At 33.2% G+C, this 101,732-nt stretch overlaps 8 protein-coding genes and 2 long non-coding RNA genes across 21 annotated transcripts; 2 read left to right on the forward strand and 8 right to left on the reverse strand.

Annotated features, from left to right (window-relative positions):
* Nucleotides 1-1,343: 1,343 nt before the first annotated feature.
* On the reverse strand, nt 1,344-17,736 carry LOC101260036 (chromatin-remodeling ATPase INO80). Its single transcript, XM_004236536.5, is given in 24 exon segments — nt 1,344-2,052; nt 2,414-2,560; nt 2,664-2,861; nt 3,495-3,651; nt 3,727-3,821; nt 4,956-5,063; nt 5,174-5,431; nt 5,512-6,066; nt 8,625-8,771; nt 8,904-9,134; nt 9,578-9,635; nt 9,719-9,880; nt 10,950-11,075; nt 11,748-11,920; nt 12,028-12,108; nt 12,203-12,311; nt 12,433-12,851; nt 13,764-13,874; nt 14,040-14,240; nt 14,329-14,764; nt 14,931-15,064; nt 15,066-15,319; nt 15,613-15,700; nt 17,389-17,736. Coding segments are annotated over 24 exon segments (4,620 nt in total). The 5' UTR covers nt 17,437-17,736; the 3' UTR covers nt 1,344-1,728.
* Nucleotides 17,737-19,002: 1,266 nt separating this feature from the next.
* On the reverse strand, nt 19,003-23,382 carry LOC101259142 (ribosome biogenesis protein BRX1 homolog 1). The gene is made up of 8 exons (XM_004236533.5): nt 23,135-23,382; nt 22,903-23,044; nt 21,501-21,579; nt 21,157-21,281; nt 20,524-20,625; nt 19,772-19,843; nt 19,598-19,696; nt 19,003-19,452 (listed from the first exon to the last, which is right to left on the reverse strand). Exons 1-8 carry the CDS (start codon nt 23,320-23,322, stop codon nt 19,321-19,323), a joined length of 939 nt encoding a protein of 312 aa, XP_004236581.1. The 5' UTR covers nt 23,323-23,382; the 3' UTR covers nt 19,003-19,320.
* An 857-nt stretch (nt 23,383-24,239) lies between these two features.
* Nucleotides 24,240-26,199, forward strand: LOC101259734 (uncharacterized). Of its 2 annotated transcripts, none has more exons than XM_004236535.5 (2): nt 24,240-24,404; nt 25,724-26,199. In XM_004236535.5, exon 2 carries the CDS (start codon nt 25,746-25,748, stop codon nt 25,926-25,928), a length of 183 nt encoding a protein of 60 aa, XP_004236583.1. In that variant the 5' UTR covers nt 24,240-24,404; nt 25,724-25,745; the 3' UTR covers nt 25,929-26,199. The 2 variants fall into 2 exon arrangements, with proteins under 2 accessions (XP_004236583.1, XP_025886417.1); XM_026030632.2 differs by lacking the exon at nt 24,240-24,404 and adding an exon at nt 24,551-24,571.
* A 213-nt stretch (nt 26,200-26,412) lies between these two features.
* Nucleotides 26,413-32,331, reverse strand: LOC101259428 (calcium-binding protein CBP-like). Its single transcript, XM_004236534.5, has 5 exons — nt 31,602-32,331; nt 27,837-27,883; nt 27,419-27,594; nt 27,302-27,320; nt 26,413-26,751 (listed from the first exon to the last, which is right to left on the reverse strand). Exons 1-5 carry the CDS (start codon nt 31,981-31,983, stop codon nt 26,647-26,649), a joined length of 729 nt encoding a protein of 242 aa, XP_004236582.1. The 5' UTR covers nt 31,984-32,331; the 3' UTR covers nt 26,413-26,646.
* Nucleotides 32,332-33,480: 1,149 nt separating this feature from the next.
* Nucleotides 33,481-53,530, reverse strand: LOC101258847 (uncharacterized). 2 transcript variants are annotated; one of them, XM_004236532.5, is made up of 12 exons: nt 48,868-53,530; nt 48,434-48,673; nt 47,854-47,983; nt 45,142-45,294; nt 44,789-45,015; nt 44,625-44,694; nt 44,229-44,435; nt 42,225-42,463; nt 35,202-35,280; nt 34,972-35,112; nt 34,112-34,339; nt 33,481-33,994 (listed from the first exon to the last, which is right to left on the reverse strand). In XM_004236532.5, the coding sequence occupies exons 1-11, from the start codon at nt 51,417-51,419 to the stop codon at nt 34,115-34,117; spliced, it is 4,263 nt and encodes a 1,420-aa protein (XP_004236580.2). In that variant the 5' UTR covers nt 51,420-53,530; the 3' UTR covers nt 33,481-33,994; nt 34,112-34,114. The 2 variants fall into 2 exon arrangements, with proteins under 2 accessions (XP_004236580.2, XP_010319166.2); XM_010320864.4 differs by having other exon boundaries at nt 33,481-34,339.
* A 2,712-nt stretch (nt 53,531-56,242) lies between these two features.
* Nucleotides 56,243-62,773, forward strand: LOC101258357 (uncharacterized). 10 transcript variants are annotated; one of them, XM_069297051.1, is made up of 4 exons: nt 56,301-56,464; nt 59,979-60,073; nt 60,150-60,181; nt 62,213-62,773. In XM_069297051.1, the coding sequence occupies exons 3-4, from the start codon at nt 60,151-60,153 to the stop codon at nt 62,551-62,553; spliced, it is 372 nt and encodes a 123-aa protein (XP_069153152.1). In that variant the 5' UTR covers nt 56,301-56,464; nt 59,979-60,073; nt 60,150; the 3' UTR covers nt 62,554-62,773. The 10 variants fall into 10 exon arrangements, with proteins under 10 accessions (XP_004236578.1, XP_069153149.1, XP_019068880.1 ...); XM_026030634.2 differs by having other exon boundaries at nt 56,319-56,464; nt 62,207-62,773; XM_010320861.4 differs by having other exon boundaries at nt 56,326-56,464; nt 60,032-60,073; nt 62,207-62,773.
* Nucleotides 58,393-61,170, reverse strand: LOC112941335 (uncharacterized). The gene is made up of 2 exons (XR_003246436.2): nt 60,560-61,170; nt 58,393-59,400 (listed from the first exon to the last, which is right to left on the reverse strand). It is a non-coding gene; the product is annotated as an uncharacterized lncRNA (long non-coding RNA).
* A 292-nt stretch (nt 62,774-63,065) lies between the features above and the next one.
* CKX5 (cytokinin oxidase/dehydrogenase-like 5) lies at nt 63,066-65,471 on the reverse strand. The gene is made up of 5 exons (NM_001257978.1): nt 64,820-65,471; nt 64,227-64,354; nt 63,852-64,112; nt 63,479-63,741; nt 63,066-63,393 (listed from the first exon to the last, which is right to left on the reverse strand). The coding sequence occupies exons 1-5, from the start codon at nt 65,469-65,471 to the stop codon at nt 63,066-63,068; spliced, it is 1,632 nt and encodes a 543-aa protein (NP_001244907.1).
* A 20,265-nt stretch (nt 65,472-85,736) lies between these two features.
* On the reverse strand, nt 85,737-87,835 carry LOC138348264 (uncharacterized). Its single transcript, XR_011220575.1, has 2 exons — nt 87,188-87,835; nt 85,737-86,601 (listed from the first exon to the last, which is right to left on the reverse strand). It is a non-coding gene; the product is annotated as an uncharacterized lncRNA (long non-coding RNA).
* Nucleotides 87,836-90,418: 2,583 nt separating this feature from the next.
* On the reverse strand, nt 90,419-95,343 carry LOC101258058 (protein FATTY ACID EXPORT 1, chloroplastic). Its single transcript, XM_004236529.5, has 6 exons — nt 95,158-95,343; nt 93,292-93,529; nt 91,790-91,957; nt 91,002-91,048; nt 90,878-90,918; nt 90,419-90,800 (listed from the first exon to the last, which is right to left on the reverse strand). The coding sequence occupies exons 2-6, from the start codon at nt 93,374-93,376 to the stop codon at nt 90,707-90,709; spliced, it is 435 nt and encodes a 144-aa protein (XP_004236577.1). The 5' UTR covers nt 93,377-93,529; nt 95,158-95,343; the 3' UTR covers nt 90,419-90,706.
* Nucleotides 95,344-101,732: the final 6,389 nt, after the last annotated feature.

The raw sequence follows: 101,732 nt of genomic DNA on the forward strand, positions 1-101,732 counted from the left end.
GAGGTGAACTGTATATTGTATATAATTGTATATTATACATATACATTTGTATATAAGGAAAGCGCGATTGGGAGAGGGAGGAGATAGGCGAGCGAGATCGGGAGAGGGAGGAGAGAGAGGTAAATTGCATATATATATATATAGGTTAAATAATTGTCTATTATACATATTTGTTATTATATTCTAGCGAATTATACATATACAAACGTGACTAATTATACAAATTCGAAGTTAGCTCACGTAATTAGTACATAATGTTAATCATGAGTGGTAATTATAAGAAACTATAGCTATTATGAGTAATTAAATAGTATAATTTTGTTTTGTTGCGTCATTTTTCCTTATTAATTTTGATGTTAAATCACTATTTCAAAAATAGATTTTCAACTTTTACTTATAATATGATAATATAGTCATGAATAATAATTTTATTTTAATAGATATGTAAGTAAAAATGAACGGATAAAGTGAAGTGTTGGTGCAAGACTCAGTTAAACGTAACACTATAATCTATATTGAATATAGAATAAACATATATTTTTGTCTTCCTTCTTCATTGGCTATGTGTTGTTTCATATATTTTTCTTTTTATATTTTTATTGAGTATGAAAATTTTTAAGTATGAATTTCCTGTTATTTTGTGTTCTTTTTAATTTGAGAAAATGTTATGTCATAAGATACATCATTTAATTTTTATAGTTAAAAAAGTTTAATATTTTATATCACGATACCACATCCATAAGATACTAGATACTTTCATTAGACAACAACTATATGATATGTACGCGGCAAAAAATAGGAGAAGATTACAATTCTATAAAGAAGAGATAGAAACTTAAAGAAATGAAATATTTTTTACCAAAGGTGGTGATGTTCATATATATTTAACCATCAATCGTCATAACAATAAAAGTACTTTTTTTTGTAAAATTACTTCTCTATGATAGTCTTACTTAAATATTAATTGAGTAATAATATTTTGTAAAAGATAGATTACGTATAAACATAAAATATTAAAATACTTATGATAATTCTTTTTAGTGTCATGCACATACTAAATTTCAAGTATGAATGTTTAAGAGAAAAATTATACTTAAATGGTCATTTATGTTCATAACCTCGAGAGGAAAGACTAATAGTGACATTTTTTTTAAAACCATTTGTAATGACCTAATGAACGATACTCATAACCTTTACAAAATCTACACTCCTAGTTTAGCGATTAGGAATCGTGAAACAAGAATTCAGGATCATGAAATAGGAGACAACGCGATAAAAAAAAGTCGACTTGGCCAGATGATTAATGTAATCATAGTGACCAATGGTCACATTATGGCCTATGATCATCCAAAAACTTTTCTTTTGATGGCTCTATAAGATTCATCCCCTTGTGATTACATATTGTCAACAAAAATAACCACCAGGAGAAAATTTTGTAAACTAGTATCGACTACATTAATTTCCACTATTTAACCAAAACCAATGCCTACTGTACATCACTATATTTCAAGCATAGCAGCCAAGAAGTCTCGTGCCCCGCAGAGTCCTATGAATAATCTGTACAACTAATATACAGTTCTGCACTTCCTTCTCATACTACTACAGCAGTCTACTGGAAAGTAATCGGCTTCTGCTTCCAAGTCTGCATTCGATACCCCCCAACCCCCAGCCCAAGAGGAGAAAGAACGGTAGCTTGATAAAAGATATCATATCTCACTTGTCCTGTTATTAGCCAGCATACGGATTGTTATGTCTCAATCCCTCTTCCTCAGCCCCTCCTCTCCCACCACCAGAGCTGATATCTGACAAAGGATGGTTATGGTTCCCCTCTCGGTTCATAGGAATGGTGGCAGTAAATGCTGGTTCAAGGCTTTCATTTACGCTCTTAGTTGGCCTCTTCTGTCTTTTTGGCCTTTGTTGTTGCATGCCAATGTTTTGTGGAAACCCATCTATATCATCTTCCAATAGTGAGTTGGGTGATGCAGATTGTAGATTTTTTGGATTCTTTTGAGGCCTTGATCTTGGGGTTTGCTTGTCTGTGGAACCTTTCCTCTGCACACAGAAGATTATGAATCAAGTCAATACACTAACATGCATCAAATTTTAACTATACAATTGCGCCTGTTTGTGGTGCAACAAGAAACAAAGGAATTATAATTTCAAAAAGAGCGTAGAAGTGTACACTCCATATTTGTCATCGCGGCTGACATTTCCTTTTTTTTTTTCAAGGAAAAAAACATGGATTTCTTCTCTACGATGTCGTTTACCATGGCTTATCCAACACAAACTTGGCCACATCATGCAGATGAAGGTAATTTAAAGCAGAAAGAGTAACTAGACAACCCTAAGTCTGTGAAAAGGGTCAAATTCAAAAACAAATATTTGATTCTGAAGAAAGTGGGAAAATGATCACCTTTTTATTACTTAATTTTGCTTTCTCCGGCTCAAGGGCATCATCCCCAACAAATTCACTGTTTGTAAGATCTTCTAATGATGCATCACCATCTGCACCAATACGAATGCCTTTTGTGCCACCTTTCCTCTTTTGTCTCTCTTTAGCCTGCAAATGAACCAACACCATATTGCTCAGTTTGAAACAAGAATAAGCTGACAAAGGAAGGGTGGGAAGAGGAGGAGGAGGAGAGGGGGGGAGTTAATTCCACCTGAAGAGGAATTTCCTTCATTTTCTGCTCCAATTGTGCATCATCAATCAACAAAGAAACAACATCTTCCGGAGCCAAAAGGTCACCCTGGACATGTCCACCTGTCATGACAAGCTGCTGCACGGTGTTTTTCTGACTGGCTCTCTGCAGAATTTTTTCTTCAACCGTCTCTTTGCAGATTAAGCGATAAACAGTAACCTGCAAGTGAAATAATACCTCTTTACACAGGAGGAAAAATGATCACAGGAAGAAAGGCCATTTGCTAATTATTTATCATCATTTTCACCAGAAGAATGTAATACAGTAAACTCAAAAAAAGTTGGAATTAGGAATTTCATGAAACAAGGTAAAAGAAACACTATTGGCATGAAAGTACACACCTTTGCAGACAGATGGGTGGAGTTTTTTCTTATTGCTCATCTTAATGTCTGACCAAAGAAATGTTAGTACATCCACTACCAGATATTGATGTAATAGACGCTAGTGAATTTTGCTTTCACTCCGCATTATGGTTGTATTTCGCAAGTTGGATAATTAATATAAGTTGGGGTTTGGATTTTTAGGTTCCCCCACCTAGAAGATCAAGTGTGGGTGACACTCATAACTCGTTTTGGGTTGTGACATTTTTCTGCATAAACCAACTGATTAGCTAAACTGGCTTTGCTTAGATGCAAGCAAGTTCTCAGTCATCTTTTTTTCTTTATGAGTTCTTAAGCAGTGTTTCTAATTTCTTCCAAAAGCAGCATTGCCAGGAAAAGCTAAAACAACATCATTATGTTTAGAAATAGAATTATGTGGTCAAAAAGGAAAATGTAGAAGTTGAAAACCTACATCCTTAGTTTGACCCAGCCTATGAGCTCTATCCATTGCTTGTAAATCTAAAGTTGGATTCCAGTCACTCTCATAGAAGATGACAGTGTCAGCAGCTGTCAAGTTGATACCAAGCCCCCCTGCTCTTGTACTCAGCAAGAACACAAAGATGTCGTTCCTATGAGCCAATCAACATAAGTCAGTATAAATACAACATAAATGGATTATAAGTCCCTTTGAATTCAGAACATACCGATGCTGGAAATCTTTGACCATGTCTCGTCGATCCATTATAGTGGAAGATCCGTCAAGCCTCAAGTACCTATATTTCCTGTAGTGCATGTAATCCTGCAAAGCAAGTGAAAGCATTAGCAATTTCACAAGTGCAAAGTTCCTTTACCTTTTCAATTTTAAACACATTCCCTAGTAATGGGATTATGTTGCAGTAGAAAACATACTCTGGTCTTTGCAAGCTTGAACTGATTATAAGATAAATGAAGCAAACAGGGAAATCACTATAAGAGAATCTCAACAACAGCTTCACATAGGATCTGTTTTTTTCATGCTTAGATTCAAACACTAATAATAATTTTGCATCTGGTCTCTCCAGTTAGAAGGGAGAATTAGTATTATTTTCAGTATTTTATTATTTTACTGTTTCAGTATTTTTATTATTTTTCTATTACTACTTGTTGTCTCGAATGCCTGTTTTTTCTTACTATCCTGCTATTGCTTATGTCTTCATAAATTTTGTGTTTTTCGCTTTCTTTGAGCCAAGGGTCTTCGAAGACAACCTCTCTACCTTGTCAGGTAAGGTCTACGTACACTCTACCCTGCCCAGACCCCACTTGTGTGACTATACTGGGAATGTTGTTGTTCATACACTATAAAGCATAGTTCTTGTTGTAGTATGCCCACCTTCATATAGTATGCTCAAGAAACCACTCCATGATTCAATGTAACGTAAGTTTGGTTGGACTTCAAAAGAAAATGATACCCAAAATTCATAATTCATGCATGGGCCAGTACAAGTATCAGTTATCAAATAGTTCTTCCTAGATGAGCAACAAACCTCTTCCAAACATAGACATCTGAAGAGAACTGTACCCTAAAGCACAAAAACGTGGGATAAGGTACTACATAACAAACATATAGCAGTGCTTACTTTAGCAAACCATGATTATTTTTTGATCAATTTAATCAGAAACTTCACAAAGAAGTTCTTATATGCAAGCAGCATTTTGCATCTATACCAGCCTGGTTAGTCAACCAAAGCATTACTGCAACCACCACTGCCCAGAGAACTTTGATCAGATACCAGTAAATTTACTTCCCCTCAAAAGAGACTAACTCTTCTCAACTCCCAAGAGCTAAAACCGTACATAAGAGTTTCATACAGGCAATCTGTCCCTGCTGCAAATATCATATCATCGCGAAAATACAAATCTAAACCACCAAGGAGCAGCAGAAAGATTCAAATACCTCTAGAATATCCAACATTTTTGTCATTTGTGCAAAGATAAGAACACGGTGATTCCCTGCTCGCAAACGCTTTAATAATATATCAAGTGTTTGAAGCTTCCCTGAGTCCTGTAATTACATAGGAAAATTAAATTTAGATACTTGTGTGCTTGAAGGCACATTAAATATTAAAGAGAAAAGGAAATAGAAGGAACAGATAAAAGGAAAAGATGACATGCCGTTAGCATCTTTGCAGGGTCAAATGGTTGCATGGGTGGACATGACCCAAAAATTTGATACGTAAGCTGAAGAGCAGGTTGTGTGATGGGTAATTCAGAGTCTATCTCTTGTATTAAATGGTGTGCAGCACCTGGTTTCCTAGGACCATTATATTCCGAAGTGCGCGCAAACCCAACCAACAACCTTTTAATCCATGGATGGTGTAGTTCTTCAAGCATTTCATAAGCAAAATTTCTATCTGAGCAATGAGCATTTATCTGCAAGATACATCTCATAGTTAGTAACCCATTGTGTACACATGGAAAGCACTAAGAACAAACAATATAACATCACTTACAGGAGGTGCTCTTGTTCTAGGAATAAAGGAGTATATTGAGTTCAAGAGATTAACATTAGCTAAAAGCCTATCCTGATGTTCCATGGCCAAAGCCTCAAATGGTGCATCACCAGGCCCTGTTGCAAGTCTTGTTCTTAAAAAGTTTGCTTCTGACTTTGATGGAAGCAATAACATTCGTGTCACTGCTCTTACTTTGTCCCTTCCAAGGTGACTACAACAGAGATCATCATCCCCAGACTCCATCAAGTCCAAAATTTCATCTAAAAATTGTCTGTTGGCTCTCACAATTGAGAATAACAATTTCTCCAATAAAGAACCAGTTGCCGAAAATGCAACCTCCATGGGTGACATATCAACTAAGCGAGTAAAACCGAATGTTCCACTCCGTATATATCCAACATCTGACTCATGAATTTCTTGGAGTATTGACCGGTGAATATTCTCTGGAGAATATATGTTAAAGTACTTCTCAAATAATTCTTTATTTACACCTTGCCCCGTAGTAGAGTGAAGCATGCTCGATCTATTAGCTCCCCGGTAAACCAGCTTTGGCATCTGAAAGGGATATATGATACGAAAGAGTAAGTTAAATAAGCTTAAAATTTCCTGATTATTAAGAAGTCCCACTAAGCCGACATTTCACAGTTGTCACAACTCACATGCATATATTCAGGAACATCTTGCTGGAGTGGCCCTAGTTGATTGAATCGTACAATATATATATTTTTTATTATTATTATTATTATTATATATATATATAGACACACACACACACCAAAGTGATGTGGCACCACTCTATGGCCTTCATTCATATCCTTTTTGGGCATTTTCTTAAAAAAATTGGTTTTGCTACTACTTTGCAAGTATCTTTGTAATACATTAAATATATCAATAATTAATGACATTTACCAGTCCACTACACTTTATTGGTTAAGGAAATTAATATCCGACCTTTCTACTTGCTTTCTCCTGCTTATGCTTTATATTCCTCTCTTGGTCTGATTCGTCTCATTTTTCTAAATCCTAATTATAATTGTGTGTGTGTGTATATATATATATTAAAAACAAGAATGATGCAGCCCTCTCCTAGGTCAAGACTCCTATTTATCTACTCTTATTTTTTTTTGCATTTGTCTCTTATTTTTTTTCTAAAAGAATGTACAGGATAATAAAGATATCCTATTTTCTCATTAGTTGAGTGCTTTAATTTACTCAATACACAACATATTAGAACGGATGTAACGTATGACTTCATAACACAAACTTTTAAAATCAAATAAACTCCATGTTCCGCCCTATAAATGGGAATTACGGAATATTTTAGGTACTATAAAGTAAGTTCCCACCTTATTCATTTCACTGTCATACAAATCAAAAAGTTATTTCAGCAGCCTTTATTTAAAAATGTTTTTAATTTTTTCTATGAAGTTAAATTTTCTGCTACAGAATGTTCTCGAACTGTCATGTGTGATGTTTGACTTAACTTAGAACTGTGGAATGTTGTTATGAATAAATGTTTGGTGAGAATTTGATCATTTTATTAGTTTATCGAAGTATGATGTAATTTTGGAGCAAGATGTTTCATTGGTTTTGTAGTTTATTTAAGATATTTTAATCCGGCATTATTGAATTTATTTATATACAGGCAATAGTTCTATTGATATACTTCAATCCTAGGATATGCTTTCTAGCAGAATGCTAAGCAGTTTTTTAAAACCCTATTCATGAATTTAGGTATGACGAGTACTGCTATATTTTTGCTTTTTTTTTTCTCTGAAACTGAAAGATCAGGTATTTTTGCTTTATATATTTTCTGTGTTTCTAAATTGGTAGGTCGCTTAGCTAACTCTTAGGTCTCTTAATTATATTTTATAGAAATAGTTGTAAAAAGTTACATCATATAGCGACAGTTTGGGGTGGTTTCATAACAGATATGGCCCAGGCTACTTTTGCTCCCACTTCTAAATAGATCATAATTTTATTTTTATTTTTTGAAATTAGACCAGAAGATTATTTTATTTGACAAGTATATGCACTTTATTGGTTTAGGAAGAATACGGCTTACTGAGACATTATGATTTACCAATTCACAATAATAAGGTCTCAATTATAAAATTTGATGTGAGATGAAGTTAGAGTAAACATATTATCTCACTTATAAACTAATATTTACACCACCTCATACTTAACAGACAACATGCTTATATACTTCTGAAGTGTTTGTTCTTGTAGAGTTTGCACATCGGTTGGGAAGGGTATTATTGGTTTTTTCTGTATGATTTTGGGCAATCTTCCCCTCTTGAGCTAGCTTTTGAAGATGAGTTAGACCAGAGATCCGTTTTCTTATCATGGTATTAGAGTCAGACTCAGCTCAATTCATAGAATACCCGATATTCCGCCCCACTTCTTATATTGTCCACGCTCCAGATGTCTAATCCTGATCGTGCGAGTGGGTGTTAATGGGGGACTCGGTTGGGAAGAGTTCTATTGGTCTCTTTGCACAACATTGGGCAATTCTCACCTCTTAAGCTAGTTTCTGGGGTTGAGTTACAAGGTCCATTTCTTATCAGTTCATTTAATAACGTCCCAACATTCAACACTAATTTTGTTAAAAGTAACTTCAGCAGTCCTCTTTATTGAAAGAGACACGACCCAGCATCAATAATCACCTCCGAAGTCATAAGATTTACCTTCAAGATGGCAATTTATAGTTTCCACATTTCGATGTAAAAAATTGGCAATAACGACAACTGAATGGTGTGAAGTGGCCAAATGAGGATTATAATTGCAGAATTATACTTATAACTAACTGAATGGTGTGAAGTGGCCAAATGAAGATTATAATTGTAGAATGATATTATAACTAACAGAATGGTGTGAAGTGGCCAAATGAGAATTATAATTGCAGAATGATATCATAACTCACTGAATGGTGTGAAGTGGCCAAATGAGGATTATAATCGAGGAATGATATTATAACTAACTGTTGTTAACGTTCCAGAAATATCAATAAAATAAACTAGAAGCAGATTATGCACTGAATCAGGCTGTTCTCTGCTCATACATAAACATTAATAACTCCATGAAGAAGCATAATGAGTTCCAAACCGTACCTGGTATGTAACAGGACTTCGACCGCCAGAAAAGAATACATCCTCAAGTTCCCCGAAGGGAGCAGGAAGAAGTGAATATGGAACATCTCCAAAATAAAAGTAAGAACTTCCTTCATTTCTCTCAAAGAGCTCTGGATGGTTGCAAACCTGGCAAATCAACAAAAGAAATAGAAAACTAAGTGAAAAAAAAATCAGAGAGAACCCTAGTATGGCAGGTCCACCATAAAATTATCAGCTAATGCAACACTAAAGAGCAATACAAAAAAAGAGATCAATCACCTTCCTTAGCTGGATAACAATATTCATCAGGTTTAGAATTTTCTTCTCGTTAAGATGCCCACGGCTGCTATCAATTAACTCAGCAAGGGATATCTTATTTTTTATTGCTTGATAAAATGCCTGCTGACGAGAACTCAACTTACAGTGCACTGTGATTTCAGTTTTCCCAGTCAACTCAGAAACCACATCCTTTTTAACCCGCCGCAGCATGAAAGGTTTCAAAATTGCATGCTGTTTAGAAGTTTCAGAAAGAGAAATTCATCAAGATGAAAACACTAGTTAACCAAAAAGGTACAATAATAATATCAAGATTAACAGAGAGAAAAGGATGGAGAACTACTACAGGGTTTGATAATTAACAATCCAAACAAGATTGATATTCATAAATAACAATTAAAAGAATATTTCTACCTAAATAGAAAAGAGGATGTTCTAACACCAGTTACATTGAAGAAGATATGATAACACAATCAAGAGTAGAACACTTAAGGTGCTTACTCAATTATGGAGTGTTCTTGACAAGTAAAAAATATAAAAGATGACAATATGCCCATACTACATGCCTACTTTTGTTAAGTCAAAATGACTGGAAATATTCCTTAGAAAATTAAATCACTGTAGGCCATAAGTCAGTTGTATCTGAAGATATTGGATACAAAACAAAGCTCCCTTACCAGACGGCTGAGCTGGTGCTCGTTTAGTGACCCACCATGCTCCGCGTGGTTTTCGATTCTGATCATAGAGCACAAAGAACCATCACAAAATGCAAAACTGATATATTAAAGCAAGAACACCTTATACTGAAACATACGTACCCTTTTGAAAACCATTCATTAAATTGTTCATGGCTATCAAATAAGGTAGGCATAATAAAGTGGAGGAGCGCCCACAGCTCAGCCATGTTATTTTGAACTGGAGTACCAGTCAGAAGCAAACGGTTTCGACAATTGAAACTCAGCAATGTCTTCCATCTTATACTGTCAATCAGAGTAAAACAGAAACAGTGAGAGAGAGAAGTTATGATAAACAACTTGTTTGCTTATTCATTTTATTCTGCAGGTACAACATGATACATGATGTACAGATTTAAAAAAATAAACGTGTCTGTTTTAAATTGTGACAGTTGAAAAATGTAAGTTGATGTTCTTGTCACCATTTGCATCCCCTGTTAGATCATCTATACCCGAAGATGGAAAAATAAATATAGTTTGTATATCAACAGGCATGGAAAGCAATAGAAACTCATGTATAATTCCAAAATCAGTTAAAGGGAGAAAAAGATTTCTTAAAGTAGAAAAGGAAAAGACAACACAGAAAGAACCTAACGTGAAATTATTACTCATAGTCTGGAGCAGTAGCTGACAGTATGTGCATATCTGCTGTTAATATTTTTTGCACGGCAATGATTACACATCATGATTCAACTCAGATCTTACTAAAAGTTGATCAACTTATAACCTGTCCAGGATATGCTCATCATATAATATGGACACGGAATTAAATGAACAAAGAATCAAATCATTAAACTACAAATCGTAATAAATGATTTTCCTCATCACGAACATCTAAACTCCATATGCTACAAAAAAGAACTGTTATTATGCAAGTTTTTACATTAAGTTTTGAGTACAAGTAGATTTCAGATGATTGAATATGAAGGTAGAGTCCAGCCATGTTTAATCTTTATAAGGAAATCAACTATATGATTGTTGTTCCCAGCTATGTTGCTCAGACTCTTAGAAAATACCACTGGGTGTAGTTGGATCTTCCAAAAGCTGTGCGATTTTTTTTGGAGGATCCAACACGGATACATCAACTCTTTTTGAGAGTCCAACCAATATATTCCCAGTAGCTAGTGTGTGTTACCACTTGTTTTATATGAAAGAAGTTAACAAGTTTGATGACAATTAGAAAGGAGGGATCCTGGTACTCAATTAGGAATTTTTTTAGCAGCTTTGGCTTCCACCACATTCCCAGTAAATGATAACACTTATTAACGGGGTTAAATTAAACAGTAGGACAGTTTTCAAGGCTAGATGATCAGACCTGTTTGCGCTTTTGATTGCCTGGGCTTCATCCAGCACCATGTATTGCCATTTAACACGTCTAAAGTATTTCTCGTCAGACACTAGTAGCTGATAACTGGTAATGAGAATGTGGAATCCAGCATCCCTGAAATCAAAGTTTGGTTCCATCACTTAGACAGGATGAGTTGACAATATTCAACTCATGGATTTTATCTATTTAATAAATGCATGGATGATTAACCAAGAGAGGAACAAAATGCTAACAACCTTCCCACTGCCAAGAAATGCTCTTCATAATTCAGATATAATTGTTAACTTAATCACCAACTGCATTGGGTAGTTTAATACCTAGATAAGCTTGGTTTCACTAAAGCTTGATTGGATTTTCACATCACGATCTCAAGCCTTCCAGTGTGAGCAGTTACTCATTATTTGGACTAACAACTTCATGAAGTAGAAAAATTGTTCACTTGAAGAATTAGCTTTTTGACATTTAAGCGATCTCGCTCCATCCTTCCCTCTATTTCTTTACTATACTTGTACATACTGTTATATTCCTACGAACCCCAATCCAAACACCATCATCTAACCTATGATTAGTTTCACTACATCAAGCAGATCAGTTTAAGAAGCATTCGCCTCATGAATATTATTCATCAAACTAACAAGTGCCTTACCAAGCAAGAATATTAATGTACAGGAAAAGAAAAGAAAATCTAACGACTAATCAAGGGGGATATCAAAGAACCAGTAAGTGTAGGCAAGTTCATTACTCCTGTAATATATATAAGACAACCAAAGCCAATGAAAAAATTACCGACGATAAAGACGTTTTGGGTTAATGTTCTTTCGAAGCACCACTCGTTCTTGTAAACCTCCCCAATATGGAAGAGTTTTTAGATCAGGGCAGAAACGACCAATTTCATCGGCCCAGTTATTCAAGACTGATGCGGGAGCAACAACTAAAAAGGGACCCCATATATTCTTTTCCTGCAGAGATCAATGAAGTCAAGTTGCTAGATACTCTACCAAACAGTTCTTGATTTGATAATTTACTACAAGAAAGTGGTAAATAAAACATGAACTAGATCGCTTACTTCTGCCAAATGAGCCAAGAAAGCCATGGCCTGGATTGTTTTCCCAAGACCCATCTCATCAGCAAGAATGCCATTTAAACCCTGACGGATAAAGTTGAACGTTGTAAGTCAGCCAAGAATAAATTCCAGAGAGGTTGAGCAAAAAGAGACAAACTTTCCGTAAATAACAACTTACCTGCTCGTAACAATTTACAAGCCACTGGAGCCCTTTCAACTGATAATCTTTAAGAGTACCCTTGAATAATTCTGGTGCTTGTACAGTAGAAGCCACAGGCATGGTTGACCTAAAGGTGCACCAAAACAGCAAGTGAGTACAACCCAGAGAGAGGAGCAACGAAATTTGTGACACCAAAATTTCTCAGTAAAAGAACAAAGATGATATATCGAAGGAACTCAAGAACTCACGGATGCAATAAGTCTATGTCAGCAGCTGCAACATCTTGCTGGGAGGGTTCAATTTCAGCAGCTTGACGCAGCTTTAGACATTCACTATCAAATGCACTTGTCATCATTTTCTGCTTTGAAACTGCATCCTGTGCAGCTTTCAGAGCCTCTTTTCTCAGTTCGGCCTCTTCAGGATCCTCTTCCTCTCCAGGTCTAACTTCAGTAGAAGCTAACAATATTTCTGGGTCATTTATCATTTCATCACCTAAAGTCACAGCCTCAGAGGGTAAAGTTGATTTATTTTGCATGAAATGGCTGTAAAGTTCAGTTTGTGATAGCAGAAAGTTGAGCCTTTGTTGTTGTCTCTTTGCTTCACGAAGCTCTTGTTCACGCTTCAAAGCTTCTGCTGCTTCTTTTTCCTCCCTTTTCCTTACTTCTGCCTGCAACATTATAAATTACATTTTAGGAAGTCCTCAAGTCAAACAGTGAACAGCAGAAACTCATGAAGAACTATGTTCATTTAGCATATTCAATCCTCTAGAGGGAAGACGACGACAGACATGCATCTTTACAAGTCGTTTTCTTTAGGCATAATACATAAACGTGTCCTTTAAATTAGCTCAGCTGGCATCTATGCCCTCCAACTTAGGGTGTGCAAAAGTAGGCACTTAAAGTTGAACAGCCACACTTCCTATGTGACATATAAAATCAGTTGCTCTATCTCACGCGAATTCCCACATTGGACGCATGTGTCTACTTGTTCACCTTTATACAAGTTTAAGTGCCTACTTGCGCGGACCCAAAGTAGCATTGAACAGAAAGCAGCCTACTACACTTATCTTCCTCACATTTCCGAGAAATCTATATACTAGAAAATTATATTTACAAGTCCTGAATCCTGATAAACATAATACTCTCTTATTTCATAAGTGTATCAATACTCCCTTGCAAGTTTTAGTAGTTAAACCAACATATAACCCAAAATATTGTGTGCAAAGGAACTCTTATAACAACAATATCATATAAATAGGGACAGAATTACAGAGACAAATTAGGTAAATATATTATATCACCTTCCATTTCTTCTCTGGGATAGTAGAGGTTAAGATGTTCATATAATGCAATAATAATCTCAAAATCATAAAAACGGAGAGCTGTATTTTGGTTATTCAAGGATGCAGTTAACCATGTTTGATTTTTTTTATTAAAAAAGGATGCAGATAACCATGGCTGACTCTTCCTTTGTCCCTCCTCTTTGGCTGCTCAGGTCGCTCTTGAATAGCAACTTTTCATACATACCGTAATAGCAAAAAGTTCAAATGAAATAATATAAAGAAGTAGAATGTAAGTACCATCTCCTTGTCAACTCTCTTCCAAAACACGAGCATGTCCCTAGCAAGTTTCCTTGTACGAATTGCTGCACCTCTCATCACCTTAAGTGATCTGCTAACTTTCATTTTCACCTGCAGAAAAGGAATCAATCCACAACTCAAGTAAGAATGTCCAAATGACAACTAGCGGTGGAAAATTGCAGAGCCACATGAAGAATCACACACAAATTTGTTCGTACAAGATCCAGTATTGGATAGAAAAATATCAACATATATAAAACCCTTTGCAGCACCTACCTCTCTCTGACACATTTCTGCAATCCGCTTGGCATCAGTCAATTGCCTCCTGTGGAAATTGATAAATATCTTATGATGTTTTGGGATTTCTTTCCTTGCAAGGTTTATCCAACATTTTCCAATCCTTTCCATTTCTTCCTTCTCAATCGCAAAAGGATCTTTCTCCAACTTTGGCTTTTTGGGTAGACTACGTTCAATAATCTGCAGCTCCACATGACCATTCAGACAAAAGCAACAGGATTAGGTGCCCATATAATTATGAGATAAAACACAAAAGAGAATTACTGACCTCATAGGTGTCTCCTTTCTCTAACACTTTCACATAATAAACCTGTAAGACACCACCGTCTGACAATATGCAACGCCGTATACCACCTGCAGCCCCCTCAGGCATGGAAGAAGCCTCTAATGCAGCTTCGCTGACTAGCAGACTGAATCTCTGACCAGCATTATTAGTCGGCTGAGCTCGCAGTCGTGCCTGAAGAGATTCAAATTGTGGCTTGGGATCACCCATTCCTGCCTGACGTTTGGTCCCAAGTTTCTTATCAGAAGCCATCATTGCAGCCAAAGTCTCCAAATCAAGTGTACCCTTGAGGTAAATTTCATTAACTTGAATATCTGACATGGTTGGCAAGTTCAATGATAATGCCAGCTTTTCATAAGGTGGAGGGATCTTGTATGTGATGTCCTCCCCAAGATCCAAGAAAGCAGGTTCATAAATAGATCTGTAAAATTTCCAAATGTTAGGGGACACACTTTACCTTCGTTCTTCATTTTTTTTTTTTTTTTTTTTTGGGGGGGGGGGGGGGGGGGCTGTTAACAATCCAAAACAACTTCAGTAAACATCTCAACATTCATTTGAAACGATTTAGGGAAAGCAGAGAGACAAACCTATCACCACCATATGGTCCTAGAAAATCTGACTGAATATGGTTTCCTAAGCTCTGAGTGCTATTGTTAAAAAATTCTGATGTAGAGGCAAGTCTGACCGCTCCTCCTCTATGATCATTTGCTGACTTCTGGTCTCTTGGAACCTCCACCACCTCTCATCACAGGTACTCCATTACGAATAGCTGCAGGGCTTGCTGAGGAATTACCAAGCCTCCTCTTATACTTTTGAACGTGTTCTCCCAGCATTGTTCTATACTTTTCCTCTGAAATATAGGTAGTATGAGCTCTGTCCCTGTCCCCATCCTCGTCACTACTATATGAAGTTCGCCTCTTTTTCTTCAACTCCCTACCAGACATTGTACCATTAATCTGGTTTCCGGCCGTTCCACCTACCAACCAACATAAGATGCGGTTGATTATTACAACTGCATTAGCTTAACTTTTCATTGCTTCAAGAAAGTCAAAATTGCAATGTAATAAGAGAAAGAGTGTGCATTTGCCAAGTAAAGAATTTATCATTCTTTTGAAATATATTAGTAGTAATAAATACTTTTTACTCAGAAGAATGTGTTCAGTCAAGAATTTAGTCCTATTCGCCTAGTCAGTCATACTGATCACTCAAATAACAAAAAATTAAATAAAAAAAGGGAGCAAAAGCAATGTCAAGAAAGAATTTGCCTACCTGGGCTACCTCTGCTCTCGTCCTGACTGCTATTCCCATGATAATCAAAATCATCATCAAGTTGGGGCAGCTGGAAGTTAATCAAAGACTATCCAAGAAAAAATTAACTGAGAAAATCAGAAGGGATCAAGAAAAGTTCCACACTTGAGTAATTAAAATTCACAAGTTCCACAACACCCAATTGAAATTTCAAGAAAATCCAGCTCAAATAAATAAAATATCTCTAGAAACAAGCAAAATAAATGAACTTTCTCGAAGACTACACCCAAAACAATGTCCTAACAGAAACACTTATTTGCCAGGATTTTGATAAACAAGACACCATTTTGAGAACCAAACTGAAATTCCAAGAATAACCCAGTTCAAAATATATCAAAAATCACTACAAACATGCAAAAAAAATTAACTTTATCAAACCCATCATCAAATCCCTAACCCACAACTATAAAGATTTTAATATCACAAGACGCCCTTTGAGAGTTGAGCACAATCCACAATAAACCAAAAAAATAACACTAAACATGCATAAAGTTAAACAATTCTCAATGAATTAACCCTTAACCCATCAAACCCCTAACCGACAAAATTATCCCAACACTAACTAAAAAGATGTTAATATCACCAGATACCCTTTTGAGAGTTGAGCACAATTCACAATAAATCAAAAAACACTCCAAACATTCAAAAATAAACAACTTTCTCAAACCCATCGAATCCCTAACCCACAAAATTATACCAACACTACCACTAGTTATATAGATTTTAATATCACCAGAAACCCTTTTGAGAGTTGAGCACAATTCATAATAAACATGCAAATTAAAAACTTTCTTGATGAATTAACCCATCAAATCCCTAACCGTCAAATTATCCTTAACACTAACACTAACCACCAAGATTTTAGTATCACAAGACACCCTTTGAGAGTTAAGACCAACCCACAATACATCAGAAAGATCAGTCTAAACATGCCAAGAAAATGTTAAAACTTTCCCGAAGAATTAACCCATCAAATCCCTAACCCACAAAATTGTCCTTAACACTAACACTAACCACCAAGATTTTAGTATCACCAGACACCCTTTTTGAGAGTTGAGCACAATTCACAAAAAATCAAAAATCACTCTAAAGGTTCTTAAGGTGCAAAAGTTAAAAACTTTCCCAATGAATTAACCCATCAAATCCCTAACCCAAAATAACTATCCTAAACTCTTGCACTAACTATAAAGATTTTAATATAACAAAACACCCTTTTGAGAGCTAAGCACAATCCACAATGAATCAAAATATCAGTCCAAACATGCAAAAAAACATAAAATTTCTCCATGAATTAACCCATCAAATCCCTAACCCACAAAATTAACCTCAACACTAACCTAAAAAAAAACAAGATATTAGTATCACCAGACACCCTTTTGAGAGTTGAGCCACAACCCACAATAGATCAAAAATCACTCCGTACATGCAAAAAAAAATTTTAAAAAAAATACTCGAAGAATTAACCCATCAAATCCCTAACCAACAAAATTATCCTCAACACTAACACTAACCACCAAGATTTTAGTATCACCAGACACCCTTTTGAGAGCTGAGCACAACCCACAATAAATTTTAAAAAATCACTCCAGACATGCAAAAAAAAAAAAGAACTTCTTCGAAGAATTAACCCATCAAATCCCTATCCCACAAAATTATCCTACACACTACCAGTAACCACCAAGATTTCCATATAACAACACACCCTTTTGGCAAAATAGCAAAACCCACAAACAATACCTCGAGATTGAAGAGATTGGAGTACGAATACTGCTTCTTAGGGTCCATAGATTACGTTGTTGGAGCTGTGAAAACAACAATGGAAACAAGCATTTGGTGGGGCGGATGAAAAAAACAGCAAAAAACAAATTAGAAAGAGAGGAAATTTGTAGTAAATAGTAAAGAAGAAAAAGGAGAAAAGTAACCCTAAAAGAGGAGAAGAAGAGGAAGAAGAGGGATAAGGAGTGTAACGAGAAAGAAGAGGGAAGAGGAGGTGAAGACATTGGCATATGCTAATGTAAGCCGGGAGGGTTAACTTTCGTTAACGTGCGCTATAGTGACCACTTTTTATTTTTCTCAAAATCAAAAGCTTTGATTTGCTTTCTTTCTGTGTTTTGTTGTGTGTGATGGAGGCAATGGTTTGGTCTTGTGTGTGCTATTGTATTATTAATCTTTTATTTAGGTAAGCTCTTTTGAAAATAATTTTTCAAGTCTATATGCTATATAATTTTTTAATTTATGTGTAAAATCACGTTAGATATGTTCTTATATTATAGTCAAAAATCTTTCAAAAATAATCTGTGTAGAATTACGTTTAATACGTTCTTATATCATGGTCAAATATTTTTCAAAAATAATCTCTCTACTTTCCAGATGTAAGGTCTAGATACACTCTATACTTTCAGAATCTACTTGTAGGATTATGTTGGATATGTTCTTATATTATAGTCAAACATTCTTATATCATAGTTAAATATTTTCCAAAAATAATTGAAAGTATATGTTCTTATAAGTCAAACATTCTTTTATCATAGTCAAACATTTTTTCGAAAATAATTTCTCTACTTCCAAGATGTAAGGGCTAGATACACTCTATGTTTTTTAAAATCTACATGTAGGATTAGTCAAACGTCTTTATAGCAGTGTATTTTATTCTCATATGTTTCTGTATTCAGGTTTTGAACCTAAAACCTCTGATAAGATGAAGCACTAATGCACTATAACCCACCTAGGTCATTGAGTAAGATTATGTATGTGTTGCCAATGAGTTATGAATTTATTAGTCCTATATGTATATACATCACTTATACAATATTCACTATCATTAACTAAGTTGATAATTTATTACTAATACTTCTCCATTTCAAACTATATATTATTATTATTACTTAAGTAGCAAACAATTACTAATAGTCCTCCATTTCAATTTATCAAACCTTGCTTTACTTTTTAGTTTGTTAAAAAAGTTTTTTTTATTTTCAGTAATTCTTTGGTTTTAACTTTTCACTAAAACATATATATTTTAATACATTTTAATACATTTGTGATCTGACAGATATATAAATTATGACTACAAGATTCAAAAGCATTTTTTACTTCTAAGGAATAACTTGTTAGCTATGAAAATTGGAAACTTATAGTTTGTTGCAACCCATGGCTCATAGGTTTTGCTACATTTAAGGCAATTTTGAGACAATAAATCCAATCATACAAATACAAGATTCCAAATGATTGTTATGGATCTAATACGAATCACATGCACAATTCAAAACTCGATGAATAATGAGTCAGCCCCTATATCCTTGAACACAGAAGTATCAAGCTTTTGTCTGCAGCAGGATTCGGTTCGAAAAATTCAGGGCCCAAAAGACATAACCAATCCAATAATACTACATGATGTATTCTGTGGATTAACACAACCTTAAAATACAATCTTGGGAAGAAGTACAATGCAGTAAAATTGACAATGGCAAGGCATGTAGCTACTCATTGCAGCAACCATAAAAGAAGGGGGCATTCTTACACTGCCCTATTATGATTTTGCATAGAATGTGTTCTAATTGGGGAGAAAACCAGGACATAGTTTACTACAAAATGTTCGAAAAGGATCATAATTCTAGCAATACAAAATTGTCCTGGACCTGGAGTCCATTCATGTTTTCCAACGACTTGTCACTCCTTCCACATATCGGCAAATTCATCCACCTCCATAGGATTAGACAATTGATGTATCTTTCTCCTGGCCTTTGCTTTGACTTTCTTTGCATATTTGCCAGCCTTCTGTTTTTTCTCTAGTGATCGGATCTGGAGTGGTGATGTTAATAGATAAATATTAGTAACTGTACTTAAGAAGTCAGTTCTTCCGCAATATATACAAATCTTTGCTCATAGGGGAAGCAGCAACCGGCATGAAGAAAAATGAATCTCTGCTCATAGGGATGAATCTTACCTGATTGGGTGCAACATAAAATGGGTTCTCATAAAGAGTAGGGCCACCAAAGCTACCACCAAAGATCTTAATTGGGTTCAAGCAAAACCTTGGACCAACCTGCATACATAATTACACAACTTCAATATCAAACATGATGGTTACTCTAGGACTATTCATAGTTTGATTTCAAACCTCAACAAGTGTCATCTTTTCCAGGTCCCCACGGTCTATTTTCTGTGTTGCTCCATTATGAGGACAAGATATCTGCTCCAGAGAGTCAACAAAGTGATTTGAAAAAAGGTTACAACACTTGGTAAAGAGAACCTTAAGAAATGACAGAAGCCTTTGTTAATACAAAGGAAAAAAGAAATAACAGAAGGCTTTGAGGTGAATGATACACATATTAGACATCCTTTTCCCCTTGCAGATAAAAAATATCAAATCCTATAAGTCAGCAGATTCTTGGCATGCAATTTGTACCCATACCAAATGGACCACTAGGATTTGATTTTGAGGTTGAGGGTAGAAATATGGACTCCCTCTTCCACAAAAACAAGTGTAGTGGTAGGGTGGATTAAATGGTAGAAAACTTACACACCCTGGCTTCCTGGACTAGTAATATCAGATGATCTCACGTATCACTTATCCCACATTTATGACTAAAAGACTATATATTCTCTCTGTTCCTTTCTATATTCGTTTTCTGGCTGTACCAATTCTCAACCTCTTATATTGGCTGAGTAATTATATTATCCTTTTGAACTGAAGGATGAGGGTTGAACCTATAGCCAACCCCAAGAAATTTCCTACCAGAGGACAAAAGGGAAATACTTGAAGCACACTTTGTTATGGGCAAGAGATGGACCATATAAATAACTCATTTCTTCAAGTCAGAGCAACGCTCTCAATGCAGGAAATTTACTATGGTATGAGTAGTAACGAACCTGGTAATTACGGAACCACACGTGGTCATCAAGAATTGAAAACACAATTACATGATCATAGAAAGGTTTAGATTTCCGGTGATCCTTTGGGGTTCCAAAAATCTGATGAAACAAAATAAAATAATGTGTTAGAATGTCATCAGAGATGGTTAAATAATCATGCCATGAGAAAGCTAAATATTTACAAAGGAATTAAAAAATGGAAAATGAATGCAACTCAAACAAATAAACTACTGCATTTGAACCTTCAACCTCTAAAAGAAATCAGATTGAACAATTTATTTTTTTACGAAAATGCTCTAACCATCACTTAATTTGAATAGCAAGAACGCATTGAAGAGTCACTGCAAGCAACGAGCTTCAATGAAGAAATAGCAGCAGAAACCGAAGAAAGTGCTTGTTATATGATTGCAGCCCAACTTTTTCACTAAAAATGGCATCTTAAGTAACCAAAAAACTATATTAAAGTAAAAGTAGGTTTTCAGCTTCAGCCTCCTTGGACGACGGAATAACTTAAAAGTTAAGCTAAACATAATAGGTAATAAACTGAAAATGTACTATAAAAACCAACTGTCTACATTTAGTTACAAGGAATTATCACAAGGATTAATGCTCTGAACAGAGTCAAACTACCTGTATGAACATTTCTTTCAAAAGCTTCCAGTGAGGCTGTTTATCGAAATTGCTTGAGAAAGTCAAAATAGGGCGTGAACCCTTCAAATGATTTCCAGTCAGTTTTAATTCTTCCATTGTGTGCACTTCAAAAACAAAAGGAAAAGCAGAATAAGTTGGACCTTTCCTCATTCAAGAAAATATCACAAGTGAGATGAAAATTTTCACAAACAATTTCAAGTGCATTCCAATTATACATGAACATCAGAACGTGATTGATAAAAAACATCTAGTTGATTACCTGCAATGACTAAAAATACATGAACATCAGAACATGATTGATAAAAAAACATCTAATTGATTACCTGCATTGACTAAAAACTTCACGGATGGACCATTGGGGCATTTCGCCATCCAAAGATAGAGGTCTTTTCCCTTCCGGCACTGAAATTAAGAAAATGGAACATATATAAAAGCAAATGGAACATATATAAAAGCAAACTTAGGATAATGATAAAAAAACAGAAGCAATGAAACCATAGCTTCTAAAGGATAAAAAAACGAAACGTCTTTCAGCAGAATTTCTATTGAAATGGTCAAAACAGATAGAGGCAATTCCATAATCACATGTTAAGTATATTTTTCTAAAACAATAAGTCCTAAAGCCTCTATTAGCCAAAATGATATGCGTATGGTATTCTCTGCAACAACTCGAACAGCCTCTGCTATATGCCATGAGGTTATTTCAAGAGGCTATCCGTCTCCCACCTGAAAAAATGAACTTCCCTAATATTTCATTCTTCCCCAGGTTATAATCCAAAAGTAAGTCCTTCAAAAACCCAAACATTTGACCATTAAGACAAGCAATTTTATGGCTGTTTTGGTGCATTTTGGGATGATTGCACCAGGGTGGGGAAGGAAAACGGTGATGGGAATATTTGGTTGCATATGGAAGAGGTATAATCTTGTATAATGAATTTCCACACTGGCAACGAGCTTAAGAAGTATGTTCATCTTTTAAATGCTTCAGCACACTATTTTATGGTTTTAATCTTTTGATTAGGTGCATCTAGAACTGGAGACATCCACAGGATACAATGCAAATGATACTCCAACTGACACTAGGTTGTAGGCTTGACCAAGAACAACCTACAGTTATTTTTTATATTCAGGAGTAACCTAAACTTCACATTATATATGCATCTTCGGCGCACAGGTAGTTTAACAAAATGCTTTGTTTGCTTTATTTTAAACAAAAAGGCTAAAAGAGAACAGAACTTACCAATCAAATAAACAAAGAGGGGAAGAGCAGAAATTGAACTTTGAAACTTCATATGAAGTCACAGTCAAAATGCAAAAAGGTAGCAGTGAGTGCTTCAATCAGGCTGATTTTTCTCAGTACATAAAAAATATTCAGAGCACATGAGTAGGAATATTGGGCAAATTAAACCAAACCAAAAGAACAGAATTAGATAGTTGTCCGATGCATGAGGAGTTTATACAGTCCTAAATCCTAAAAATCTGAAAAACAGTGCGAAAAGTAGCTGTCCCGATAATCACTTTAAGCTCAATTGAAAGGCATCTGAAAGAACTAAGCTCAATTGAAAGGCATCCCAAGGATGCACAGACAAGTTAAATACATGTAGCCACTATTAGACCTTGCTTCAGTGTAGTAGCCCGTAAATCACACAAGAGAGGTATGCTATGTAACAAGCTGCTCAAGTAACACCAAATCTTATAGCAAGAAAACTGAAACAGCAAGGATACCTCAAAGAACAAACAAGAGGAACAGCTCTTCAACTCAACTAGCTCATTCAACGTTGCACCTTTAGAATCTTTAGACTCCACCTTGTTATCCTTCTTACAGTGAGGCAAAAGGGACACCAAATTCAACATTAAATGCCGATACCTAAAATCCACAGAAACCCAACAACAAAAAATCAATCTTTTTGATTATTTACAGCAACCCTTTTGACTAAAAAGCTTAAAAAACACAAACCTGTAATTAATACGACGAGAACAAGTCACCAAAACTTTCTCTTTATTTCTAAAAGTAACTACTGAAGTCTCTTTGTTTTCTTCAGTAGAACCATCTTTAAAACCTAAAAGAGTTCTCTTAGGCCTTTCTATTGCAGTTTCTTCTATGGCCGCAGCCTCTGTTTCTGTGTGCTTCCGCTTCTTTCCCATGGAAAATCTTCAAGAATTTGCTTTACAAAGAATAGCGGCAGGGGTTTAAGCCAAATTGGGACTCTATTTTGTATTTGTAAGGATTTCAATTTGGGCTTTCTTTTGGGGCTTGCTAAGCTATTGGGCTGCTACATTGTTATACAAGGTTTAAATGCGTATCGAATGAGAAATTAGTATTACAAACTTTTTTATTTAAAAACAATAACTTTTATAATAAATATTTTTTTGTAAATTATGTACATATTATTATTTACACTAAATCAAATACTAATATTTAAAATTTACGTAACAAATTTTATGAACACAATAATTAAGGCTTGAAAATTTAAAAAATAAAATGAAATTAGATTCACTCTAAAAGATTCACATATTCCATACAAATCAGGGCAAAAGGAGAAAAATATATATCTAAAATTAAGTAAAATATACTATAAATAATTAATAACTTACATATTTTTAAAATAAATAAAAAAGTTTAGCTTACTCTCGAAATTAGACAACATATATCACATAAAGATTGAATAAAATATATAATAAATCAAAATAATTAACAATTTAAAAAATTATAATATCTAAACTCTCAAAATTTTATCTTTGCTAACAAAATTTCATATGAAAATTACATAAGAAGTAAAAACTTAAAATATTAGAATTTTTTTTCAGACTCAAAAGTCATCTGTTCACATAAATTAAAATATAATAGTAAGTGAGTATTCCCTCAGTTTCACAAAGAATGACCTGATTTAACTTGACACGGAATTTGAGAATATAAAGAAGAATTTTGTATATTGTGGTTCTAAATTAATGTTAGGTTAAATATACAAAATTTTCCTTTCATCTTGTGGCCTTAAACATATCAGATGAAAAACTGATTTTAAAATATTATAGAAAAAAGGTCATTCATTTTTAAACAGATTAAAAAGAAAAAGAGATCTTAAAGTAAAATATATTAGGCCGGGGCTAGAACTTGAGACAGGGGTATTTTGGTCCTTTAAAGCTCAGGGTTCATTCTTCTATACCTTCTCAGTTCTCACTCCATTAACATTTTTCATCAGATTTGTTTGGTTTTTATCTCTTCCCAGGTATGTATGTATGTATTTATTGTATATGTATTATATATATGTTCGAATATGGAACTGAATTTGGTGATTTGTAATTTTGAGGCCTAAACGGCTACAGGGGTTGAGCTGCCCTGGTACAGAAGTGTGTCTGTTTAGCTGATACAATACAATGATAAACTTTTTTAATGGTAAAAAGAATGGAAATGTGAATTTGGGTTTTCATAGTTTTGTGTCTGCTTCTTGATATATGTAGGAAAAATTGGTTCTTGATTATTCAAATGGTAACCAGATTTGTTTAGATGATATGTTGTGTATGTAACCTGTTTGATGAAATGTCTATGAAATTATTTGAGTGTATTTTTAAAAGTTCTCCAATCAGTCAATACATTAATTATATGTGAGTTGTCAATTTTCTTGATATATGTAGGAAAAATCGATTCTTTATTGTTCAAATAGTTTGGATTTCAATGGTACCTAGAAGTGTGTTTGTTTAGATTGTGTATCTAACCTGTTTGATGAAAGAATTTGGGTTTATTTCATTGTTAATTCTTACAATCAGATAGTGAAGTAACTATAGGTACTTTATCATGTTAGTCAGACTTCCATTTTTTCTACTTGTTGTTTATTGTTTAGAAGTGGCTAAGAAGTATGAACACACTGCAAGAACAAGTTATTACCTGAGTTTTACATCAAATTTGGGCTAAGATGTGTATGCATGGCCCTGTATGTTACCATTTCAAAGGAGGAAAACTCATTTTGGACTAGAAAACAGTTTTGTTATAATGTTGGTGTTGTTTTGTTATTTTGTGTGTGTTCTTGTATATGGTCATAGGATAGAAGTTCTCAAACATGTTTGGATATATGGTCCGGTCCGCATGTTTTGGAATGTAGAACGATGATTGACTAAGCAGTAAAATTTCTCTGGCCATCACCTCGTTAAGTAGCTTTAAATTTGTATTTGCATGATATTGATGCCATGCAAGCTAAACTTAGTATTTAAGTGGTGAAGGGTAGCAGGGTGTGCCTGTTATGCCGAGCTCCAATAGGTCATAAGGGTTGACATTAGACAGATTTTGTGATCATAAAAAATTGTCATGAGATGACATGCTCAGTGAGGATTCACGTACTCGACCTCCACTTGTTTGGGACCGAGGCATAGTTGTTAGTTTCTATTGATGTTGTATCAACACTCGGGTAGCTAAACCATTGAGAACCACCATCTCCAAACTGAAGATTCTTTAGAAGTTTAAACTTATCTATGATTATAATTGTTAATGTTTCAGCCATTAAGCTCTATATATGTATATATCTGGAAAACTAAAACTTCATTCTCTTTTCAGTTGTCTCTTACCAAATAAGCTAATGGGTGACAAGAAGAAGGCTGGTGCTCTATTCGTGAGGCTTGTTTCAACTGCTGGAACTGGATTTTTCTATGTGAAGAAGAAGACCAAAACTCTTATAACGAATCAGACGAAGCTTGAATTTAGAAAGTTTGATCCTCGAGTGAATTGTCATGTTCTCTTCAAGGAAGAAAAGATGAAGTGATGCAAACGCCAAACTTTTTGCCAAATCCTCTTTTTAACGGTTCTTTCATTTTTGCAGCAGCCACTCAGTTGTGAAATTAGACAACAGGACCTTTTGCTCACTTGTGCTACCACAATTAAGTAAGTTTGTTTAGTTCTATTTATGCAATTCTCTGAGTTCGTTCGTGATCATGTTGAATGAATATAGTTATAGAAGAGTGACTTTGGACGAACAATTCCATCAATTTACATGTATGATTCTTAAGGTCGATTTGATTTGATATTTTCTTGAACTCCCCTATGTTTGATTGTTGAGGTTTTATTTATGGCAATCAACATGGGTTGAACCCGTAACGGACACCTAACTTACATATTATTACATTTTTTTCCTGGACATGGTAGCTAATGGAAGACCAATATATCAAAATAACATATCATAAAATTAATACTATACAACCACCACATATTTTACCATTGAGCACTTCAAAAAGATGGCTCTCACAAGATTTGTGTATCTCAATCCAACTAATTGAAAATATATATTACAAACCAAACAGTCAGAAACAAATTGTCTCAAAACACAAATGAAAACTAACAGTAATTACAAGAGGAAAAGGTAAGCCGACAGTTACAACAAATATTCAGTGGAATTCAATAAGTGGGATTACGGGATGATGTTATGTAGAGATAGAGAGACTCCTTCTGATAACCGAACTAACAATTGCAAAGTGAACATGTCTCTAAGCAATGAGGAAAGGCAGAATAGTCAGCATGAAGGAATCATAAGTAAATGTTGCTGAGCCAGAGTATGTAATATCCTTCTCCTTGAATTTCTCTGTCAGTCCCTGCACATATACACGACTTTGTGAGAATCGAATGACATGACATGTTTAAGATCAGAACATACACCTCTTAGTCATTCTTAGTGTAAGACGACAAGAATTAAAAGTCTTCTTTGTGATCTTAAAGATTCAGACCAACATTCTCATTTTCCCCCCAATGAACCTTTCTTATATGAATAACATGACACGTTCAAGAGCAGAAGATATAAAGAGTACTTTTTATATATTATACACCTTTTGGGTCTCTATCTCGGGCTAAGGTTCGCATATACTTTATCCTCCTCAAACAACACATATGAGATTATAATAGATATGTTATTGTATAAAGACAAGATTCTGAGATTTCTTTACGATCTTAAACTTCAGACCAACATTTTCATTTCATCCTCAATGAACCTTCTTATAAGAATGACATCGCATGTTTAACATCAAAAGATATAAAGGGTATTTTTGATATGTTATATACACCTTTTAGTGTAAGACGATTTTAAAGTATGTAATCAGCCAAACTAAGACACATGATAAAACGGAAGGGGGGACAAAAGAAGCTTACCTTGACAGTGAGGCAGCACCTAAATCAAGTCCATGAAACAAAAGGAGAAAACGCTAAAGTTAGTAAAAATAGAAGAAAATAATGTTAGGGAAGTGATAAATTGTTAAGGAAACATACTCAATGAAGTTATCATATTCAATGGCCTTGTTCAGTCCACCAGTTTTGTCAAACTTGGAAACCAGCAGCTCCAAAACAGGACCATATACAGCATATCCCAAGCTATGTAAGGCCTCTCTTAATTCAGAGGAATCAATTTTTCCACTCCTATCCTTGTCAAATCTTTCAAAAATTGCCTACACATATTACAAGTTTTTCAATAAGATATAGCATATAAAGTAACACATCTCTCAAATTTGAGAAGAAGTAAATGCACAAAGTCATGTTGCTCGTGATTCTCCAAAAATGTTGTCGCAGTCACGTCGATTCTCAAAATATACACTACTTTTGGAGGATCAGACATGCATCCGCCGATATTTTTAAGAGTCTGAGCAACATAGATCGAAAGGTGGCTATGAGAAATTCAACTTCAACTTACCCTCCAGTTCTGAAGACTATAGAAGACTGCAGTGAATTCTTTGGGACCTGCTTCCATTTAAAAAAAAGGTTGGATTATATGAAAAGAGTTGATGGTAAAAAAACACCTAAAGTATCATCTTTTCTATTTAGCATAATCCATAAACATGACCCGTAACTTGACTTCCATGGACAACTATGTCATCAAATTTTGAGTGTACACAAATAAACACTTAAACTTTATAAAATTAAACAAGCAAACACACGTGTCCTACATGACATAATTCACGTAGTAATGTAGGATAAAATTGTCATGTTAAGGTGCCATGTAGGAAGATGTGTCTATTTGTTCAACTTTATACAAGTTTGAGTGTCTACTTATGTAAACCCAAAGTTAAAGGTCATAGATGTCATGTTAAGAGTCATGTTTATGTATTATGACTTTCAATTTTGGCATAATACATAAATTGGATCCTAAACGTGACTTCAAATTTTAACTTTGACCTCCAACTTTCATAATGCACAAACAGACACTTTAAATATCCAACTTTTAAATAAATAAACACATGAGTCCTACATGGCACAATACACGTAGGACACCATGTAGGACAAAAAATGACATGTAGGATGACATATAGGACATGTGTATCTGTTTGTTCAACTTTATACAAATTTAAGTGTCTACTTGTGCATATTCAAAGTTGAAGGGCATAAATGTGTTTTAAAGCCAAGTTAAAGGACATATTTATATATTATGCCTTCAATTTTTGCTAATACCATAACTCAACAATTCATTTTTCTATTTAACTACCTAAATTATCACTATTTTGCAAATTTCATACCTCAAAACTATCCATTGTTTTATTTAACTACCTAACCTATCACTAGGGGTGTCAATGGTACGGTTCAGTTGGTTATTATTTAAAATTATCATTCCAATTTCTCAGGTATTTTATAATATATAAATCAAAATTAAATTTTTTAAAACCATTCCAATCATATTAGTTTCTCTTTGGTATCGGTACAATTCTGTTAATTTCCGATTTTTATTACTTTTAAAATACCACTCAAAATAGACTATTATTAAAATATTTCTTTCACAAATATGTACTTGAAAAAACATTTTAATTTTTCACCAAGAAGACAAGAATGTAAACTTTATTATTGTATTGTTTGATCTTAAATATTAATAGAAGTGTTTGCATAGGTTTTGTTGTATTGTTTGATGGAGTATCTATTACAATATCTTTTAATTTTTTAAACCTAATTAAGTAAATGCTAATTAAAGAGCAAAGACCCAAAAGTCCTCTAGTCACCAGAAGCCTAGGACCTATGTTATATTTATATCTGAAAAATGTTATAAAACATTTTATATATTAAATTTAACATATTGTTAATAACAAAATATATTTACATACATGTTAATGTTACTTGGTGCGGTTTGAGATTTTTTTGGGGTTTTTCATAAATTAAAATAAGCATCCCAATTTTTTGGGTCAATTATACATTTAAATAAAAGTCAACGATTTTATTGTGAATCGGTTCGATCGATTTTTCATATTCTTTTGATACCCCTACTTATAACCAATTTGCAAGTTTCATACCTCAATTATTCATTGTTCTGTTTATCTTCCTAAACTATCACTATTTCTCAAGTTCCATACCTCAACTATCACTCCTTTTGTATTAAATCACACCTCCATGCTGAGTTGACCTACATACATCTATTGGCGATTAGGAATAACATTTGATCTACACTCTTCCGTTGGTTCCATCACTCTCATTCACTATGCTTTTCAAACCATTTTGTAATGCTTTTATGTGAATTGATCGAGAATCTATCAGACTCACCCCTTTACTTTCCAAGGTAGTAAGGTATGGATAAGGTCGATGTACACACTTCCTTTTCTGGACCCTACTTGTATAATTATACAGACTTGTGCCGACTCTATGCTTTGGATAATTAGGCTTTTGCCTTAGGCCCCAAATTTTGGGGGCTCAATTTTTTTATCAAGAATAAGTTATGTGTTAGAATTTCTATAGAAAAATTAATTATTTATGGAAAAAATATAATTTTTTTTTAAAATATATTATTTTATCCACTTTAGCATCATTTGTACTTTGTTAAAAAAAAGAATTAATAGTGAAAAGTGTCGAATAAAGTAAATTACAAAATCTTTTTTAATGTTAGTTTCAAGAACTACTACAAGCATATTGAAATGGGTATACCAAGTCATCAACTTCTTGCATCAAATCCTATGGTTCTAATTCTTATCTTTATTTAATATTTGTCAACTTATTACTTATATAATTATGTTAACAATTTATATAATAATTGCATCACTGAAAGGATGTTTTTTAATATTGAGTTGATAAAATTTTACATAAAACTAATAACTGAAAAAACAATATTAAAATACTAATAATATTCATCTAAATAGTGTAAGAAAAATAATTTTTAGATGAATACATATATAAATTTTATTTATATTTTAAGTCTCGAATCGAAATTTCACTTTACGCTCTCAATCACGTTGAGCCGCTGGTTATTGTATCGACGTCATAATTATTTTACAATAAAAAGAAATACAACTATTTAGTATTAGAAAAAGAAAAACAAGTTTTTTAACCATGGAAGAAATGTCAGCCAGAGCAGTTGACCTAAATAATGAAATGTGGATTAACAAATAATCTTCCACTCTAATTCTATCTATAAGTACTTTAGTTCACACGCGTTTATAAGGCCTTTTTTCCTACTTTTTTTTTTTAATTCTCCGTGTGGCAACATTTGATAGACACAAAGTTTAAAAAGTAATGAAAACTTTGAAATATTTACCAAATTGTCATTAAAAAAGTAAACTCGTTTTTCTCTGTCTTCATAAATATATTAGAATATTATCTTTACAAGTTAAATGGAAGCAACAAGGATAAACGAGAAATTTTACTTTAAAATATTTACAATATAAGAAAATGTGACATTTTTTTGGGACTGTCAAAAAATGATGTCATATAAAATGAGACGGAGGGAGTACTTTTTTCCCCATAAGTCAATAAGCAAACCTTAATTACAAATTTTAATCCTAAACACACGTTCTTCAAGTGCCCATTTTAACCAAAATACTCCAAAGGTCTCATATTAATGTTCACATTTTTCTTTCGTATTTTACTATAAAAAAAATTAAATTAAACTATTTTTTACTACACTCTTGTCTTTCTCCAAAAAATCACATTTTATTTAAGAAGAAGATTAAGCTAATCTTATTTTAAAAATATTTAATACTAACCATTAAATGGTGTACAAAAAATAACAATTTAATCTTAGAATATGTTAAAACGAAATAATCAATTGGTAGAAGATTTTTAAATATTTGATATATACTAATTACTACACTTTATTTTCGACAAACCTTAAAGTATAAAACTATATATATATTTAATCATTTTCACTTTATTTAGCCTTTGAGCATATCTTTGATTAATTTCACTACACATTTATCGTCTCTCGTTAACAAAAAATATTAAGTAATTAAAATCACATGATGTTTTTATCTTCAATAGGTTTTAGTTTTTTATATCAATTTTTCACTATTTTTTACATAAGTCCGTTTGTGTCCGATTCAATTAATTTTGCGAAATATCTCTTATATCTCATCTCTAACAAATATTTAGTCCACTAACACCAAACGGGGAAACTATATATTATAATTTGAACCTATATCGTGATTCTCGACTCACATCATTCATTTTAAAAAAAAAAAAAAAATTGGTACAGGGAAGAAGAATTTACCGATTTTTCTGATATTGGTATTGGTGAAGAGATACATAAGAAGATGAACCGTTCTCAATCCAAAGCTTTGATTATATGAAGAAAGTGCCTTCTGCAATTCCTTATCATCAATAAAACCACTACCATCCTGATCCGCCATTTGAAAACAAGACATCACAGTCGGGTCCGTTCCCGGTGGGAAAATCGACGGCATCAGTGACGAAAACGGGTTCGATCCGTAAGGTGGGGTATTGTCCTTCGGAGGTTTATTTAGGTCACCGTAAGGTGAGCTGACTTGTTGTTGTGGTGGTACTGGAGCTGAACCGCCGTATGGAGTGGAGGAGTGCGGTGGTGGTTGTTGGCCGTAACCATAGCCGGAGGGATTGTGAGGGTAACCGGACATACTTTTGTTTCGCCGGAGAAGCTTCAAATTTCTGTGAAGTGATTTTGGGGAAAATGGCGAATTACACCTTGTTTGGATGGTTACATATAAAAAAAAAATCTATTTTGATTGCTACTTTGTGATAAAAATATGCTATAATAATAAAGAAAAAAAAATATGTTTTTATGTGACGATCAAATTGGTTAATTTAGATATACTAAACAACGTAGCAAGAAAAAGTCTCATTTTATTTTACGACTTAATTGATGTGCTTGTGTTGTTATTTTTTTTATTTATTAATTTTGCTTTTTAGAATTTTGTTTTATTTATTAACTTTGTATATTTAGAAATTACATACATGAATATTGATATTCCTAATATACTACTTTGTCATACCAAATAAAAAGGCACGAGGGAATAAGGCTCAATAAAACGTCATTTGTCATATCATTATTATAATATTTCTTACTAGATATTGATGTAAATGATACAATTTATACAAACATTTTTTTCATCAAAGAAATAGTATAATAGAATGATGTATATTATGAGGAAAAAAAATAACAACCTTCCAAACAAGCTATTATGGGAGTGAAGAATATAGGTCCCGAAATTGGATATTATCACAAATTTGCCACAATAATATTTAATTATAACGTGGGTGGCTCTATGAGAATGAAAACTCGCAGTCGCTACCCTTTGGGTGCGCACAGGGTAAAACTCCCACTCCTATGCAATAAGCTCACAAACCACATAGGAGAGGTAACCCTTGCCAAGAGGTTTCGAACTTGAGACCTCCAACATGAAAGTCTCAAGCTTAAATCACTGGGTCACCCCGAAGGGTACTCAAGCATATTAGTAGCCTAAAGCACAAGTCAAAAGGGACCTAAAACTTAAATTGTTGATATTTTTATATAATTGATTTCTTCTAGTTTTCAATTTGATAAAATAACCATTTTTATTTTAAATTATTTTCCATGAAAGATAGTATTTCAAATATGTCAAATTTCTTCATTTTTCTTAGAATATTTACTTTTTCTACAAATAACATTTAATATTTGTTTAAAAAAATAATACTAACTTATAACCTGTTACTATAAAAAATGAAGTCCCTTAAATTTCAAGAGGTAAATAATGCATGTCTTTTTTGAACACTGTCAAGCCACCCCTGATTACGCAAATGACACATACTACAAAATTACAAGTCAACCCTAAAAAGTATTTATTGTTGACGTCTATTGCACGTCAACTTTAATAATTGAATTATCCTTAATTTATTCGAAAAAGTCATTTATAACTTTATGACTCTTCCATCCAAAAAAGATAAAATAGTTAATAAAACACTCCCTCCATTTTTTAATTAACTAACTTTACCTGTTCAATCTTCAAAGATAATTTTTAAAATATTATTTCAATTTATCCTTTATTTGAATTTTTAATGTGATGACTTCAATAAAATTTGACAACGAATAATAAGATAAAAATAAAAAACTATGTTCAATCTATGTCGTAATCTACTTTCTTAAAGAGTAAAACACTTCAAAATTTTAATTAATATGAAATGGAGAGAGTACAAGAAAACATATATTAATAAAGGAAGAAATAAATTATACGTGTAGTTGATAACAAATTAACCACTTGCATATATGCATAAGCAAAACTTGATCTTATTCCTTTTATATGCTGATAAACTCGGCTAATTTACAATTTGCCCATCAAAACTCCAAGGTGAAGGTCCACTCTAAAGGCAAAAATGGAAGAAAATAAAACCCCCTTTTTTTGCTAAATTTTCCAACACCTCCACTGGGCAAGCAGGTGCCAAACTAATAAAAGCTTCATCTTTGGGGAAAAAAATGTAACTTGGCAGAATGTCCAGGGGCAAACTGGTCATTGAGATAGAATTTTGTGTCTTGCTTAGCATGATCAGGTCACCAATCTGTGACATAGCTCAAAGACCGAATCCATTTGATCTCTAAAAAGGATTACTAATCCTTTACTTTTCAAGGAATCCTTCATCTTCAAATTTTTCGACCTTGGTTTAATAGGGGCGCAAGTCAGAACTCAGAAGGATTGAGAAATCGAGAACCATCTGATCATCAGGGCTGTAGGCACTACTAATTCTACAGATATATAGAAGATGCATGCATACCTTTTACCATCTGGGATGTGATTCTCCATAGGTTCTCCAATACTCTTGTCCATAGTGCTTACTACTACTTTTACCAAATGGAGAACTGTAAAAGTTAGATTGTCTTCGTGACCAGTTCGTCCTCTCAAATGGAGAAGAATAAGAATCAGAAGGTCTGCAAGAACCGCTGTTTCTCCCTCTTTCCCTTTGAACATCCCTTATTTCTTCTTCTAAATCATGTTTTGCACGCTGCAACACAGAAATAATACTGAGGTTAGTAACTTACCTACTACACACGAGAAACAATAAACTCTTTCCCAATTTCATTTGTCCCCAACTCTTTCCCGATCCGGGAGTTCCTAAAATGGCCAAGTTTACATACTCATAAATTGAGATGGAGTTTCCCCAAGAATGATGTCCGAAATGTAATCCAAAACTAATAATCATCTAAAAAAATGAGCCATAGCAGTCAACTAAAATTGACTTGGCATTTCCATGAATTCGTCATTGGTGCTACCGTGAATACATGTGATACAACTGAATTTACCCACATGCATGCGGTACAGCTTGACTAGACCTCTAATATAGACAAGCGTGCTGTCCATATCACTGGTCATATATGGAGCTGAGCAGCAATTTGATGATGAAAAAGACACCAAAATGTTAGTCGTTGACATGGTAAGTCAATTGACATATAATAAGTTGACAAGAAAGCTACCACCAAATCATAATCATCAAGAGTATTCTACCGGATGTTAAAGTCTAAATCTGCATGGCATACACATGCAGCTTGCAAAAATTATTAAGATGACAGTGCTGGCGAGGCATATGATCAATTGTTTGAGCAGAAAGGATGAAAATTTAATCATGTGTTAGTGTACCTTGTCGGAATTTGAGAGAACTGCATACGCTTCTCCAATCAACTTGAACAGCCTATCAGCATCATTGCGGACAGTATCAGAGATCTCTTTCCACAACCCTCCATCATCCATGGCATCACTCCTTGCCAAAATTTGACCCGCCTACATAAACAATATAATGATTAATGAGTACACCATCAGTATCAACTAATAATTCAACCACTGAACTCTAAAAGGCTTGTGACTTAGACCTTATCAGGATGATGTCTGAGGGCTGCTTTCCTATATGCCTTCTTGATGTCAGATTCTGTATCAGATGACTTGATTCCCCTGAGAAAGAATATAAGGTCGCCAATATGTCAAATGCATAAGAATATTTCACAAATTTTCAGCGAGCATAGATTACAAGAGGTATACACTGGCTCTAGCTATACAACACTGGAGTATCAACTACCAGATGTAAGGTCTTCAGGTCAGAAACATTGACCACGTGAATCTGGTAGATTTCAATGTAGAACAACCAGTTTTTCAACTTCAAATAGTCAATTTTTAACAGAGGAAATTTCTTCACAGAAACTGAGGTAATACACTAATACTACATTAAATGCAAGAAGTAATGCACACTTTGTATCAGAGAAGTACGGCACCAACCACATACAGCAGAACATGCATTTTCAGACTAGATGCAAACATGCAAGTAGCCAGTAGGTATTTGCTCTATGGTAAAAAGGTCAGTTTCTTATTACATAAAATAGCATCTTTAGGACCATCACAAAAATGTTCATCACAGCTGTTGAATACTTGCTTTAGAATTGTAATGTTTTTACTGCAGTCATTTTATTAAAATAGACCGAGCCAACTAGCTAGCTCTTTTAATTAGGAGTTAATTCTATTTCAATTTTGAATAAATAGTATTCTTATAGACCTAAGGAGTTTGGCAATTTTCAGCAGATCTTTTTACTTAATTTTACGTTAGGAGCTATTTATTTTATTATAAATTGTATGCATATACAGTGAAAAGAATTTAATCTTTCAACATAAATTCATAAGCTTTCTTTCTTGTTTAATCCTTTACATTTTTATTCCTTTTTTTGAGAAGGTAACACAGTTGTGTTTATTGACAAGTCAGTAGATGGGTTGCACTAAAACCATATTTACAGCAAAATCAAAAAGACATCTAACTGACTCTACTTCTAACAAGATCCTAGAATGTCTATAATTGAGTCAGTGTTCTCTAAGTATATTTGTTTACACCAGAAACAAAAAAGTCAACGCAATTTAGTTTGATCATCTGTAAATGACAATTTTTGCTCTCAAAACATCTTGAATTCCTTTCCTTCCATATTGTCCACCAGATACAAGCCCGGACAATCCTCCATCTATCTTTGTCAGCAGCCCCTACTCCTGCTTCCTCCCAACTATATAGCAAATGAGTTATTTTGTTAGGCATGACCCAACTAATACCCCCACAAAGGTAACATCTGGAACACAAGGAAAATTTCCTCTTCTTAAGGTTCTCTTGAGTCAAAACAGCCTCAAGTAAAACAGACAACTTTGAAGGGGACTTTGATCTTCTATATATGTTTCCAAGGCCAAAGTTGTCGTTGTAGATTTCCTTGGTTCAAAAACTTGTATGCAGAGTTCACCTTGAAACTACCTTTGCTATCCAATTTCCACCAAAGTCTATCTTTTTCTTCACTAGTACCTTCAAATTTCCAACATTTTGAAGAACTCAATGACTGAATCAATTTCCCAGTCATTGAAGTTCCTCCTGAAATGAATGTCCCAACCTTGTTGTGTCCATGTGTCAGCTACAGTCACCTCCGGTTGTACTGCCATCACAGCTAAGTTAGGGAATAAACTCTTTAAGCTATCTAATCTCAACCAATTGTCCTTCCAAAAGAAGTTTTGAGCCCATTTCCAACTTTAACATTTGTGTGCTTCTTCATGAAAGGCCGAAGTACTCTAATTGATCTCCACACGCTAACCCCATATGGGGTCTTGACTTCCTTTGTCATCCACCTATCCTCTTCACCATATTTGATTTTAATAACCTTACTCCAATATGCTTGAGGTTCTTGTGAATATCTCCAAAGCCATTTCAATCTGAGAGCCTTACTCTGTAGCTTGAGACTTCTAATGCCAAGACCCCCTTGTTTTTCCCCCAAAGCAATTTTTTCCATTTGACCAGATGAAGGGTTGTTGAATTAGTTTCCTTATTCCCTTTCCAGAGAAAATCTCTCCTAACCTTGTCCAACCTCTATATGATACCATTTGGGACTGGGAAGATGGACATCATGTAGGTGGGAAGAGCATCCAATACTGAGTTTATAAGGGTAACTCTACCTCCTAAAGATAAATAATGTGACTTCCATCTGAACAATTTCTTTTCACACTTCTCCATCACCGAGCTCCAAATGTTCATGGAATTTGATTTGTCTCCCAAAGGCACTCCAAGGTAGGTGGTAGGTAAAGTTCCTACTTCCCCTCTTAGAATTCTAGACAACTCCTCTTTGTCGGTAACCTCAATTATAGGGAACAACATACTCTTCCTCCAATTTATATGCAACCCAGAGACACCTTCAAATAGCACCAAAATTGACCTTAAGATCAGCAATTGCCCTTCCTCATCATCACAAAAGATTAAAGTGTCATCTGCATATTAAAGGTGTGTGACTGCCAAGTTTGGTACAAAATTAGGATTTGTTGCCACCTCAAATCCCCTTAGATAGTTAGTGTTCCTTGCTACCTTTATCATATTATTTAAACCCTCCATGGCTATAACACAAAGGAAAGGGGACAAAAAGATCTCCCTGCCTCAGACCTCTTTGAGCTGGGAAAAAACCTTCTGGTGCTCCATTGATCCGAACAGAGAATTTGACTGTTGAGATGCAGAATCTTACCCATTTGATCCATTTCCTCCCAAATCCCATACAAGTAAATATTTTCAGAAGGTAGTCCCAATTAACATATCATAAGCCTTCTCAATATCCAATTTACATAATATTCCTGCCTTCCCTTGTGATATTCTAGAATCCACCACTTCATTAGCTCTCATGATGGCATCCATTATTTGCCTGTTTTTGATGAAAGTATCAACCAACTTGGCTACCATACTCTCTTCAATCTTTCTGTGAGTACCTTTGACAGCAACTTGTAGATACTACCTATGAGGCTAATAGGCCTAAAGTCTCTCGATTCCTTAGCTTCAGTGTGCTTTGGAATTAATGCAACATAGGAATCATTAAAACTTTTCTCAAAAACACCCCTTGCATGAAAATTTCTGAAAGTACCCTTGATGTCCTCTTTCAGCACCTCCCAACATTTAATATAAAACCCCATTGTGAAGCCATCTGGACCAGGTGCTTTGTCCTTGGCACACATCTTCAAACAAGAAAAAACCTCTTGTTCCTCAAAGTTACCCTGTAAAGCTTCCTTCTCTGCTTCAGAGATAGTAGGACAGTTTACCAGGTTGCTTATGGGTCTTCTACCATTATTCTCTGTATACAACTTCTTATGGAAACCAATGATTTCCACTTTGATCCTCTCTGAATCCATCATGCTTGTGCCCAGAACCACTAATTGATCAATGTGGTTGCTTCTCCTATGTGCATTGGCCAGCTTGTGAAAATAGCTGGTGTTTCGGTCCCCCTCTTTAACTAGGGTGCTCTAGATCTCTGCTCCAAGCTATTTCTTCATTTTTTAGATGTTCTTCATACTCCATCCGAAGAGATGCCTCCACAATAGTTTCCTCTTCTGACAACACTCTATTTTCTTGGATAGCCTCTAACCTGGCCAACTCACTTAGAATTTGAGTCTTTTGAGTTCCCAGATTGCCCATGTTACTCCTGCACCACTCTTTAAGTTTTCCTTTTAGAGCTCTCAATTTGCATGCCAAGATTTGATCAGGTTTTCCTGTAAACTCAAAAGACTCCCACCACCCTTTAATTTTATCCACAAAACCATCTGTGTTTAGCCACCAGTTGTCAAATTTGAAATAGACTTATTCTGCTCCCACTCTCCACATTGTAGGGCCACAGGGTTGTGATCAGATACCAACCTATGCAATAGGGTTTGGTTTATTTTAGTGAAGCTGTCATCCCATTCTTTGGAAAGTAAAAATTTGTCAATTCTGGATGTTGCATTGTACCATCTCCTTTGAACCATGTATACTTCCCCCTTCTAATTGTGGGTCTATCAATTCCATATCTTCAATGAAATCAGAGAACTCCACCATGGTTGTTGATCTTCTTCTACAGTTTCTTTTTTTCTGAAGGAAAACGAGTGACATTAAAGTCACCATAGACAACCCAAGGACCCTCAAACAGACTCCTGACAGCTCCTACTTCTTCCCATACATGTTCTATTTCTATTATGCAATTTGGAGCATATACTCCTGTTATATGACACTTCAAGTCTTGTAAAAGTGCCTCAAATTTACAGGTTAAGATATATGATCCCACTTTTAACACTTCCCCTCTCCAAGACCTACTATCCCATATCATCAAAATTCCTCATCTTGTGCCACTAGCTTGTAAGCAAGCAAACTTCACCTATCTCCCACCCCAAATTTCTTTGATTAAATCTTTAATAAACCTTCTAATTTTGAATCCTGAAGGCAAACTATGTCTGCATGCTCTTTAACAAATCTCCTTTTCTCCCTATTGTTCAAACCCCCAACATTCCATGACACAAGAAGCAAGTCTTTTGAGTTCTTATACCCCTTTATACCTTGGTCTTTTGATGATGCTTTCATTCTCCATCTTTCTTGCCTGTCTGCAGCTGTCTATCTACATGAGTAGCTCTAATGTCTCTTCCTTGTGCCCCTGAAAGTCAATTTCAAACATTTTCCCCAATTTAATTAGATTTTGTCTGACCCATGTCGTAGTCTCCTTATCTTTACGAAGAAATCGTACTTCATTCTGTTGGATTGGCTCAACATCCTCAACCACCCATTCTTCAATTTCTGTATGGCTACATGGAACAATGGAAATATGATGATCAATTGAAATCTGACCCTCTGCCCCTACTTTGTCACTGGCAATTTCTATCTCCATTTCCTTCGGCAATAATTCCTTCTAAATATTAGCGATTGCTAGACTATTTGATAGTTCTTCTGGTGTCTCATCGATCTCCTGGGTGCAAGATTGTAAGGTTAGAGGACAGTATCTATTTATTTCCACTAAGTGAGGATCAAAAAGGTGTTCAGATGCTGGTCTTGTTAAGCATTAAAGATGACTTGGACTGCTCCATCAGGCCCAATTCCCTTATTCAGTTGGCCCATAGATTGTTTTTGAGACTTTGAAATCACCACCTCCTCTCCTCACATGACTTGTTTAAATCTTTTAAGTGACATCCAGCTTTGTCTGCACCTCCCCCATGTTCAACCTGTCCTACACCAGAGTTTGACTTACACCCTTGTCCTCCTAGTACCAAGGACTCCTTTTGTCTAGGGGTCCAAAGGATTTAACAAACCTTTGGATCCTTCACCAGCTTTCTCCTTCTCCATCTCCGGTGAGGCTCTAATAAATCGAACCTTCTTTTCCACCCAGATAGGAATGAAAAATTTGATTCCATCTCTTTCTAGCATAACCTCATTTGGGCAATTATCTCTGTTCCCTGAAATTTGAATTCTTGCCCATTTTAAGTGGTTCTTTAAATCTGTCTCCTTCTATTGAGACCCAGCCTCCACATAAATTCCCAGTCTCTCTAAATACTCCTTGAGACCATAGTTGCCATGGCACTCCCAAAGCACGAATGGCAAGTAGTGGTCGATTTTCGAGTTGTAGGTATACAAACAGTAACTGGGTTCCACTATTGAAGACTGACTTTGGTCTTCTTCCAACTCCATTCCCTCTGAATTATTTGTTCTGCCATATTCCTATTTGGAAATTCAAAAAGAAACATCTTCTTTGACATCTCATGAATATTGATCCCAAATACAACTTTCCACGAAACCGAGGACCACTTCTTGATGTATGATAGTGACGGGATCTCAATTTCTCCTTCTTCGAAAGATGCCACCAGACACCTTTTGTACAACCCAGTATCCTTCACTCCAGGAGGTAAACTAATATGTCGCCTTTGCCAGCTATCACTGTTGAGTCTCGAAGGTTTGACTGCCATTTACTCTCCCCAACCACCCTAGCATAGGGTAAATCTTCCTTGATGAATCTTGGTTGTTCAGCCAATGACATATGATTGGAGCATTGAAAAAACCACTCTATCTTAAATGCTATCTCTTTCCAACCTGCCTTTACGGCTAACTCAGGGATAATAATGATTGTTCTCTCTAAACCATAAAGTGAAAGGATGCTCATATATCTGCCATATTGATTTGACTTTCTTGTGCAGAAATATTCAGATTGATTTTCCCTCGTCTTCCACCTTCTAGACACGGTATTCTCATGTCTGAATGCTTCTTTAAAGATGTTGCAGATCCATCTCAATATCTTCAAACTCATATCGGACCTTGTCATCATCTTTCGACTGCGCTTCACCCATTCAAACCAAGTGTCTCTGCCCACTGTCTGTCTAGTAATATCAAAAGACTTGAAACCTGCATTGAAGCATATCTGTCTTCTTTCATCTTGTATACAAAGTCTTAAAAACCCCAAGCTGATATGAAAGGAAATGAAAAGTGGAAACCTACCACAAAATGTGGTAGATTAAGGTCAATGGAAGGTTTCCGACTGAAAGGACGCCGGAAAGAAGTTCAACCTCCCTCCTAGAAAGTAGAAGAGATGAGGGTTTTGGGAACCACATTTCTTCTCTTTTTATTCTTTTCCTGCAATTTCTTCTCTTTTAAAACCAACAACTATGTTCCTTCTTTTTTGATAAAGGTTTATCACAACATTCCTTCTTCTGATCACCACTGTATGGGATTAGATTCGTACAATAGTAAAGACACCACTATTATAATGAATCATGCAAGATTACACTTAAAATTTGGCTAATATTAGACCTGAAAAAGTGCACAAAATATACGAGACGAAGGAAGAATATTTTAAGAGTTCAAGTATAAGAAACAGGAGATAATATATGTTTCTACGTACAATCAACTGACACTTCCATTTGGAAGTGCTATGTAATGCAAGGACAATGAAGAACAAGGACATTTGTCTTGGAAAAGATAGAATGTTGAATAACAGTAAAGAATGGCAAGCCTCATACAGTCACATTCAATTCATTTATTCTCATTGACAAGTTTTCGGTTGATCAAAATCATATCTATGAAGAAATTCAATGGTAATTGGAATGAGATTTCAACTTACAAAATAAGATAAAGATCCAATGGCGTTGCTCTTTTAGCCTTCTCCTGAATTGTCGAAAGCTGCCGACGAGTTCGCTTTGCTTCTTTAGCACTACTTCCATTTGACTTATCCAGCGCCTCAGATTGTCGAATCCTTTCTTGAGATTGAGCTTCCTGAAGGGATATGAGCCTCTCAAGATCATTTACAGCATGCCCATAGTCTCTAATCATCTCATGTAAGGTAGCCCTCCTTGAAACAGCCTGTCAAATTTAGAAGACCTAGCGGATCAGGTATAAGTCCACTTCAGACACAAAATAACTAGGATGACCATGAAAGTATGGACAGCATAATTAATGTTACAATCTCAAGCAGCAGCTCCCTATAGCAATCCGCCAATATCAACACCAAATTTGTGGTGTAAATGATAGTAGAGCATCCACAATAAACGACAACTGGGAGGACATAAAATCTTAACTGACACCACAACATCAGCAAATATCACCATGTCTACATTTTACAAGTTATTTTCCACAAAGTGATGGTGCATGTCAACCCAACTGAAAACGTTAAATATCTTGAAGAAATCTTCTGTTGTTTTTGTGTTCTGTTTTCCCGCTTCTGCTGTATATGTTGATCCAGCGTTTAAATAGTGGAGATACAATAAACTGTTTCTATTCTAAGCCATGCGGATGCAGAGGCTGAGTACTTTAGCTGTTTCTTTAAAACATAGATTCATATAATTTTTTAAAAAGGCGAAAATAACATGACAAAAATGATATTACGTGACTTAATAAAGATAAGGATTAGGAAATTATTAATAGAGAATAATAATAGTATATATTTTAATTAGCCAGATGGAAATCACAATCTCAGAGTACTTTTCTGAAACTCGCCACAGGATAAATGAGTTAACCCATCTCTCTCATTTTCTACCCTATGGAAAATCCGTAGAAGAAAATCTACATTAAAAGACAATACTCGAATAAAATCTAAAATATAATGCTGTCCTCTTTTCCTACTTCTCCTTAACAGTTGAGAATTTTCAGGAGGAGAAAAGGAGGAAGAGAGAATATGCGTTCCAATCCAGGTATGGCCTTTTGAGCTTAATTCTCCAGCACACAAGGAAACAATCTACGGAGCACCCTTTCAAACAGTCAGCTAATTGTAGCAGTAAAATATTTTCTTTTAAGCATGTTAGGAGTTGGGAAGTGTTGTAGAGAGTCGGCTACTCGGCTTACAGTCAACTACTACTTTTTAGAAATGACTTTTGGTGACTTTGGAAGGGGAGAACAGAGCTGGCTTTTTGGAATACAGAAACCTGACAGCAACTGAAATTTTATGCTCCCATTATTTTCCTTTCAAATTAAAATTGGGGAGGTGATTCAAAAAAATAATTTATTTTATCAGTAAACAAGAGACTTTACAAATAGGATAAAATCAGACACCAAGAAGGTGGCCGGGAAGTACAAGGTTGGACAGACGCCGAATGCTAAATAACAGAAAAAGGGGATAACCTCTATACAAAAGAACCTACTCAGGAAACAAGTTAATGACATCTATTAGTTTGTGTATCTCATAAACATCCTGGAGTTTACACCAAAAAAGCAGGCATACACACACTTGATATTTCATCGCATGCACAGTGATTATTCTGCCCTACAAACACCTACAATTCCTTACTCTCCGTAGAACCCAAAACACACATGCTGGAACAGAGAAAGTTGCTGAAGCTAGTATTCATTGTCTAATCCTAATGCTTGCTCCTTTGTAAAAGTGATAACTGCTGACTCCAATAAAATGTCTAATAAGGTGAAGACATGGAAACATAGCAAAGGCCTCAAGATCTGCATTGTTACTCTTCCTGCTGCTTACGGCTTAACAGATTGTAAAACCATCCAAATCTATAAACTTCCCTTTCACAATATACTTACTGTTTGATTTTAAAAAGAAATGGAACATCAGGTCATTGAAGATAGTTAGAAAGAGAAAACTGAAAGTCTGCTTAGTGCATGTTTGCAAACAAACCTTCGTGTAGTTCTTGTCAAGAGCAATGGCAAGACTGCAATCTGCTATGGCATCAACAATTTGACCAAGAGCTTGGTGAGCAGCAGCTCGATTGCAGAAACAGATAGCTGCAAAAGGGCGCGACTCAACACTGCTGGATATAGCAGCAGTATAATGTTCAATAGCTTCCGTATATTTGCCAGATTTAAATGCCTCATTTCCGGCTTTCTGTTTTAGAGAGAAGAACAATTAACCACTTAGAAAAGCTAGTTGAAGCCGATTCAAACTGAAAAAAAAAATCACTAACAAGAACCAGTGGAATTCTACAACCGAAAAGACGAGGAAAATAGTCAATAATTTTGGTCAACCCAATAACAGATGATGATGAGATAAATCCTAAAACAATAGGTAAAATACCTTTTGATGCAAAAGTTCATGGATAGTGGCTGCTAGAGAAGATGATGATTCCTGGGTCATGTTTCCAGATCTACAGAAAGGTTGAGCAAATTACTCAATATCATTCCTGAAATCAAGAAGAGGAGGAAGAGAGTTGAACAAACTTCTTGAAAGTTCAGGCTTACCTTTTCTGAACAGAAACCAAATGCTCTTGTTTCTCAATTAAGTCAAGGGCCATCTCAAGCTTTCCAAGATGAAAGTGCGCCCTGGACTTAAGGAGACATCTCCAAAGCATCAAAGAGGAGCTTTTGCTATCAACATCATTTAAGTTTATGAAGTCAGAAGTAAAGTTCTTTTCAGCAATATCAAGAGAACTTTCGCACAGCTCAATCACTTCATTATACATCTGTAGCTGTAGAATATTACAGTAATGACACACAGAATTCAGAATAAAGTTGCTATAAGTTCTACTGTTTTATAAGCTGCCTAGTTTAAAAAGCAAAAGATACTCAAAATTCATAACAGCACTACCACACACCTTGCAAAGAGCCTCTCCTTTCATTTCAAGTAACTTTTCTGAATAGCAGCTGATAGACAAGGTTTCATTGGTAATTGCAAGTGCATCTTTTGCTGCATCTGGAGTTCTTTGTTGCAAAAGATCGGCACACCGATGCAGATGTTCAGATACTTTCTGCCACCAATAAGTAACCCAATCAGAAGTTCACCAAGAAAATATTAATTTTGTAGCACACTCTATGTGGGATAACAATCCCGGAACCAAAACAACAAAATCACACATTAGTCCTTCTCCTAGGATTTTTATCCCAATTCTTTTAAGAAATACATGTTTAAAATTAGAAATATAATTTTTTCCCCCAATTTATCCAGTTTGACCAAGCAGATATTTTATATTATAAATTAACCAACATATTCTTGTAGTGTCTTGCTTTTGATTTCTATGAGCATCTATTATTTATGGTGTTTCGGTTATTGCACTATTTTGTTGTTGTTATTGTTTCTTTATTAGTTGCTATGGTTTCTTCACTGTTGTTTTTCCTTTTTATACCTACTAAGATTAGTTCAAATCGAGTAGAGGGTTCTCTGGAAACAGCATCTCTGCCTCCACAAGGTAGGTGGGGGGGGGGGGGGGGGGGGTGTAAGGTCTTTGCACACTCTACCCTCACCATACCCCACTTGTGGGATTTCACTGGGTATGCAATTTTAAATGAACCAACTTGATTTCAAAACAAAACTTTTAATTCATCCCCTCACCATACCCCACTTGTCCTCCATTCCATATTTAGCAGTAATCACAACCTTCCTGAGCATGCCATCTTCATTTGCAAACTTCCATAACCATTTCATCAAGCTTTGGTTTTGTTTCTTTCAGTTCTTGATGTTCAGTCCCCCTGTTCCCTTGCCCACAATTAATTCATCCCACTCAAGTATGTGGTACTTTCTATTATCTTCACTCCCTTGCCATAGGAATTTCCTCCTCAAAGCATCAATGCAGTTGGACACACTAGCAGGCATAGATTATACAAACATCATATAGGAAGGGAGTGCATCAAGTACACTATTAACCAAAGTCAATCTGCCTCCCAGTGACAAGTATTGGCATTTCCAATTGGTAAGTCTCGCAGTTCCAAAAAAAATTGGTAAGTCTCTTCTCAGTTCTCACACTTCTCCAATACCCCATTCCAGATTCCTTTTGATTTGCTATCGGCCCCAGAGACACGCCTAGATAAGTAGTTGAGAGTTCACCACCCTTTCCATCTAAGATATTAGCTAGGCCTTCAATTGCATTCACTGTGTTGATAGGATAGACAAAACTCTTCCCTCAATTAATATGCAACCCTGATACTACTTCAGATATTACAAATATCACCCTCAGCATCTTGATTTGTTCATGTACTGCCTCACAAAATACTAAGGTATCATCTGAAAGTACGTCCACATACCACCACATGCTTCACAACCCCAATAGAACTCATTCTGGAAGGGAGGCATTCCTACAAAAGTGAAATGTTTCACCTGGCTAGTGATAGAGAGGGCTTTTTTGTGCAATTTGCCAGGATAAACTAACTACCGCCTAGTCTTGCATTGTAACTTCACCAAGCAAATCTGGGATTTATTCCTTGGCATAAGTCTGAACTGGACAATGCCAGAAAATACATCAGAGTTGTTAAAGAGATGGGTTAGGAAAGGAGGCAGCAAGAGTCAGCGGAGATGGTGAAGGCTAATACCATCATGTTTATGGAGGTCTGTTTGGAAGGAAAGGACTGTTAGATGTTTTGACGATAGATCCAATTCAATACACAAAGTTAAATAGAATTGTTTAGTATTATTACTCTAACGGTGTAAGCAGTTGTGTATAGTAGATACAGATCAAATTGTAGATTTATAGGAAGCTTGTAGTAATTGACACTTTTTGGTGGTGGCCAGCATGCCCTTAATGTTGAAGAATACAATTAACCAGCCTCAAAAAAAAACCATTATCAATAGCTTCCAATCTTAGTAATTAAGCATCTTCTTCTTCTTTTTGACGACAAGGGAAACTCGCAGCTGCTACCCTTTTTGGGTGCGCACAGGGTAAAACTCTACTTCAATGCAATAGCTCATAAACCACATAGGAGAGTTAACCCGCATCGCAGCCGCTACACTTTTTGGGTGCGCACAGGGTAAAACCATGCTCCAATGCAATAGCTCACAAACCACATAGGAGAGGTAACCCGCACTAGGCAAGCCTAGTGCAACGAGCTCGACCCAGAAGGCAAACCCCTTGCTTTCGCTGGCAAGGGGTTTCGAACTAGGTAATTAAGCATCTTTTTATTGAACACTTAATCCGTATTTAGGCATTCCGGAAGAAAAATTTACGCTAAGCAAATATCATCACTTCCAAAACAAGTAATTGACAACACCACAAACATACTCCCATTGAATTAAAACCTAGTTTGACTAGAATGTTGATCAAGAAAGAAAAGTTTGACAGTAAGAATCAAATTACAGTTAAGGAAGTTTTTCATAGGTGAAAAAGTAGAGTAATTAGATGACAAGAATTTATGCCAAGATTAAGGCTACATAAACAAGTAGTAGCCTACAACAACATATCCAGTGTAATCCCATAAGAAGTATAGTCAACATGATTTTGAATTATTAAAAAATCGGAAAAATAAGCCATTCAAAGAAATAGGTAAGCACTAGGACTGGTGGGAGCATCAGTTTCATTGGAAAAGAAAAAATTGGTCACCTGTGCTTTTTGCAAGCCTTCAGCTGCTTCAATTGTAATTCTCCTATCCAAGCACAAATTAATTCTTGATTCCAAGCAAATGTTGTAATGCTTAACTGCTTCTTCAACCTCACCAAGAACCAGATAACAACTGGCATGCAAAGATTGTCAAGATATACAAGTTTGTGAACAAACAATTCACTCATGAAGGAAAAGATAACAGTCTTATAAAAGAACACACTGCATTCGGTTCAACAGTCAATAGATTTCTTTCTAAAATACGGAAATTGAATCAAATGATGATAATACGACACCTAATGTTATCACTAAGACACAAACCCTCAGTTTCTGTTTTTTTTTTCATATAGGATCAAAAGAAATTCCATCAGATTAACTCCATGGCCTTTGTCTGCTCTAATTTCATGTTGGCGTATATGACCATCTCATATAAAAGCTTAAGCTGCAAGAGAGTACATTTACCTAATTAAGTCTTCAACATTTTCTGTTGGTGCCTTTTTTATGATAAGGTAGTTACTATTATCAGTGTTAGATATGGAATATTCATGTTATAAACATCAGATGCCAAATGTAGAACCCTTACTTTGCTGCTCTGAGTTTTACTTTTAGAAAGTGAGGGTCTAAGGCAGCTGCAGATGCACAATCACTGATTGCTTCCCTCATCCTTCTAAGTGACATTCGAGTGGCAGCTCGGTTGCTGTAGCATAACAAAAGAGGATCCAGGCAAGAGCCTGAAATTTCTGTAGCAGAGACTGATTTGATACCCTTAGTGTATAAATCCTCAGCTTGCAAAAGATTTCCAGCCTTATAGGCTTGATTTCCCCTGATACAGACAAAATCATTGTAAATATGAAGGACAAGTTTATAATGCTTAATATCAGAATGTGATAGTTCCAGAAAAAGCCAGAACACAACCATAATGATGAAATCATTGCAGCAAAAGTGAAATCCTAAAGCTCAAAGGAAATCTTGACAATCATAGCAATTCACCAAAGAGTAGCTAAAAGATATTAGCACCTGATCCGCCACTTTTCACAGACTTCACGGTCAGTGAGCCCCAGCATCCCATGGTCTTCGTCTACTTTAGACACATGTATAAATTTATTTCTCATATGAGATGTAACTCCGCTTGGGATGTCTCCTGAAGTTTTGCAACCAAAGGAAGAATGTTGAACTGCATCAGTGGAAAACTCAACTTTTCTGCGATTTATGTTGTTTGAACCACTATCAACTTTCAATTTGTATTTTTTCCTATATTGACGTCTAATGGATGATAACCCATCTTGAGCAGAAGGTGAAGTATAGGAACTAAAATCTCTCCGAGTATCAGAGTCCTTTCCAGAATCAGTTCCAGAAAATTTCTCATTTCCTTCTCCACATTTCTTGTGAGAGTCATTGAAAACAGGAGTGTCTTTGTTAGCAGCCACATCGCCCTTGCTTTCAGTTGCCCTGGTAAAATTATCAGCAGAAGTAGAAGAATTTGTATCCTGATATGGTGAAAAATCCATAGGTGAACAACATCCAGGAGACTGATCATTGTGCGTGGAACTGTTTCCATTAGAAAGATCAGTCTGCCCAGCTACCCTCTGTACCAAGGTTTCTTGCCTCAATGACTTCTTCTTTTTCACTTTTTTGTCCCTCAATCTGCTACTTGTTCCACAACCCAATTTTTCATTCACTCCGGAAAATAAATCAGCAGTAAAAGAAAATGATTTACTTGAATTGGATGCACTAAAATCAGAAAAGGACTTCCCAGGCATAAATGGTGTTCTCGGAAAGCTGAATTCTTCTTTCTTTTCTTCTTGATGGCCAGAAGGTGCTTCCGGGATGTCAACTTTGTGCCGTGAACCAAAAATCTCTGTGGTAAATAATGGGAAGGGTATATTATCCCTCTCCGTGTCACTACTTGGACGATCCTGCGGCAATTCACTCGAGACTACAAACTCACTGTTAAAATTTATTGGCTTATTTTCTTTCCCAGAGATTCCTGCTGAAAAGCTAAATGAATTAATTTGCTCACCCGAAAGACCAAACATAGAATTTGTATGCACTGTATCTCCAGAGATCCTTTTGTCCTTGCCCCCCTTAAATGAACTAGCAAAATTTTCACCAATTTCAGATGCACAAGCTCTCTTGGCATTTGATTCTCCATCAATTGTATCAGCTTTATCAAAACCAGAGCTACTAACAGGATCTTTTAAATTGACATCCTTGGGCAGATCACAAGAATTAGAAGCACCGTTTTCAGTTGAAACATTTGAAGTACTTTGGTTAAATTCAAACAAAAATACATTCTGAATGTTGACACGTGAATTCAAACCATTGATCTTCTCAGCACCATTAACCGGTGCTGGCTGGCCAATGTTTAATGAATTCATCTCATCGGAGAGTTTATAAATGGGGGTTTTTGGGAAGTCAGTGTCTACAATATTTCTACTACTTGAATCAAACTTGAGCTTCCCATCACAACCCGTGTCACTTTTTGGGGCATTCCAACAACCATTGTGGTTTTGAATCTTTTCTCTGCTAAAATTCTCCATGTCTTCAGCAACTTTACCATCTTCATTCACTTTATTCTTCCCTTTGAAGCCACAACCAAAAACAAATGTGTCATTCAGTTTTGGACCCTGATACTCTGGTTCCCTGTATGCTGCATCTTTATTACACGCTCCCTTTTCTGAATCAAAGTTAGGTTTACTAGCACCAAATACAAAGTTAGCATTCAATTTATCTGATTGCAATGTACTAGACTGCCCATTTTTATAAGACTCACTCAAGCAATTCTTGACCCCTTGTGGTTGTCCAACATTGCCACTACACTTCCTCTGTCCAAATTCCATTTTTGACTTCGAATTACCATTGCTCTCGCTACATTCAGGCTCCTTATTAGACACATTCAGATAGGATGCTGAGCTGCTCTTATTTGTCCAATCACCGTGCTTGCTCTTCGAGCTAAACTTGAAGCTACTAGTATTACTAGCTCCGAAAGCAAAACCTAAATTCCCCAAACATGAATCCAAATCAGAATCAATCTTCCTAGCACCAAAAACAAAACCATCTTTACCATTTTTTCCAATTCTACAGCCTCCCATTCCCTCCACACTCTCAAACGATTCTCCATTTTTATTGTTCAACATTGCCCCTGAATTCCCAGCCACATCACTCTTGTTAGAACCTAAACTGTCCAAATTCGTATTGAAAGTAGAATCACTCTTACCAGCACAAAAACCAAAGCTCACATTGTCACTTCTCCCAAAGCGAAACCCATTTACAGTACCAGTACCACTAACCTTGGGGGTCGGGTCGACCCGATTAAAACTCGATTCATTCGGGTCGATAATTTGAGGACCCGATTGTTTCCTCTGTTTCATCAGCCTTGGCTTCCGCCTTGATCGACCCAGAAAACCGGAACTCGGTTGAGGAACCGACGATGAAGTAGAAAACGAGCAATCAAATCCTGCATCAAGCTTACAACTAGTGGAGGAGTTGGAATCAGCGGTAGTTTTCGATGATTGAACAGATGAACTGATTGAAGATCGGAAATCTGTGACGGCGGCCGTCGACGACATAATCCGATGAGATAAACGGATAATCACCAAAAAAAAAAAAACCCAAATTTAGGGATTTAGGGTTTTTGATGAAGAAAAGAGGAATCTTTTTGAGTTGTTTGGGTTTTTGTTAAGAGGAGAGCGGGGTAATTAGGGGGGTTTAGGTTGACGTTTGAAATTTTGTTGTGGTTTTGACGTTTGAAATTTTAGTCAGTCAGGTATGATCTTTTCTTTATATTATTATTATATACGCAGATAGAAAATTTAAAAAATTCAACCCGACTAATCATATTTAAGACTTGTATGTTCACGCTCAAAGCATTCACATAATGCATTTAAATTCAAATCCATCATTTAGCCACGGTTATAAAAAGAATTAAAATAAAATTACACATTAATATTAAGATAAAAGAATTTTTTGTTAATCACGTAATTTTATATAAGAAAAGCTATGAAAAATATTAGATTAAGTATGAATTTATTAAGAAATCAATATATGTGAACTTCGAAAAGTTAAATATTAAAAATAAATTTTATATAGAATAAGAGAAGGTAATAAGAATTGGGTGATATTAAAACTATTTAAATGTAAACTTGTGATCTTTTCTTTTTTATTTGAGATTTTCTCACTATAATTTATATATATTTACGTAAACTTGAAATCTAATCATTCTTTTATGCTTATTTGCAATTTTTTAAAATATATTCTTAGTATAAATTTTTCGACAATGTATAACTCGGATTGCTATTAATAGTTAGTATTCATGACTATATAGTTAGCTAACACTATTATAAATCATTATCCACAATTTCTATTACTTGTCCTCATCATGACCCAATCATCACATGTTTTTATTATTTTTATTGTACAAAATTAGATTAATTTAATATTTATATTAACAAATTTTTAATAATTAAACTTTAAATAAAGAAAAGCTTAACAATCTTAATTAGTTAAATTTCATACTTATTATTATTATTATCATCATTATACTTAGGTTTAGATATTCAATTATTTTTGAGACAATTTATATTGGGGAAAAATGTGAAACTTAAAAATAACATAAAAGAGAACAAAAGAGAGAATTAATCACGAAAAAAAGATTCAAGAAAATGACACCTACAAAATTCCTATTTCTTTTAATTTTGTTTGGGTTAAACACAAAATATTAAAAAGTATATTTCACATTTTAAATAAATATTACATTTAATATAATAAATTCCTAAGAATAAAAGGCACAGTAATTAAGAGGATTAATAATATGACTTTCAACTTTTATAACATAATAAGAGTAATATTTGTACATTATTACACTAATAAAGAACATAAATTATAGAAAATGAAAAGACAAACAAATTAGAGTTATTGAGACAAATATTTTCCTATAAGTAAATAGAAAGGTAGGAAATCAACTAAATTTTTAAAATTATAAATTAATCATAATTTTGAAATAACTTTAGAACTCCCGAACAATAACAAATATGAAAATATAAAGGCTTATTCATAAACAACTTGAAATCTTCTAAGAGAAACAACAAAAATGAAAAATTTAAGAATTGCAATTTTACATATTAATAATAATTTATTTTTAATAAAATCATGTGTATTTTCAAAATTATAAATTAACTTTACATTCTTATGTTCTATCATTTTTGTTAATAAAAATTCTTTCACCGGACTATGAAAGTGTATGTACGTATTTCTTTAAGTAGCATATCGATATTCGTTTACTCATTTTCTACTTCTATTCTATGTTTTAAAATATTATAAGCCACAAACACAATAAACTAATATTATTAATAAAAAAGTGAGAAATGAATTTACCTAAATAAATAATTATTCTTGAAGAGTGTTATCATATAATATAGTTAAATTATCTAAGAATCATATAGAGGTCTAAATTAGATATTTTTCTTAAAAAAACTCAATATTTCTATTTTCATGAACATAAACAAATAATATTAAATGTGTGATTCAACAAAGAAATAGTTGTAATTATATTAGACATATCAAATTATTTTTCATTGTAAACTCAAATTATGCAAGAATGTCTAACCATTTTCATTATAGATATATCTCCTATAATCGGTAAATCTGATTAAATAAGTTAAAAAGTTATCTACCAAAAGAAGAAAAAGATAAAGAGTAAGGAGAAAATTACATTTAAACACATGTAATCATTTTTGACAAAAACATAAATAATTCACAAGGAAATAATATAATAGAAACATTACTTCGTAAGGACCTAAAAAAATAAAGAATAATCCATTAATCTCCATCTCTGGATATTTTCATTTCATCATATATACAAGAGTCAAAGAAAAATAATAACAAATAAGTTATTAGTCTTAAAATGAATCTCAAAGTTAACAAAATAAAATATTATATCTCATAAAGAATAAGGGAAAATTACATTTAATCGTAAATTCTCCTACATAATAATTTTTGACAAATAACCAATATATATAACTCAAAATCCATTAATCTTTATCGCTTGATGTTATCATTTCATCCTATGTACAAGAGTCAAGAAAAATAATAACAAATACATATTAGTCATAAAAAAAATTCAAAAATAACAAAACAAAATAATTTATCTAGAAGAAATAAAAATATGATGACATATTAGCCTTACTTGCTAATTAAAAATAATATATGAAATAATATTTGAAAAAATAAAGCACCTCAAACCTTACAAATATTGTAACACTTCTTCCACTAATTCTCTACCCAAAGATGACTACAAAATAACACACAATTTTAGTGTGATTTTATAGTGTTAATGTAACCTTTCACAATAAATAATTAGAAGTTATGAATAAGAAAGATTTAAGAGGTTACGAATATGAAAGGTTTGAGGGTTATGAATATTATTAATACTAATTTAAGAATAGAATTTATATAATTAAAGAGGTATAAGTTTATAAGAAAAAATTAATTGAAAAAAATAAGAAAAAATATCAAATAAAAGAAGAAAAATAAGAAAAAATGAATGGAGGTCATAAAGAGGTGTCACATCACCTCCTCTATGATCCTCATTTATTTATATATATATATATATATATATATATATATATATATATATATATTTTACAAGATGCGCCTTTTCAGGATGTTCATAAGATATTTACACTGAAAACTACCATATTAAAGTAATATATTCATACCACTATATATACTAATTCTACTTATATTTATGCATTTTACCAACTAATTAAGAATTTCATATCATATATTGAAGAAGATACACTTATATGGATATATTTTTGTTATCAAATACACTAAAGTATAGAGAAAGACAAGTGAGATAGTCATATATCTCTAATATATATATATATATTGTAAAATTACTCGCACTTTGCGCGCAAAATTAAATATCACAGAATTTATAAAATATTATTTAAAGCATATTCAACATTATCACTTAAACACTATATTATTTTACATGCACGATTACGTAGTAACAAACATTAGTAGTGTAAAAGAAACTGGAAATTATTACTTATCTTTATCCTTAATAACATAAGCATAAATTAATAATGTAAAGGAAAATGAAAATTATTACATCTTATTATTTGTCCTTAAATAACATTAGTATAAATTAGTGATTGTTAAAAGACATACCATACCAGGATATGTAACATAAGCAATGGTGTTAGTGCGTCATTCAACAGGAACAAAATACACAATTGTAAATAAGGAGGAGGAGGAGGAGGAGAAGAAAGACGAAGAGGTTTAAATTTTCATAGTTTCAGAATGAGAAGGAATTCCCATATTTATAGAAAACAAAGGATAGTGTAAAAAAATGTTTATTGTGTTTTATCAGAAAGGTTGCAACTATTTGGAGAAGTTGCGACTCGTTGGAAAGGTCACAATCTTTCATAAAAGTTGTAAATCTTCATAAAAGTCACAACTCTTCATAAAAGTCGCAACTTTTCATAATAATCGTTACTCTTCATTGAAGTCGCAACTTTTCATAAAAGTCACAACTTTTCATCAAAGTCGCAACTCTTCATTAAAGTCATAATTTTTTTTATAAAAGTCACAACTTATCACGAAAGGGGAAGGTTAATTTTGATAATAAAATAAATTAAAAGGGAATTCTAATTTGTGGTGGTGCCACATAGGCGGGCTTAAGGTTTTATTATATATATATATATATATATATATATATATATATACACACACACACTAATAAATATGCAACTTATTATTAGTACAAACTAATGTTCAAAAGTTGAAATTTTGACTACTCTTTTTTTTATTTAAACGTATTGATTAACAAAATGAGATGTTTGTATTTTTTTTCAATATATATTGTTGCATGTGTAATGTGTTACTATGATACAATTAATTTTTTTTTTGAATTCTTGAAGTCATAAAACTGTATTATACAAATTTATATTAGTTGAAGTTGAACAAACTATAATTACCAATTTATTATACGGTAAAGAATCACAAACGAACTTCAAAATATCGAACTATACTAAATTAAATGGGTATGATAGTGTTATAATAGTTTTGAAATCAAATGCAGTACATATTATACAAAACTTATCCTTATTTGTATGTATTTAAAGTAATTCACATGTTTCTGATCTATCAAATACATAGGAGAGTGGCAAACAAAATGAGAAGGAGACCAGCAAAATTTGTTATGTATATTACAAGTTAACTTAAATAATATTTATCTAAAATAAATTACGTCTAATTTTGATCTATATATCTTACGTAATGAGATTTCTTCCAATTTTCTTGAAACAAAAAAAAAATTCCATTTAGAGTATGAAAAGACACCAAACACTTGGGCCACTAAAATGTGCACAAATCAAGATTGGGCCATTGGGGCAACTTTTGCTAGAATTTCAATTCATAAGTTGGCAGCATTGAAAAACGACAAAGATGCGTGTTCTCTCTTCCTCTACTACACGTATATTTTGCACTGTCAACTCCACTCAACACCCTCATAAACAAAAATCACATTCAAGAATCCCATAACAGAGTGCGGCAGAATAGCAGAATAGTTGATATTGCAGATACCCTTTTGCTTATTTTCTTCATTTTGGTCAGTCTGCTAACCCCTTTTAATATCTAATTTTAAGGATACATTGATATTATGTTTTATTAATCAACAGATGCACAAACATACGCAAGATTGGATTTTTCTTGAAAAAGATTGGTTCTTTTTAGTGCTTGCTGCTTATTTTTGAGTATTTCTCAATGGATGACTTGTTTTCTTGTGATGGTTCTAGCTAAGATTTTATTCTTTGATTTTAGTATTACCTGATGTGTTTGCTTATTATTTTGTTTTTTGGCTATGTTTCTCTTCTTTGTTGTTTTCAGCATGGTATCTGCGCGCTATTGTATTTGCTTTACGTACTTGTTTTTATATGTTTTACGTGAGCTGAGGGTCTATTGTTGGAAGAACCTCTCTACCTTCGCAAGGTAGGAGTGAGGTTTGAGATTTACAATTTGACATAATTGGAATTGTTGGGAAATAATGAAAAATATTTCACAATAATAATAATATAATATTATTTAGCAAAATAGTGGTGTTGGGCATTGTCCTAAGAAACTATTTCAGCGGAAATATTTCTCTAAATAAAGCAAGCCTTCCCTATTTAGATAGAGGAGACACGAATCAATAAACTAATTAACATCAACAAGTTATTATTGGGGGAAATAAATTGACACATTAATTAAAATAACTAAAACTAAGATGGGAAAGGGGAACGAGTGATTGAAAACAAAAGAAAGGATATTGATATATTGTTATGTATTGCTGATTATTTTGAGGGACTATCTATAGTGGAAAGGAACATATTTGCACATGACAAGTGTTAAGACACTTGTCTTCCAACAATAACAACAAATGCCACTAATAGTTAGTAAGTACAAAACAAGTGGATCATTTGAAAAGTGACAGGTGTTACAATCATTCAAATCACACTACAATTCCTCACTATTTCAAAGATTTAATATAAAAAAAAATATAACTTCCTGGATTTTCCGGGCAAAATGCAATGGGTTTGGTGCCTTTCGGAGTCGTTTGTAGCTTTGGAGATGGTTGGTTCTGAGTCTGAATGACTAAGAAATTTCTTAGCAAATATCCTTTTAATAAAGGATGAATTGCCTCCAGTGTTTATACACCGTGATTGTCAAGCCACAATTGCTACTGCGAAGAATAAATCTTATATTGTAAGAGCCGACACATGAAATTGAGGCATGATGTAGTTAAGCACCTGCTGAGAGATGGAATAATTACAATTGATTATATGAAGTTAGAATTGAATTTGTCCAATTCACTGACTAAACCTGTGGAAAGAAAATTAATTTTTCAGATCTATTGAGATGGGTTTTAAGGCCAACTGATTGTCAATAGAGATGGTAACCCAACCTAATTGATCGAGATCCCATGAAGTAGGTTCATATGGGTAATAACAAGTCAGTATTGACACTGCACACTAACTGAGAGTGCTTGAACTGCTATTAAAAATGAGGAATGAGTTATTAACTCTTAATGAATTCATAGTCCTTAATTAAAAATGGTGTATTTAAAGCAGTTTAGATTTGATGAATTCACCTATATGAGAAGTGGAGTGGCCACTCCTATGAGACTTTGGCCTAGTCTTTAGAGCTCTTATGAATACATTCAAACACGCCATGGCCTATTGCATTTTGTATATCTTTTCTCATTAAATCTTTGAAATAGTGGGGAATTGTAGTGTTATTTGAAAGGTTTTAACACTTGTCACTTTTCAAATCTATTGCATAGGAGCGGGGTTTTTACCCTGTGAGCACGCAAAGGGTAGCAGCCGCAGGTTTCCTTGTCATTAAAAAAAATGATCTACTTGTCTTGTGCTTACTAACTATTAGTGGCATTTGTTGTTGTTGTTGGAAGACAAGTGTCTTAACACTTGTCATGTGCAAATATGTTCCTTCCACTATAAATAGTCCCTCAAACCATCTGCAATACATAACAATATATCAGTATTTTTCCTTTGTTTACAATCACTCATTCCCCTCTTCCATCTTAGTTTTACTTATTTTGGTTGATGGTTAATTTGTAAATTAATTTGTTGATTCCTGTATCCTCTATTTAAATATGGAAGACTTGGTTAATCCCGGGAAATATTTCACACCGCTGAAATAGTTTCTTAGGACAATGCCTAACACTACTTAAGTACTAATTTTCTGCACTATTATTAACATATCATCGTAGTAATTTTCATCTTATCTCCAGGACTACTATTCTGCTAAATAATATTATATTATTATTATTGTGAAATATTTTTCATTATTCCCCAACAATCTAAGATAACCAATTAGGTTCATGATGAAACCTAGAGAATGATTGCTGATTATCACTGATCCATGGCTGTGTACATTCCACTCTCCCCAAATCCCACTTGTGGGATTACACTGGGTATGTTGTTGTTGGTTCTAGCTATGTTTTCACCTTCTCTTTCTAGATGAAGGTTTAAGACTAATTCTTGCAAAAAGTGCTTATTATTGGTGGAGGAGGGATGAAGAGGAAGTTGGTGTTTTGAAATGACTGAACTTATTTTGAAAGATAAATAATAAAAGTGCAGTCTTTGTCTTGAATATGTAATATATATGTGCGTTGGTCTTTCTAGATGGATGTATGTTTACCAATGTAAAGAGGGTTAATAACAAACTCAAGATTGAAGTCCATGATCTGCAGCTGTGTGGTTGAGGCATAGGAGTAACTACTTGAGGAGTCTTTGTTTGATTCCTAGCTAGTAGCGGAGGCTGGATTTTCGTAAGGGATTCAAGTTCAACATATATGATGCATACATAATGTTCTGTTGGACCTTAATGAATTAGGAACCCATTTCGTCCCTCTAGCTCCGCCCCTGGTCCTAGCCACAACACTCAGTATGATCCCATCTGCTCTAGACTTGGTGCTCAAGTCAAATTGGCTGCCAGTAAATAAGTCAAGGTGCACACGAGTTAGTGCTAACTCCACTAATCATTCCCCTAAAAAAGTAAAAAAGGAAAAGAAGACAAAATGAGAATTAGAAGGATATATTGACCCAAAATGTTTTAAAGGGTACTATAGAGTATAAAAACTTCTCCAGTTGGTACAAGCAAGTTTTTGTTGAAAGGATTGGAGTGAATTGATAGTTCTTTGCCTTCAGAGGCGGAGTCGAGATTCGAAATTTATATGTTTGAGACTAGAGACTTAAGTTATAGGGTTTTAAATTAATAGTATAAACATATTCAACGGAATTTTAATACAAATATCCATAACCAAAATGCTAGCTTGCTTCTGCTCTCCTTTTTGTGTCTGTTAGTGACTGATGATATAAGAATAGAAAGTAAAGGTAGCAAGACTGGTAACTAGTTCAAGAAATGACTGGAAATTCTTTTGGTAGATTGCGTATTAGGTATTCGATGTGTCTTGGTTGAGTGGGGAAAATAAGCACGAGTAATGGTATGCAGTAACAACAATCATTTGGTTTCAAAACTGAGTCTTGATCTGACAAATATTGATAAGTGTATTTCTCTTCTCTTCCTCATTTGCTTGCTGTTTAGTTTATACTCTCATTTTGTAGTATGTTCGTGGTTTCTTGTCCTTGGATAAGAATAGATGCTGCTGCTGTTACAGGGTTTTTGAAAGTTCTTGTCGAGGGGCTTTGAGCTGGTGAAGGTACTTGTGAGTGGAAATCTTAAGTGGTGAAGGTACTTGCTAGCGGAAATCTTAACTTCTGTTTTAATTTACGCAGCATGGACCACGATACTGTTGGAGCTTCACAAGGTATTTCAGCTTGTTATTAGGTCTCCATTTCTGCCCATCACGTAAACCTGATCTTGTAACAATATTTCTGTTTGTTCTGAAAACAATTAATTATGTGTAGGTTTGTTGCTTTTTAAATTTCCCACAGGTTATAGAATTGTATGTCTTTTGGTGTCTGAAAGAGTTTAATTAGGGGTTTACATAAAAGTATATCATTGGAAGAAGCTAACCAAATAGTTAAAAGGATGCAATATTGATCAGAAAATAGTTTAAGGATGTTGGTTATCAAAAATAATAAGGTGGAAACAATGTGGTGGATTATCGGAGCCCAAAAAATTGGATAGGCAATATGAAAAATCAAACTTGAACATTCCTCAAGGCTAAGTAGATAGATATTACCGTTGATGGGCTGTGTGGAATTTAAGGTGCAGGACTTGCTTAAACTTAAGTATACCAGTTTTCTAGAGCAGGGGGTATCCTCAAAACACAGAAGGACATTTCAATATCTTGCAAAAACTCCTCACTTTCTGAGAATGAAAAGCATCACCATAAAATTAAGGGCGGAAGGCTGTTGCAAAACACACTGGCGTCGCTGCATCAGAATGATCATCAATAAGATTAGGTGACGTCCTCTGCTTAGCAGGAGATGATGTATCTACTGTTAGGAAAACGCGGACAAGCACAAAAGTATATATGGTAAAAGTAATGGAAATAAAATGAGAAAATAACGACACCAAGAATTTTACGTGGAAACCCTTCTGAATAAGGGAAAAAACCACGGGCCAAGAGGAGCAACTGATATTACTATAGTAAGGAATTTTACACTGTGTAGTCACGAATACAACACTCAAAGTGACTACTACACACTCTAAAGGAACAACACTCTTTTGGTTTCCGTCTTACTAAAATATCGCTCACACTCTATTTTTCTTCACAGACTATTTTCTTCTATAGTCTATGGAATACCTCACTTTGCTCTCAAAATGGGTTTTCTCTCTAACTTGGTGTACACTACAAATGAGCAAGAATGCTCTATTTATAGAAGGATAAAACCATACCTATGTCACTAATGACATATGTAAACATAGCAAAGTCAAAAATGATTGCAAATCTTACCAATTTGCCAACTACCAAATCTTTTCTTTTCAACTCCAATTACTATTCCTTTTTAACAATTGCTTGTACCAATTGAATAGCTAAAGTTGACTAAAACAATGGGATGGATTCAACATCTACTTGGTTAGGAAACTGACAAAATGTTCTCTTTGGCAAGAGTAAATAATGCCCTGCAGAAGTTAATAACTCCTTCCCAAGAGTTGATCAAGGCACATTACTGTAAGGGAGAAGAGGGTTTCTGTTCGATCTGTTGTGGGAATTCTTCTCCCTACATCAGTATTTGTCTATATGACCCTTGAGTTACTCGAAAATTCATTACTCAGTTGGTCATCAAAAATTCATTACTCTTATGTTCTTGAATGTATTATCCCAACAAGATGTCTTTGTCATTTGATCCATCAAAAAAGAAGAAGATATTTTTGTCATTTGATCCATCAAAAAAGGAAGATGTCTTAGTCATTTGATTTTCTGGTGGTTACTATTAATATATGCTGAATTTTGACCAACTAGTGATATCTTGATCAAAAAATTAATCTGAGAAGTTCCACAGTTCGTAGTTGGATAAGATGTTTTCTGAAGGAAAAAGTGAGGGATCTTAAGGCTATACCAGCTGCCTTGAAGATATAAGGATTTAGTGCATCCTAAATTTAGTATTTTACCATCTTTCTTTTTGCGAAGGAAGGAACAAATAAAAAGGGGATCATTCTCTTTTTGTCGAAGAAAGAGCTCTAACTCACTGTCTCCTAGGGTAGATATCACAACTAAAATGTTTTATCTTTTCATGAATCTTCTCGTCGATAGATGTATTTGAGGTGTTCTCAAACTTAGCAGTTGTCCAATTAGATGATAATAAGTTGTGTCTGATCTTAATCAATTCCAAATGCTGCAAAAAATAAATGATGTCCTTCCCTTGACATGACACATCTTTAGCTGCAGCTAAGAGTGAGGGCATTGAGTCCTATAGAAAAATGCAGCAGGCTTCTGTGAAAGAGACATCTGAAGTGAATGAAGGTCAAGGTGGTAAAAATGTCGCAGCTTATGTGGCCCCAGCACATGAGAAATCTCATGGTGATGTAAACATGGAGGCGGATATCACTATGGATGATGTAATAAGAGCCGGAGGTCTAGGAGCAAGAGACGATTTAAATAGTGTTCTTCCTGTGGCAGCTGATACCACTGACTTTGAAGCTTCTATTCGTGATGCGTGGGACTATGAAGGGCAACGTGAAAGCATTACTCGACCAGGCCTTGGCTGGACAGAACCTGCAAAGAAATAGATCTAACCATGGTACAACTTAAGGTGGACTTTCAAGGTGTTGTCCAGTTTTACTGGCACTCTTAAACTCTCAGTTCTGCTTCTGTTGATTGAATGTTCCCTTATGTGTCTTATGGTTCTTTATGAAATAAATCATATCCCCATGTATGAAATTAATTATAGCTCGGTGGATCTTTTTAGCAACATGCTTATTTGTCAATCTATTGTTTCTCCTTTGTGCACATCCCGGTTTGATGTATCTTGTTGTGTTGGAGATTCAAATTCCATATTAAAATCCATTATGCAAAATTAAAATGTCAACCGTGAGTAAAATCTTACTGAATCTTTAATCAAATCCCCTAAGCACAAGCATCAAGTTGTTGCCAGTTTTCAGGTATTCAATGTACAAAGATAGTTCTTTCTGAAAAAGAATACTAAAATGCATCAACTTTGTTACATGTGTACGTTGTGGAGCATTATAACCATAGATCTATGTAAAGAACTCTATATAGCTATTTATTTTATTGGAAGAAGTTAATATTGTTTAAGGAGTGATGCTCTTTCAAAAATTCTGTGTCCAGGAGCTAAGATAGACAAAGGGTCATAAGTGGATTTCCTCCTAGCAAATGTTTCCCATCGAGGGCCAAAGTGAACTTTCCAGTCTTCCTGTGTTGTGTAGTGTGGCAAATACTGTTTCATTCCAATGTGTGCTTTATTGCAAAAGTTCAGTATCTTCTTGTTCTTATTTAGAATATGTTCTAGTCCATCCTTTCCTGTTGAAGATGGCATGGCAGAAGATAGAAATGCTATTAAATACATGACATCTTCTTCAGGTGTAACCATTGATGTTCCTTTTATCCACCTGCAACACAAAGTGATCATACATCATGTTAGGAAGACGCATACATCCTGTAAGAAGATTATTCGAGTGATAATGATTTCCGTACTTTGATTTGTTGACTGGGTAAATGAGTATAGGCCCATGGCTAGTGTCAGTAAGAATCTTCCCAAAAACTTCTTGTGCAAAGTCATGAATCCTGCTCTTTGGAATTAAAAGGTTTAGCCATGGATGAGGGACATCCCATAACCCCTTCTCTTGGAGTTTCATCTCAGACACGTGGACTCTGTCAAGGAACTCCACGTAGGAGACTTCTGATTGGAAAAGCGTGGATTTGATATAACTCAACTTAGATAAGAGGACATCGATATTCTGTAGTATAAAGAAAACAACAGTCAAGATGTTGACATGTTTAGGTGAACACTGTGTAAGGTTGTCATAAGATAGAAGCTTAATAAACTTGACTTTAGAAAATAGCTTACCTGATCAGTATTAGGTGTCTCTTCTGGATTGAAGTATTTGGCAACTTCTAGGCAGTAGAGAACTTTTCCTTCTGAACTGAACTTTGTGGCTAGAAGTGGATCTTTAGGATTGAAAGTAGACCTCCAGTTGTTCAGCAATCCTGTTTTATTGATAATGACAAATCCTTCTACATAGTCGAAAGAATCCTTGGATGATATCAACTGTTCTTGATCATTGGAAAATGTTGAGAAATCTGAATACAGCACTCTGATCCACTTGACCTGTTAACAATTGGATTTAGTAGAAATTTCTGGCTTTTTCCCCTGTTTTTTCCTCCTTAAATCTTGTTCAGATTAACGTTAAACTTCTTTGATATTAGGAGTCAGGAAAATTACCTTTTTAGGTGCTGGTTGAAGAGCAATCCTAGCCCTTGTGATGATACCAAACTGGCCTAGTCCTCCTAGTACACCATAGAACAGGTCAGCATTCTGCTCCTTTGAACAAGTAATCACCTCTCCTTTACCTGTGAAAAAAAATATATTATTTTTAATAACCTCCAGCAATATAATACATAACAATCCAACTCACAGAAATGGAGGGATGTGATTTTTCCACTATAGTTTTAGTTAGTATCCAGAATTAGAAAAAGAAGAAGGTGATAACTTTTGTGGTAACAGAATTGGCTTCTGTTGCTGACTTTGTTGAGTCCAAGTCCACAATGTAATCACTTTTTTACTAATTAGTGATATGACTTCTAGGTGCTGATTGGTACTCTATTGTATAAAATAGAAAAAATGGGAAGACTTTGAAAATTGTGACTATTTGAAAAAAGTAGTTTTGTTTTCAAAAGTGAAAAATTGAAGTTGTGTTTGCTTGTTTGGCTATGAATACAAAAAAAGTAAAAATAATTCAGGGCCAAATGCTCCCTCAGAACTCTGGCTGATATTATGGAGCTGGGGCATAATAAACTTGTTGTGCATGAACATACCAGTGACAACTTCAAGTTGGTAGACATTATTGATCTGAGGTCCATGTTTGAATGCTTGCCCACTGATTCCGGCATTCGACAAAGTACCTCCAACTGTAAGGTGAAGATAATCAGTCCAAGATTTTGGTGTTAATTCAAGTTTAAGACTTTCATGCAGGATGTTTATCCAAAGCTCTCCAGCAGAGACATCAACAAAAGGCAGTTCCCCTGCATGGTGGAAACGCATCGCTGGTGCTCGAAGCGATTCCATGCTGATCACTACTCCCTGGTAAGCTTGAGCTTGTCCTTCTAGAGAGTGACCATGTCCTCTAGCAGCAACAGTTAGGTCAGTTGTTGTTCCCATGTCAAAAATATGTTTTAAAGTGGATGATATGTCTGAAACCGATTTCGGATACAGAACAGCTGATGGAAGGAAGTGATATCTGTTGCCGAAATCCTTCGCGACATGATCGAAATTCTTGAAACTAAAGCACCCTTCAATAGTTAACTGTTTCAGTGATGATTGAATCACTGAGAAGCTTGAAGGGGTGACAAAAAGTTGGTCACAACAGAGGTTACTTCTGTTTATTGAGCAAATGCCTAGTATGAATATAAGAAGCCTTAGAAGCATACTATTATGTTTAAAGAAGAAATGAGTTGGTGATGACTTCATTCTTTCTTAAAAGTGGTTGTTGACACACAGTTTCTTGAAAATTTGCCTTTTCTTTGAGTGAAAATAGAGGGTGTAGAATGGCCTCAAGAAAATTAAGGTTGGTCAAGAGAATATATAATGGGGAGTTTTTTTGAAAATGTCACTATCAGTAGCACTAATTAAGTGGTCTATAGGACTGCATGTGAGGACTATATATCTTGAAAGTGGATGTTAATTTATGGAAAATATTGAAAAAAATTTGATTTTAAACTCAACAGTGTTTTTGTTTGAAGTGGAAAATTTCACCTGTCATTTGGTACTTCACTAGTGTGGTTCCAACTACCACCATATATGTTAATTTTTAACATGTCTCATTGCTATTTTGAGCAAAATTTATCTGCTGAATTTGGTATCCTACACCAACTATTTATTCAAAGTGTTCACATTTGGTGAAACAATGTCACCAAATTTTTTATTTAAAGCCATCTATACGAAAGGTGATATGTACTACTATTATATTTTTGCAACCTTTTCAGTGTATCCTAATCTTCTATTTCTGTTATTATTTATTCTTGTCACTTGTCATAATACATAAATAAATACTCGAACTTGGTCTTAGCTGACAAGTAAACATTCCAACTTCGAGTATGCACATCTAAACACGTCAAATTGTCTTTACTCCATCAGTTGAACATTCCTACTTACAAAACGATCATCTAGACACCTCTAAATTAAAATTTGTATGTCACGTTAGTGTTGGGTGTCCACAAGAAATAGTGAGGACGAGTCAGAGTTTTTAGTTGTCAGTTTAGACAAAATTGAAGGTGTGTACTCTTAAAGTTTGAGTACTTACTTGCTAGCTGACGCTAATGTTATGCATTTATTGTAGTTTCTATTCATTTTTTAGAATGCTTTGTTTAGTAAATCTTAATTTCTGTACTCTTGTTATTTTCTTGAGTCGAGGGTGTACGAAACACCCTCTTGTTTTGGTAGGGGTAAGGTTTGTGACTTTATGTACATACTATTTTTTTCACACTCGATTTGCGGAATTATACTGTGTATGTTATTGTATTGAGTGTATCCTAATATGTAAATCATATATTATGGCTGCACAAAAGTTTTTCCTCAATGGCTTTTAAACTTCACTAGGTCCACAAGTGTTATCTTCCACAATGGGGTAAGAGACTTTGAGAGGATATTCACTTCACGTGGGAGTGAATGCATGTGTGTTTTTCTGTCTGTCTACAAAATCACTTTCCTACTTGGATTTGACATCTATAGATATACACCGACAACGTAAAAAATTAGTGCATTTTAATATGTTGTAGCAGGTAACTTATGTTAGATCAAACTTTTTAAAAAACGTTGCTGAGTGCTCGTCTCTGAAGATCTGACACGAGTGCAATAACTTTTTTGAAAAGTCCAAGCAAGGTAACTTGTTGTATGAGCTGCTCGGTGTGGAGAAGTCAATTGCTATCCTCTATAATAACATTTCACAATAACAATCGAGCTTTTTTTGGAATCGATTATGTTATATTATGTGTAATAGATGCAAAATATTCAGACAAACAACATCGTTATAAAGAGATATTGACTATTGAATACTTGTCAACCTCTACAAAGGATCTACTAATAGTGTCAGGTATCTGTTTGATGGATTTTAGTTCTTGATGGAGAGGGCTTAGAGAAGGGGAGGCCCCTACTAAGTTACTTGTAGTTAGGTCTTATAAGTATGGCCTCAGTTGAAAAAAAGGACTTATCAAGCTTAGTGGTGGTCCTAAGCTTTGTCACATTTAGAAAATTTGGTACATTATTATAACATTCTTTTTTTGTGATGAAATTTATAATTGGAGAAAGTTTTATGTCAAAGAAAAGAGATATTTGAAGTGAAACGATAATAATATATCTAGTGTGATTTCACAAGTTTGATCGTACCTTGTTGAAGTAGAGAGAACAAGAAATTGTCCGCGATAGACTCTTGTTTCGAGTAGATATTTTGAAAGTTGTTTAGGGGTTACATTTTAACATAGTATTTAGTGGATTAGGGGAGTGTTTCATAAGGTGAAATTATTTTTCAGATCGTCATGTTCGACTTATTCAAATATTTTTTCTTGAAGAAATGATTAGTTCTGTTAAAATTAGGAAAGCGTCTTTCTTGATGGAAGTAAAGAAAGTAAGTTTTATAAGTGACATACTTCTGATCCTCAGACACCTTTCGAAATCGGTTGAGATTTTCTCCATAATCCAACAGAATGCTCTACATACTTGTTTTAGGACAAATGAGATCTTCGGTCTATGTGCTCCAATGTATATCCCCTTGGACTTTTTATAATATTTATCTAGATGCTATATAAATATTTTTAAGACAATAAATTAAAAAATTACTTATTTTTTAGAAAAACATTTTTCGTAGACTTATAGGTTAAAGGACATAAATGATTTATAATCCAATGTAAAAAGAAGAAAAGGGTCTTTTAAGTTAGGCAACTTTTCAATGGTCTATTTAATTTTTCAATTATCTCTTTGTTCTTTTTCTCACTAATTGATAAAAAGACTTGTGCGAAAATATGGTCATTTTTATATTACTATAAAAAAAAATGAACAATAATTTAGTCAACAAAATTGACTGACAAATGACTAGGATAGTGTTGCCAAAATAATTATTATATAATAATCTTCAAACATAGTAACAATCATCTATTTGCTGTTTTCTTCATGAAGTTACTGTATTTAAAGACCATAAAATAGTTGTTTTGGCAACTACATCCTAATCTCTAACTTTTTCGTATTGGATTCTGATTAATTCGAATAAAGACCGAAAGGAAAATTGCTCCAGAATAGTCTCTAGCATTTGCCATTTATGTTATGCATACATGCCCTTTCTTTAGCTTTCGATTTATTTAGGGTTTATCATCGTTATTTTTCAATTTAAATTGGCTCCTTCTACTAACGATTTCTCAATCGTCAAAAAAAAAAAGATATTTTTGATTGGAATAGTAGTGAAAGAAATATAGATATAATATATAGACATTCTCCAATTGTACAAAATGTGTTGCAAAATATTGTAGAGGATATATCTAAGCCAATTGATTGGTGTGTCGTTAGAATTTTTTGGTGTGAATTTAAATTTAATCGAAAATAATAAAAGAAAATAGGGAAAACACTAATCAACTAAACAACACAATATTCTTTTTCTTAAAATATTCTTTATGTTGCTTTCTTGTTTTTTTCTTTTTAATGCCAAACAAAGAACTATTGTTGAAATTATTACCCCATTTTCTTTTGTTTCTTCACCTTCCAAAAATGAATAATTATGTATGTTTAGTGCCTCTTCCATCCATTAATGTATTAAGAAAGTATATCATAGTTTATAACTATTTTAATATTATGCATATTTGTGAAGAATACATCAATTAACACTGTGTTCACTATATTTGTTAATGCTCAATCACTCTAATTTATACAAATAATTATAGTTTTTGTTGTGACTAATGTATCATTTTAGTCACAACTATATACATTAAAAAAAAAGGATAGTCATGTTGACTCAATAAGATTGCCACAAAAAGCTATAGATATATAGTGGCCGGTGACCCTTACAAGTGTCATTGTCCTAAAAAAATAGGGAAAAAAGTTTGACGTAGCCCTCAACTTTGTCACTAAAATTAACACGTTCGTTAGAGAAAAAAAATATATGTTAGATGGACAAATACTTCAAATGACATAGTTAAAGGGTATATGAAACCCCTTTACCAAAAATATATCATTTTAGGGTATATTTGATATGAAGGGAAATGTTTTCCTGGAAAAAAGAGTAGATTTTTGACTTATTTTCTCATATTTGATTGGTGAATAGAAAGAATTTTCAGAAAAGATTTTTAGTGCTGGTTTTTTGAATAAATTTTTTTTTGAGATATATATTTTTACTAGAGCAGAAAATGATTTTGCAATGAAAATGTTTTTTAAAAATCAACTTAAAGAAAATATGTTTCAACAACAAACTTAAAAAAAAAAAAAATTGGGGTGGGGGGCTTGTAGGGTGGTGGGTGGAAGGCGAGGGTAGGCTGAAAAAATAAAATTTTGAACTTGAAACTACTCTTTAAAAATAAACTTAAATTATTTTTTTTGGGGTGGAGTGGGGGTTGGGGGTCGAAGGTAGGGGTGAAAAATGAAATTTTGAAGTTAAAATTAATTTTTAAAAACAAACTTTTTTTTTGGGGGCGGGGGGTTTTCGAGGTAGGGTGGAAAAACAAACTTTGAAGTTGAAAGTATTTTTTTAAAACAAACTTTATAGGGTGGGGATGGAGTCAGAAGAGAGTTTTGGAAAATGTTTTCCTTAAGTTTTGAAGGGAAGTCATTTCCCTTAAATTTGAGAAAAATAAGTTGATTTGGAAAACATTTTCCAAAACATTTAACCCAACCAAACATGATAAAATTGGAAAATATTTTCCTCCATTACCAACACACTCTTAGTGATGACGTTTTGATGTATCGATTATCTACAATTATGCAAAAAGTAAAAATATTTATGGCGATTCAATAAAATTGCCGCAAAAATTATTGTAAGACTCTCGTAGCTAGTCGATGGAAAGAGCAAATAACTACTGGAAATAATACTTGGATTTCATATTAAGTTTGTAAGGTAACATAAATTCATTGCTAATTCATCGTTAACTTGGATTAATGATGAGTTTTGTTGTTTAGCTATACAATTTGTTCATAACAAAATACAATTTTTAATAGTGTAAAAAAAAAGACTGTGACCCTTGAAATTGTCATAGAAAATATCATTTCAGTGACAACTATAAATAAAAAAATTAATAAAAGGTATTCGTGTGTGCATAATAAAAAACAAAATCAAAGTTAGGCAGTGATAGAAAGTACTTTTTATATACTCTTTGTCAAAAAACTATATAACTTTTTCTTGCCAGTCTAATATTAAATATATAGTGTCATGATCAGCCATTGAATTCAAAACCATAAATTCAAAATTCTTGTCATTTAATGTGCCAAATGTTTTGGTCTAGTGGTAAGGATACATCATAATATTGTGATGTGTTAATTAAGTGTAAGTTAAAATATTAACGTAGAAAGGTTTAGAATGTTTTTTATCTATTAAATTTCAAATCGCGTGTCATTAGTTATTCAATTCATTAGGTCTGTTCCAATCTAATGAAATGATCGAGTAGAAGCGCCACTTTACCTAAAACTCGAACATCATAATAGATATATTAGTTGGGCTCATTAAGTTAAGGATCATCAGAATATTGAATCGTTGAACATTTTAATGTAGAAATGATTTTTCAGTAATAGATTATCCAATAACGAAATTAACTTAATATGCTTTTATTTTCACGCATCTCTAAAATTGCAATCATCATCGTAACCCTTAAAACTCTCAAACACACTAATTTTTTTATATCTATCCTCAAAAATTTATTGGTCACATAAACAAATTACTCTTGTCTCACTTAATTAGTCATACTTTTAGACAAAAAGTTTATAGTGCTCATGAATACACTCAACTACAACTAGGTTATAAAGAAAAAGAGAAAGGTCCCTTTTTATTTGGGGGGGGGGGGGGTAGGAGGGGACATTATACTATATAGTGGTTATTATAGCCAACTAAGAAAATTGTTTTATATATATATAAAAAAAAACCTCATGTTGCTAGACATTGTAATGCATCTTTTGATATTGATCTTCTAATTGCTTGGGTGTAAGAAGACAAAAATGACAAAAAAAGATTTATGTTCATCATGACATTCACATTAATTTAATTTATAACATATACAAATGTGTTACTTGATTATAGTCTAATGATGTTGTAAAATACTTAAGCAACTAATAAGGGATTTGGTTATTATGACATAGATACATCATGTTACAAAACAAAAGAAGATTATGAAGGAACATTACAAACCTAAAGTGAATATATATAATTTGATTTGGTTATTGCAACATTAGGGTTAGTCTTTCGAGAATAATAGATCGTTTTAATTTTATTGAATATCTTAAATGCGTTTAAAAATATATATATGTACATACTATTTAAGTTTATAGCTGAAGTTTGTTAGAGTTGGTAATGCAAAAAACAACCACACTCGTGGTGATAGTACATGCTCTATATCGAATTATCGATATTATACATTCTACTGAAATAAAATTATCGTAAAAAAATTTAACTCTCAATTTAATTTTAATAGTAATTTGAAGAACCTTTTTTTTAACACATATAAAGGACAGAATCTTGAAATTGTATGAGGTTATTATTATGTCTCTTGTTGAAAGGAAAGGATCATTATTATGGTGTTGGGAATATTTGTTTACTATAAACCATAGAGAAAAGTCAATGAACCCTCTAATCAAAATCAAGGGTTTTGGTAAAAAGAATAGGATCAATCCTTCTATTCTAGTTCTTAGAGATTTCGATTTTGAATGTTGAATAGAAAAAAGTGAACAATATATAAATATATATTTAAATTTATATTCAATCGACAAATAATTAAGTATTTCAATTTTGAAAGTGTACATCTAGATATCTTAACTTGATCTTATTTGGCAGCTAAACACTTTAACTTGTTCCCATTGTGTCTTATGGACATGTAACATTGACGAGCCACATACATTTTTGAAGACATCTAAATTATTCATTTTGTAAGTTGTACTCCTTCCGTTCGGTATGTTTGTCATGTTGTGCTTTTCGAAAAATCAAATTGATTAATTTTTAAAGTTTAATTGGACCACATTAATTTGATATTTTTTTTAAAAAAAATTAGATATTCTAAAACTATATGAAAAGTACTATAAATTGCAATTTTTTGCATATTAATATGATGAAAAAATACATCTTAAAATATTAGTTGAAGTTTTTATAGTTTGACTCTAAAAATAGAAATTATGACAAACAATACCGGACGGAGGGATTAGTATTCATCAACTAACACTATAAAGACGAATTGAACTATCTAAATGTAACTCAAACAGAAGTATTCACTAACCAACAGAGACAACCAAGTTTGAATGTCAGTTTACGCATCATCTCTATGAAAAAACTTCTTTTGTGCTCAAATGAGCCTTACACTATGTTACATTTTAACTTATCAAGAAACTTTATATGAACATCGAAGATCGAATATCGAATAGAAAAAATCGAAAACATTTTGTTATGATTGTCATGTTGTCACAATGAGTCACAAAGCAAAAACATTTCATATGTGACAACCAAAAAGGATCTGCAAAAGCTAAAAGATTGGTCTAGAATAATAGATATTGTCTATGAAGTCCTAGATCCCAGCATGATTCTCTCTGCAAATGATTTTGTGGCCAACCAATGTGCTGTTTATTTTATTTTATTTTATTTTGTTAATTTGTTATGTAGATTTTAAGTCATGTGCAGCTTTTTTCTCTGAAAATATCACAACTTTCCAATTCAAAGTACTTTTCGTGTGCACTTACTATTGGTAGATGAGAAAAAAAAATTCAAAATTTTTACTTGTCTACTATTCAAATTACCTTACTACATTGCATAAACAAAAATCATCAGCTATAATTAATTTTTAATTGTCATTATATATATATATATATATTAGTGGTAATTAATATTCTTTAGCGATATTGATTCTAATACACTTAACTAATGTCGGTTAAGTTTTTAGCGCTCTTTATGAATGTTTATATTTATTATCGCTAAAAGTTATTTTTATACAAAATAGATCAACATATTCCTAAATTTGTTGAGTTCTTTTCTCAGTTATCTCAACTCTGCTATTTTTCTATTAAATCATTGAACCATTCATAATTTGTTTTTTTTAAACACCGTTGGTTGATATTGGAACCATGTTTTGTGAAGGGTAATAATAGAAGATACATATGTTGTTTCACAATTCATCCAACTGATAGTGATATTGTTCGAGAATAATTGTGTTTTACTTCAAATTATTTGAACACATTAGAAAACAAATGAGGCTAACACACAGTTTGACTTCATTCCTTAAATCAAAATCAATACACTACAATCACAATTGAAGACATTTACGATAAAAAACTGATCAAAATCAGTCAATAGTGTTTAACATGAACAAATTATGAGTGATTCAATAATTCAATAGAAAATGGAGTAGTTGAGGTACCTGAAGGGAAAAACCCAACAATTTTAAAGATCTGTTTATGAATTCAACCTATTTTTATTGTAGTCTTACCATGTTCATACAACACCGAAATGTTTTTAGTAAATTGTCTCGTATTTTATTCTTATTTAAGTTACATTAATTTGGTATATATACATAGATACTCTGATTTTAGTTACAATTTAAAATCACCTTTTAAAATCAAAAAACAAAAGTACAATTGTTTATTATTAAATTTTGATATAAGAATATTATTATGTTTTTGTTGATATTTAACAATTTAAGAATCTAAATATAATTTGAATTTTATTCAAGTTCTCATCGACACGTATCCAAATTAGTTGGACCATGAGGTAGGGTTTGAAACATAAAGTTAATCATATGGAAAAGAGAAATCTATGAAAAAATTGTGAAAGTACTTCTTGTTGTGCACACATTATTGGTAGATGAGAGATGGTTCAAATTTGCTTATATACTATTTCAAATCCTTTGCCATCAATGCCATGTGTTTATATGGAGTTCGAAATCTAAAGGGTATGAAATATTAATAAAAATTTCAAAACGGTATATAAAATTTTATATTAACCAAAACGGTAAAATCGCTGCATCAACAACGACTTACCCCACCGGAAAAAGCAAAATCGCTGCCTCTGCAGCGATTTAAAATTTTCCCCCTTAAAATTCGCTGCCAAGGCAGTGATTTTTTTTTTTTAAAAAAATAAGGTACATCGCTGCTGAGGCAGCGATTTATAAATTTTTTTTAATTATAAAATATAGAAATCGCTGCCTCAGCAACGATTTATAATTTTTTTTTCTTTTTTACAAAATAGCTGCCAATGCAGCGATTTATAAATTATTATTTTTTTTAATAAATCGCTGCCCTGGTAAGGTTATCCTTGCTGCTGACGAGTCTACTGGTACAATTGGCAAGCATCTATCCAGCATTAATGTTGAGAATGTCGAGTCAAACAGGAGGACTCTTCGAGAGTTGCTCTTCTGCGCACCTGGTGCTCTTCAGTACCTTAGTGAAATCATCTTGTTCGAGAAAACCCTTTATCAGAAGACAACAACTGGTACGTTTATATGAATTCTAATGTCTAATTTTTTTTTAAAAAAATTGCTGTCTCAGCAGCGATTTCTATATTTTTTTTATAAAATCGCTGCCTCAGCAGCTTAGACAGCGATTTCATTTTTTTTTAAAAAAAAATCAACTTTTGCAAAATTGCTGCAGAGGCAGCGATTTTGATTTTTTCGGTGGGGTAAGTCGCTGTTGATGCAGCGATTTTACCGTTTTGGTTAATATAAAATTTTATATACCATTTTGAAATTTTTGTTAATATTTAGTACCCTTTAAATTTCGGACTCTGTATATATGTTGTAGTAAATCTTCTTCTATTAGAAAAGTGCGAGGATATATGATTCTCTTTATCTCGTTTATAAAAAGAAAAAAGATGGAGCTAATTATTTTCACGTTTTTCAAATTTAAATTGTAATTAGTTCAATAATTTTTTGAGGCAATTTGATATTAAAGTGATTAAAGTTTTGATTGTCTCGCATATGAGTTTCATTCTTTGTTATTGAAAGTCTCTAATAAATACCGCTTCTAGCAGATTCAATTAAGAAAAAAATTATTTCAATTGATAATTCTTTGATATTAAATCACATAAAAAACAAATGAAAAAGAAAAAACTATTAAAATCAAGATTTTGTATAATTCTAAACTCAATTGTCTAAAAAATTCATGATAATATTTTTACTATACCTTGGAATAATAAATATGAAGGGATAACTCAATTTTTGTGGTGTCTGTTAGTTTTCTGACAAATTCTAACAAAATGATGAAATTGCTAGCCTTTTAATGTTAAAAGGATGTTTTATATATCTAAAAAAAACAACCTCCAGGTTCCAAGTAATAAGTTAGCAATTTCATCATTCTGTTAGAATTTGTCACCCACCCACCCACACATATATATATTTATATATATTAAGAATGTAGTTTAAGTTTGAGTTATAATTTAAAGATTATTTTGACCAAAAACTCATTAGTTTTAACATGATGACTATATAATAATAATAATAATAATAATAATAATAATAGTAAGTTGAGATCGACTATCTAATTAGTAGGGATAATATTGGATTTTAAAAAGGTGTGAATGGAAAATGAAGAGTTGTGACTTTTATGAAGAGTTGTGACTTTATGAAATGTTGCGACTTTTATGAAAAATTGTGACTTTTATGGAAAGTTGTGACTTTTATGAAAGGTGACAACCTTTCTGAAAGATTGTGACCTTTCTGGTAAGGCATAATAAGAATTGAGGGACTTCCTCTCATTTTAAACAGAATTATGGACTTCTTCTTCAACTACTAAATCTAGTTTTCTAAGTGTGCTTTACTGTCGTTGAGTGGTTCGCTGACACCGGAGTTTTTGGTATCTATACTCTGGTGATTGAGATCATTTTACCCTGGGAGGTCATATTCCAAAATAAAACCTCGGATATTAGAGGGGAATAATTTCCTTAAGGGGACACTATGAATTCAGTGGACTTGATTTTTTACCTATTAAAATTTTTTCAGATTCTGGTACGTGTTTTACAAACTTTAGATTTGTGAATTAATTTCAGTTCTTCTATTCTTTTGTTCTTCACTGATTCATTAAATTTGGTAACTTCGTGTTTCTGCAAAGTTTGTTAGAATCAATAAGTTTTCTTACAAAGATGTTCAAAGTTTTGTTCTAAGTATGTTTGGAATTTAGAAAGAACAACAGATAGTATGTATGAATCTTTTTCTTCCGTTATGTCTTATCTTTTAGCTAAGTCTATATTGATACCTAACAATTACAAGTTGAAATTACCCCTCAACTTTTAATTATGACTAAAAATTGCCCACTACTTGGAACTTCGTTAGAGATCAAGGGTACACAAGATATTTTTCCAAAATTGAGGGGACGAGATGAAAAAGAATGAAATCGAAAATTTAACGAAGAATAAAATAATGGGCAACTTTCACATATAACAAACAAAAAATTCATATTTGTATGCTATAGCAAAGTTTGCATAATTGCGTTCCATAGCAAACATATAATTGTATAATTCGCTATACATATACAACTGTATAATTTGCTGGCCTAAATTATATAATTCGCTGGTCTCGCTATACATATACAATTGTATGATTCGCTGGCCTAAATTGTATAATTCGCTGGCCTATTTCACTGCAATTGTATAATGCGCAGTTGTATAATTTGCTGGCCTATTTCATTGTAATATGTGTATAAAATTTGCTTTGCATTCAATTGAATCAAAGTAAAATGTTTGTTACTGTATAATTATAAGTGTACAGGAAGAAGATATATGTTTTTCCCTCGCTTTATACAAAAACAGAAACACAATTTATATACTTCTATTGTGTAAAGCGAGAGAAAATTATATTTCACTGCAATGGTATAATTCGAAATTGTATAATTCGCTGGCCTTTTTTGTTGCAATATTTGTATAAAATTTGCATTTCTATACAATTGAATCGAAGTAAAATATTTGTAAATTGTATAATTAAGTGTATAGCACGAAGATGTATGTTTTTGCATGTGTATATATAATTTTCTCTCGCTTTATACAAAACAGAAACACAATATATACAATTCTGTTATATAAAGCGAGAGAGGCGAACAGAGGGAGAATGGCGAGCGAGAATGCGAGAGTTGCGAGCGAGAGTTTCGGGAGAGAGGCGACCGACAAACTTTGGCAAATGTTTGCTTTGGTGCACAATTAAATCAAACAGTAACTACTCCATTTATTTTAGGTTATTAATTTGCTATTATATACAATTATCTGTTAAATAGAATTGCTCAATTTCAAACAAGAGATAGGAAAATTTGACCTCTTACCCTTAGACAATTTGATGATTTAAGAGTTTAAACCTTATTTGGTAGAAATTGAACTAGTACTCCCTTTCATACAAAAATTCAAATTAGTTAGGTCAAACGAGTAAAGTTATATCCACAAATCACAGTATTCTTTTTAGATTTCATATGTCATATCATATTAAACATGTTAGCCTAACTAATTCAATTATATGTTGAATAGGGCCAAGAAGAGGTAAACCCCTCTCTCTTAATAGAATGAATGCATCACATTTCTTGTTATTTAGTCGCTATACATTGAGTATACATCAACAACGATTATAAATAATTATAATTAGAGAATTTTAATAACTAGTTGATTGGTTATTTGAACCTTTACCTCGTTGGCTTGTAACCCCCCTCCCCCCCCCCCCCTTTATTTTATTTTATTTTAAAAATTATAATAATAAACTTTTATTATTATAGTTAGGTAGAAAATTTTTTTTAGCCGCGTGGCTAAAAAATATTAAAATCCCTAAATATAAGTATTAAAGCTCATTTTTGATAAGCTTATAAGTCTAAGAGACACATTTTTAGCAATTAGCTTAAGTTAAAATCTTACTTAAAATAATTAAACGTTAAAGAAGATACTATTTTAGGCAATTTTTTATTCTGTTAACCAAGTGCTTATCAATTGCATTCCTACTTTAATTAGAATAAAATATTTCCTTATAGACAACATCATTGCATCTTTTTTTAGTCACTTTTTTTTAATTAAGAACCCTACTTTGTTTTTTTTCTTTTATATATTTCTTTTTAGCCTTTTTAAGATATTCATGTTTGATTTTGTCTAATCCTGAGAAACATTCTAATTGAAACAAAACCATTAATTCATTATTTTATTTGTCAATAAAATATTAATTATCAAACACATTAAAAACTAACAGCTAGAAAGTATTCTAATATTATTTTTATAATGAATAATGGAGAATTAAATTATTGCATATGCTCATGAAAAGGAGACAACCAAGTTGAAAAAAAGATCAAGTTAGGCATACAGTATAAAATTAATTATTTACAAAGAAAAATGATTAAGATTTTTGTTGCTTTTTGATTGGTTGTAGGGCGTGGAGAGACATTGAATGAAAGAGTGACACATCATATGATTTAATTTAATTTCATATAGAAAATAAAACATATAGGATTATGTAACATTTTTATTGCATAGGACACACGTTGAATAAAGAAATGAAATATTATACGAGTTGATTTTAGTTTTATGTAGAAAAAAGATATATGAAAATATGCAACTTTTTTTTATATCAAGCCTTCGATGGTAGAGAGATATTTAATATAGGAAAACGACACATTATATTTTATTTATTTTTTATTGATTGGTAGGGGTTGATAGCTATCGAATAATCGAAATGATTTTAGTTTCATGCAGAAAAAAGCATATGAAAGTATGTAACTTTTTTCTACTAAGTCTTTAGTGGTAGAGAGATATTGAATGAGAAATCGACACATCATACAAATTGATTTTAACTTGATGTACAAAATAATAAAATTACGCACAATAGTAACTTTTTTGATTGGTAGATGGGGGTAGATAGACAATGATTGAGGAAACAACACTTCATATAGACAGATGTCGAATGAAGAAACGATACATTATATGAGTTGATTTTAGTTATATACAGCAAAAAACATATATGAAAAAGATGTAACTTTACTGTTATTGATTCGCGAAGTAGAGAGACATTGAATAGAAAAACGACACATCATATGAGTTAATTTTGATTTTATATAAAAAAGAAGGAAGAATTGTATACAATATAACTTTTTTATTAACTTTTAAAGGATCAAGAGACAATGATTGATGAAACGACATATCATGTGAAAATCCATCAAATGAAGAAACGACACATTAATTTTATTTACATATAGAAAAAAAGACATGAAAATATGTAGAGAGACATTGAAGGGGAAAATGACATATCATGATCAATTAATTGTAGTTTCATGTAAAAAAAAGAAGAAAGAAATGCTTCATAAAAAAAAAAGAAAAAAGAAATAAGTAGAATAATTTACGATAACTTTTTGATTTTGCTGTTTGGGACGGAGAGACAACCAATAGAAAAGTGACACATCATATTTTAAAGTGCCTATCATAAGTGAGCAATCTAACATACATTATGATTTTTTAAACTTTTTTTACCTCTCCCTCCGTAGAAGCTCCTTTTCGAATTCGTAATCTTTCGATTGAAAGTGAAGGATATTTATTATTCAAATAATATTCTCTCGTTAAATATAATATAATATTTCTTTTACTACAAAATACAAACACATGTTACTAAGAGTAGAACAAAAAAAATAAAAAAGTTTTATATATAAATTAAATTAATTTTATTTTTAATGAAATAAAAGAAATAAATATCACATCAGAGGAAAAAAGGTATTCATGAGGACACTAAGAGTGTGTTTAGTATGAAGGAAAACATTTCCTTCGTACCAAACACACCCTAAATTAAGTGAGATGCCGTGTCTTGTCACTAGGAGAGTAATCATATTGTACTAGTCAATTTCATTCATTCATTCATATCTTTGAAATAAAAATAGAAAGTTATATACTAAAAAAAATCATAAGATGCTTTTTGAGTTTTTTTTTTTTTTTTTAAAATTTAAAATTCAATGAAAAGATGGGGGTCAAAAAAAGTTTCATAAAACCTAGCTAAAATATTATGTAGGAACAATCCTATTTTATCCTTATCTTGTTCCCCATGTTATTTACATTCTTTTCCAATCTTGTCTATTTGTCTCTTTTGCTATACTTATATTTATTTATTTTATTTCTAAAGGTAACCTAGATCTCTCTATTCACATATTGTTGATGGTGCCAAATTTTGTACTTCAATTTCTATATAATTTTTTGATATGTTGTTTTAAAGTTATAAGAGTACGTTCTATTTTATATTATGATTTAAAATTTGATATTAAAATAAATCGACTTTGAAAAATTCATTCATGATTTACATTCTAGTGTGTAACTTGCTTGTATAAAGCCTCAATCGCTAGTAATTGACTTGTGCTTAAAATTTTCCATCTTTAAATTAAGAAATTTAGCGACTTGTGATCATGATGAAGATTCAAATCACTCCTTCTCTTTATTATCGTAAAAGCGTTATCAAGATGATAAGCATTAAGGCAATAGGAAATGAATATTATATAGATGATTCATTAAAATTAGAGATGCTTGATATTCGCCTTAATATATATATATATATATATATATATATATATATATATATATTTAGTCATTATTTACCTCACATGATTTTAATATATTTATTGTTTTTTAGGGTGTTATTCTAGCTAATTATGCTTTTATGTTTGTACTTTTATTATTAGGTGATATTTTGTGATATATATAAACCTCTCAAGTCCAAACTATCAAAATGTTGTAAGGCTATTAGACTTGAACCTTTTTATTATGTATTGTTTGTCCAAATATTTTATTATTATTATTATAGTAAAATATTATTATAAAAATATATAATATAATATAATATGAAAATTAATTCTAAAAAAACATAATCATATATAGTAATATATATATATATATATATACACACACATTGTGTTAAACATATATACATCCTTAAACACTCTTAACAAAATGTCTAAATTCATCATGCCCTTGCATCATATTGATCATGTTATTTTATGTCATCTCAACAATTATTCCACAATCAATTATTAAATGCATTATTCTATGTACTGATCTAACAAATTTCAAATGGGAATAATTGAAAAATAATGACCAAAATAAGTGCTCCTAATTCAAATGCTAAATCCTAAATCCTAAATAGACTAGTGAGATTCTTTGATTTTGGTCCAAAAATAATGCTACTAATTATCTGTAAAACATAGTTGGTACTAATGATGAAACTATGTAACATTTTGAAAAGTTCAAAATATCTCTTTTATTAATTTTAGTGTTGCATCAATAAAGTCAATAAAATTTTGATTGCACCTTTTTTAATAAGAATAATTCATGCATGTCCAACATATATATACGCGCACAGTTACAATATTTAGATATATATTGTTATTGTTACTTTCAGGTATATTTATTGAAATACACTAATCTATATGATACTAATACATTGTTTTTTAATTCAAGCACTCTATAATAGTGATATGTATTTCAAATATAATTTAGATATTTATTAACCATCCTTCCATCGCTATATAGGTGAAAATTAGGGTAGAGCAAAGTTTAGGTAGTTAAAGAGGTTCAATTTTATATTTCTTCGCTCATTTTTTTTAATTTAAAAATATCATAATTAGATTTTCTGGCTTTGCGACCGTGAGGGAAAGTTGAATGAAGTTGTGAATTTTAGAAACTAAAAGTGGTGTGTAATATGATCATTATAATTTGATTTAGCCTAATATTAATGGAGGTCATTGTCATATTTTAGGTTCATGTGATATGATATACTTGGACTATAACAATATAATCCTCCACCAATTTAAAAAAAAATATAAAGAATGAAATTCTTAATGACCATGATTTGGTAAGTCACGAGGGATCCTTTACGTAACTAATAAAATTATTGTCATGTGATTTTTTATCAAATCATGCATACGATGTGAGTTTAATGCATTAAACTATTTTTTTTTTCGAAGAAAAAAAGTTTTTCCACAAACTAAGCTATCCTATCCATAAACAATATTGCTTTATGCTGTATAATTATATTTTTGTTAAAGAATTGCCACTAATAAAAAGATTCTTAAAGTATGATGCAATAATAAGTTTATTGTACATGATTTTACCTTGTTCTCCGGGCTGGAGACCTTTTTTTGGCAACTTAAACACGATCCTTCTTAATCACATAACATCAAACTTTTATCATTGTATCGATCTTTTTATATATCAAAAATCCAAGATATATTAGAAAGGGAGTTATGTGGTCCAACAAGGGTTGGACTACATTGAGTGATGGATCATTCATAGTCTTACTATATATATACATATTATTATTATTATTATTATTATTATTTTTACAAGAAATTGTTTTTATAACTTAAAACTCGTATTTTTCTAATCATATGATACCAATTCTTATTTTATGCCAATTAGTCATATAGCAAAAAAAAAAAAAAAACCAAGCTAGCTTGGTTAAATTCCAATTAAACAAGGATAAGATAAACCATAAATATATTTTGATTGTTATATGAAAATGACCTTTAATTATTCATAGCACACATTTTCAATGAGCTATATAATAACTAATTGAAATCAATTAAGCTAAACAAAAATAAAGATAAAATCATAAGTAATTAACTATCTTTAATTAACTAAAGGTTTCAAGTTTTTGTTAGGATCGAAAATAAGCAGGTGTAAACGCGGAAGCTATCAAAGCAAACCTCGAAAGACCATGAGTAAGAAGACAATGAGAAATATACCAAAAGACACAAAGATTTAACGTGGTTCGGTCAATCGACCTACGTCCACAAAGGAGATGAGCAATCCACTATAAACATGAGAGTACAAAATACAGAGGGAAACAACCTCAACCAATTCACTCGGAATACATGAGAGGTTCACAAATTCTCCCTCTAACCAAAACTCTCAAAGCCCTTAAAACTACATTGTGAATGCTAATTAAGTTAGAAGGAACATGCCTTTATTTATAGAGTCCTAAACTTTTTCCTACCAAAAAAAGAATAGTCAATTCAAAACCTTTTCCTAAAAGGAAAACCTATTTATGGTAAGAAATCAGGGCAAATAAAACCCAACAAATCTCCCCCTTGGCCTGAATTTCTGACAAAATAAATTTGTCCACCTTCTTTACTTAATCTTCAACAACTTGCTTCTCCTCTCCATAATCTCCTTTGCAAAATTTATGTCTCAACACAGAGAACCTCTCATGTATTCCGAGTGAATTGATGAGGTTGTTTCCCTCTGTATTTTGTACTCTCATGTTTATAGTGGATTGCTCATCTCCTTTGTGGACGTAGGTCGATTGACCGAACCACGTTAAATCTTTGTGTCTTTTGGTATATTTCTCGTTGTCTTCTTACTCATGGTCTTTCGAGGTTTGCTTTGCTAGCCTCCGCGTTTACACCTGCTTATTTTCGATCCTAACAAGTGGTATCAGAGCCAGATTCAATGATGGAGTCAGGTGTAGTGGTTCGATAATCGATGATTGAACCAAGTTAGAAAGAGGTGTTCATCTTGACGGGTGTAGTTCTAGCCGCAACCTTTTTGACAGTAATGAAGATTTTGTTGGAGAAATTGTTTCAGAGAGGTTCTCTGTGTTGAGACATAAATTTTGTAAAGGAGATTATGGAGAAGAGAAGCAAGTTGTTGAAGATTAAGTAAAGAAGGTGGACAAATTTATTTTGTCAGAAATTCAGGCCAAGGGAGAGATTTATTGGGTTTTATTTGCCTTGATTTCTTACCATAAATAGGTTTTCCTTTTAGGAAAAGGTTTTGAATTGACTATTCTTTTTTGGTAGGAAAAGATTTAGGATTCTATAAATAGAGGCATGTTCCTTCTAACTTAATCAGCATTCACAATGTAGTTTTAAGGGCTTTGAGAGTTTTGGTTAGAGGGAGAATTTGTGAACCTCTCATGTATTCCGAGTGAATTGATGAGGTTGTTTCCCTCTGTATTTTGTACTCTCATGTTTATAGTGGATTGCTCATCTCCTTTGTGGACGTAGGTCGATTGACCGAACCACGTTAAATTTTTGTGTCTTTTGGTATATTTCTCGTTGTCTTCTTACTCATGGTCTTTCGAGGTTTGCTTTGCTAGCCTCCGCGTTTACACCTGCTTATTTTCGATCCTAACAGTTTTAACTCTAGTTCACTCGGAAAATCTGACATTATTTATGTTAGTAATTCTAAAAGAAAGTTTCTATTTTAATTATATGGAGACAAATCTAGAAAAAAGAAAAGAATATGGACGATATGTTTCAACTCAAGATATTATGGATAAAAGAAAGAGATCACTTCTTGTTTTGGTTTATGAATTGATAGGTCACTTTTTATCTTCACATGATAGAAATATTGGTTCTTATTTTTAATTTTTTAAAAAATAAAATTATATTTTTATGAAAAGATCACTTGAATGCGCAACTTCAAATAAATTTCACTTTACGCGTTATATCAGTCAGATACATCATTTTATAACGTATCAGGACATTACTTTATACGCGATGAATCAATCGGATACATCACTTTGTGCGATATATCAGGATCACTTTATGCAATGTACCGAGATGTACATGATCTATCAGAACATTGAGTGATGTGACCGAAATCGAGACGCGATGCGTCAGGACGTTGAGTGATGTATTCGAAATCGGGACGCAATGAATATCATGGGATGTATCCGGATTCCACCAAATTTAAGGAATTTTTGTAATTTGAAAAAGAATAGAAATAACATGTAAAATAATTAGCTCTTAACACTATCGAAATATACGAAAAATCTAATTATTTACCAAAAGCTTTATATTTACTGATTTTTGGAATTAGTCAAAATAGGAATAAAGCTGATGATACTTGAACAACTTATTTTTCATGTATTTAAACAAAATCTTGAATTTGCATGACTTGTAATAGTAAATTTTGAATGAATTATTTCATATAGATCATAATATAACCTTATCTCGAGTTGGAGGCATCGCTGGGAAAAAAGCCAATTGATTCGGTTTTCTCGAAATCGCCCTCACCGATCGTTGTTAGTTTTTTTTTCATCTCATACAAATTCTTTTTTTATTTTTAATTAAAGGTTTTAGATTTAAATCGTAGGTTGTAGCTATCGATTCACCTTTGATATGGAATGCTTTATAATAAGAGTTTAAATTAGTCGAGTTCTAAACTGAATATCAGATACTAAATAAAAGATTAAAAAAATTAAGGAATTAAATACTCAAATTAATTTAATAAAACATTTATAGTTTAGAAGCAACTCAAAGAAGTGGAGACAAAAAGCAAGTTCGAACTCCACAAGCCCTAAGAAATTGGCTTTTTAAGGCCACGCTTAGGGAAATGTTTTGAGTTTTTTCTTTGTGAAGACTTTGTGTCAATAGCCATCTCCGTTATTATTTCGTTCAGAAGCGGATTCAAAATTTAAATTTAACAAATTTAAAAATCATAAGATTTTTAATATTGAACTCACATATAAAAAGTACCACTTCAAATTTCACACACATATATATCTATACTATGTGTTTTTGAAAAATATTAAATTTAAATGAGCTTTCTAAGACAGAGTTAGATAAAATTTTATGAATCCTAGATTCTAAAAAGAAAGAAACTTTTATTGAATTTTGATACATTATTTATACATAATAAATGATTTTTTCAAAATAAATAAGTCATACATTTAAATGGAATTTTCAACATATATAAAGTCTATTTCTAAGCCATTGAATTCTGCCGAACATGTAATTAATTGTCTACTATCTCAACTATATCGCCGCTGATCATGTCGCTATTCTTCATTTACTATATTTTTCTTGAGGTAATCAATATTAATTTTAAATATAGGAAATTGATTTATCAAAAATATTTCCGAAGTATGAAATTTTTATGATACTTTGACGATAATATGCGTCGAAAACTCATATTAGTTGATTACATCAATCATGATAAGATTTGTAATTTGATAATAAGTTATCCATCTCATACAACTTGACATAAACATGTTAAGATGACACGTGAATCATGTCAGATAGGACTAATTCTCCTCTTGGAAAGCATTGAAACTTCACCAATTATAATGGGAAAAGTATGTTTGGAATAAAATTTCTTTAAAGATTTTCTATTAGAGAAAATGATAAGTCACTTTCCCAAATCTAGATTTATTCAAAATAGCTAGCATGTGCTACCCATTTGTTGTTTAATGGCTAAGATAGCCTAGTTGAGAATATCTAATCACTTAAGGAAAAAAACAAGTTTGAAAGTTACAACTCAAAAATGTTTTTGCACACTTGTAATTCATGCTTCACTTCTCGAAAATGATGGGTTTGATGTGATTTTACCGTTCTTAATCAGAAGACTTGAATTTAGGCAAAATCTTTTATAGTATCAACGCTCGTAGGGTATGTGGGACTGATAGCCTTGCAAATTTCTAGCAGGACACACTTCTCCCTTTAATAGGCCCTATATATATCAACAATACGGATCAGATCCTCTACATAATTAATGTATTGTTTTTTTTAAAAAAAAAGTAAATATAATTTGAAGCTTTAAACTTAACGAGTTCAATATTTAAAAGTTTTATGAGTTTAATATGGTCCTCAATAAAACATATTAGAAAGCAATAAATGTTGAGGAAACACATTGCACTTAAGTTTTTTTGGGCCAAGAAAATGAAATTTAACAAAATGTGTCCTTTCTTAACTTAGCCTTTCAAAAAGAAGGAAATAAACCATAAAATTCCATGATGTAAGTTGTACATTTATTTTATTGTTGTTGCATATTTTAATAAAAAAATATATAAATACAAGTGTTTCTGAAATGGACCCAAATTGACTTATGATTCATAAATAGAACAATTTTTTGGCTAAAATGTAAACAATTGATAATATTAGAGTCACTCTACTTCTCCTTTAAATGAATTCATAAGAATATTAGTATTTGTGCATAAAAAGTGTCAAGAATCTACTGGAAACAATATTTCTACCTCACGAGATAAGGTCAAAAAATGACGATGCACAATTAGAAGGTCGGCGCATAATTGACTTACCCCTTTTTTTCTCCACTTTAATCCTTTTGTGTGCCCCAACCACACATCTTACCATTAGTCATGACACGCGCCTAAATCACACATCGCTGATATAATGCCACAAATATTGGAACATTCTATTCAAGTAGAATATCCAATGTCAAAGTAGCATGATATTTGTGATTGAAATAAACAATGGAACAGTTGAAAAAAAAAGAAGGGAAATGACACAATAGCAATTAGCAACCGATGTGAAAATGAAGTCACTAAGTGGAGACCATGACAAGACCTAAAAGTGTAACATAGGCATCTCCAAAAATACTTTTCAAAGAACAAGATTCTAATTGCAACTCAAAATCCACCATCCAAACACAACTCTGAGACCCTCTCCCCCCCGCTCCACAATAAGATCATTCAACTCTTAATCACAAATCTCAAGTTTGAGTCCTAAACATGGAAAAACTTCTTAATCACAAGAGAGCTTACCCATTCAATGAGCCTTAAAGGACACAAATCTAAATCAATTAAGACTCAAATGAGCGTTAAACGACACAAATCAAATCAATCGAGACTCAAATGCAGATACTAAATATCAAATGGAAACCAAATAAATAAATAAATACAACTGTGAAAGAAGAAAGATTTTAGACAAAGAGGAAATGGGACATTTCAAAAGTTGAGAAGGAAAATAGTTGGTTGAAGTTAGTTAGTGCTCTTTGTAGGGCAAGCAATTGAGTTAGTTAAAGACTACTAATATACTAATTCTAAATTGACAAGTGTCTCATTACTATGTTACCTTTTTCTTGGACTTACATAAAGCTTAACATGCCGCCACGTGGATGTAACTGCACCTTGATGGAATTTTGACAATAATCCCATCCTAATAAAAAGAAAGCCAACAGCTTTGGTACAATAGTAAGAGCAAGAGCATAACGTGTGATGTGTAAGTTAGACGCATGTCACTTATGTTGCTTAGACTCTTCTACATGTCGATAAATGCGTATTTTGCTATCTAGTAGTGCATTTTTTAAGGATCCAAGATAAAAGACTAGGAGAATTCTGCCTTTATTTTGATTACCTTAGGCTAGAGGACTTGACGGATCACCTCAGAGGTTGAAAGAAGATTCTTGGAGACCACGACAACCCTTGCTGAAAGGGGTATGGGGGACTATGGTACCGCAACACGTTTGGCGTCTCCGAACAATTTTTGGTTAACTCCCAAATCAAACTCAAACTCAAAAACTCAATGATGGATAAAAATTAATAGTAATAAAGCAGTTATAACAGTGACAAGTGGACAAGATGGGGTTGTTCCAATGTTAAACACCCTTCACCTCCCAGGTTGTAGGTACGAGTCACCAAGAAAACAAATAGATAAGTAACAGGGTAGTACAATTGTGCCGATCAAGACTTGAAAACCTGGAAGAGAAAAGCAAAAGGTTATGGTAAAAGACCAAGATAGTTGTGTAAGGTTTTCCTTGGTGGTATAGCACTTGCATATGACTCTAAGAAAGGCAATTTGATGTATACTACAAGGTGGGGAATCGAACTCTCACCAATAAGGTGAATGTTCAGGTAACCGATCAACTTGCCAATTGAGCTACTAAAGTTTCCACGTATTACTCTTTCTCATTGATGAAATACACCTTACAAAGAAAGAAAGCTTCAAGGTTGTGTAACAACGCAGAAGAAAGATGCCCATCATCAATTAACTGACAGTTGGATAGTGCAACAGATATTGCACTAGTCCATACAGATCATTCTTTACATATTTGCATCAGAAATTTTAATCATCATATTTTCTTTATGATGGTGGCGTTCGAGTCAATTTATGCGCACCTCGACTATTCTAGCTGGTACCTTCGACCTTCCACCAGCCCAAGTGCCAGGCAACTCCATCTGCCAAAGCTCAGGTAGATAGGAATAAATCACCTGATTTTTCGCCACCACTAGGCTGAGCTTAAGACGTCATGGTTCACCTACTACCTCATTGACCACTAGGCCACACCCTTGCGTGCACAAATTTTAATCATTATTTCATCTAATGAAAGCATATTTAGGCAACAACATGGCTACAAATAATCAAAAAACTAAAGCAGTAAACCAACTTAACAGTGATGAGGAAAAGAAGTAAAGGCTCCAATTTGGTAGGCAGATATTTCAATTCCTCTCCCTTCCTTTGTCAATTATCAGTATGGTCAGATGTAGTTTAGGGATACTTATTGTTCAATGTATTTTCTTCATTGCATCAGGACAATGATTAAAATAAGTTGAGCACAAAAAGCTTCATACACTACTCTCTGGAATAGTCTAACCTGGTTCTACTTATAACCTCATTTGTTTACCTTACTAAAACCAACTTATAAACTTCATTGTTTAGAAAGGGCAGACAGATTAATGACGTTCTTCTAGTAGCTACAGAGCATCGATCTTCTATACGAGAAAGAGATGAGGCAATTTCTATGCAGGCTAGACATTGAGAAAGCATTCGACCATATCAATCTGCTGAGTCAAATGCATGGAGACAAATGGATAAATTGGATCCATTTCTATGTGTTTTCAGTTAGCTTCTGCATTTACTAATGGCAAACCTGAACGTCACTTCTCTTCTCAAAGGGGACTGAAGCAACAAATTAACTCATTATCCCTATGTTAATTATGAGGAAGTAAGGGATGAACACTCTGAAGAGTTTACAGAGCATCTTTTCCTACACTAGCATAGAACATCAGAGTTATGAACTATCTTTCAAGACATCTTTGTAATACACAGGGCAATGCTCAGAACTGTATAGGGAACTGCTTGCAAGTTGGTCATAAAGTAATCTCACAAGGAACAGAGAGAATTTGGACCAACGTCCCTACCAGCATTTTATGGATCTTATGGAAAGAGAGGAATCAAAGATGCTTTGAAGGGAGAGCTATACCTGGCCCTAGCTTGAAACGTAAATGGTTCTATCAACTTTCATAGTGTCAGCTCAAAAATGAGTATGAAGTTGATACACTGTTAGATTTCTTGCAATCTTTGCAGAAGTAGTTTGATACCTCTTGTACTTATCCAGCACTTATTCCTGATCTTCTATCAACAAAAAGACTTGCACACACTTGTCAGGAAAACAACTGTAATCATTAACCTCAAAGAACCCCAAGCACGACACCTCAAATACCCGAAAAATAACATAGTTGACGTTTCTCAGCAGCAAACGTTTAAAAGTTACAAAAATAATCCTGTTAAAACATCATTAAGAACAAGAATACCAGCTAAAACACCGCATATTATAGTACATATAATGAATAATACATAATTTACATGAAAAATATTAACTCCATCAGAAAGCTTCTAAGTTACAATCTTCTACAGTGCTAAGTATAACCCAAAATCAATAATATATATTCAAGATGAAGTACAATCAAAACTCCCTCATCATTTTCAATGTAAAACTGCACAAATTAATGGGTCTTCTCGCTGGCAAACCAACTGCGCACAGTGATTGAGAATTCCGAGTAGTTCTAGGAATTAAATCTGACCTTTCTAGATTCTCGTCAAGATGTCCCAGCAGCAGATACCTTCAGCTTCTTGGGTAATGGATTCCCCCCAGACAATACCACGTAAGAGTAGAAGCAAAACATTGCAGCACTGTCATTTCAGACAGCAGAATTCAGATAATGATACACATCACAATGAATTTTAAAGAAATAAAGACATTACGATACCTCATGGCAGCATAAAAGCCAGTGGGAAATACTTTCCTTGTCTGCAAAAGAACTACAATCATCAATTTGAAAATGCAAGCCACTAAATAATCTAATAGAAGACTTCCGCAATACAAGGAACTACCAGAGAGAAAGTCTGCATGTTTTTCCATAGAAGGACTGCAGCAAGCACTGCAGGGCCATAGCAGCGAAGTCATTAATAATTGGAGAGACGGTATATATCGAATATCAACTTGGCTGGACGTATTGATGTCAGCAACAACCAACTAAACAAAATATTTCCATTTGCTTCAACAAATATGGCAAGAAAGAGTGACAGATCATCTCGAAATTGTTTGGCTTGATGTAGGAAAATAGAAGGAAAAAAAAGAAAAGAACAGATCTTCAAATGGAAGATGGGAGAAACTTTCCTTCTTTCCCTTCTTTTTCCTTTTCAAAGCAAGGATTATTTCCGCATAAAAGATGTTTCCATGGACTTAGTATATTCATATTACCAGGTGGTTGAGGGCGGGAAGCTGTGAAGTCGAGAGCTAGAAGTATACATTATTAATTTATAGATGTCTGGTTCATTTCAAACAATTGCACAATCAATTTTTACTAAAGTTCCATTTCCCAAGTGTTTTTACACATCCGTTGTCTCATTCATAGAAAATATCTATCAACTGAATGAATACACACACAGTTCATCTTTCCTATCCCTGACTTACCATATTGACAAAATACTATTGTTCAACAAAAAGAAAGAGTTACTGCTCAAAGAAAAGAATGCGGAAACAAGGCTGGCAAAAAATGCTAACACTAAGATCAGATAAAAAAAGATCACACTCAAAGAAATCGTTCCCTTTTCATCAGCAAACTAAAGGAAGTCCAGCTGCACAGATAGCAATTAACTTACAGGAAACCAGCAAATACCTGCTTGACCCAGTATGAATGGCAAGCTAGATTTTCCTTGTCTCCAGACCCTCAAGCTAATGGTGCTGAAGGCCAGTAAAGCACCTCCAAAAAGAACACCATTACTTAAAGTCGCAGGGTTTCTTGAGAAAATAAAACCAACAATGCCCCCAGTGAAAACAAGACTACCTGTGATGAGTATCATTAAAGTACTTACTAATCATAAAAATTAAGTAGCTGCAAGAATTATAAACAACATTGTGATAAGAAAGTATAGGTAAGACAGAAACATAATAGAAATATTTTCTGTCATTTTGATCTCCTTATTTATGTTACTCGACATCTTTCTGATAAATTAATGTTTCCACTTGATTTATGTGTTAGTTTGATTTATTATCACAAAAGCAGTGGATATAATAGAAAGAGGGATAGAGAGAAGAAATATGCTAGATTGCTGAAGGCATTATTCGTTCTTGAAAGAAGCACGGGAAGATTCAAAGCTAGTAACAGAGAGTTATAGCTCAAGCGAACACTCTTACATAGGCACCAGAATGATTAAAATATTCCCTGAAACTACTGATTAAGATTCTGAGAATCATTGGTTCCTGCGTAAAGTTCAGAACTTTATATAGCTAAAAGAAATGCAAGGGACTAATACCTTGATGTTGTTAACAAGGGAATGATTCTACCTTTTTGCCCTACCTATATCTACTGCATCACCAAACATCTATAGGATGCACAAGCTCCAAATTAATGAAGCAAATCTATTGGATCCAGTGACACATCGGGGATTCCACTAGGATAGGTCATTCAATAGAGCTCGTGTTTACAGTTACAGAAATGTGTTAGAGATATATACTGGTGTTCACAACATAATTAACAGATAACGAAACAAATATGTATGCTTATGTGTTAGGTTGCGACCCTTCCCCTGACCCAGCTAATGCAGGATGTTTTGTGCACAGGGCTGCCTCTTTTATAAGAAGTATACATAGCAAAAGAAGGAGCTGTAAAGAATGTTGCTCTCGACAATTATCCTAAGAACTGCAGAAGCAAAAGAAAAACAACAAGATTGTTGCACTTTTATGTAGTTTCCCCTCAAGAGCCCTTCCATTCCTCTCGATTTGGACTCCTAATGTAATAGTTGAAGGAATGACCTAAAGTAAATCCTAAGAATGATTGGAAACATAATCTTCCTTTGTCTTTACTTTAATTGGTAACCATAAAGTATAAAGAGGAGTTAAAAAAGGAATGCAAAACAAACAAAATAGACAAAAACAAATCTTTTCAGTGAATCATTAAAATTCTAGAATAGAACTTATGTTTGGATAAGGCGTCAATCTAAAAAAAGGTTATTGGTATACAAGGTGGAAAATACTGTTTCTAGTTTACGCCTTATAAGTTTTAAGCATTATTCTGAAAAGTGCAACAACTGAGAATAAACTTGACAGAGAAAAGAAGAGCTGGTGATATCAGGCACTAAACGAGCACTAGTTTCTCTATCTTTTTGAGGCAATACTCACCAAAGGGAATACCAAAACAGAAATCATGGATTTTGGCTGTCCTTTTTGAAGGACTGATGGAGTTTTCTTGCACTGACCCTTTCATTTCTTTTCCTGGAACAAGTTCGTCCGACTTTAAATTTGAATTTGATGAGCTTCCATTATGTGATTGTGATGCATCTTTAGTACAACCTAAAGTGGTCCTGTTATCTAAATTGGATAAATCCGTTCCACGAGCATCATTTCTCACAACTACTACCTGAACTCCATGACAGATGAAGATGTGTAAGTGCATGTACATTCCACAGAGTGCTGCTCACTCCACAAACCCAAATTTCAGCAAAATAATAGAAAGTCCAATACAAGTAGTATTAGAAAACTAAAATCATTATCATTTTGGAAGTCAAATGCCAGATGTCAACCAACAAATCACCAAATTACTTCAAAGAAACAAAAGAAAGGAAACAAATAAGGACGACAAATTAAAGATTTTATGCAGATAAATGGTTCCATCTTTAGTCTGATTTGATATGATTTGTGAGCAAAAACATCTTCTATTACTAGTAGCCGGCTAGTCGCAAGAAATTGATAGAGAAACATCAACTTGGAGTTTAAAATGTGAATAGTTAACAAATTTGATTTCTTGCAAATCATAGATGATGTATACAATTCTGAGGTACACGTAAGTTGTTCCAAACACTACCTACTATATGTTAGGTTGAGAAAATGGAGTGGATACAGGGGATTCGCACAACTAAACTCACCTAAATTATAACTGACCCAACTAATTGGAATGAAGGTATAGCTGATTGACATGACTCTTACATTAAACTCGAGCTTAATATTGCAACAACGTATGCAATATTAAATTCAAGCCAAACAATCAAAACAAAATAGGAGGGATAATTGGAAATAGACAAGTATGTGCAAATATTTTGCCTTATAACTACACAGGATAACCTGAAAAATAAGTATTTTTTATTAATTTTTCAATGTCAAAATGTGGTTGGCAAAGAATTATTATTGGACTCTAGAACTAAAACCCATTGAAAAACCACACTCAACCTTCATCAAAAATCATGAAAAGTACACATCTTTACCAAAAAGATCAAATTTTGATCAAATTAACATAATTCCACATCAAGAATCCATCAAGTTCCTTCCTTTTTCTTCTGGGATTTATTAAAATCCTTTCCTTTTATCTCTAAACAAACAAAAATAACCACACTCAACCTTCATTGCAAACCATTGAAAGACCACATATTTTTTTTTTAAAAATAATCAAACTTTTAACCAAATTAACAGCACCCCACATCAAAAGTTCATCAAATTCCTTCCTTTTTTCTTGAATATCTTCATATTATTTCCTTTTATCTCCAAACAAACAAGAATATTACACTTAACCTTCATTGGAAACCATGAAATGACCACATTTTTACAAAAAAAAATAATCAAACTTTTAACCAAATTAACATAACCCCACATAAATAATTCATCAAATTCCTTCCTTCTTTTTCTGGGATTTCATCTGATTCTTTCTTTTTATCTCCAAACAAACAAGTATAACCACACTGAACCTTCATTACAAACCATGAAAGGACCACATTTTGACCAAAAAGATCAAACTTTTAACCAAATTAACATGACCCCACATCAAATATTCATCAAATTCCTTCCATTTTTTTTTCTGGAATTTCTTCAAATTCTTGCCTTCTATCTCCAAACAAACAAAAACAAAAGCAAACACCAAATAAAGAACACTCATTTCTCAATTACAAAAGAAACATGAACGAGAAATTCAAGACAAGATAACAAGTTAAAGCACAATTTGGGGAAACAAGAGAAATAAAAAATAAGCAAATAAAATACAAAAAAATAAATAGGCACCTTCCGTGGAAGAGTAGAACAAGGATGGAGATGAGTGTGGAATAGAAATCTCCTATTGATGGAAGAGAAGCATGAATCGTTGATGACATTCTTGATTCACTTCGATTTATTTTGTTTTAAACTTTTGGAGAAAATATTGGAATATTCAAAGTTGCGTTTTTATGAATTTGAGAAAGTGAGGAAAGTGGTTCTATATAAGTAACACTTTTGGTCCATTAATAGATAGACTGGTGTTTTTTTTAAAGGCAAAATGATTTGGTAAATCTCGCTAGTTGGTTTTGTTTGTCAAATTAAATTTTTTTACTTATTATTTTGTCAATTAAATACTTAAAATCATTAAAATATGTTATTTTAAATTCATGTGACAGCGGATTAAAGTTTATGTGATGTTAATTTGCGAAATAGGATGAAATGTATGATTATACGTGTTTAAAAATAAGTAAATATAATAATTTAACTAAAAGAGAATATTAAATTTTTTAAAAAAATTGTATAATGGAGATAAGAAAAGATTCCCTTCTTGGCTTCTTCCCCATTCCATTACTGATACTCTTCTTCTTCATAAGTTACTACTGCCGCCATTATTGTTGCCCCCTCACCCACCTACTCTATGCCCCACTTCATTTATCTTGCTCTATTCTTTTTCTATGATATTTATTTTTTATTTTTCTCTTCTAATACAAAAAATTTTCATAGAGAAAAGGAAAGAAGAAATAAATAAGAGAAAACAAGATTGAAATGACAAATAGATGAAAAGATTTAGAAGAGAGAAAAAAATGAAATTCCAAAATAATTAAAATTTTCTCCACTTTCAATTTGATGGATCTTTCGTCCAAACAACTCGTCGACATTGATTTCTTTGCAATGACTACCTCAACGGTGGCTATCTATGAATGAAGGGGTCGGAGAGACAATTTTTCCGTGAATCAATTTCAAAAGGTTGATTTTGAAGATAGAATATGAGACTTTTTTAAAAAAAAAATTATTTGTAATGATAAATTATGATATGACATTTTTTGTCTATGTTACAATTTCTATCTGATGTGAATAAAGATGTGTCTTCCACATCTGCTGTAACGACCTGTTTAGTCGTTTTGAGCATCAGATTTTATTCTGGAAAAACAGGCTGAGGCGACGGACCCAACGACGGACCGTCAGGGGCACGACGGACCGTCGCAGCTTGCGTAATCCCAGTTGGAGTCGGATTTCTGGTTAAGTTTTAAAGGGGCGTTTTGGACTATTCCTACTATAATTATATATTTCGTGGATTTATATTAATAACTCAAATTCTTGGGGTTAAAAGAGGTAACCTTAAGTTAATTAGTGGGGTATTATTGCCATCTTTTATTCTTAATTATATACTAATTTGGGTAAAAGAAAGAGGGTTTGAATAAGAAAACAGAAAGAACAAGAAGGGAGAGAGAGAAACGATCGAGAGAAGAGGAAAGCACCAAGCTTTGAGGATTAACTTGCTTGATTTCAATTCTTCGGTGGAGGTAGGTTATGGTTTTCATGCTATTCGTAGTAAACTCTTAATAGCGAATGATATGTGTTAGTAGTATTGTAAACCTTTTATATGCTTAATTGTATGCTTGCATGAATGCTGTGATTATGTAATTGTGAATAAATAAGCATGATGAAGCTATTGAATCCCAAATCTTGAAAAGAAACCCTAATCTACTTTGTTAATGATGATGCCTTGGTATAAAAAAAGGCTTGATGAACGAAAGTGGTGAGATTAGGGGATCGGGTGCCACGTTCCGGTACCAGGATAGAATATGGATCGGGTGTCACGTTCCGACACCAGGATAGAATATGGATCGGGTGCCACGTTCCGATACCAGGATAGAATATGGATCGGGTGTCACGTTCCGACACCAGGATAGAATATGGATCAGGTGCCACGTTCCGGTACCAGGATAGTATATGAGAATCAGAGTGTCACGTTCCGACACCAGGATAGAATATGGATCGAGTGCCACGTTCCGGTACCAGGATAGAATGAGGATCGGAGTGTCACGTTCCGACACCAGGATAGAATATGGATCGGGTGCCACGTTCCGGTACCAGGATAGAATGAGGATCGGAGTGTCACGTTCCGACACCAGGATAGTATATTGAGGAGCGGAGTGTCACGTACCGACACGAGGGGAATAAAGATAATGAATCTTGAAATATGTTAATATATCCAATCTAATGAACTAAATTCCCAAATGAGTATGATGAGGAGGTGTGAGTCTTCATTGATGTGCTTGGTGTTGTAACCAAGGGTTATGGTAACTGTAAATGCTGCATGCTAAGGATATTAGTTGATTTTATGATATTGCTTAATACATACTGTTTTCTATTTTGAGTTGACCGATGATATCTACTCAGTACCCGTGTTTTGTACTGACCCCTACTTTTATGTTTTTCTTCTTGTTATTTGTGGAGTGCAGCAAACGTGCCGTCATCTTCGACTCAACAGTAACTCAAGCCAGTCTTCGTCACACCGGATCTTCAGGGTGAGCTAACGCTTCTAGCTTGGACTGGATCTTCTCCTTCATGTCTTGATGCCTTGAACTTCCGGCATGGACTAGCTTCTTATGTATTTTTAGCTTCTTAGAAACTCTTAGAATTAGTAGTTTAAAGTAGATGTTCTTGTGATGATGACTTCCAGGTTTTGGGAATAATAGATGTTGAATATTGATAGTTATTGAATTGGTTTTTATTAATGAGTTTAAGTCTTCCGCATTACTTTCTGTTTATATTATATTGAAATGTTAAGGTTTAGATTGGTTGGTTCGCTCACATAGGAGGGTAAGTGTGGGTGCCAGTCGCGGCCCGGATTTGGGTCGTGACACAGACTAACATAGATTTGTACTCCAACAATTCTATCCGTTTGATCGGAATGAATTTAGACGGAGTTGTCAATGATAATAGTGAAATAGATAATGATATAATATGTGACCATTCCAACCTATTTGTAGCTGATAATCAGATTTATAATAATAACGAAACCCTTAAGGAGGTTATGAGGCATGTTGGACTTGTTGAAAAATTTAGTTTTCGTGTTGCGCGTTGTAATGCATCTAAGTAAGTGTTCAATTTTTTTTTAATTTTTTTTATTTCACTGTAATTGTAATGTATACTTTCTTAATTTTGAAATAGTTATCACCTGAATTGTATTTCTAAAACTTGTTCTAGGATGATGAGGGCATCTAGTTTGAATAAATCAAATTTATTCAAAGTTAGGAAGTATATTGCTCAGCACACTTGTTCTGTTAGAGATAGAGTTTATGCCAGACGTCAAGGGATAACTGACGTTGTAGCTGTCTTGATAATGAAGAAGTATATTGATCGATCTAAGATATATACTCCAAAAGATATAGCTGATGATATGTTGAAATTGTATGGCGTTTCGTTGACATACATACATGCATGGAGAGCTAAAGAAAAAGCAGTAAAGTTGGTGCGCGGAGATCCAGCAGAGTGGTATGCAAAATTACCTGGTAATTTCGAAATAAGAATAAATTTAAAGATTACTCATTGAGTTGGACTGTTATGTTTTCGTGTATTTTTTATGTATAAAATATGTATATTTTTTGTATGAATCGAATTGTTATTTTCATGTTATTTTTATATTTTGGAGCAAACATATCCACGATCTGTTTTGAAAATTAAAAGGGAAAGAAGATGATACATTTTTATACGCATTTGTTGCGTTAGAAGCTTGTATTAGAGGTTGGAAATATTGTAGGACAATTGTAGTTGTTGATGGTGCGGCATTAAAATGTTCATGTGGTGGTACAATGTTAATTGCCAGCACAATGGATCTGAGAGGTAAATTTTTATCCTATTTAATTTTCTGATTATATAATATAATGAAAAAATATATAAATGGTATTTCTGATTTGTGTGATATTTTTTTTAAAATAATGAGCAAGTCATATACTTCCGTTGGCGTATGCGATAGTAGATTCTGAAAACGATGCTTCATGGACTTGGTTCTTTGAGCAGTTGAAAGAAGCATATTGAGTTAGACAAAATATGTGTTTTATGTCGAACCGGAATGAAATCATATGGAAAGGGACTACAAATGTATATCCTGAATCAGAATATTATGCATGCATATGACATCTGTCAGTCAATGTGTTGAAGAATTTTAATAGAAATACTAAAGATTTGAAGATTTTGTTCTTTTCATTGGCAAAAGCTTATACAAAACAACAGTTTGAGACAATTATGGAAAGAATAGATCAGATAGATACGCGCATACGACCATACTTGTTTGATATTGGTTATAGCAAATGGTCAAGAGCTTACTCGAATTGTAAGCGCACATGGACCACGACTTCAAACATCGCGCAGTCATAGAATAATGTTAACAGGTTAGCAAGGAGGTTACCGGTGATTTCACTTCTTGAGTTTATGAGGGTAACAATTCAGAGGTGGATTCACAAGCATAATGAAAAAGCTGATAAGACAAGCATAATGAAAAGGCTGATACAACAACATCTGATCTGATAAAAAATATGATATTTATCTACAGTTAAGTATTGCATTGTCGTGCAATATGAGGGTATGTGTTTCACTGTATTGTATTTTTACTTCTAAATATTTAGTGGCATGTATAATTTTTTTTATTTTTACATAGGTGATACCTTAAACTATTGATCTGCATGCTGTAGCTGAAGGAGCAAAGAAATACATAGTAAATTTGAACACAAGGATGTGTAGTTGCAGAAGATTTCAACATTATGAGATACCGTGTGGTCATGCAATTGCAGTTCTCCAGTACAGGAAGTTACATGAAGCAGATTTCTGTTCTGCTTTTTATAGCCTCAAGAATTTCAGAGATGCTTATGCCATTCCTATCGAGCCTATCCCATGCGAGAGAACATGGGATATACCAAGTTATATTTCAGAGCCTAAAATGATGTCACCCGGTCAAAAAAGATTAGCGGGAAAACCCAAATTTGAACACTGGAAAGGGTTCGCTGATGTGAAATTCAAGAGGACAAAAAACACATGCAGTAGATGCCATCAAGTTGGACACAATAGGAAGACATGTTCAAATTATCCTGTACAAAAACAATAATTTCCTAGTGTTACATCTGTGTTTTTGAGTATTAATAATGTTATACAGATGTTTTATTTTTTTATTGAATCATATTACTTTTCATACAAAGGTCATACATTGTATATACAACTGTTCATACACTAACATTCGTTCCGTTAATAAGTCATATAATATTCATATAGTATGCATACAGTTATTGCATATTGAATGAGGACTATATACAAAATTTATACACTTATACAAGCAATATTTGCATAAAAAAATGTATGTTTATGTTTTACATATCAAATTATAATATGATATAATTCATACATTTTTCATACAGTATTAATACCACTAATATAATTAACATTTGTTTCTGTTTTGTATTTGAAAAGTATACAATATTCATACAAAAAAATTTTATGCAAAAGTCATACACATTTATTAAGGTATAATTATATATTTATTCATATTGTCATATTGAATCATATGTCAGTATTATTTCATATAATTTTCATAGATTATGCATATAAAAATTTAACATTACATATTGAAAAATGTAATTTATACAAATATCATACACATTTTAAATTTATAAATATATAGTGAAGCAGACTGTCATTTATATAAAATTAAAAAAAATATAGTATATATATAACATTTGTCTATTTTCTATATATCAAATTATAATATGACATTCATAATTTATGTAATTTTCATACATGATTCATAGAGTGTTCCTATATTTTCTTGTTGCGTTAAAAATTTATACAAAGTGAGACATATTTTTTAATTAGTAATAATCATTAATAATTTATACAAAACCATCAGTATTCATAATAAAAACTGGGAAATTACATAAATAGTTCATAAGTTAAAAAAAACATGTCATTCAAAAAAAATGTACATTGTGCCATGAAGATTTCTACTTCCTATATCGAAATTTTGGAGTAGGATAATTGGTGGTGTCCATAACTTGTTCTTTATAAGTTCGAGGTCCACCCTTCTTGCTAGCAACTGTTCCTGTAACTTCACTTTCACTTTGCGCCTTCATCATTCTTTGATTTTGCATAATGCCAAAGTAATGTACCATATCTTTGACGATGATATTTTGAATCGATATCAATATGAGATATATCAAAAACACCATTGCTCATGTATTCGGCAAAGAGAGATGTGTATAGACCACAATCACTGTAAAAAAATTGAAATTATAAAAGTTTGTAATGACTATAAAGCAAATTTAATTTAGGATGAAGAAAAAATAATATAACAAGTATACATACTTTGAACTTTCTTCTTGTTGAGGAACATGTGTAACATGCTTGATACTGAGAGGTTCTGAATGAGACTTCTATTGATAATCAGGGAGATTATTCGCATACAAATCTAACCTTTTGCCATAAAACCCTGTGTTCTCGAGTGAACAGATCCTCGCATCATCGAATCATAGATATATAAACATCTATGTTTGATCCGGAATACAACAAGGAACCAATGAAATTTGTCGCTGATGTTGACTCAGATGATT

The sequence above is a fragment of the Solanum lycopersicum genome, chromosome 4 (genome assembly GCF_036512215.1).
Source record: "Solanum lycopersicum chromosome 4, SLM_r2.1".
Lineage (NCBI taxonomy): Eukaryota > Viridiplantae > Streptophyta > Magnoliopsida > Solanales > Solanaceae > Solanum > Solanum lycopersicum.

What these genes read in the sequence shown, in the direction of transcription:
- LOC101259142 (XM_004236533.5), bottom strand. Translation starts at nt 23,322, where the DNA reads ATGGGAAAGAAGCGGAAGCACACAGAAACAGAGGCTGCGGCCATAGAA. An exon ending in TGAAAGAAATGTTCATACAG is followed by an intron (nt 20,626 to 21,156) that starts GTAGTTTGACTC and finishes TTGTTTCATCAG; the next exon opens with ATTTTTGGAACCCCAAAGGA. An exon ending in TGTGGTTCCGTAATTACCAG is followed by an intron (nt 19,844 to 20,523) that starts GTTCGTTACTAC and finishes TCTCTGGAGCAG; the next exon opens with ATATCTTGTCCTCATAATGG.
- LOC101259734 (XM_004236535.5), top strand. Translation starts at nt 25,746, where the DNA reads ATGGGTGACAAGAAGAAGGCTGGTGCTCTATTCGTGAGGCTTGTTTCA.
- LOC101259428 (XM_004236534.5), bottom strand. Translation starts at nt 31,983, where the DNA reads ATGTCCGGTTACCCTCACAATCCCTCCGGCTATGGTTACGGCCAACAA. An exon ending in TACCAATATCAGAAAAATCG is followed by an intron (nt 27,884 to 31,601) that starts GTAAATTCTTCT and finishes AAATGGAAGCAG; the next exon opens with GTCCCAAAGAATTCACTGCA. An exon ending in ATAGTCTTCAGAACTGGAGG is followed by an intron (nt 27,595 to 27,836) that starts GTAAGTTGAAGT and finishes TAATATGTGTAG; the next exon opens with GCAATTTTTGAAAGATTTGA.
- LOC101258847 (XM_004236532.5), bottom strand. Translation starts at nt 51,419, where the DNA reads ATGTCGTCGACGGCCGCCGTCACAGATTTCCGATCTTCAATCAGTTCA. An exon ending in TCAGACATCATCCTGATAAG is followed by an intron (nt 35,113 to 35,201) that starts GTCTAAGTCACA and finishes TTGTTTATGTAG; the next exon opens with GCGGGTCAAATTTTGGCAAG. An exon ending in TTCTCTCAAATTCCGACAAG is followed by an intron (nt 34,340 to 34,971) that starts GTACACTAACAC and finishes TCTGTGTTGCAG; the next exon opens with CGTGCAAAACATGATTTAGA.
- LOC101258357 (XM_004236530.5), top strand. Translation starts at nt 60,151, where the DNA reads ATGGACCACGATACTGTTGGAGCTTCACAAG. An exon ending in TACTGTTGGAGCTTCACAAG is followed by an intron (nt 60,182 to 62,206) that starts GTATTTCAGCTT and finishes ACACATCTTTAG; the next exon opens with CTGCAGCTAAGAGTGAGGGC.
- CKX5 (NM_001257978.1), bottom strand. Translation starts at nt 65,471, where the DNA reads ATGAAGTCATCACCAACTCATTTCTTCTTTAAACATAATAGTATGCTT. An exon ending in CCAACTTGAAGTTGTCACTG is followed by an intron (nt 64,355 to 64,819) that starts GTATGTTCATGC and finishes TTTTTTTCACAG; the next exon opens with GTAAAGGAGAGGTGATTACT. An exon ending in TACCCAGTCAACAAATCAAA is followed by an intron (nt 63,394 to 63,478) that starts GTACGGAAATCA and finishes TTTGTGTTGCAG; the next exon opens with GTGGATAAAAGGAACATCAA.
- LOC101258058 (XM_004236529.5), bottom strand. Translation starts at nt 93,376, where the DNA reads ATGAAAGGGTCAGTGCAAGAAAACTCCATCAGTCCTTCAAAAAGGACA. An exon ending in ACATGCAGACTTTCTCTCTG is followed by an intron (nt 90,919 to 91,001) that starts GTAGTTCCTTGT and finishes GTTCTTTTGCAG; the next exon opens with ACAAGGAAAGTATTTCCCAC. An exon ending in GGCTTTTATGCTGCCATGAG is followed by an intron (nt 90,801 to 90,877) that starts GTATCGTAATGT and finishes CTGAAATGACAG; the next exon opens with TGCTGCAATGTTTTGCTTCT.